Source organism: Cyprinus carpio, chromosome A15 (genome assembly GCF_018340385.1).
Source record: "Cyprinus carpio isolate SPL01 chromosome A15, ASM1834038v1, whole genome shotgun sequence".
NCBI classification, from domain to species: Eukaryota; Metazoa; Chordata; class Actinopteri; order Cypriniformes; family Cyprinidae; genus Cyprinus; species Cyprinus carpio.
The window spans coordinates 12,614,695-12,758,873 of NC_056586.1; the positions used below are offsets into that span (position 1 = coordinate 12,614,695).

Sequence of the window (144,179 nt, forward strand, 5' to 3'; positions counted from 1 at the left end):
TTGCGTCATTATGAAGAGAATTAAGTTCCAAGTGCCAACTAAAGACAGCACTAATCACTATACTGGTGACTTCAAACAAAAATGTTTTTTTTTTGCCAAATAAATATCAATTTATGAAGTCAGCTTATGTGGTATTCTCCTAAATTTTTCAGTTGTATTGACAATTCAACATTCAAGATGACTTTGGGGAACAAGTGAATGCAACTAGAGAAAGAGAACTTGCAGAAGTGAAAAGAAATGAAGCCTATTAAGAATTGCCCCGCATCAAAGACTCTTTTTTCTTCTCTGTTTCTGTTGGTTTGTTGTACATTAGCAACATATTATGCCTCTCACTGGTGAATTAATGTCATTGGTTCCTTCGTGGCTACTTGATATTTTAAGTAAGCCATCACTCAAAGCAGTAAGTAAATTGTTATATCTGCCTTGAAATTAGCTGTAACTTAATAAACCCTAGTAAGTATAACAAGTAAGTAAATATAACTAATTATATCTAAGTAAAGTAAACGACTGGATTTTAAAGTTTACCCCAGTTCTGTTCTCTCCGTATCTGCATTTACAAGTGCACAATAAGCTTTGCTGTAGTATCATCAAAAGGAGTAGCAAAAGACAAAGCGCTAGAAGTTGGAAGTTGTGCTGACCAGATCTGAGAGGCTGTAAGTGCTGACTTGATAGGTTTGTTGTAAAACTTAAAAATCACAAACACTTTTGTGTCTGTTATTTTGTTTGTGAATGTCATTTTACACATTTGTAACTAATAATCTGCAACTTCGAATTCAAAACATGTATGTTTTGATTATTGTCTGTGTGCAAATCGAAAGATTCAGCTTTTCACATCAGAGCTGTGATGTCCCACCCGTCCCATCCGCAAATTACACATATGTTTTGTTTCCGTTCTTTTTGACGTGAAGCTTCTCCAAACCAGAAATGCTTCCCATAATTCAAAATGCTGTGGGCTTGTAAGGAAAAAAGGTTTTTTTTTTTTTTTAATAGTATATGTGAAAAACAGTATGTGAGGCTGGTAGTATGTTTGAATTCATATAATATTCAAAAACAGTAGACAAAAATACCGCCTGACCCACGTACTTCCGTGAGATTCTGAGTGAACATTTGATGTACGCTTTACTATCCCTGAGGACACGGGAGGGGGATTGTAAATGCAGCTGAAGTGACTGCAACGCTTCTTGTCATAACAGATGAAGAGATTTCATTCACACTACCCATATTCATACGTTTTTTTTTTAATACAAAATTCAGACAAAATACGTATTGGTGTACTGTTGTTTTTTGCATACTATACAGTAAGGAAATATTTGATATTTGGGACACATGAAGTGTTATTGAACATAGTACTTCATAATCATGAACAACAAATTAAGCTTTATAAAAAAAAAAAAAAGAATAATATACCATTGAAAAAAAATTACAAAGCTTGGCACGGTGGGTATGTATCAAAGCCATGGTTGTTGTTGTTATTATTTTTCTTAAAGAAAGCTTACATGTAAGATAAAAGTAAATATGTGACAAAGATGTTTCTGCCACAGCAGCTCTCCAACATGTAGATTACTTTTTGGTGCAGTTGTCAGTGATGCACATTTCTTACAAGGGATTCATTGGTTTTAATGTCACATCGTCATTGGATGCACGTTGGTAGTGTAAAAACCACCTTTTTTACCCTGTCAAAATCAGGTCTGTTTTCAGCACGCTGTTCTAGTTCATGTTGCTTTAAATGCTAATGAGCTCTGCTTACCCCGCCCCTCTCTATCTGTGAGGTGACGAGCAGACTGTAAACTTCAGCCACGTCGAAACTGGCTAACTAGCACAGCGTTATTAGGAATGGCGATTTGCAAAGATTCATAAAAAACCCTTATACTCACTTCTTCTGTAGATGAAGCTGGAACACGAATGATTAGTGCGAACATAGACGCATTTAGGAAGATCGGGGATCGGCGCATTCCCTTCAAAACGAAAGTAACGTTAATCCTCTGCGTCTTCAGCGGCTCAGATGTCGGAAGTAAATGACGACTGCTATTCATTATTATATCTAACAACAAAACATCTCAATCGCTTAATCGGAGACATTATTGTCTTCCCCTGCACTGGAGTTGACACAATGGCGGACAGCTCACTGCTCACTCAGGGCAGGGCGAAAGTAAGACAACCTTGTCAATCAACCTTTGTGGGAGGGGCCTGTGCAGAACTATGTCATTCTGACAGGAATCTCAGAACAGCCTGAACACTGGGTGGATTTTTATCATTATAGGATGGATGTGTACACACACTTCCAACATTATCATTATAGGATGGATGTGTACACACGAATTTTGCATCTGATGACCCCTTTAAAATGATAAGTTATAGATACAATGTGCCTCAATCTTCATACCTGTGTCACATTTTGAGGCCCTTTTCCATGTTTTTAGCTCGGGCAGGTTGGAAAAGAAGATGCCCGCTATAGATTAGACTCTGCAATCTTACATCTTTCTCCCATGGGACACTTTGATAGTGTAATATGCTGAATTCAACCTGGAGCTTGTACCTGACACTTACAAACAGACCGTAAAATGTTTGTCAGTGGAGCCACTTTTCTAACTATAACACTAAGCCTAAATTCTACTTTCACATAATCATATAATTGTAAAAATGAGTAAATGAGTTTCGGATTTCTTTTGAAGAAGGAAATGGGCTTCTCCGTCTTCATCCATGTTCTTGAGCCTTCAGACTTTGACACACACATTTTGTGAGCTGAGCAGGAGGGTGAAAATCAGTCCCTGCATGGGATCAAAGACTTTCAAATTAAACTTAGAACACGGAATTACATAATTTATTATAGACAAATACTAATTATTATGAAAAAAATCAACTGGATCATTTAAGATTGTTACTGTTTCTTGAAGATGAATGACAACTTGAAATCAAACTTTCTTACCACTTAGGTCCATTAAGAAAAGAATGTCTTCTAATGCGGCATAATTGGAAACATAAAAAAACCTATTAGGTCTGCTATTTCCCTCATCTCTTGTATTGCTTCAGGATTAGACAGAATGCCTTTACCAACTCTAAAGATAACATGAAGTTAGTACAATTGTCTGGGTTCTGATTTACTTTTATAAACCCTAATAAATTATTACTGTAGTTACTACCGTAACAAACTGTAAAGTAATATATCTGATATGAGTGTTTTACTAGGACTAGTGAACCTAGTAGTATCTTCAGGACAGGAGTAAAGGGTCATGTTAGGATGCGATTTTCAATTTTTCCTTCTCGCTTTGTGAGTGTACAAGCTCTTGGTGCATAAAGAGGATCTGTACAATTTGCAAAGACTAAGTCTCCCAAATCTTAAGAGAACTTCTTTATAAAAAGTTTAACAAACTGTCCACGCCCTCCTAAAACGCCTTGTTTAAACATGCACCACCATGTCTACATCACTGGTGTGGAGAGATTTGCCATAACACTACCCAATGTTCCTTCTTTTATTATCAGCCGTAATATTGTTGTTGCCGATGGCCACCAGCCATGTTGTGGAGATGCTGTGTGTTTTCGTTTGTGAAGGCGAAACTACTTGTTTGGCCTTCCAAAACGAGGCCGACTTCTCCTTCGTCATGCCTAGAGCTGCTCCGATGTGGTCGCTGAGGAAATACCTCAACTTCCTGCTTTGGTGATCCGGCGGTAATCGGCCTTTCACCGTGGACTGAAGTGGAGGTCCAAGCCGGGGTTCGTTCACCTGTGGTTGCTTGCAAGCCTGCCACGGCCCCCACTGGCCGTGTGGGACACATTTAGGGAGGACTGCTTCCTGAAACGTGCCAGAGTAAGCCTACAAGTGGGTCTTGTGCTCCAAGGCTGTTTACCTAACGTTGTCGATGGCATTCTGGTACGTTTCTGACTCACAGCCTATAACTACAATTCTTTATAGTTAAAGAATTTGCCACTGATGATTCAAACAACACGTTTATGAGGCAGGTGTAGAGGAGGGAGAGCTTGTTGTTGGACATTTCTCCCCATCACAAATGCCAGACATGTTTTTTATGTTTACGTCGGCACGATGCCAACACAGTGCGTACTAAAAACACAGTATAAGTGCCTTATAATCTGTAATTCTGTCCCCACTGGATGCAACAAATGCCTCGGTTTGTAATGGGTTTTATTGGTTGTTCAGTTGTGGTATGGAAAACAGCTCCAGTCAAGACTGCACATAGCCCTGCAGAGAGTTGTGCGCTTAGCAGAGTGGCATCTCAGGGTCCTGCTCTCCCCCTCTGCAGGACATCTACCTCAACCAACCTCAAACACAGTAAAAGCAGAGCTGTTAAAATCATCAAGGACTCCAACCACCCTAGTAACGGTCTTGTAACTTTGCTGCCATCTGGTAAGCGCTTCTGTAGCCTGATGGCAAAAACGAGAGACTTAGGGAGGTTCTTCCCCCCAGGCCATCAGGCTCCTAAACTCAAAACCAGGCCTCTTAACATCTACAATGTCTTCACTTAATATTCACTTAATCAGTAAGATATTCATCATTCTCTACTCATATTGACAATATCGTCAGTGTCACAACCTGTTTGCAACATTTTGCCTCCTTTGCACATTCCCTTAATATTTTTAAGACTAACATATATCCACCATTTTCAAATAGGCACAGTATTTTCTATTCTAATATTTATTCTAAAGTATACACTTTTTTTGTTGTTATATTTTAATTCTATATTTTTATTGTTTAACTTATTTCAATCTTTCATACCTATATTTATGTATATTTTTCCTCTGTGGTTGTACTTCTGTAATAATTGCACTGCCCATGGAGTGCACCTGGACTCACATTTCACTGCTGGCTATTATTCTCTATCTTAATCATGTATGCGACGAATAAAAATCTTGAATCTTGAATCTATCTTCTTGAATGGTTTTGAGGTCTCATGCCAGGAGACGGCATCACAGTGATGGTGAGGGGCCGTACACATTCATCACAACCGGTTTGAGGTATCGCCAATCACAATGTCCATGGACAGTGGCCAATCCACAGACACCTCGCTTTGTCAACAATGTAAAGCTTTGTGACAATCGACGCGTTTTTTAAAAAGGGGGCCGGCCTAGAGGAGAAACAATACTGTACACATTATGTGGAAATAAGTGTTTCTGAACGCTACAAACAGCACATAAACACATTGCATTACACTCAACATCACCACATATATGTTTCTCTTTTAAAGCAACGTCATTTGACCCCTTATAAATAAATTACAAGTAATCTATAGTTGTAGCTCCAACAAATTATGATAAGACATGTTTAAAGTCTTACTGCGTTTTAAAAATTACCTTTCAACTGTGATTTATCTTGAAATGCTACAGCAGTTAACAAGGACACTCTCAATTGGATGCGATTGACACCCCCTTGTGCATTTGTGGGCAGTTTTACAACCATACAGTAGATCATTGGGTCTCCCCAACATGTGGCCGTCAGACAATACAATTAGTTAATTTTTTGGAGTTTCTTTTTTTGATCTCATTCTCAGGGGATGAACATATCTTTGCTGTAACAACCGATGAAACCAGTGAAACCATGACATCAAAGTATCACTAACAAAAGAGCTGCATGTCAATCAAACACTTTAGGTGTAAAATCTCTAAAATTTTTACATCATGATCTGTGAACTTACAGGACATGATGGATGGCTGAGGCGGTCTTTTTGATATTGAAAATTTGCTGTATTTCTTTGACCTTTAACAAAGCTCTGGCATGATCCTTACTGTCTACTAGCAGTGAGAGCTCGGTCCTGATCTCCAGACCATATTTTTGCACACTATCAGCAAAATCACAACTGAAGAAAACACGAGAGACAGAGTTTTTTGTATCTTATAAAAAATTGTCCTATAACTGTGTGTAATAAACTGCCTTTAGTGTTATACTTGCCTAGACACATGTTTTTCCAAACCTTGAACATGACATTGTTAAGATGAAGTCCTTTAGCCATCTGAACGTCGTCCATGTTCAATGCTACCAGAGCCACCCCACACAACAGCATCTGATCTGTCCCCTCATCATACAAAATATGTTATCTATAAGTTATAAGTTTGAAATGACTTTTTTTTTTCAAGAAAGGCCATTACTTGCCCCTCGCTTTAGTGTTTGAGGGCGAGCTATTATCATTGACTTGGATGGTTGCTTAAAACAGTGGTGAAAAATACATAGCTGCAAAACTTTAGAGGTTAATCCTAACCCTTTAAATTAAATAAAATAAAATAAAATGAACATAATAAAATAAAATAAAATAACTGTGATTTTCATTTTCATTTTTCCGATTAATTGTCCCACATTATAATGTTGTCTTATAATGCCCTCTCTGATCGGGGCTATGAAATCGTCCTAATCTTCCAGAGAAAGTTTTGATGAAAACTTTCTTACCTTTAGCTCCAATTAAACTTTGTTCCAGTGAGGTGACCTGATGTCATCTAATGCGGCATACTTGGAAACACACTGAAAAACTTCTCAGGATCTGCTATTTGGTGTCAGCTTTGAAATTCGTTGTGGGGGGAATCAGTTCAGACAGAATGCATTCCAAAAAACCACCTTACGATAACAGAGGTTAACCTTACGGCAGATGTGTGGGTTTTTAATGATTAATGTCTGATAAACCATAATAAAATTAAAAATAAAAATTTATTTAATTTCTATTTTGATATTCCTTCCTTTAATAAATTAACCCCAGACAGTAACAAATTATGAGTAATACAGCTGATATGAATGTTTTAAGTAGGAGCTGGTGAACCTCAGAAGCTGTTCTTCACACTGATTAAAAGACATTACCTAAATTACTTCGCGGTTTTGGTCCTCTCCTACTTTTCACCCTCCCTTGCAACTATTAGTGCTGGTGTATATTCTAAAACAGAGGAGTAGGTATCCCCATTTGAAAAACATTTTAAGATAGTGAATTTTTATCTAAAAATGCTGGTGTAAATAATCAGCAAACATGACATCTTTGTACCTCCTATGGACGGTTAGTTAGCGAGTGACATGCATCCACTCCATAATTAATTTCAATTAATTCGTGGCATGTTTGAAAAACATCTGTAAGTTATTCATTGGACTCTTCGCCAAAATTTTCCCCCCCATCCAGACAATACAATTATTTATTATCTTTTGTGGAGTTCTTTTTTTGATCTATTCTCAGGGATGAAAATATCTGTGCTGTAAACAACCAATGAAACCAGTGAAACCATGACATCGTCACATTAGTATCACCAACAAAAAGTGCTGCATGATGCCCAATCAGCAGATGTAATGTGAAAAATGTGTAGTATTTCAAATCATAATCTGTAAAACTCCCAGGATCATGATGGATGGCTGAGGCGGTCCATTGTGAGCTTGCCAAGTTGCTGTACTTTCTTTGACCTTTAGCAAAGCTCAGGAAAAAAGAAAAAAAAAATGGCATAGTCTTACTGTCAGCAGTGAGAGCTCGTCCTGGATCTCCCAGACCATATTAGCAATGCACACTATCGCAAGTCCCACAACTGGAAGAGGAAAAGAGAGAGACAGCGTTTTTTGTACTTGTCTAGAAATAAAAATTGCTATAAAAGTGGGTCATTAAAATGCTTTAGTTTCTAACTTGATTGAAAACAGTTTTCCAAGACATTGAACATGACATTGTAGGATGAAGGTCTTTAGCTCTCTGAAAAGTCATAATGTTCAATTGCGAACATAAGCATCCAATCACAAAAAGCAAATCTCTGTCCCAGCATCTTAACACCAAAGGATGTATAGAGAGTTATAGTTGAAATGATTTTTTCAAGCCATTAATTGTGGCTTTAGTGTCTGAGTCGGCTATTAGCAGTGACTTGGATGGTTGCTTAAACAGTGAAAATAAATAGCTCAAAACTTTTAGGAGGTTAATCCTAACTTAAAAAATAAAATAAAATACCTTAATAAAATAAAATAAAATAAAATAAAATAAAATAAAATAAAATAAAATAAAATAAAATAAAATAAAATAAAATAGTGCTATTCTACATCCGAGCTACATTAAGGATCGTTAAAAAAAAAATCAAATAAATGGTGCATTTTTAAGATGCTCTCTGATTCGGGGCTATGAAAGTTCGATCCTATAAGGGCATGAGAAAGTTTTGATGAATGAAAACTTTCTTATGCTCACTAGGCTCCAATTAAACATGTATCCGTGAGGACTTGAATGTCAGCTATGTGGCATAATTGTTAAAAAAATATGAAAAACTTCTCAGATCCGTGCTATTTGTGTCATCCTGATTGCTTTAGTATCAGAAAGAATGCCTTCACCAACCTAAAGATAACATGATGTTACTGCAAGTGTTTTGGGTTTTTGCTTTAAATTCTGGGATAAACCATAATAAAATTAAATAAAATTTTATTTACTTTTAGTTAAATTTAATAGAAAATTAACCACACCGTAACAATTAGATAAATAGTGATATGAATGTTTTAGTAGGACGTGTGAACAGTGTCTCAAGATTTAAAATAAATACACAATGGGCAATGTAACTTCAACAGAGGATGTACCATTAAAAAATTTTAAGTGTGAGTTTATATCTAAAATGTGGTGTATAATCAAGCAAAAAGTAACCAATTATGGTACTATCTGATGGAATGTTCAGGTAGGACTAACTGAACCTTTCATTTGGGCAGCATGTTTAAAACATTGTACATTCATTAGGTGCATTCCCAAAATTTTCATCAGAGAATACAATTATTAAAAACATTTTAAGTGTGATCTTTTTTTTAAATTTAAGTTTAATATTTTTATATTTTAGACTTCCTCATATGGAAAGTTTTTTTTTATTATTTGTATTTTTATTTATTTGTATTTTTCTTTTTTTTTTTTTTTTTTTTTTTTTTTTGTTCTTTTTTTTTTGTCCATCAGACAATTTTTTTTTTTTTTTTGGAGTTCTTTTTTGATCCATTCTCAGGGAATGAAAATATCTGTGCTGTAAACAACGAATGAAACCAGTGAAACCAAGACCTCGTATCATTGTAATCACAAAAAAGTGCCTGCATGCCAATCACACGGAATGTGAAAAATGGTCTAGGATTTCACATCATAGTCTGTAAACTCACAGGGACATGATTGATGGCTGAGGGGCGGTCATTGTGAGGCTTGCCAAGTTGCTGTAGATTTCTTTGACCTTTGGCAAAGCTCTGTGCATGCATTCTACTGGTCTAGCAGTGCAGAGACTCGTCCTGATCTCCAGACCATATTGCACTATCGCAAAGTCACACTGAAAAGAAGAGAGAGAGTTCGTTTTTTTTTGGTTACTTAGAAACAAATTGCTATAAAGGCATGTGTCATAAAATGCTTTCAAGTTTATTACTTGCATTTGAAAACCTGTTTTCCCAAACATTGGACATGACATTGTAGATGAAAGTCTTTAGCTCACTGAAAGTTCTCATGTTGTAATGCTACTCAGAGCCGTGCCAGCACAAAAGAATCTCTCGGTCCAGTCCTCTACACATATACAAACACTTGATTCTGTGGTGGCTTTGTTTGGGAGCATTTTTTTTGGTGACTGAGACAAAAATGCACAGGTAACTGGCACTATTGTGTTTAAAGTATGGATGTCATGATCAGGTATTTTGTGGCCACCCGATCCGACAACTGGAAGTCATTAAAAATTTTGAGGATTGCCAGCTGACGAGTCCCGACCCGTTAATTTGCATTTCACTTAGTGCAACACTTCAAGTACGTTAAAAGTTTAAACATTTCTACCTGGGGGGATGGTGTGTGTTGTGTATGTGTTTGTGTGTGTGTGTGTGTGTGTGGTGTGTGGTGCTGTGTGGTGTTTGTGTGTGTGTGATGTGTGTTTGTGTGTGTGTACGTGTATAATATATATGTAAAACAATGCCGTTCAAAAGTTTGGGATGCATTGAAGGCTTGTAATGTTTTTTAAAAGAAGTCTCGTATGCTCATCAAGGCTGCATTTGTTTGATCCAATAATACAGAGAGGACAAAAGTAATCTTTCAAAACTGTTATTAAAAGATCAAATAATGGTTTCTATTTGTTAATACCTTTAAAATATAATTCATTTCTGTGCATGTCAAAGTGAATTTCCCATCAGCCATATACTCCAGTATAAAGTGTCACACAGATATCCTTAAGAAGTTATTTGTTAGGAATTAAACCATGTTGGCCAATTCTAATATGCTGAAGTTATGTATCAGTGCTGTCAACTGTTGTGCTGCTTAATATTTTTTTGAAAACGCAATAACATTTTTATCAGTCGTTTTTTGATGAATAAAAAGTTTAAAAGCATTTATATTCAAAATCTAAAATATTTTCATAACAAATATAAAGCGTTTGCATTCACTTTCTTCCATAATTAGCACATCCTTGCTGAATAACAGTTTTCATTTCTTTCAAAAAACAAGAAAGAATAAAAATTTACCTGACCCCACCAACCTTTTGAATTGTAGTGTACATTGTTAGAAAAAGTATTTGTATTTTGAATGTAAATGGTCGTCTTTTTAACTTTTATTCATCACAAAGAATCCTGACAAAAAGGTATCACAGTTCCAAAAAAAATATTAAGGGCAGCCACAACAGTTTCCACAGCACTGATACATAAATCAGCATATTATCATGATTTCTTGAAGGATCCATGTTGATAGCTGACAATTCAGCTTTGCATCACAGGAACAAAAATTATTTTAATGTATATTAAATAGGAACAACATTATTTTACATTCATAATACATATTTCACAATATTAATTTTTTTTTCCTGTATTTTTTTATCAAATATTTATCCAATAATCCAATAATTCTGAACCACAAGGCATATAAAACTTTATCTCTCGTCTCCATTTAAACAGCTTATTTCACAGTGACTGGGTCTCATAAACTAAATACACATTAATTGCGCAACTTAAACATTAACCCATATAAAACAAAATTTGCAAAAGGTTGACTTTTTAACTTTTCTATGTTTCTTAATTTCGCTATTAACATTGACTATTAAAAATTCTTAAATAAAAAATAAAATAATAATAACAAAAAGATAAAAAACCTTCTGTTGTTGCTCACATATCCCTCATCCAATCAAAATTCATCTCTGTCTTATAAAATCAGGAACATCAAGCTTGTTAATATTAAATATCAACTGTTTTGATAATATTGACAATCCGAACCATCTACCCATTATATTACTTGAATATGGAAAACATCGCTGTTCTTCTCAAACAAAGCATTTGTCCCGTCAAATACATGTGTAAGGTAAATCTTTCCTTTACAAACAAAACATTTCTGTTTTATCACTAAAACATCAAAATGGTCATTTTAATTCTAACTTTTTTTTTGATTTGATATTCACTAACATTAACTGACATAACTAAAAAGCATTATTTTTCTCAGAATCCATCAGCATTTGCCTCAATATAAGTGGTTAATTGTTTTCTGCAATCACTGAACATCAAACGGGTTATTTAAAACTTTTTTGAACCGACTCATGTGACATTAACCTTAACATTTCTGAACATTCTGCTCACGAACCTCTCATTCAAATTCCCTTATTTAAGACGTAAGGGGTAAGTTCTTCTTCACAAATCAAAAGCTTTCATATAATTATCGCAGTTTAGACGAATTTATTTCTCGTTTAGGACATTATCGTGCTGAGCTACAAGTTCTTTTCACTATCCGACCCTCGTAACAAGGCACGGAACAGGTATTTTCTCACCACTTGCACAAGCTCAGACAGATGGCCTTGATTAGCAGCCCAGTAACGTGCCCTCGTGCCTGGGAATCACTGGCTCTGCTAGGTAACTGGCAACTTGCGTTGACACACTCGCATTCTCCGCCACAGTCCCATTTTCCTTGAACAATTTCGTTGAATATGGCAGAGGAAAGATGCTGTCATTTGATTCTCTTGTTTCTATGCGAGCCTTCTTTTGTTTTGCTGTACGATATCTAAAAAAAAATAATGAGGGCCCACTGTGTTTTAAAAGACTTTCTGAACATTATTGATATATATAGCCTATTATATTAAATATTATCTTCTCTTTAGATGGAAAAGTTCCTTCTAGATTCTTAACATCTTCTCTGTCTGCCAGGATGTCCGAGTTTCCTTAATCTCCGCATTATACATTTTGTGCATTTGCCGTTTCGTGTCAGCATCAAAAAAATTGTCTTTATATTGCAGGTCAAGGACCGTTGCGATAGCATCACATTGTTTGGAAGTGGTGTTCCTGAACTGTGTTCTGCACTGCCTCCAGTAATTGCTTTTTTCATTGTTTTAACTCCATGGTCTAACTTGTCGGCTTCTTTGCTGAAAGTAACCTTTATAAGTCTCAAGCAGGGGGGATAATGTCAGCAGCGGACGCATCTTCTTTGCTACTCTCTCTGGTTATTTGTTCAAAGGGAGAGAGAACTGTTAGTTATGCTTTCCATTAGTGCCTCTGTGCTGCCACAGTTAGTGTGTAGATCGTAATCTGCAGCGTAAGCAGCAAGTGTGCTCTTTTCTGTTTCCCAAAAGACTTTGCATCATATAGAAAGTGCTATTCCACCTCTATTTACCTCCTGCTTAAGTCCTCTTTAGTGGAAGATCCATCTTTGACTGAATGGACTGTGACGTGAGGGAAGAGCAAGCGTGCAAGTGCTTAAAGGTGGCCTACAATCTTTCGGCACATACTGACCAATTCTGTCACACTTCTCTGGCTTAATATGCCTTCGTTGACAGCCAGCTGGAGGGAATGCGCCATACAGGGCAAACTCATAATCTCACTGTCCATCATGGCTTTAGCCATGTTCCTCGCTTTGTCACGTACAACAGCGTGCACCCTTTCTGTTGATTTTCCATTTGTCTATCATGTCAGTGGATGCGTGAGAGATTGCCAACGAAGTGTGAGAACCGGTAAATTCTTGTGAATGAAGCAAGACTTTGTTAATTTAAAAATCACAACATCGATCCACTGAGCAGTGAAGACTAATCATGCTCGTAGGGCTTACAATCTGAAGAACCACTATCTGTTGGTGAAGCTCAATCGTGGAGTCGTTATGAAGAAGCTTTGTGAACGTGATCTGTCCACACGGCTTGTATATAATCAGTAAAGCAGATGTCTGCAAAATAACGCTGACTTGGCAAAGTGTAGCGAGGTTTAAGGTGTCTTACCAGTCGCTGAAATCCGGTGTCTTCCACTACGGAGAATGGCTGATCATCAAGCACCATAAATTCCATTACATTCTGAGTAATTTCATGAGCTTTCGTGCTGTCAAATTTGAATTTTCTGGTGCTGTCAAACACTTGCACAATAAATGGAGTCATGCTAGCCTTTGTTTGACATTTAGATTTTGTAGCGGCCTCTGCAAGCTTACAAACTGCAGTTTTGTCATCATTGTCACCCACTCAATTTTTACACATGGCACCTTTAAAGTAATTCCACGCAAGAGACATCTTTACACAAAGCACATATTTTGATCGATAGGATACCGGCCGTGATCATTGAATGTTTTTAAACAATTGACCGATGGCCAAAAAATGGCTTCTATCAGCCGATATCGATTGTTGGCCGATACATAGGTGCATCTCTAAAAATACATTAAAAATCATTCTGATCCCAAAGTTTTGTCTGGTAGTGTGTGTGTTTATATATATTATATATATATATATATATATATATATATATATATATATATATATATATATATATATATATATATATATATATATATATTAGGGCTGCACGATTAATCGAAGTGAAATTGAAATCCTGTTTAGACAGAAGCTGCGACTGTCATGCGTATCTTTCAGTGAATCACGGTTCTGTGATCAGCAGTAAACTTCCATCCGAAGGCCAGAGGGCGCTCTCGTGTGGAAACTCCAAATAAACCCCGAAGAAGAAACCCAGGAAATGCCTATCGCTGCAGCTGAATCAACAGAAGATTCAACTGCTTTCATTGATTCAACGTGACTAATAAACACACGATTATGACACTATATGGTTTATCTGAGCTGTTAATGTTATAAATTTCATTAAAATAAAGTATATTTTTATTATATTTTTTTTATAATTGATTATATTACTATGAAATATTTTGCATGCCTTATTCTGTGTAAGAAGCCACATCATCTCACAGAAGGATTTATTTCAAATTTCCAGTTTTCTAATGTGAGGCAGCTGTGATCTTGTAATGACTGCTGATAAGTTCAGGCAAAGGATTGTGGTAAATGGAGTCCTGGGTGAATGGCAGAAGTCAAGGAGTGGGCTTTCAGATGCTACCCAACAGACCAGAGTTCAGGCGGAACGGGGGAGAGATGTAGGGCCAGGTCCACGAGGAAGGGGAGGAACGGGGGACAGGGGACAGAGGAAGGGTGGGATGGGTGGGGTGGTGGGGTGAACAGAGCAGGGTCCCAGGGCGGAGCTAAAGACCACCAAAGTGGAGCTATTACCACCATGGGGAAGCAAATGGAGTGGGAGGATCAGGGTGCCATGGCGGAACCGTCAGAGCAGGACGCCACAGCGGAGCAGAGAGTCAGGGTGGTGCTGAGGACCACCAGGGCAGAGCAGACAGGACTGAAGTTTCCCATGGCGGAGCAGACGACCACCACAGCAGAGCAGATGAGATTGAAGACCCCCACGGTGGAGCAGATGATCACCACAGTAGAGCAGACAGGACGTAAGATCCCCACGGCGGCACAGAAGACCACCACAGCAGAGCAGATGGGATCGAAGACCCCCATGGCGGATCTGGCATGACTGCAACGAAAGGCACAGAGAGGTTAACAGCGGCCTCTGTGGCCGTAACAAGATGGATGGACAGCTCATTAGTGGCATCCATGACCAGTTCAGGACAGGACAAGAGTTCATAGGAGGACCCCATGGCCATGACGGGGCAGGCAGAGAGTTCATAGATGGTCTCCTTGACTGTGACAAGACAGACAGAAGGTTCACAGCCGGCCTCCATAGCTTTGACAGAACAGGCAAAGAGTTTACAGACTGCTTCCATAGCCGTGACAGGACAGGCAGAGAGTTCACAGGCGGCCTCCATAACCGTAACAGGGTAAACTACGAGTTCAGAGACCGCTTCAATAGCCATGACAAGACAGGTAGAGAGTTTGCAGATGGCCTCCCTAGCCGTAATGGGACAGTCATAGAGTTCACAGATGGCCTCTGCGGCTGGGTCGATACAAGACCCAAGTTCATAGACAAACCTGTGTGGTTGGTTCAGGACAGGATAAGAGTTCAGAATCGACATCCTTGGTCTTGACAGGGTAATCAGAGAGTTCAGGAAAAGCCCCCTTGACCAGGACAGTGCAAACAGAGAGTTCAGGAAAGGCCTCCTTGGCCGAGACAGGACACTGAGTGAGATCAGAGGCAGCTATTGCGACCGTATCAGGCAGGGCTGATAGTTCATGATTGGCTTCGAGGGCCGAGACGGGTTTGACAGGAGATTCACTGATGGTCTCCATGACCTCGTCAGGACAGACAAAGAGTTCATAAATGGGCACCCCTGTCTTGGGAGGAGCTGAAGAGAACACCTACACCGCCTCTGGAGGTTCTGGGGATCATCACCCCCATTGAATACTTTTACAATCACCAGCTGGATTGCCCATGAGCTCCACCAGAGGGCACTTCATCCCTGACTCTTGGGACTCTACTCCAAACTGTTGTCACACTCTCACAGACTACACTCCCATAATCCTTTGCCCGGACTCATCACCAGTTGCTTTCAACTGTATCTCATTACCTCATCAGTCACACTGTCTGGTTTACTCACTCTCACATTGCGAAGTATTGTTTAGCGATTGCAGACATCTTGCCTTGATTTGTCCTGTTCTTAGCCTTGCCTTGCCTTGTCTTTGTTTTGCCCTGCCTGTGTTTTTGACTGTCTCCTGGGTTTTTTATGATTGTTCGCTGCCTGCCCTGACCTTTGCCTGTCTATCTGGATTGCTCTTTTGCCTTGTCTCTACTATTGTTGTTTTGCTGTTGTTGACCATGCCTGTTTGACCACACTCCATCTTGATTTTCTTCTTGAGATGAAGCAGCCACCATGCTCACAAGTTTGCTAGCTACGCTAGCCTTATAGACTGCGGCGCAACACTTTTCTGTTTAGAGTTACTCATTGTGCACAGGTTAGTTTGTAGTCTCTTCCCTGGTTGTTTAATCGGGGTTAAAACATAGAAAGATAATAAAATAATCAAGACCGTCTACGTTCTCCTACACTGCCACACCAAAAGTCCTGAGTAGGATTAATTTCTTACGCATCTCATCCAACTCAAATGGAGGCTTGAGCCATTGATAGCAGACTAAGGCCATGATCAGACAGAACACATTTTTTTGCAGTGAGAGGCACCTTTTTAAAATTGCTTTCTATTGGCAGTGAGTGTTTTGCGCTCTATTAATGCGCCCCAGGCGACTTGAATTTTAACTGCCTGCTGCACCTCACATTTTGTAGAAGCGCTCTGAGCGCCTGAAGTTGAAAAAAACTCTGAAAAGAAAAGCACTCAATGTCATTCACATTTTTTTCCCACAGTCCAATCGAATGAATGGAGAGGCGGGCCTTCTGTTGGGGCGACGGAAGTTTACAGTTGCTTGAATGTCCAGAGACTGCAATGATGGAGGAGAAACTTATGGTGGCTGTCGCAGGTTACCTGGAGCTGTGTTTTTTTTTTTTTTTAAATTAAGTTTCTTCTAATATGACAGTTTCCTTAAAGGGTTAGTTCACCCAAAAATTAAAATTAGCCCATAAATTACTCACCCTCAAGGCAACCTAGGTGTATATAACTTTCTTCTTTCAGATAAATCCAGTCTTATTAAAGAGTAATATTAAAGATCGACTTTGATCTTTCAAGCTGTTTAATGCCCCTCAGAGGGTGTTACAGTGCTTCAGTCCAAAAAAAGTGAAATAAAATGCCCCCATCCATAAAAAAGAGTCTCTCATATGGGTCTGGGGTGGGGGGGGGTGTCGATGTGTTTTTGTAAGAAAAATATCCATATTCAAAACGTAATCATCACTTTAATGTAGCTTGCGCCAACAGTTGTACACGGAAGCAGCTCCGGGCAAATGACGTATGAGGTCGACATTGGGCATGCACTGGTGAGTCTCGTGAAAAGCAACATTTGTTAACAGGATCAAAGGAAGCAAAGTTTACTTTAGCAAAAGAAAATCAGTCTCCTCTGGCTTATATCAAAATCCTCTGACATTCTTTTTTTACAAATCCTTGTTTTGTACTTCATTAGTGACTGATGTTTTGTTTTGATCTCTCCCCTGCGCTTCAGCATTCGGCACTTCTGAGCAGCGCATGCGCAAAGCCGAGCTCATATGTCATCCGCCTGGAGCTGCTTCCGTGTACAACAGTGAACACAAGTTAGATTAAATAGATTTTTACATTTTAAATATGGCTATTCTTCTTACAAAAACGCATGGATTCGATACAGGAGGACTTTGTTCACCCCATAGAGCTGTGTGAGACACTATTTATTATGGATGGGAGATTTTTATTTCACTTCTTTTGGACTGATGCACTGCAACATCCACTGACTGCCATGAAACAGCTTGAAAGATCAAAGACAATTTTTAATATAACTCCAACTGGATTCATCTGAAAGAAGAAAGTCATATACACCTAGGATGCCTTGAAGGTGAGTAATTTATGGGCTCATTTTCATGTTTGGGTGAACTACCCTTTTAACAGCAAACCAAATATTTTTGAGTGCTCGCAATATAATCCTTGATTAGACTGACAGGACAGCTGATTTGGTGGTTGACTAGTAACATGAAAAAAAAAAAAAAAAATATCGCAGCACACTGCTTTTTTCTAAATTAAAAAAAAGTCCACCACAAAAAAGGCAGTGCAGTGTGCCTTGCATTTTGAACCCTGAAAAACTTGTTCTGTCTGATCGGGGCCTAATGCAGTTAATGATTAATTCATTAGAGAGAGAGAGAGAGAGAGAGAGAGAGATTAAGCATGTGTGAATTGTGAGTCTTTGCATCGTTCATAAGTGTTCAGCAGCAGCGTCTCAACTAATAGCAAGACTGTAAGTTCATCTGCTCCAACAACAGTGCCGTTATTACATCACTAGTGAGAAATGTCATGTAACTTTTAAGTTGCTAAACTATTTTTCTGATAAAATTGTTAGAGTATACTGCTAATAACACATTTCTGTGTGCAAGTATATTTCCGTGTGTCTGTACTGTATGGTTTCTTTTTGCTTGTATTTTTTTTTGTGTGTGTGTTTGTGTCTGTTTTGTTTGTGTGTGAGTGTTTGTTTGTGTGTGTGTGTGTGTGTGTATTAAGTATTTTTGCTTTTATCCGATTGTTTACTATATTTATTTGCTCGGTCAGTATCATTGTGGGTTTTGGTTATTTTGCTGTTGTAAGCGGTAAGGACTTTTGAAAAAAATGAAGTGTGAAATGATACTTTAGCCGTGTGTTTCCCTGAAAATAATTGCATGCCTTAGAACATTCGTCAGCCAATCAGATTCAAGCATTCAACAACCCTGTAGTATAAATACCATAAAATGTGAGTTCCTTTATTATTTTTAGTGCTTGTTTTGGTCAAATAAGAACAATTAAATACCATTTCCCCTTTGTATTTCACATAAGTATTAAAATTCATGAAATTAATAAAAAATAAACCTACATTATAAAACTGGGCCAAGATCAGCTAAAACCGTTAGACACTCATTCATGGGTTCATAAGATCAATGGCATTTAGCAGCGAACCTTCAGTAATGAATTTTGAAATGTTTTGAAAACCATGTGTGATGTAACTAAACAGACTTGTTTGCTGAAATCACATAACTTTGTGAATTTGAAACAAGCTCTAAATCACTGATTTGAAACAAAAGATTCACAAATTTTTCAAAGCTTCATGAAATCACCAGTCACATTTTTTGTATTTTGCAGTTTTGTTGCTTTTTTTTATTTTGTCAATCAAAGATGCTTTTGATGTTTCTCTGTCTTTTCTATGCTTGGCAAGGCTGTGATTAATTTTACAATGTCCTCAGAAAGCAAGTCATAATGTCAAATTTTAGAATGGGAACTATCCAATATATAAGACAAAACTGCCTTTCCCTACTATATAACGTAATGTTTGATGAAAACATTCTTACCATCAATTAAACTTTGTTCCAGTATGGACTGAATGTCATCTAATGCGGCATAATTGGAAACACTGAAAAACTGATCAGGATCTGCTATTTGTGTCATCTCTTGTATTGCTTGAGTATCATTCAGAATGCCGCCACCAACCTAAAGATAACATGATGCCATTTTGTTAAACCACAATAAAATAATTTACTATAGAATAACAAAAGTAATATAGCTGATATGAATGTTTTAGTAGGACTGGTGAACCTAGAAGTGTCTTCAAGATTAAAATAAATGACAGTAATGTGCAATTGTAATTCTAACAGAGGATGTACGTACCATTAAAAAATAATTAAATGTGATTTATTATCGAAAATGCTGCTGTAATAATCAGCAAACAGGACACTTACTCCTATGGAATAGCGAGTGACACCTTTCATTTGTGGCATGTTCAAAACATCTGTAAGTTTCATTGGGTCTCCCAAAATTTTCCCATCAGACAATACAATTATTATTTTTCTGGAGTTATTTTTTGATCCATCCTCAGGGATGAAAATATCTGTGCTGTAAACAACCAATGAAACCAGTGAATCCGTGACATCAACGTATCAATAACAACAAAGCTGCATGCCAATCAAACACTTAATGTGAAAAATGTCTAGTATTTCACATCATAATCTGTAAACTCACAGGACATGATGGATGGCTGAGGCGGTCTTTGTGAGCTTGCCAAGTTGCTGTATTTCTTTGACCTTTAGCAAAGCTCTGGCATGATTCTTACTGTCTAGCAGTGAGAGCTCGGTCCTGATCTCCAGACCATATTGCACTATCGCAAAGTCACACTGAAGACAGAGGGGTTTTTAAAATATATAATATACCTTTTAAATTGTATAAACAAACTTAAAACAACTTAGCTTTAAAACAAAAATGGCTATAAATGTGTCTCATCAACAGTGTTGGGGGTAACGCATTACAAGTAACTCGAGTTACGTAATCAGATTACTTTTTTCAAGTAACTAGTAAAGTAACGCATTACTTTTTAATTTACAAAATTTTTCAAAAAAGTAACGCCAGTTTCTTTGTTTTTCCATTTATTGACTGACAAGTCTCCTGTCCCCATACTGAGAGAAATCAGAGTACAGAGGCGTTGTGTGTGCTGTGTGAACATGATGTAGTTCTAGACTAAATTTGACTGTGCATTAATTAATCCTACTCACAAAAAATTTAGAGTTAGTATTCATCAAAATTAATTAAAACAGTGAAATGCAAACTTAGAATATGACACAAACCTGCAATAATTAAATGTTAAATAACACAAATGTATCTAATCCCATTTTATTAACTAAGTTCTTTGCTGCTGACCTTTGATAATCTAGTTCAACCACACTAATAAGCAAAATTGATTTTAGATAAACTATCAACTGTGCTTCGTTGTTTTTTTTATTGCTGAAGAGTGTTGAACTTTGTTCTCCTGTGTTCTACTGTACAGACGTGAATGTAATTTTCCTTCAGCCTGAGGTTTATTCATCACACTTCTTGGTGTGAAGGGGTGTTTTACATTTGCTATAAATAGAACTTCTTATATTAAAACAGTCAAGCCCTTCTCATATTTAAAAAGTAACGCAAAAGTAACATAATGCATTACTTTCCATAAAAAGTAACTAAGTAACGTAAATTAGTACTTTTTTGAGGAGTAACGCAATATTGTAATGCATTACTTTTAAAAGTAACTTTCCCAACACTGCTCATTTAAATGCCTTAGTTTATACTTGCATTGAAACCTGTTTTCCAAACATTGGACATGACATTGTAGATGAAAGTCTTTAGCTCTCTGAAAGTCATCATGGTCAATGCTACCAGAGCCGTCCAGCACAAAAGCAATCTCTGTCCCAGCATCTACAAAAGATGCACAGAAATGATGGTTTCTTGTTTTTTCTTTGTTTTCCATGCCACCAGCATGATGTAATAAAGTAATTTATTTTAAAGGCTGAACAAAGATTAGTACCATCATAATCCTTAACTTTATCTTTTGTGTTACTGTCTGCCAGATTCTTTAAAAGAGTCAAAAGTTAATTTCATTTTCTCTCAGGTGGGCTCACCTTGACCAATCCATCGACCTTGATAATGATTGTTGTTGTTGTTGTTGTTGTTGTTGACTGAGATTAAAAAGATTTAGCAAAATCAGGGTAGGATTTAATCTGTTTGAAATTCCATCTGAAATACCATTATAAATCATCCAATCTTACCTAATTCAGCATGATTCAGTTTGACTTTCCCAGTGGGATTTCCCATCAGTTTGCAATCCCCATTCAAATCCTCAGTTACCGACTTCTTTATGCAAACTTGGTTACACATCTTGAGAGAAGAAAATAGACACAAATCTAAATATTTAGTTTTATCTTCACCAAAGTCATTCCCTTTCATATTCAACTGTAATTTTCATCAAATAAATGTTAATGTCCTATTTTAATGAGAATTTGTGGCAGATTTTATTAACTTACAGAGACAGAATCACTGTGATTGAGACTTAACTAAGAGTACAGTGTTATTTTAAAAACAAGTTTTCACTGGGGAAGTGCTATCACTATGGTTTTGAGTGGAAATCAATTATCTTTATAAATGACTGAATTGCTCATTGCATTCTAGACTGTCATCAAGTGGTGAAGCCACAGGAAGTGTTCAAGCAGCTATATTTCTCTTCCCTACCAGTAGAGGGCATCATTTACATAGACAGTAAGAAAAGATGTATGACACTTCTCCACTTCCTTTCACTAAAATGTCAATTTCGCCAAAATGTCCCAGGTGACTGTCATCTTGCACTGATTTAAATTGTTCATTTGGAGCCTGAGACTCCATGATTGTGAGCTGGAGCTGTGATATCAGAAAACACAACCTACCTTTTTGTTTTCTGATTTGTTATAATGTTTTCTGAATTTTTTTTGTCTTCTGAATTGTTATTTTGTTTTTTAGATTTGTATTTGCGTTTGTAATTTGTTATTTTGTTTTCATAATTGTAATCTGTTTTGCCCTTCTCAGCCACGGTAATATACAATAAACAAAACCATATACAAGACGGTAGTAATCATACACAATGCCATGGGCTGTGTGTATGATTGATTGAATTGTTTGTGTATTAATTTAATGTGTGATTTTATTTAGTATTGTGTTTTTTTTCTGTTTGAGAGAATTAAGTAGGAGGGAAGATTCTCTCTACATACATTTAGGTCGTAAAGTTTATCAGATCTTTGCTGAGGTGTCCTGGTTGCCATGGTAACCAGGGGCCTGGACATCATTCACAGACATATAGGCACCGAGTCTGGTGTTGGTTGAGGGGGTTTGTGATTGTTTGTTAAGCTAATGAATAATTGATTTGTTTAATCTAATGAACACTTGTGTGTATGATTGGAGAAGGTTTTGTTATGTAGTCCTCAGCCTTGGGTCTCATTATTAGCTCATGCTTACAGGAGCCATCAGTACAGGTGCTCCATGGCTGGGCTCGCAGAGCGACTTCGTTCTGCACTTGTTTATAGCATGGCGCTATTGGATGCGTTCCCCATTAGCGTGTAACGCAACAGGAGAGAGCATTCAAAAGGGAATGCTCTTGTTACCAACGTAACCTCGGTTCCTTGAGATAAGGGAACAAGCATTGTGTAAGCTGCCATGCTATAAGGCTGCACGAGAGTCAATGACTGTCGCTATCATTTAATAAAATTCTGACAAAATGGCACTCAGAGCTGACTTATATAGCAGTCATCTCCACCCCTTTTTGTTGGGTTGAAGCACCATTAGCCCTACTAGAAACAATAGCCCAAAAGCGGGCGTGCTAGTGCGTGCCAGGGCCAGTCGTGTTTCACTTTCGGGGCTTGATCGTGCCTCGGCGGTGCTTCCTCGGGGCCAGCGGCCCGAGTTTTTTGGCCCAACGAAAACCTTGGGCCTAAGCAGGCCAGCTGGGGCTAGAGGAGTGGTTATGATCAAAGGCGGAGTTTCTGTCGGTGCTTCCTCGGGGCAGCTAACAGCTTACACCAGCATTAAAAACTTTTTAAAATAAGTTGAGCTAAAAACTTTCTTTCAGTCAGCAGCAAGTTTTTGAAATAACTTGATCTGATGTGGATTATAATCAGCATACAAGGTCAGAAATATTTATAAGCGATGCAAAAGACTATGAACACTAGGCATTAATGTTACCATAATAAACATGGTAAATTTGACCGCTGGAGAAATCAGACGTCAGCTTCTTATTCTCTGTCACAATCGTGTATTTATTTAGTAACATATTTTATCTGTCATAAGTCTCGTCTTGAGAGTTTAGCTCCGCGTAGCATATGTCATCAAAATATAATAATGGTTTTTGTTCGGGAGCTTTTATAAAAATATATAAATGATCATTCTTTTTTATCTTCAAATAAACAGAAACAGACTCGACTGAATAACAGACTATGTTCATAACATTTTATTTCTGTGTGACTAATTTTCAATCCTGATAAATTAATTAATTATGATCAATGTATCACTTATTATAGTAAAACATCCATGCTTTTGGATTTAAATATTTAACAAAGCATGCAAACAAATGGCCGCTTTTATCATGTTTGTTTTGTGATCGTGCTAGTTCCAGTGACTTATTCCTTATTAGTTTTCTGATAACTTCTCTTTGGTGAAATGATATGGTTGCAAGACGTTGTTCCAGAGAGGCGTGTGAAGGGTGGGTTTTAGTGACACGCAGCGGAGCTTCTGGCCCGACGGTGGAAACACAGCGCTATTTTGGCCTCTGTGCTACAGGTCCGAGGCTATTAGCCCCGCCCGGCCCATTTTAAGCCCTAGCTCGCACTGGCCCGACAGTGGAAAAGTGGCTATTATTGGTTCGTGCAGCTACAGGAACTTTAACAAATCAGGCTTCAGTATCAGAGTAAACAGGAGTGTACCCCATAAGCGTGTAATGCAATGCTTATTCCCTTATCTCATGGAACCAAGGTTACATTAGTAACTGAAGCGTTTCCTAGTCTTCTTGTAAATTATATTGTAGTTTGTATGGTTAATATTAATGTAATTGTAAGCAAACTAAGGTTTAACAAAATGTAATTCGGTCCACACAAGGGGACATTTCCTCTGATCTAGCCCCCAACCTACAGTGAGTTTGACCCCCCTGATTTACATGGAGAGGGTGGGATTAATGACCTGTACTGCAGCCAGCCATTAGGCGGCGAAATTTTTGTCTTCACATTTCAGGGCGTGTGAGGTGTGAGATTCAAGTTTTCCTGAGTCTGTGCGCGCAACAAGTGGGTGCAATATGCTAATGTTTCATGTTGACGTCAAGGCTTAGGATATGTTTTAAAAAACAATTTGTTTAAATGACTCAGAGTCGACTCTTTCTTTTGAGATACAATAACTTTATACACGGTGCACTTTCAAATTTAAAACTTAGTAGGATGTTATCATTCACTTAGAGCTGTGTTACAAACTGCACGAAAGGTAATTTTCAAAATTCCATAATAGGGGCACTTGAAATCTTAAAATGATCAAATCTACTGTAAAGATGCTGTGTGACTGTTTATACATCTTTATACATACCACAGCAAGTTGATCCTCTTTGGCTGTCAGACTAGATACTGATCCTTCTGGTCTCAGGCCTTTAGGCTTTTCATCTTTAAAAGAAGTTGATGTTAAAAGATTTTCACAGTGAAAATGTATTTGTGTAAATAAGTGAGGACATTATTATGAAATTAACAACATTTCCATTTCGAAAAGACAGACAAACTTGCCATCAAAATTTACTTCAGCACATTCATTTTCTAGAGTGTAGTTGAAACATTTTCCATTTCTTGGGGAAGGAACAAAAATTCTAAAACATGATAAGAATAGAAAAAATAGATTAATACATGTTCTTTACAACAATCTCTCTCTCTCTCTCGCTCTCGCTCTCTCTCTTTTGAATTCTACACAAACAAATGCATCTCATAAATGACCAACCCATTTGTTGATTGAATAGCATTTTGCCCAAAGAGTGGATCATCATTTGTGAAATGCTTCACGGGAGAATGTTGAATGTTGAACCCGGTTGCACTGTATATCACTGTAACATTAATAATTCAGGCCACATAAATTTACATCACAGGGACAAAGTAATAGGATTGATTTTTTTAAAATAATGTTATTTACTTTTGCCCATACATTTTCAAAAATAAGAGTTTAAAACATGTTCAAACTCAAATAAATGTAAAAAAATAATTAAAAACATTAATTGAAAATAATGTAAATAAATACATACCAATCATAAAAAGCAGTCCTTTGTACATTTTGTGAATTTGATAGACTCCACACCAAAAAAACATATTGGCACAGTGAGACAGACAGCAGCTTGTTGTGGTCTTAAAAAAGTAGAACATCACACAGTTGCTGCTGACTGTTAAATCCGCCCCCTAAACACACTTCAAACACAGCACTTTTTCTCTACAGTGAAGCTGATTGTAATATTATTATCTTATTATACAACATTTTTAATTATTTTGTTGTTAAAACTGTTAAACCATTGAAATAATGTTAAGTACTGTACATCCTGTAAAACAATTACTCTGGAGGGTTGTAAATGCAACCCATGCTAATCGGTTAGATTTTACTTCTATATTTTAGTATATTAGTTAGCAAGTAAAATATATAATAATGGGTAAATTCTACCTATACTACCTATTTGTTAACAGTAATAACTGCAACACTAAAAAATTAAGAGATACAAATCTTTTAAAAAATATTTATTTTCAATGAAACTGAGATTCCTGTCTCTCCACTGAAAATCTACTCATCCAAAGCTCTTGATGCTTCAAGAAGTTCATGAAGAGATCGTAAAATAAATCAATATGAATTGAGCAGTTTAATCCAAGTCTTCTGAAGACACACAATCACTTTATATGATGAACAGATTTAATTTAGACTTTTATTCACATATTTACATTGATCAGCGAACAGAAACACTTCAGTGGTACATCAACAAATTCCTGGCCACTACACACACACACACACACACACACACACACACACTCACACACACACACACGTTTGTTTTTGTGAATTGTGGGGACATCCCATAGGCGTAATGGTTTTTATACTGTACAAACTGTATATTCTATCACCCTACACCAACCCTACACCTAAACCTAACTTTGTGCATTTTTACTTTCTCAAAAAAACTCATTCTGTATGGTTTATAAGCGTTTTGAAAAATGGGGACATGGGTTATGTCCACATAAGTCACCCTCTCGTTGTAATACCTGTGTCATACCCATGTCATTATACAAAGTTGTGTCCTGATATGTCACAAAACACACACACGCGCACACACACACACACACACACACACACACACACACGCACGCACACACACACACACACACACACACACACACACACACACACATATTTCAGCTGAGTTTATCTCACAATTTTTGAATATCAGAAAACACTGTTAAGTATGTTTTTAAACCCATTTTGGTTTACTGGGACAGGAAGTGTCCTCATAAACCATGTTTCCGTTGTAGTACCCATGTCATTATACACATTTGTGTCCTCATTAACCATATAGTATACCAGAACACACACACACACACACACACACAAACACACACACACACACACACACACACACAAACCTTTTCTGAATATTTTCAGCTGAGTTTATCTCCAGCTCTAGTTAAACACACTTGACATACACATTTATACCATGCATATGTTTATGTATGTATAATATATATTTTGATGTCTCATATATAATTATAAATACACAAATGTTTATGTATGTGTAATATACAAACTACACATGTATGCATAGCACATAGTTTACATACATGTGGCATATATGTCATTGATATATAAGAAGCCTTGTATGAATTTTACATACAAAAATGTAATGTGTGTGAAATATGTTTTTGATAAATATATGAGATACATAAATTTTAACCTTGTGTTCAAGAAGGATACTGGTGAGCATTTTTTTTTTCAGTAAAAGGGAAAGTACTGTACAGAAGTATTGTGAAGGTGAAAATTATTAAATGGTTAAAGAGTAGAAGAGATACTGATTGGAGACACAAGTTGGAGATTACTGAAACAACAAAAACAGTGTGGAGGGTTCTTTACAAACCACCTTTAAATAAGAGTTGGTGATCTTCTGTGGAGATAACTTCATGGAGCTGAAGCAGTTAATTCTTTTGTGGCCATGTTGAACCCTAAAGTTAATGAAAATTGCCCATTTTGCAAAAAATGTTTCATTGTTATGTTCTGTTCTGTTTTTTTTTTTTTTGTATAGTCTTCTAGAGCTTCTCTTTGAATCTTTTTTGGTTTGTTTTCCAAAGCAGAATTTTCTTCTTGGTTGTATGTAAAATTGGAAGAAATTCAAATGTCAGTTGGTCAATTTATTGTTGGTACTGCAAAATTATCCATTTGTTTAACTGGAAGAGTTAAAACTGAACAGGTGATCAAGGAGCTGTAAGTTATCAATTAAAAATAAATACATAAATAAAAAATAGGTAAAATCACAATCTGAGTTCGTAAGTTTCATTTTTATAAATGAATGTGAGTGATTTAATTTTTTTTTAATTGAGTTGTCCCGTGATAATATACTGCATTCTTTATTTAACAACATATGTTGCATAGGTTTAAGGTCATGTTTCTTCAAACAGCCAGTCTATGCAATAAACTCAACTCATGTAGGATCTTGAAAAGGATGCACTATTTGCACAAGTGCACAAGATTAAAATATTCATTTTTATTTCATTATGTTACTGACACACATCTAAATGAACATGTCAACATCAGTGAAGACCATTTTAAAGATCTGACTAACTGTTTATCAGCACATACACAAACATTTTCAGACTGTGTTTGCTGACTAAATTAAGAATGCATTTCTAATTCCAATTCATTTCCAGATTTTAAACTGATAGAATAAACTAAATGCAGAATGAACACACTTACGCATTAAGCCCCAGTAGCCACGACAAATTCTGTTGCAGCGCAGAATGTAAATTGTGAGAAAATTAAGCACATCATTAAATCTTGAGGTTGTGTTACACAACAGGACAAAGCAATATTGATATCATCCACCTTCACACTGAAGGTATATTTCTGGCACTTGTTACTAAAACGTTATAGTTTAATATAAAATACTGAAATGTTATGTTTGCTATAGTTAATAATGTGTATAATATGTCTACTATATTAAAATATAATGTAATTATTTATCATCAACAGTTATTGGAAAACTGACAGAAAGAGTTTGCTACAACTACAGTTTGCTATTTGACAATGTGATACTGGAAACTCTGAGATTTTAGCAGAAAAATGTGGCAGTCGGCATTCTTAGAGTCCATTGCAAATAGCTTTTATTTACAGGCTATCTAGTGACCCAACAATTAAAACTGTAATTTAATTAGAGGAAGAGGAGAACCAAACCTTTCTACAAGAGCTGCTTGACAAGGTGCGCACCCCTTCAACACTAAAAGTATATGTGGCAGGCATCACGTCGAATCAGGACCTCTGGCCTATTTCGGCACTCAGAGCAGCTTTTTGTGGTCTTAAAAAAAGTAGAACATCACACAGTTGCTGCTGACTGTTAAATCCGCCCCCTAAACACACTTCAAACACAGCACTTTTTCTCTACAGTGAAGCTGATTGTAATATTATTATCTTATTATACAACATTTTTTAATTATTTTGTTGTTTAAAACTGTGTTAAAACCATTGAAATAATGTTAAGTACTGTACATCCTGTAAAACAATTACTCTGGAGGGTTGTAAATGCAACCCATGCTAATCGGTTAGATTTTACTGAAGTATATTAGTTAGCAAGTAAAATATATAATAATGGGTAAATTCTACCTACACTACCTATTTTTTAACAGTAATAACTGCAACACTAAAAAATTAAGAGATACAAATCTTTTAAAAAATATTTATTTTCAATGAAAACTGTGAGATTTCTGTCCCTTCATTGAAAGTCTACTCATACAAATCTCTTGATGTTGCAAGAAGTTCATGAAGAGATTGTAAAATAAATCCATATGAATCGATCAATTGAATCCAAGTCTTCTGAAGACACACAAGTTCATGAAGAGATTGTAAAATAAATCCATATGAATCGATCAATTGTTTACATTTATTATGGAGAATAAAATGAAACACTTCAGTGGTACATCAACAAATTCCTGGCCACTACACACACACACACACACACACACACTTTTCAGCTGAGTTTATCTCACAATTTTTGAATTTCAGAAAACACTGTTTAGTATGTTTTTAACCCATTTTGGTTTACTGGGACACAGGAAGTGTCCTCATAAACCATGTTAAATGTCATTATACACATTTGTGTTCTCATTAACCATATATACCAGAACACACACACACACACACACACACAAACACACAAACAAACCTTTTCTGAATATTTTCAGCTGAGTTAATCTCCAGCCCTAGTTAAACACACCTGACAGAAAAATGTATACCATGTATATGTTTATGCATGTATATATATATTGATGTGTCATATATAATTATAAATACACAAATATGTTTCTGTATGTGTAATATACAAATTACACATGTATGCATAGCACATAGTTTACATACATGTGGGATGTATGTCATTGATATATAAGAAGCCTCGTATGAATTTAACATACAAAAATGAAATGTGTGTGAAATATGTTTTTGATAAATATATGAGATACATAAATGTAATTTATGGAAAACATGTTGCACATATATTTTAAATATTATCAGTTGAGGCGAGGGAAGGAGGACTCAAGGATGCAGAAGAGCGCACGGCCCAAATGAATGAAACTGCATGCTCACACAAAGACAAGATGATAGAAGTGTCAGAACTCTGTCACCAAACCAAAAATAAATGACAGAACCCTGAAACCTTATGTAGCCTATGTAAAAAAAAAAAAAATTAAAAAAAAAAAAATTACTTGATTTACAAAATTATACAAATATATTAAACATATTGGTTTCATACATTTGTTATATATCTTTTAATACAAATTATGGACGTACCTACTGTTAGGAAATACACACTGAACAAAGGTTTTTTTAAAATTTGATTTTATAGGAGTTCCTGTTTTCTATCAAAGTCATTTTAAAATACTCGTCTTGGAGTCCATTGCAAAAAGCTTTTATTCACAGGCTATCTAGCTTTCAGAAAGATCCATTTTGAAATGACTTCTTTTTTGCACATGCACAGTTTGGGGGACATGGCACATAGGTTTCTGCGATTTCAAACACGCAAGTTAATCTCAAGAGTGCTTAGAGGAAACTCTGTGGTTAGCTAGTTTCAAAACTGTCACATGCTTTGTGTGGTCCTGCAAATTAAATGAAAGAAAGAAAAAAATGAAAAAAAGAAACATCACTTGAGAAAGGCAACTTAGCTTTAACTGGGGGCGGGGTGATGATGTGTTGAGGGATGAGTGTGACCATTCCAACCACAATTGGATCAGATAAATTTGCATGCCTTAGTTTGTGTTTTTGTATATGTGTTATTTGACGTCTTCTTTGAATTAGGCTTCTATTAGTTCTTGGTGATTGGCACTGACATTTTTTCTTGACAAATATGGTGTACATTTCACAACTTTGGATATTTTTTGGTGCTCTGGTGTATTCAAACAGTAAGTTATAGATAGAAATATGTCTTCTGTTTCAATACCTGTGAGAGATTGGATCAGTGAAATTTATTCTTCTGATGCTGTTCTTCTGTTTAGCTCTGGACCGCTGGAATACAAGATGCACAGATGTTACCATCAGAGCCTCTCTGAGATCTGAAGTCTCTCTCCCATGTCACTTTAATATAAGCCATTATGATAAAACAGAGAAAATAAAATGGAGCCACTATTCCAGTATTGTAACGATCACAAACGATGGCATTATCTACTTTGATAATCCTAGTGATGGACGAGTGAGCTCTTTCCCTAATCTGGCCAGAGGAGGAAACTTCTCTATCCTCATCCATGATCTGCAGTCTTCAGACATTGGCACCTACTTTTGTGAGCTGAACAGTGAATGCTGGAGGGTGAAGATCATTGAATGTCCGTACAGTAAGATCAGGGGTCTTATTGTCTTTAGTACTATAAATATACTAGCATGCATTCAGGCAAATGTTAGTTTGAATTAGTGAAATTAGAAATGAGTTCTTTCAAATTTAGCAGGAATCATTTAATGGTCTATATTTTATTTGAGACAAATAATAAATTATTAAGACAAAATCAGCTGAATGATTTTACATGTTTTTACAACATTACTTGTCTTTTTCAGAAACTGAACAGCTGAACTCTAATCGCAACTCCTGGTTATACTTTGTTGCTGGAGCTGGAGTTTTTACTCTTCTTTTTATTATATTCAATCGCACTGGTTAGCAGTACTTTTCATTCACTATCCACAGCAAAATTCAATGTGTCAGTATTAGCCAAATAATAAATCCTCCTGTTTATTTGTTTGTAAAACAATATTCAGGTTTACAAAACCGTTTGCAGTCCTTGACAGAAAAATGCATGAGATCATCCAAATCTAGCTCTACGAATGAAGAACACCATGAAGGTAAGTTCAGTAAAACAATTTCTCAAGATTGTAAGATTTATTATTGTTATTATAATTTTTTAATTATGAATAAAGTATAAGCAGGTTTATTATTGGCATTAAATTGCAGCTGATATATTTTCATTTGTGCATTTATATTTACATGCGGAAATTATAAAACCTAAGTAAATGCATATTTAGTTGAATTTAATTGGATTGCTGCTTATTGTTCGAAAGCTAATAATGCAGTGTGAAATTACTGCTAATAGGTTATTAATATTATATGATATCAAAATATAACATACACTCTTAACACACACTCTTTTTTTGACAGTGAATATTTTGACAGTGAATATTTCAGTGAACAGATCTTAAAGGAATAGTGTGAAGGAAGTTTTAAAAATCTAAAGAAACATTTTCCACTATAAAGGTGAAATTTTGATTGGATGTTAAAGGTTCTTCATGGAACCAGAGATGCCAATAAAGAAGAAAAAATATATTTACTGTATTATGTGATATCAACAAATATATAATGTTGTGCTATAAATGGTTTGCTCTTCAAGAACATGCTTCTTCAAGTCAAACATCTATAAAATTATATATATACAGTACAGACCAAAAGTTTGGAAACATTACTATTTTTAATGTTTTTGAAAGAAGTTTCTTCTGCTCATCAAGCCTGCATTTATTTGATCAAAAAATACAGAAAAAAAATGTAATGTTGTGATATATGTATTACAATTTAAAATAATTGTTTTTAAATTTATTATACTTTAAAATTATCATTTATGTCTGTGATGCAAAGCTGAATTTTTAGGATCATTATCACATGATCCTTTAGAAATCATTCTAATATGATGCAATTCATTATCAAAGTTGGAAACAGTTCTGCACTGCTTAATATTTTTTCAGAACATGTGATTTTTTGAATGTTTTTTTTTTAGGATTTTTTTTACTTTGATGAATAAAGAAGTAAATAAAAAAAAAAAAAAAAAAAAAAAAGCTTTGTTTTTAAAATATAGATATTTTGTAATAACAATATACACTACTGGTCAGTAATTTTAGGGTCAGTAATGTTTTTTTTCTTTCTTTTTTTTTAAATAAATAAATACTTTTATTCAGCATAGGATGTGTTAAATTGATAACAAAGTGATAGTAAAGAAAATATATTATTAGAATATTATATTATTAGAATGTTTTTTTTTTTTTGAATAAATGCAGTTCCGTTTAACCTTTTATTCATCAAATATATTCGCCAGCAGAACTGTTTCCAACACTCATAACTAAATCAGAATATTAGAATGATTTCTAAATGATCATGTGATAGACTGGATGTTACATGTGGACACTGAAGGGCTGGAGTAATGATGCTGAAATTCAGCTTTGCATCACAGGAATAAATTTTTTTTTTAAAAGTATATTCAAATAGAAAAACTCTTAGAAAACTATTGTAATAATATTTCACAATATTACTTTTTTTTTTTCTGTATTTTTGATCAAATAAATGCAGGCTTGATCAGCAGAAGAGGACTTCTTTCAAAAACATTAAAATAGTAATGTTTTTCCAAACTTTTTGACCTGTACTGTACATATATAATATATATATATATATATATATATATATATACATAATATATATATATATATATATATGTGTGTGTGTGTGTGTGTGTGTGTGTGTGTGTGTGTGTGTGTGTGTGTGGTGTGGGTGTTGTGTGTGTGTGTGGTGTGTGTGTGTACATACTATATGTGTGTGTGGTTTTTTTCTTCTCTCAGCATTCAGAACTCCAGATCCAAATGAGTTTTAAACGACATCTACAATATATCATGGTAAACGACACACATTTGTATGTGGATGTTTGGAAAATGTGTTTTATATATATAATGTTGAGGAATATCTATAATAATAATAATAATAATAATAGTATATGATATTTATAGTATCTATATATATATAGTGTGGTGTGTGTGGTGTTGTGTGTGTGTGTGTGTGTGTGTGTGTGTGTATCCGTGGGTGTATTTTATAATTTCTTTTTTCCTGTTTTTCTCAGCATCAGAACTCCCATAGAATCAATCATGATTTTACCGACATCTACAGCTATACCATGGTAAGACCACAAGTTGTATGTGGATGTTTGCGAAAAATGTTTGTTTTTAATTATTAAGTTAGCAAATCACTCTATAATAATAATAATAATAATATCATATATATATATATATATAGTATATATATATATATATCATATGTGTGTGTGTGTGTGTGTGTGTGTGTGTGTGTGTGTGTGTGTGGTTTGGTGTGTGTGTTGTGTATGTGTATTGTGTGTATATATGTGTCTGTATTTCTAATAATTTTTTTTTTTTTTTTTTTCTCAGCATTCAGAACTCCAGATCCAAATGATTTTACGACATCTACAATATACCATGGTAAGACACAATTTGTATGTGGATGTTTGGAAAATGTGTTTTTAATTATAGAGTTGAGAATATCTATAATAACAAAAGAATAACAAAATATCTGTTTGATATGTTTAAGTCATCCAGGCATAATACTTCAGTTTAGACATGGTGGTGCCGGCAAGGTGGGGGAATAGAGGTGATGATTTAAGATTTAATTATTTTAGATTATGTTGATATAGTTTATTCTGTTGTCCTTTTGTTTAGGGTTGTTTTTGTTCATGTTTTATGATAAAGCTGAATTTGTAGGATCATTATTCACTTTTGTTCATGTTTTATTTATGTGTTTTGAAATGTTTTTCTATTACCATTCATTGATTTTTAGTGTTTAAAATGGGTTGATTCTCAGATAACTGAATACTTTTGTAAACCACATATGTAAATTTATGTTCAAATTTTCATTGTACATTGCTTGTAATCAACTTTTTCTTTGAAATTCTGTCATTATTTGTAATGACCACATATGAAGAATATATATTATTGTGCACAAATGAATAAATGCCGTTGAATACCAAAAAAGAGCAGATAATCAACTTTTTCTTTGATATTTTTTGTCATTATTTGTAATGTTGTGCACAATTGATTTTATTAAAAAAAAGTATTATTTTTATTTTGTAGGGTGTAGGCTACTTTTTTGTTTATTTAATTGAAGTGCACAGATGGCATGAAATATATATATATAATTATCTGCCTTTTTATTTATTTGAAGTGTATTATACAAAGATGGATATTACAGAATGACTTCAGTAGATAGTAAAAAAAAAATTCAAAAAATATATATATATAATTATATGCCTTATTTAGGTAGATTGGTTAGAGATTGAGATTAATGTGTTTCCGTCCAGTAGGTGACGCTAATGACATTTAGTATATTCTTCAGGGTACCCATAAAGTGTACATGTAATATTATATATACATTTTCTAAATTAAAATATCTATCTTTAGTTTACTTTACAAATGTTGCTAGACCATTAAATACAAATGTAACCATTACTACCCTTAAATCTCAAAAAAGACAAACTTATGATCTCTGCTCTCCGCTCTCTCTCTCTCTCTCTCCTCTCTCTGTCCTCTCTTTCTTTCTGATCTGGTGTCTCTTCTCTCTTTCTAATCTCTGTGTGTGTGTGTGTGTGTGTGTCTGTGTAATATGTATGTCTGTAAAAGAAAGAAAACAAATTCCTGATTTTGATTAGATTGAAACAACTTATTTGGACTTAAATGGATGACTGTAAATGCTATTTATTCTGTTTAAAGGCATGCAGCAGATTCCCTTCTGTTCTCCTGACACTCAATACTGTATATACAGTACTTATAATAACACAAACTCTTTGGTTATATATTAACCAAAGTAAGCTACATGATAAGAAAAAGCTAATAAAATATGATTTAAACAGAATAATTTTTTTTTACAAAAGCTGTCACTTGGGTGGTAACTTTTATGCAGTAATATACACTTAAGGTACTAATATGAATCTTTAAGTGACCAATATGAACCCTTTATGTACAAAGGTGTAACTTTTGAAAAGGTACCGCCCAAGTGACAGCTTTTGTACCTTTCTTTCTGAGAGTGAGCCTCCAGTGTTACTTTAAAGCCATTTAGGGGAAACACTAGCAATTCTCAACACTTACATGTGCCAATGTTGTGGTTGTTGCAAGCAGATCTTAAAATAAACAATGCGGTAAGCAAAGGTATAGGCTACATACAACCTCAGAAAAGGGGAAAACCTAATGCTTTGGCCGGAACAAATGACTTTGACTTCATTTCAGTCAAATAAATTAGCTTGTTTGATGTAACAGTAAACATAATTGTTTATAATCAAGAAATTGATTTGCAGTGAATAACTAACTTTTTTGCAATAACTTTGCAAAATATGCAAATTAAGGCAGAGGTTGCATAATATGTTGGATTTGTTATGCAAAGAAACTGTATGCAGCCTAATTAAATGCTTTGTGAGTGAGTTGGACAAGAATTATTTTTGGCAATACTGTACTCACTAGTTTTATAACAGTGGCATGCATATAATAATGTGAGGTGATCTCACATTGACTTTGCTACAGGATGTGGTAACAATGGAAACCTGTTGCTTGAAAGGTAAGTAGCCCAGCGTTTGACTATACAACCTCAGAATACAATGCAAAGGTAAATCTATCTACCCTCAGCCTTTAATGTTATCAGATGCATCACAAATCACATTTTTCACTGTTTGGTCATAGCTGCATCACTAATCTGGCAGTAGGAAAATAATATGTCAGCCACAGGCAGCTAAATGACAAGTACGCAGTGAAATCGCAGCCTCAGGCCACCACATGTAAGAGGCTGTGTGTGTGTGTGTGTTTACAGGAAATAACAGGTGACGGTCATCAGCCTACACATGCTCTGTCTTGATCTTGCAACTTTGACATCTTGAGTGTCATGCATCATGTACATTTCACATCTTTGGATATTTTTTGGTGCTTTGGTGTCTTCAAATGGTAGGGTCAAAATAGCAATATTTATAGTCAATTATAATATAGTTTATTTGATATTGGGGACAAAATAAACATAATTTTGACTATATTATTATTTATAATAGTTTTAATAAAAGAATGCAAAATAATAATATAATATTGCCTCTGTGTTAGCAATTCTGATGTATTTATTACATTGTTGTGTTTAAAGCTAACAAACTACATTTCTTTAACATTATGTATGCAATGTTTGGCGTAAATGAATGAATCATGTATTTTTTTATGCCTGTCAATTTATGCTCTGGACGACTGTAATACAGGATGCATATATGTCACCGTCAACGCCTCTCTGAAATCTGAAGTCTATCTCCCATGTCACTTTGATATAAACCATTACAATGGAACATTGGCAGTGAATTGGAGACGCCATTCCACTATTAAGAGTCTTGTTACGATCATGACTGATGGCAAAATCATCTTTGGTAGTCCTAGTGAAGGACGAGTGAATGTTTTTCCCCTTCTGTCTAAACATGGAAACTTCTCTATCCTCATCCATGATCTGCAGTCTTCAGACATTGGCACCTACATTTGTGAGCTGAACAGTGAATGCTGGAGGGTGAAAATCATTGAACAGTACAGTAAGATCAGGGGTCTTATTGTCATTAGTATATAACTGCACTAGCATGCATTCAAATGTAAATGTACACAATCTATTCAACAAAACATTATTTCATTATTTTATTACCTTTTACATTCTCACAGATTCATGACTTTTTGTGTTTAACAATTATATGGACTAATTCACAGAAATATGCAGTTTAAAACTTAATGTACGTAGTGTGACAACATGCCAAGCAATAACTTCGGAGATGTTCAAAAACACTTTGAAGACATTTTTTTTGTATTTAGTATTTAAGTGCATGTAGAGACATTAATATCTAAGAAATTACAATTGTATATACATGTACATTTTGCAGACACCATGGTTATTAATCAAAACTGTATGATTTTGAAACTGTTACATTATAACTCTAATTTTCTTTGTAGGAATCAGTGAGTCAAACTCCTGGCTCTACTTTGCAGCTGGAGCTGGATTGTTTATTCTCCTTTTTATTGCATTTAGCCTGTTATCAAAATTCTGTGGTGAGCATTGTTTCTTTACACTTTTTAGATAGTATGATTTTAACTGAATTTTTATATTTATTATAGAAAATAAATAAAAATAATAATTTATGTATTTACTCAAATTTATTTATTTATTTCTTTCTTTATTTTTTATTTTTTTGAATTATTTTAATTCTCTTCTCATGGACAGGAAAGTGTGTAGATACATCATCCAAATCGAATCCAGTTAATGGAGTACGGAGTGAAGGTGAGCAGTATAACACACCTGATAAGTGCTTGATGTTCTGTGACATTCTCTGGAGTTTCTTGACATCTATGAAAATCATTTTTAGGTAGTAATTCCCCCGAAGAAACACAGAATACAGAAAGCAGTGAGCATAGAAACAAAAACAAGAGGGGTAAGAAACATCTCTTAAATGCTTTTCTTACAAGCATATGGTCTTGAAAAACATACAAGATACACTTAAAAATCAATGCATGTCATTGCACTTCATACAAAATATTAATCCAAGGCTGCTTGGAATATTTGAGAGAGAGAGATTAAAAGTTAGAAAATGTGTTTTAACAATAAGAACCATATATGCATATTGTTTTCTTGGGTGAAAAAAAATGCATTTATTTGATCAAAATACAGTAAAAACAGTAATATTGTAAAATATTTATAATAATAATATTATTACTTATTTTATAATATTTTAAATTTAATTTATTCATGGCAAAGCTGTATTTTCATTAGCCATTATTCCAGTATTTAGTGTCAGTGTAAGATTAAAAAATAACAAAAAGATAGAATTGACTACTTTTATTTTCATAAAATGTATCAAACGTGGCAATAAAGACATTCATATAATTACACAAGTTGTTTTGTTATTATTATTTTTTTTTTCAAATAAATGCTGAATAAAATTTTTTTTTAAGTACATTTATTCATTTAGCAGACGCTTTTATCCAAAGCGACTTACAAATGAGGAACACAACAAGCATTTCATCATAAAGAGGAAAAATAAACACAAGAAGTGTTTGTAATTCAGAGTTTTTTTTTGAGACATCGATTAGAATAGTACATGCTAGAACAGGGAGGGACTAAAGTCAATCATGTCAATATATGATACATTGTTCCTGGTTTCATATGCACTTTGCATTCCATTTTGGAATTTCAACAGACCAAAATCAAACCAAATTTTTTCTGGTCAAAGAATATATGATGTTATGATGTGGTATTTTTGATTAGATTACATCAGAATAAACATTATATTTGTCTGTTGATCTTATTTCTGAAGGTGTGAGGAGGGGCCCTACAACTGTTTATGGTATGAATGATGTATTTTGACTATTTTCACTGTGTGAACATAACATTAATGTATTATTTTTCTATGATTTTTGGTATTTTTGTAAATTTATTTATTTTATTTATTTTATATGTAGTAAATGATATAAATGATAGTTATGATGTTTATGCTGTGCAGCATGCTCAAAGAGGTGAATCATCTTTTTTTTTTTTTTTTTTGATTTATTATATTAGCTACTTTACATGATAAATGATGCAAATCTAATTTTGAAAAAACAGCCTTTAGAGCCGTTCCCGAGCCAACAAGAAGTCATCCTTCGGATGCAAAACCATACTACGGTAAGACAATATTTGTGCTCGAAAAAAAAAAACAGATTAACTGCATGTGCTAAGAATGAAACTAATTCGAACATCTGTTTGAAATTTTTCAGTCAACCAGGCGGAGCTCTTCATTCCAGTAAATGCTGGCAAAAAACGGAAAAAACTAAAACGTGATTACTTTTCATTGTTCTGAATTAAACGTCATTTATTTTGCATATAAATGAAGGTTTATTAAGGCACTTTTTTATATCAATTACTGTAGCTACTGTAGTGTAATTATATGGTTTTCTTTCATTTCTCTGACAGAAAATGTGTATAAAAATCCAATATATGGAGACTGAAGTGAGACAGTGACAGCAGAATAATACATGTTTCAATCAGCATAACAAAATTGTTCATTATAAACAGTTCAATATCTCAATAAATTCTGATGTTTAATGATTCATGTGAAGAATTCATTTCATTAAAAAAAATCTGTTTGTAAAGTGACATGCACAAAACATTAAATGGAAAATAAATGCTTCAGAATTATTATTATCCTTCTGCCTCCTTTGTTTTGCATATTACAAACAGCAGTTTATACATTTTAATATTTTAGTTGGTCAGGTCTTTCAGTTCGTCTCAAGTTGACATGTAGTTTTCAGAAATTAGCAAGTACATTGTTTGACATTTTGATCTGGAGGTCACTCGTTTTCTGAACATAATTAGTCATAAAATTATCTCTTTTAAATCAAAATTATTTTAACTCCTCCAAATCTGGTAATTAGCATTTGTTTACAGGAAGTAGCCTACTATCTGGTTATGAAGGGCTGTATATTTGAATTAATTTTATACTTTACTGTATGTATTTTGAACATATATAATGTGATGCATTCCAACCAGAATACACATTTTTACCAGAGACTGTATTAAAACGTTTTTTACGCAACAGCTGCTACCATTGAAAACCGCAGGAGTCACGTGTCATCCAGTGCTGCAGGTGGCGCTAACGTGTTTTCGCGAGCTGTGCGTAAGAAGAGACGAGGGTTTCAATGCTAACGTAAACCAACCGGGAACTTGTAAACATGATGATATAAAGTCTTCTGCGACAGGTAACGTGTGATTATGACTTATTAATATTCTGCCGAGCTTTAAGAGATCGCAAGAGGCGAAAAATACAGTTGAGCAACGTTAGGAAGTGATAAACGGCACACGAACGGTCATAGACATGTCAAAATCAGAGAAGAGCAGAGAAACAGAGCACAGTGAATCAAGAAAGCTGCCTATTTATCAGCACAAAGACAAACTCGTTCAGGCAGTGAAGGAAAACACCTTCTTGATCGTAACGGGTGAGACTGGCAGCGGAAAGACCACTCAGCTGCCTCAGTACTTGTTTAAAGCAGGTATGTATGAACGTGACCACTAATGAACAGCAGCTGACAGACATGATCATTTCCTGTGTGTCGGATCTATTCCTCTTCTGCAGCATGTCTCTCTGTGTCTGTGTGTTTTTCTTCAGGTCTTTGCAGGGATGGTAGGATTGGTGTGACTCAGCCCAGGAGGGTCGCAGCCATCACTGTTGCCCAGAGGGTGTCCCATGAGATGGGGGTCCGGCTGGGTGAGGAGGTGGGATACCAGGTGCGCTTCGATGACTGCTCGACAAAGGTACGAGACTCTTATTTAACACGTCAACGTTTGTATCTGCACTCTCAAACTTACACTCTTTGTGCATTTTAGCCACTTTCAAAATTATGCATTTATTTTTTTTATTTATTATGCATTCATTTTTAACGTCTTTTGCATTTTTCTCATATCAGGACACTATGATTAAATACATGACAGATGGCTGTTTGCTGAGGGAGATTCTTGCAGACCCCAGTTTATCACAGTACAGCATTGTGGTCCTGGATGAAGCGCATGAGAGGAGCCTGAATACAGTATGTGGACTATATATTTGCAATCTGTGGTTTTACTTGGGAAATTAGTTACATTTTTTTTTTGTGTTATAATATTTTTTCATTTTTTTTATTTTTTTTTTTTATAACAAAAAAGAAATGAATTGGTTGGTTGTTTTTTTGTTGTTTTTGTTTGTGATGTTAATTGTTTGTCCAATGTATTTAAAATAATACTATGGTATTAACATAAACAATATCCAAAAACACCTAGGTGATACTGTGGTATTTTATTTAATATTATATTTTATTTGTATGCAGATATTTCACTAAATCTTTAATATAAATGTTTGTTTTGCAGGATGTTTTGCTTGGGTTACTCAAGAAAACTCTGTCAAAAAGGTCCCGTGGTCGTAAACCCCCCTTCAAAGTGGTTGTGATGTCAGCAACATTAGAAACAGAAAAGCTCAGCTCTTTTTATGAGAACTGTCCTGTGTTCACGATCCCTGGGCGTACGTATCCGGTCAAGGAGAAATTCTGTAATCTTATTGGCCCAAAAGACAAAGATAGTTCTGTCTATGTCAAAGAGGTGTGTTGGGACACTATATATTATTACAAACTTAACTTAATTACAAATAGTCTGTTTGCAGGGAAACATGTTTGAAAGCTCTAAGAGTGTTCACAGACTGTGAATGTGTTCTGTTTGTTATCCATAGGTGGTGAAGGTGACTTTAGATGTGCACACAAATGAAGCAGCCGGGGATATTTTGGTCTTCCTGACTGGTAAGTTCAGCGGAGTACACCATTGTTCAAATGTTTGGGGTCAGCAAGAAATTTGTATTTTTATTCAGCACAGGCATATTATATGAACAAATGTGACAGTAAAGACATGTATAATGTTACAAAATGTTTCAGTTTTACAGTAGCTTGCAGATTTTTTTTAGTGGTAAAAAATATGTATTTTTATTTCCAATATTCCTCTTTAGTTTTTAGCTCTGTGCTTGTGTTTTAAACAGGGCAGTCTGAAATCGAGAAAGCCTGTGATCTGCTCTTTGACAAGGCTGAGATCTTAGACTACCGTTACGATGTCCATGACCGAACTGTTGAAGGGCTTCTTATCCTGCCTTTATATGGGTCCATGCCAACAGGTCAGCCTGTCTTTAGATTTGTCTTAAAAGCCGTAACAGAGTGAAATCAGAGTGATCAATACATGTTTTGTGATTTAAATTTTTTTTTTTTTTTTTTTTTTTTTTTTTTTTTTTTACAGATCAGCAAAGGCAGATATTCCAGCCTGCACCAAAAGGTGTGAGAAAGTGTGTGGTAGCGACGAATATTGCTGCAACTTCACTCACAATTGATGGAATTAGGTAGAAACAAGTTGTACTATATTAAACAAGCATCAATTCCTCAATAAGTAAAACAGCAGATATCAAAAATTATGTAGTTATGCTCAGAGGAACTCTTGTTGTGTAACTTTTTTTTTTTTTTTGTATTGTAGATATATCGTTGACAGTGGATTTGTGAAACAACTGAATCACAACTCAAATGTTGGTTTGGATATTTTGGAAGTGGTACCTATATCAAAGTGAGTGACCTGTGAAAATCTATTATTTATTTATTATTTTTTTTATTAATATTATTAAATGATTTTTTTCTGACATATTTTTACATATTTTTTATATATATATTTGTCACACACACACACACACACACACAAAAAAAAAAAAAAAAAAAAAAAATATATATATATATATATATATATATATATATATATATATATATATATATATATATATATATTATTTTTTATTTGATTTTATTTTAATTTATTTTTTTTGTTTTGGTAATACATTTTATATACAGTATTCATTGAATTGTTTTATTCATATTTTTTTTATTATATGTTGCCATGAATATTGTGGTCAAAATGAGTGTTTTATGCTACTTTAGTGAGGAAGTAACTAATTTATCCAAACAATAGAAAACAATTCCATTTGTTTTGACTTTTATTCTATTTTAATAAAGGTTGTGATGATGTTTCCACACAGGAGCGAGGCTCAGCAGAGAGCAGGCAGGGCTGGACGAACCTCTGCGGGAAAATGCTTCAGGATTTACAGTAAAGACTTCTGGGACACATGCATGCCTGAGTACACCATTCCAGAGATTCAGAGGACCAGTCTAACATCTGTCATTCTCACACTGAAATGTCTCGGTATCCATGATGTGATTAGGTATTGCCAGTCTGCATTATTTTTGGATTGTTTAATCGGTTTGTTTGTTATTTATTTTTGTTTGAATTTTTTTTTTTTATTTTTTATTTATTTAGATTTCCTTACCTGGACTGTAGGGAACGGTTTATCCTGACCGCTCTGAAACAGCTGTATCAGTATGATGCTATTGACAGGTGAGTGATATGCGTTCCACAAGCCGCTGCCTGTTATGTAAGAAAACAGCTGAGAATACTGTAGAGTACTGCCAGCTGCATTTTTCCAGAAGCCCATCTTGCCCCAGATACTGCTGATATTCACAGTACATCAATAATGGCACATATTGTTCACTGCTTCAGTTCTGTAATCTTAATTAAAGTGCTAATATTGTCTTTTTGTTGCAGGAGGGGTGATGTGACCAGGTTGGGGAGGTTGATGGTGGAGTTTCCTCTTCCTCCTAATCTTACTCGTGCTTTGCTCAAAGCTGCCGCTCTCGGGTGTGAAGACGTAATGCTGCCTGTGGCTGCCATGCTCTCAGTAGAGAACATCTTCATTCGACCAGGTAATCATTTCTGTTTGTTGTCAGACATGTCTATCACTTAAAGTCAGCATGAAATAAATATTAGTGTTTCATTTTGACATTTTTTGACCTCCTGTAATATCAGAACTATATCTTTTGTTGAAATGAGAGAGTTCTCCCTGGTGTTGTATGCAGGACTTCTCCATTCATTTAGTCCTCTTAAGCCTTCTACACACTGCTTGATTTTATAAGAGCATTACAAATCACACTGTGCGACATGGATCTAATAAACTTAGATACAACATGCATGCGGACAATAATGACACATAGTGACTCGTAGGCTATGATGCAAGTTACCATTGAAGAATAAAACCTCAACAACATGCGTGAGCAGCAAACAAAAAGAGCATGACGAATTAAAATGTCAGAAAATGATTCGTAGCCTATCTTTGGTTACAAGAGCGCGACACTGGCCATCTTTGAACCTCTCTCACTGTACAACATAGGACCACCGTTTAGGAGCCACGATCACAGAAATCACCACGATTGTTTCACAATGCCAATCTTTTGAATGGGACAGCCGGAAATCATGCAGTGTGTAGAAGGCTGATGAACACAGCCAAGTCTCTGCCCTGAATTCTTCTTCTTTTACGACAGTCTGTTACACTTGATGTGCCACAATACAAAAAAAAAGAAATTGTTGCTACTTCTGTTTCATTGCAACTTTACGGTAGTTACTCCATGTCACATAATCGGTGTTAACTGAGCACATCCTGTTACAAATTATATAAAAAAAATCCTGTTAATGTAATGGTAAAAATTAAAAGATTCTGTTAAATTTATAGTACAAACTAAAATTATAGTAACTCACATGAGAAAAAAACGAAGTTAAAAACATTAGAGATGCACTGATAATAAAATTCTTAAATTCTTTTTACATTATGACCTGAAAACTGATAAATGGCCCATTGTAAAATATAAGTAAATGAGAAATAAAAGACAAACCTATAATTGTTATAAACAAAATTGTCCATTACAACATTATAATGTATAGTTTATATGCAGATTTTCACTATAAGTTATATGGTAACTCATACTTTTTTATACAATATTAATATTTTAACAATATTTTACAGTAAAATTAAATGTCCTTTCCCGTTAAAACTAATATATTAGATTAGATAAAATGTTGCTTCTTTTTTTTTTTTTTTTTTTTTTTTTTTTTTTAGGTAAACCAGAAGGACAAAAGGAAGCAGAGATCAGACACAAAGAAATAGCAGCTTGTGCTGGCAGCTCCAATGATTTTCTCCTGCTGCTCTGTGTGTTTGAGAAGTGCAGATCGAGGTAGACCATAAAGACTGACCAAATGACTAAATAAATCCACAGCTCTTTATGGAAATCATGTGAAATGTTGGTATTCATTCTTTCTTTGGTTCTTCTAATAGTGACAATCCATCTGCCTGGTGCAAAGAGCACTGGATCCACTGGCGAGCAGTGAAGTCAGCCTTCAGCGTTGAGACTCAACTGAGAGAGATTCTTCTACGCCTAAAGCAGGTAAGAGTTTCTCTACGTCTGTATTTGCTTTTACTGTTATTAGCTGAATTCGTACAACTTGTTCTTGACTGTTTATGTAGCAGAACGACTTTCCACATGAGACGTTTGAAGGCAGTCGGAGTGAACTGCTGCGGCAGTGCCTTTGCCTGGGATATTTCACCAATGTAGCCAGGAGGTGAGCACCACACTGTTATTGCATTACATAAAATGTATTTATTAAAGCCGGAATTAAAGCTGTTCTGTTTTCCTCAGATCTATTGGGAAATCTTTCTGCACCATGGATGGACATGGGTCCACTGTTCTCATTCACCCCTCATCATGTGTAAGGAATTAAAGCCATGCAAAAGTTCCTCCAAAAATTGAATTACTCACATTCATGTTATTTCTAAGCCTGTATTAATTTTTCTTTGAATGTTTTAACCAAACACCCACTGTAACTTCTTTTATTCAGCTCTTTGGTCAAGAATTGCATCTGGATTGGATCATCTTCCATGACGTGTTGGTCACCTCGCGGGTGTACGTGAGAACAGTTTGTCCCATCCGTTACGAGTGGGTGCAGGACCTGTTGCCGAAGCTGCATGAAATCGATGTCTATGAGCTGAGTAGCGTTGCTAGGGAAGAAGTAACCGATGAAGAGATGGCCCAGTGGGAGAAGAAGGAGGCAGCAAAAAGACAAGCAGGTACGTCTGAAGAGGCTGAGGATTTTGATGTAGTCATATTTTTGTAACACATTTTTTTTGTGTTGAAACAGAAGCCACAGAGGATGCAGCAAAGAAGTTGGAAAAGAGAAACGATGAAAGCTCAATCACAGAGGCTCGTGCTCGATACGGAGCGAAAACAGCATCGGCTACAAAGAAAGGGCACTTGAGAGGATCAAATATTCACCACAGATTCTGCAGCTGCTGAATACAAATACAAAAGACTTTATAATCTCAGATTTCAGAACATAATCTCCTTTTACTGCCACAGCACTGGACCCTGTGGATTTTGAATATGGCTCATGAGTCACAATATGAAATAAACACATTTTATATCTTTTATGTAAATAAACTTTTTTGTTTTTTTATTTTTTGATACTGAGATTTTTTTTTAATTATTATTACATCTGTAAAGTGTGGACAAAACATGACAGATTTTAAAGCAGTCCTGCATCCAGCACATTCAAGGGGAATTTTTGATTCATCCCAATGAAATCTTTGACACAGTTTGATCACTACTAATAAGATTTGCTGAGATTAGTTCAGTGGCCCTTTCTGGGGTTACCAAAAGGAGGTGATGAGTCATCCAGTGTTCACTCAACTGATTTCTTAAAGGGATAATTCACCCAAAAACTGGAACACACCCAGTGTTCACTCAACTGATTTCTTAAAGGGATAAATCACCCAAAAACTCAACTGATTTCTTAAAGGGATAATTCACCCAAAAACTGGAACACACCTAAAACTGGGCCGACAGGTGTGCAGGTGTGCAGCACTGGTGTGTAGTTTTTTAGTAAAATGAATTAAGGAACTCTTATTCAGACTCAAAAAGACTCGTTTATTGAAAAGCATCGAAGACTGAAACATTTATCCCCTTCTGCAAAATAATCTCATCTTTATTCAAATAATTTAAAAAGGACGGAGTTAAAATGTAGTTTTTTTCCAGTAGCCGAATTCCCCTTAAATTTAGCTTGCGCTCAGAAAACGATTCGGTGAACGACTCAAAATTCATTCAAAACAATGATTCGTTCACGAACGAACCACCACTAGAACGCAGCCGGAACTGACGTACATAGAATATGAAGAACTGAATGATGTGGCAAAAATGAAACGAATTATTTAATACCGACTAGACTACTCATACCTGCGCCTATAAGTCAAATCTAAACTATCAGCTGCCCGAACGCTCACATACACCAAATCCGAGCTTCGCGCATCGCCCGCTTGATTAACAAAATCGCTGAAATCGCGAATGTCCTTCCGCCGCAAAGTCCGCGCCGCTGCTTCCGGATTGTCAGTCTGAGCTGTTTCCGCCGCCATTGCGGGTCTGAGCGAGTCCCATCCGTGCAGAGAGGGGAGAAGAAAAAAACATCAACCATCTGGCGGATTGGCTTGACAAGACGAACACACAACACTTGCTTTCTCTGTCTCATCAAGCCGACAGACCCGCACTTGATCTGTTTTGACTCGGAGGTGTCCGCGGAGAGGAGGTCGTCGCTCGCTAAAGCTAGGCAGAAATTTTGCGAGGAGTCCGGCCGGGAGGATTAAGAGCAGAAAGCCCAAACCATGGCTCAAATTCTGCCTATCCGCTTCCAGGAGCACCTGCAGGTGGGTTTTAACTACGGTTAAACCGTATGAGACTCGGTCACCGCATTAATAATCGGCGGCTCTGCTGTAACAGAGGTGACGGTGCTCGTTAGCTTTGGCGCTAGCTTAATGAATGACCTCCCATCCATTTCAACGGCTCTGTACCAAAAACTCGCGAGCTGCCGGACAGCATCTTTAAACCGGCGAATTTAATGCGTGTGTGATTCTAAAAACTGCTGGATGTTCGAATTTAAACGTTCGAAATCGCCGTTCAGACAGAAAATACTAACGTTAGCTGTTCGAATCGAACGAGCTTATGATGCAGTCTGGGTAACGTCAGTCAGGTCGCTAGGATTTTGGACACATGCAGGTGCACGCAGTGATCGGGGAAGGATTAAACCAGCTTTATCAAGCTGCATAGATGATGTGATTGATTTGATCGCAAATGTGTCGACTGAATAAAACGTGACTCGAAGGGTCCACGTTTACCAATGGAAAATGTTCCTTTATTGCTGATTTAAAGGGATAGTTGATCCGTAAATGTATATATTAAAATCTTGTAACTTACTCAAAAACCAGTGTTAAAGATGTTAATTATAACTAAGCAAAAATTATAAGTAAAATATATGGGTGTGTATTCACAGAGATTTCACTAGTCGATTCAGATTTCGATTCGATTCAAAATTCGATTCGCTTGGATTTCTATCAGATACGGACCACGTCAGTTTTTCTCAAGGAAAAACTGTACAGGATTCCAGATTCAATGACTATGTGTTTTTAGATGTAATAGTCAGAAGAACTCAAATAAAAAGAGTTGTATCCAAACATTTAACATGCACATAAGGTTGTTTTTATGTCAGCTTATTAGTGGTATACTTATGTTTCTATGCCAATAATTTTTCCCCCTTATATTAAATGAGACCTCCCTCACAGGTTAAGTAAAAATATGTTGCATATATTTAGCAGAATGCTTCGCTCTAGAATTATTTTTCTACCTAACAAACAAGTTATGGACATTAAATGGCTTTTCAGAGGTAAATTTTGCTTGATATTGTTTTCAAGCTGTTTTATTGACGTCTTTTCATGGTTTAAACACTGATTATGCGATCACATGAGACAGTACTGTGGTACTGTTTCTTTCAGCACACCTTCTGATGTTTATTCATGTTTATCTCATGCTATAGCTGGTATTAAAGAGGAAGAGATGTGCTCCAATTTCATGATAAAATGGACGGAATTTGAAAGCTGAGACTTTTTCATTTCATAAGTAAAGCACAATGCTTATTGTTTTAATCATGCATCAAATTAAAACAGCATATACTAAATTATAAATTTTGGAACTTAAGAATTTATATTAGTTCATCAGAATAAAGATTGATTAAAATCAATTATTTGAAATTGTCAACGCATCCCTTGTAAAAAAAGATGCCATGTAAGTCAATGCTGGCTGATGCTGCCACTCAACATTTTTAGTAAGCTGTCCCTTTAAATAATTTTTAATATTTAGGATGGTGTATTAATGTATATATGGTGTTTATCAACACTGATGTGTGATACATTGATAGATAGATGGATAAATATATCAGATTTGAGTGCTGATGCATGGATATTTGTTGTTTTCATGACTTAAATTCCAGTTACCGGAGTGTTAATGTAATGAACGGGCCTGACTTGAGTCATTACAGTGTATTGTGTCATTGTCCAGGTGCATCACAGTGGGGGAGGATGATGGGGCTTGTGAGATTGTACCTGATAGAGCCCTATTTTTATCTCAAAACGTCCCATAATCATTGAAATAGACTCGCAGCAGACACATTTATGACCTCTAGGCAGTGTATGAAAAAAATAAAGGCTACCTAGACAGCATTTTGATTGCAAAAATAAATCTTGTGAATACAAAAAAATACTAGTATTGTATCTAACAATGGTAATTAATGCCTATCCATCTCTTACAGCTCCAAAACCTGGGCATAAACCCAGCGAACATTGGGTTTAGCACGCTCACGATGGAGTCGGATAAGTTCATCTGCATCCGGGAGAAGGTGGGCGAACAGGCCCAGGTGGTGATCATCGACATGAGCGATCCAAATACACCCATCCGCAGGCCCATCTCTGCAGACAGTGCCATCATGAACCCAGCCAGCAAAGTCATTGCTCTTAAAGGTAAGACACAGGGGCACTGAAGCCATCTGAAAAGTCGGGGGGGACACATTAAGGCATGGCATTTTTGAAATGTAATGATAATTTTTGGCATGAATATAGAAATTTCCATGAGGTTGTGTGTTCCTGCAACCCCCTCCCACCCCCTCAATATATAACATGACTACAATATCTTTGAATGACTATATTTTTCATCGAGACAGTAACATAGTGTATGACTTTTGTGATGCCAAATGATGTAATTATTTTAAAATACCCTCCATAATTCCAACAAGTTTGTTCATATTCTCAGCCATCTCTGTCTCGTTAGGTATTAAAGCTTCTTGCTGTAATTTTTGGGTTAAGAATAGCTTTTAAAATGCTCATTGGAAATGTCTTGCCGTCATAAATGCTTTGTCTGTTCTTGCTTGTTTTTGTTCTTTTTTATTTTTTGTTTCTTACTGCTTTCTTATGTTTGCAGACGGTGAGTTGAATTTCATCTATCCTGAGTTGTGGGATTTTGAATCGTGAAATGTGGGGTCAATCTGAATGCCTTTGTTGAATGATAGGTTAGCCATGTAAGGAGGGGGTTGGGATTGTGTAACATGCATGTAACATGGCAACAGCCTGTTTTACCTTGTTTAGTGTAAAATTAAAGACATTTTGTTGTTGTTAGTTGAAATAACAATATTCAGCGCTTTATGTATTTATTTTTGTTTTGGCACTTGGCAGATTACTGTTAATGCAATGCATAGGATGAATATGTCTGTAAACTGATAGATTTGCAAGGCAACTTTCTAAATATACTTCACTCCACAAGTCAGCTGTAAGAGTGAAGAGTGCATTATGACCTTGAAAATACTGAGATAAATACTGAATGTTGTAAGATTGTCTTATAGTTGCAGTTCTGTTTTGTATATTATTATTATATATGAGAATTCAAAAGTTTGGGGTTAGTAAGATTTATTAAAGAATGATATCAATACTTTAATTTAGCTACGATTCATTAAATTGACCAAAAAATTACAGTAAAATGTTTACTGTTTTACAAAAGATTTCTATTTTAAATAAATGCTGTTCCTTTGAACTTTAATCTGAATGAATCCTAAACAAAATAGTAACATTTTTTAACATTGATAATAATGAGAAATGTTTCTTGAGCAGCAAATCAGCAGATTAGAATTATTTCTGAAGGATCATGTGAAAATTCAGCTTTGCATCACAGGAATGAATTACTGTAATATCTATTTTAGATAAGGCCAAATAGTTGTATTATATTGTATTTTAGTCTGTTTATTTATTTATTTATCCTTAAATGTGTTTTCTTAAATGTGACATTGTGTTTTGTTGTGTGTGTGATTTTGTATTGTGCTTATGTGCGCCTTTTACCTAAGACAGATTTCTATTACTGGTTGATAGACAAAGTTTTTAATTTTTGAATCTTTAAATAGAAAACAGCTCTTTTAAATTGTGGCTATTACTGTTTTTTTTTTTTTTGTTTTGATAAATTAAGTGTTGATTTGATGAGGAAAATTATTTTATTTAAATAAAAAAAATTTACTAACTCCAAACTTTTGAATGATAGTATATTCATACTAAGTGCAGAAATTTATTTTTCTGAACCTTGAGGTTATATAATAAATGCATTTCTTAGTAATATTCAGAATTTATGGTGTTTTCCCCCTAATGACATTGTAATGTACAAGGCCAGATGTTTTTTTTTTTTTTTTTTTTTTAAATAGCCTAAATCACCAATAGTGGTTTACAGAAATTAAATCAAATATACAGTGACCCCTAAAATATTTGGACACTTAAAAGGTTTCAGTGCCATTGCAAAATATCAAATCAAGTGCAAACAAAAGCATCTGCAAAAAAAACATACTTCAACCTTTCTGAGAACTAATTAGATTTTTAGTGACTGTTTTAAGTCTGCTTTCCATAATTTCTACAGACAGTTGACAACCAGAAAGTGTCCAAATACTTTGTCTTAATTTTATTTCAGTGATTTGCTTTGATTAAAAAGTGTGCTTCTGCTAACTTTCTTTCAAATAAATGCTACTATTTTATTTTTATTGCAGTGGTATTCATACATTAAGTGTGGCTTTAAGTGTCCTAATGCATTTTGGGGACACTGTATTTTTATAAAAGTACAATACATATCTGCAGATTTAGCCAATTGCAATCCATATTTTAGGCAAGAAAATTTGTATTCACTTATGCCTGAGGTAAGGTGATTCATTTGATTGCAGACAAAAATAATATTATGGTTTTGAATTTTATTTTATTTTTATTTTTTACATGAAACAATCTGCATTGCATTTTTTTGTAGTGCAGAGTATATACATATGAGTTCTTTACTAATTAATAATTGATAAGCTTACTAGATTTAGAACATCACTAAAAATTGTCCTACTAAATGCAGATCAAATCTCAGCTTGATGTTTGTAAATGTTTGCAGTGTTTGCCCTGTAGCTGTTCCTTTTGCATTGTAACTGCTTTGTCATGTTGTCCATATCTTTGTCGTTACCTTACACTCACGATTTAACATACACATGTTGTTAGCATTACGCTTGATGTCTGAATGGTAGCTAATTTAAATTACACTATTCTTGAACTAGACAAAAAAAAAAAGTCGCAGTTTTTTTTCAAATGACCCCTGTTCCTGAATTTCAGCGGCAAAAAACCCTTCAGATTTTTCAACATTGAAATGAAGAGAGCAAGATGAAGGCCCACACCATGACCGATGACGTTACATTTTGGAAGTGGATCTCTCTCAATACCGTAAGCACTTGTGACAGACAATGCAGTCTATCACTGGAGTATGGAAGGAGACTCACAGCCCATCAAAGTCTTTGACCGACATTCCAGTTTAGCAGGCTGTCAAATTATTAATTACCGCACTGACGCCAAACAGAAATGGCTGCTTCTGATTGGAATTTCTGCACAGGTACAAATAACAATTTGATTTTTGTATAATTGTGGATTTCAGTTGCCTTATCCATTCCCATTAACCTGCATGTCACAGTGGTTGTCGTTTTCCTGCTGAAATGCCATTTTTAAACCTTTTCCTGTAAGCAAAACCGTGTTGTGGGCGCAATGCAACTTTACTCAGTGGACAGAAAGGTGTCGCAGCCGATCGAAGGCCATGCTGCTGGATTTGCTCAGTTTAAAATGGAGGGAAATGCTGAGGAATCCACCCTTTTCTGCTTTGCTGTTCGGGGACAAGCTGGAGGAAAGGTCTGGTTATTCATTTAAAGTGAACGTCCGTTTGGAAATAAATAGTAGTTATGTCATTGCATCTAAAGTAGTGTAAATTTAATGTCACTCATGTATTTTTTCCCCACTGTAGTTGCACATTATTGAAGTTGGAACACCTCCGTCAGGTAATCAGCCGTTTCCAAAGAAAGCAGTCGATGTGTTTTTCCCCCCAGAGGCCCAGAACGATTTTCCGGTTGCCATGCAGGTATTTATAGTTTGAATATTTCATGAATATTATTAAAATTTGTCTGTTGTCTGTTGGGGCGTTAGGTTTAACCACATAATTTCCATGGCCATCAGAACAGAACAACAATTTATTTCTTTATATATTTTCAAAAAAGGTAGGAGACTCACTTACGTCTCTGCTTTCTTGTCTTCTTCTAGATAAGTTCCAAGCATGATGTTGTCTTTCTCATCACCAAATATGGCTACATCCACCTGTATGACCTTGAGATGGGCACCTGCATCTACATGAACAGGATCAGTGGAGAGACCATTTTTGTCACCGCCCCTCATGAAGCCACATCTGGCATTATTGGCGTGAACCGGAAGGGACAGGTACTGACCGCTTTATCTGCTGTAATTGCACACAGTAAGAAGAAAGTGGTGCATTGGCTTTGTTTTAGCTTGAACAGTTAGGCTTGATTGGTCAGCACATTTGAATGGAGCAGCTGAGCTAGTTCCAGACAGACACCAGGCGTTTGTTTCTGTGTAGTTGGTCTGGGCAAACACACCAGCTTGTGTTCTGTAGTCTACTGTAACAGGATGCCATCAGTTGATGAATTATTTTGGAGCTCAGACCCAAGTGTCATTAAACATGCAGAGAGAGTGCAGAAATGTGATCCCTGCTCATTGTTACTCTCCCGTTTGTTTTCTCCTCCTCAAACCACATGACTGTCAGTCAAATGTATTTATCAAACGTCAATCAAATTTCAGAGCGTTTCCTAAAGATCATCACAACAAAGATTCTTGCAGTCTTTACTTTTCATTTTGATTGATTTATTAGGAAAATTAGGATTTAAATATCATATTTAGGTTCTTTTATAACTCAAGTATGGTTTTTGTCTGGAAAATAACAACCAAAGCATCTGGCTTGACGTTAATAATCAAACAAACCATCCTTTTCTCATGATTCATAAGTTAAGCAATGTTTTAATAACATTTCTACTTCAAACTGCAGTATGCATTAAAATTTGATAAGATTGAATCATTTCCTTTGAATCGATTCATAGTTTGAAATTGTTCACCACAGGTATTACTATATCATATTTTTTAAATTAATTTAAATGTTGGTAATCTAAAAATATTGGTAAATGTAGGCGATGCTCTATTACTATTTATTATATTGTTGAATATAAATGAAAATGGTAAATATAAGTTTTGTTCATTTAATAAAAAATACATGTAAAAAAAAAACATGCAAGTTATTTATATGCATTAAAGTTATTACTTGCATTAAACATTTTGAATTCACTTGGAAGTGGCTATTTGTTTAAAAATGATGGTAAATGTATTCATTTAAAAAATGCAGTCCATAATGCATTATGATGCTGTAACTGGGGATGAAGGAATCGCTGTAAATAACAGCATTTGTTGAGTCCTCGACACATACAGTGAGAACAGTATGTGCCACTCAGTAGGAGGTAGAGACGGCCACTGTAATCCTCTTATTGCAGTCTGCACTGTGTTCACTCAGCCTCAGTCACTGACTGATGACCAGCTCTGTCACAGGCTGTGCTGCAAACTTAAATAAGTGCATAATGGGATACCGGCCCATCCATGTATGTATTACTCTGAGGGTTACTTTAGGTGTTTAAGGGCCCAGATCAGCATTATTTGGAGCGTATCAGTGCATTATTAGGTGTTATGAATAGAGATTAGCCAGCATTAGCACTAATTTGGTACTGCAATGGAGATTATGTGCTGGTCTTGGCACACAGAGATTTGTTTATCTGAGAAAGCCAAATAAACTTCACAACAAGCGTTACTGATACTGAAAAGATGGATAATACAGAAAAGGTGCTCATAAGTGGCTTGTGGCTGTATGTCTTAAGATTGACGAAGCCTGAACATTTCAATTTCCAATGGTTTACAATAGTTCAATTTCAGTAGTTGGTATAAATATGTGTGAAATTCATGAGTTTTGACAACACTTACGGTGAAAATGTTGTTAAACAGTCTGCATTCAAAAAAATTTAAAGGAAAATAAATTAATATGTTAAAAAAACTTAGAGATACTCCATCGCAATTCGCAAAATGAAAATTTTGTCATTAATCACTTACCCCCATGTCGTTCCAAACCCGTAAAAGCTTTGTTCGTTTTTGGAACACAATTTAAGATATTTTGGATTAAAACCTTGAGACTGTCCCATAGAGTGCCAAGTAAAATAACACTGTCAAGGTCCAGAAAGTATGAAAAGCATTGTCAGAATAGTCTGTCTGCCATCAGTGGTTCAACCGTAACGTTATGAAGGGATGAAAATACTTTTTGTACACAAAGAAAACAAAAATAACGACTTTATTCAACAATTCCTCTCTTCTGTGTCTCTCCAAATCAGTGTAGCGCCATTTTGGCAAATCTGAGCAGTACGCAGGTGGCATACGCTCTTCTGTGTCAGCCGCGCAGATGCGCTGTTTGCTTTTAAACCAAAGCGTAAATACATGTAAAAAACGTATCCTTGTGGCGCGGCTGATACAGAAGATCACCTGCGTACTGCTCAGATTTGCCAAAATGGAGCTACACTGATTTGGAGAGACACAGAGGAGAGGAATTGTTGAATAAAGTCATTATTTTTTGTTTTCTTCCTGTACAAAAGGTATTCTCTTATTTTCATAACGTTATGGTTGAACCACTAATGGCAGATGGAGTATTCTGACAATGCTTTTCATACTTTCCTGGACCTTGACACTGTTATTTACTTGGCAGTCTATGGGACAGTCTCAAGCCTCCCTGTTTTCATCCAAAATATCTTAAATTGTTCCGAAGATGAACGAAGCTTTTACGGGTTTGGAACGCCATGGGGGTAAGTTATTAATGACACAATTTTCATTTTGGGGTGGAGTATCCCTTTAATTCATGAAAAAAGTATCATGCATAATTTTTCAGCATTCATAATAAGAAGTGTTTTTTGAGCAGCAAAATCAGCATATTAGAATGATTTCTGAAGGACCATGTGACACTGAAGACTGGAGCAATGAAGCTGAAAATTCAGCTTTGCCGTTACAGGATTAAATGACATGTTAAAATATAGAAAAATAGAAAGAGTTATTTATTTCAAAAATAATTACCCAACCCACCCCAAATTATAATTCTGTTTAATTTGTAGTGTGAATTATACTGTTGGTGTCTGCATTCTGTGTCTGACACTGTCTTTGTCATTAATTTTTTTTATCAGGTTCTGTCTGTCTGTGTGGAGGAAGAAAACATCATTCCTTACATCACTAACGTGCTGCAGAACCCTGATCTGGCCCTCAGGATGGCCGTCCAACAACTTGGCAGGTGCCGAGGAGCTCTTTGCTCGCAAATTCAACAATCTGTTTGCTGGTGGAAACTACTCTGAAGCTGCCAAAGTGGCTGCCAATGCACCAAAGGTACAGCAGTCTGCATCACACAACCTGACGTCTCATTAGTCTTTGTCAGGCAAATGTTGGGGTTTCTGATTGGCTGTTGGGTTCTTGCAGGGCATCCTGCGCACCCCAGACACCATCCGTCGGTTCCAGAGTGTTCCTGCTCAGCCCGGTCAGACTTCACCCCTGCTGCAGTACTTTGGGATTCTGCTGGACCAGGGCCAGCTGAACAAGTTTGAGTCATTGGAGCTTTGCAGGCCCGTCCTGCAGCAAGGCCGCAAACAGCTCCTGGAGAAATGGCTGAAAGAAGACAAGGTAGATCCTCTTCTGAATAAATATGTAGCCATAATGGATGAAACAAAGTCATATCAAATAATAATGATAATAATAAAAATAATAATATACAATAAAATAGACATACCCCAGGTTTAATACATGGAAAACTTGGAAAATCAGAGAATTATAATAATATCATTTTTTGAAAAGTCAAAAAAAATGCCCATGCTGTGGGATTTTTTTTCTGTTTTAGAGTAAAAGTGAGTAACTCATTCTTTGTATTTCCATTTTTTTAAGGGATAGTTCACCCAAAAATGAAAATTGTGTCGTCATTTACTCCCCCGCATTTTGTTAATTTGTGAAACTCCTGATATCTCTATGAATAATGCCATTATTGTTGCTTAATGTTATGATGTGGAATGAAATCCTGCTGTTTTGGGTTCCTGCAGCTGGAGTGCTCTGAAGAGTTGGGTGATCTGGTGAAGTCTGTGGATCCAACTCTTGCGCTTAGCGTTTATCTAAGAGCCAACGTTCCCAACAAAGTGATCCAGTGTTTCGCAGAGACTGGGCAGTTCCAAAAAATTGTACTGTATGCAAAAAAGGTGAGTTTAAATGTTTTTCCCGGCACTAAATTTTACATTGCTCAATAAACTGCTCTATCTGTGTGAGTGATTTAAAATTTGAGCTCCATCCTCTAATGCGTGGCCATCTGTGTGCAGGTTGGCTACACTCCAGACTGGATCTTCCTGTTGAGGAACGTCATGCGGATCAGTCCAGAACAAGGCCTGCAGTTCTCCCAAATGCTCGTTCAAGATGAGGAACCTCTGGCTGACATTACTCAGGTCTAAGAGCATTGTTTATTTTATTTGATAAAAATTGGCATTTCTGATGATAAAGTAGGTGAACTTTGAATTTGCAAACAATTTTTTGTTTTATTCTACAGATGTGGATGTGTTTATGGAGTATAACCTGATCCAGCAGTGCACTTCTTTCCTGTTGGATGCCTTGAAGAACAACCGCCCCACTGAGGGTCCTTTGCAGACTCGTCTGTTGGAAATGAACTTGATGCATGCCCCACAGGTGCTTCATATAAACATCACACACCTCGAAATGTCCCTTTTTTTGCAAAAAATTTGTGATAACGTTATTTTTTTAAATGATATTTTCCTATTCAGGTGGCAGATGCCATCCTGGGGAACCAGATGTTCACTCACTACGACGCGAGCCCATGTGGCACAGCTGTGTGAGAAGGCAGGTCTTCTACAGAGAGCTCTGGAGCACTACACTGACCTGTATGACATCAAACGAGCCGTGGTCCACACCCACCTTCTAAACCCAGAGGTACGGCCCACATTCTGCTTGAGCTTTTACACTCAGTGTTACTCTAACATTCATTCGCATTATTTGAAAGGAATACGACTCTTAAATGTTGATAGTTGTGTCATGGCTATCAGTATTTTGTGAGAACATGGTACTTCTGCACTGATTGATGTGGTAAGATGTTGTGGTCCGGTTGCAGTGGCTGGTGAACTACTTCGGCTCTCTGTCGGTGGAGGACTCTCTGGAGTGTCTGAGAGCCATGCTATCTGCTAACATCAGGCAGAACCTTCAGATCTGCGTCCAGGTGGCCTCCAAGTATCACGAGCAGCTCTCCACCCAGTCGCTCACAGAGCTCTTCGAGTCCTTCAAGAGCTTTGAGGGTAACAATGCACCATAACCGATTGTCCTAAATTTAGGACAGGACAATATAGCTTAAAGTATTATATCTCTAGTTTTTGTTTTTTGTTTTAACTATATTCATTGTGTACCTCCATATTTGTATATTGATCTGACATGTCCATATATTTTAATAACGGTACATTAATATGTTTTTATAATGAAGTGCCACATGGACACTTCCCCGAACAAGTTTAAACAAGTGTTTTATATTGATTACCATATGAACTGAGTCATGGAAGCGAATCAGATCTCATGAGCATATGTGATTGTGTGCCCTGCAGGTCTGTTCTACTTTCTGGGCTCCATTGTGAACTTCAGCCAGGATCCAGAGGTTCACTTCAAATACATCCAGGCTGCCTGTAAAACTCTGGTCAAATCAAGGAAGTGGAGAGAATCTGCAGAGAGAGCAACTGGTTATGATCCTGACCGTGTGAAGAACTTCCTCAAGGTTTGACTCCTTGAATTTCTGTTTTGTGCTTTAAACGAGCATCTTAATGGAAAAGTTCATTTTGTTATTAAGAACAATTTATCTTGTCTTGAACAGGAAGCAAAACTGACCGACCAGCTGCCCCTCATCATTGTGTGTGACCGCTTTGACTTTGTCCATGACCTGGTGCTCTACTTGTACCGCAACAGCCTGCAGAAGTACATTGAGATCTATGTTCAGAAGGTATTCGAGACATGATTGCAACAACTCTTATGATCCTCAGGTGATCTCCTCGGCTCTCTGTGTGGTGTTTCTGTAGCGGTGGCTGATTGAGCAATTAACTGGTTTTGTCAGGTTAACCCCAGCCGTTTACCCGTGGTGATTGGAGGGCTGCTGGATGTGGACTGCTCCGAGGACGTCATTAAGAATCTCATTCTGGTGGTCAGAGGCCAGTTCTCCACTGATGAGTTGTGGCCGAGGTGGAGAAAAGAAACAGGTAGAAAAAGAAACACTAAAATGGAAAAATGTTTCAATTTAATAAATGTATAAATAACACTTCTCTTAATCTGCTGAATTAGCACAGTTATGTGCAGAGATATTTCAAATTGACTAGTATTAGTGTTTAATATTGTTGGCATTGGTTTGATTTGGCTGATATTTGGTTGATTTCGGTCTGTATTTGACTATTTTGATCTATGGCAGACTGAAGCTGCTTCTTCCGTGGTTGGAGGCCCGTATCCACGAGGGCTGTGAGGAACCTGGCTACCCATAATGCCTGGCTAAGATCTACTCGACAGCAAACAACAACCCTGAGCGCTTCCTCCGAGAGAACCCCTATTATGATAGTCGCGTGGTGGGCAAGTACTGCGAGAAGAGGGACCCCCATCTGGCCTGTGTGGCTTATGAGAGAGGACAGTGTGACCAAGAGCTCATCCATGTAAGGAACAGTGGTGCTTTTGTTTTAGCCGTTTGTTGCAGTAGAATATTTGAAGAGATTGTTCATTGAAAAATCCAGTTTATAAAATGGTAGGAAATTGCTATAAATGTTTTTTTCATCACATTCACAGGTTTGCAATGAGAACTCGCTCTTCAAGAGTCTGTCCCGATACCTTGTGCGTCGTAAGGACGCTGAGCTGTGGGCTAGTGTGCTTCTGGAAAGCAACCCTTACAGAAGACCTCTAATCGACCAGGTGCAAATTAGAAAATAACTTAACAGTCAACAGGAAGCTTATTTGCTACCTATTTTAGTTACTTCATTTCACATTTCCCAGTAGAACTGCACAACTTGAAAAAATGAAATTGAAAATTATTTGTAATGTGGAACAATTGGTGTTACATACTTGAATATAATCAGATGATTTAAGGGGGAGGGGCTAAAGAATGAGGGATCGGTGATGTCACCAGAAAAGGAACATTGTTTCAACCTGTTCGCCAAAAGACTAGGAATACCATGTGAATGCTTTAGGAAAGAAAAATGGGGCAAATTTTGAATTCATGTTGACATTTACAAATTATAATCTCAAAAAAAGTGCTTTAAACATAAAGATTAAATCCAGTTTATGTTCCCGTCCACCACAGGTTGTTCAAACTGCCCTGTCTGAGACCCAGGACCCTGAGGAAGTCTCTGTTACTGTCAAAGCTTTCATGACTGCTGACCTACCCAATGAACTCATTGAACTCCTAGAGAAGATCGTCCTGGACAACTCTGTTTTCAGCGAACACAGGTCATTTCATTTTTTAGAAACATTTGAGCGATGACAGAATATAAAATGATTTCCATAAATGATTTAAGAGAGTTAAACATTTGCTTTTCCATTATTTGTGTCCCCAGGAACCTGCAGAACCTCCTGATTCTGACAGCCATCAAAGCTGACCGCACTCGTGTCATGGAGTACATCAACCGCCTCGACAACTATGACGCCCCAGACATCGCTAACATTGCCATTAGCAATGAGCTCTTCGAGGAGGCTTTTGCAATCTTCAGGAAGTTCTATGTGAACACATCAGCAGTGCAGGTGCATCTTTCATCTCAAGTATCTCTGGGCTGGAATATATTCTATGTGAACACACTTTCTCTTTACCGTTTCTGCAGTGTCAAATAATTTGTTGCCTGACTTGACTGTAGGTTCTTATCGAACACATTGGGAATCTGGACCGGGCCTATGAGTTTGCTGAGCGCTGTAATGAGCCGGCCGTGTGGAGTCAGCTGGCTAAAGCACAGCTGCAGAAGGGACTGGTGAAAGAGGCCATTGACTCTTACATCAAAGCTGACGACCCTTCAGCCTACATGGAAGTGGGACAAGCTGCTGCCCAAAGTGGTAAGAACCAATAAAAAGTGCCTGATTCTTGACTGAATACAAAACTTCCAAGTTGAGGTGTTCATAAGCATGGGAAATGTTCTAGTAATGAGATTTAATGTTGTTTTCTCAGGAAACTGGGAGGATCTGGTCAAGTTTCTGCAGATGGCTCGTAAGAAGGCCCGTGAATCGTATGTAGAGACCGAGCTGATCTTTGCCCTGGCCAAGACCAACCGTCTGGCTGAACTGGAGGAGTTTATCAATGGGCCAAACAACGCACACATTCAACAAGTACGAGTCTCCTACTTTGGCTAAAAGTATTAAACTGCTTGGTTAGAAATAAATGAGGCACAATTTGCCACCAAATGTGACACAGATGTCTCATAATGAATCTGGTTTATTTTCATAAATTTGTTTTTGTAATTTGCAATATTGCTATATATGGATATATTCAGATGTAAAAAATAAATAAACTGAACTATTTTACATAAAAAAAAAATATATATATATATATATAAGTAAAAATTTTAATGAAATTAAATCATTTCTAAACCATTAAATATTGCTGTTTAATTAAAAAATTACAAATTCTTTTGTGTAAAAAGAATAAATTTTTTTATGTAAATGTCTGATCTTAGTTTGCTCTTTTTCTGTCTAGGTTGGTGATCGATGCTATGATGAGAAGATGTACGAGGCAGCTAAACTACTTTATAACAATGTATCCAACTTTGGCCGTCTGGCCTCCACTCTGGTGCATCTCGGCGAGTATCAGGCTGCTGTTGATGGGGCCCGCAAGGCCAACAGCACAAGGACCTGGAAAGAGGTCTGGTTATACATTCTAGGTTCTTGCTCTTTTCTGCAATTACACAAAACATTTTAAGTTGCAGGTTAACTTGTTGTGTTTTTGTTAATAGCTCTGATCCCATTTGTTTTGGCTCTATATATTGTGTTTACATTGGTGTCAAAGATGTTGTCTGCTTGTAGGTTTGCTTTGCCTGTGTTGATGGGAAGGAGTTTCGTCTGGCTCAGATGTGTGGATTACATATTGTCGTTCATGCTGATGAACTTGAGGAGCTCATCAACTACTACCAGGTGAGAATGATTTTATTTAGGTTTGATGTCATTCTTTCATAGCCTGAGATATTAATCGTGGAAAGCCTAAAAATATAAAGACATTTTAAAATGGTGATTTCCAGGTCTGAAAAAGTTGTGATGAAATATTGTATACTACATTTTGAAATTTTGCTCTTTTGTGAGTTTAATCATTTTTACTGCATTTTATAAACAAAGTGCCTACTACAGTATTACAAACACACAGAGTAGAGTATAAGGAAATAATAGTCATATTATTATTGTCCGGATAGGAGTCTTTTTTAAAATGATCCAGTTATCACAAACAACTCAAAATCATAGAATTCATTCAGGGTGGCTTGAGTGTGTCTGTCCATCTCAGAGTCCAGCAGGATTGATATTTATGGTTTCTCCATCAGGACCGTGGCTATTTCGAGGAGCTGATCACCATGCTGGAGGCGGCGCTGGGGTTGGAGCGGCGCTCACATGGGCATGTTCACAGAACTTTGCTATCCTCTACTCCAAATTCAAACCGCAAGAAGATGAGGGAGCACCTGGAGCTCTTCTGGTCCAGAGTAAACATTCCCAAGGTCTGTCTGCTTCTAATATATAAATTGATGTAAATGGAATTCTTCTATTTGGTTCAAACTAGTTAGCATTAAAAATAGCATATCTCAGGTGGTACATCTTTATGTATTGATGATGGAACAAATTGATGAAACATTTCATATTGTCTGTTCAGGTTCTGAGGGCAGCAGAACAGGCTCACCTGTGGGGGAGAGCTAGTCTTCCTGTATGATAAGTATGAGGAGTTTGACAACGCCATTATCAACATGATGAACCATCCTTCAGATGACTGGAAGGAGAGCCAGTTCAAGGACATCATAACCAAGGTACTATCACACATTTCTCATACTTTAGGTTAGGACTTCTTCAAACAGTTCACTAATTTGACTGAAAAAGTAGTGTTTTTTTATTGAATTTAACCTTTTCTGTTAACTCTTGTTGCAGGTTGCTAACGTTGAGCTGTATTACAAAGCCACCCAGTTCTACCTGGAGTTCCAAAACGCTGTTACTGAATGACCCTGTGATCGTATTGTCCCCACGTCTCGACCACACTCGTGCCGTCAACTTCTTCAGCAAGGTACTGTGTGCGACGTTTGCTCCCCACCATTACATCTCTTTTAAAATCAACCAGTTTGATTGTTTTTAAAACGAAGGGTTTTATTTTTTTTTTTTAAGGTCAAGCAGTTGTCTTTTGGTTAAAAACCATACCTGAGATCTGTACAGAACCACAACACAACAAGGCTGTAAATGAGGCACTAAATAATCTCTTCATCACGGAGGAGGATTATCAGGTATATCTACGCACCATTTTGGACACAGCCTGTAATTTTATAAACATCTCTGGTTGGCAGCTTTGCAATCTGTCGTCGTTTTGTTGTTTTTTTTCCCACAGGCTCTGCGTACATCTATTGATGCTACGATAACTTCGATAACATATCTCTGGCTCAGAGCCTGGAGAGGCACGAACTCATCGAGAGTTCAGGCGAATCGCCGCCTACCTGTTCAAAGGAAGGAAACAAACCGCTCCGCCTAAGCAGAGTGTGGAGCTCTGCAAGAAAGACAAACTCTACAAGGTCTCACCCTCAGCAAACCCTCTCTCATACTAGGGTGTTTTTTAATATTTTAGATAGCAGGGATCCCAAATATGACCTTTCTTATGTGAGGGACTCTCATGCTAAAATTGAAAAACACATCTGTATAGTTTTTTGTGTAAAGAATTTATGCTGTTGAAAATGTATCTTATAAATAAATTACATCAAGTCATCATAGTAGCATTTATAAAATTTTTTTTACTTATATTAATAAATTTTTGATTTATTATTTTAATAAAATTTTTACATGCAGGACCTTGTTAACTGAATCTTTGTTTCTTGTCTCTCCTTCACAGGACGCAATGCAGTATGCTTCAGAGTCAAAGGACACAGAGCTGGCTGAGGAGCTGCTGCAGTGGTTCTTGCAGGGAAGACAAGAAAGAGTGTTTTGCTGCCTGCCTGTTCACCTGCTACGACCTGCTGAGGCCTGACGTGGTGCTGGAGACCGCGTGGAGGCACAACCTCATGGACTTCTCCATGCCCTACTTCATCCAGGTCATGAGGGAAACCCTCAGCAAGGTGAGCCTCCATCCTCTGGGTCTCATGGTGGACACGGTTTGGGATGAAAGATGCTTTAGACTGAAACTTTTCTCAGTCGAATTGCTTTATATCTGTTCCAAAACTGCAGTGAGCTGCCAAACATGCCGCGGCTGCCTTCTATAGATTCCACTCGCAATTGATTTCGATAAAGTTTGGCGTTATCATATTTGCTAAGCTAAAACACAGTATTTCTAAATTCTAATAAACAAAAATGCATAGCACCTGCCTGCAGTACCTGCTAAAAATCTTTTTATTGATACCTTTCAGTAAAAATATTTCTCTTGACCATTAATTATTTTCATTTTATGATTGATGATGATTGATTAATTTATTTCTCTACATTAAAAATAAAACACTAAAACCTAATCACTCATTTTAAATATCACGTTAATTTAGTCATTTCAAATGTATAGTATGAAAAAATAGAATTCATTTTGAGATCTGCTTTAGATTACATTAAAAGTCTTAATAAATTATTAGTATTTTAAAAGATTATCTTTATCATTGTCTAATGCTCCCTTAGATGTATAAGGGAACTGAAACATGTACAACTAATAAGCAATGTATCGGCAGAGACTGACAGATTAAAATTCTTGTAACCGATATGATATAAAATACCTTTCAGAAGTTTGGGGGTTAGTAAGATTTTTTTGAAGGATGTGCTCTAATACTTATCAAGGCTGTGTTTATTTGATCAAAAATTAAGTAAAACTTTAATATTGTGAAATACTGTTACAATTTAAAATAGCTGTTTTCTATTTTTAGATATTTTAATATGTAGTTTATTCCTGCGATGAAGAAGTTAAATTTTCAGCAGCCGTTACTCCAGTCTTCAGTGTCATAATAGTATTCTAATATGTTGATTTAATGCTCAAAAAAACATTTTATGAATAGAAAGTTAAAATGAACAGCATTTATTTGAAGTAGGAAATCCTTGGTAAACATTATAAAATGTCTTTAATTTATTTTATTCTTTGTGAATAAACTTATTCATTTATTTCCATTATATTATTAATTTATATACCACTATATTGGGCATCCAAACTATAATGATTTAAAGGCTGCTGTGCTCGCTTGGTTTTGGAGCCTATTTTAGTACCGTCTTTCCATATTAGCATAATTTGGAATCTTTTCTCTTGAGAAATCTTTATAGTTTTGTTTCTCCTTTCATTCATGAACATGTTTGGACCAGACATTTATTCATCAGAATATTTCAGTTCCCATAACTTTAACCATTACCTTTTTTTTTTTTTTTTTTTTTTTTTTAGTGAGTTTAGATTTATGGTCACACTAGGTAATACTGAACCTCTAGTGAAAAACAAATGATGGTTGAGCAACAGGGAGGACATTTGATTTGTATCTTCTGTGATTTCCTTCTGTTAAACACTTCTGGTGATTGCTGCATTTGTTCTCTACCTGCTTTTTGCAATACTGGACTGTTAATTTTGCTTTTTTTTCTTAACCTGCCACTCTTAAATTCCCTTTCAGGTTGATGCAATTAGGAAAAGGTGAAGGTTCACTCTTATTCCATCTTTAACCCTTGTAGTTTGGAAGACTGAAACTTTGAAGAATCTGCATGAGTTTCTTGTCCCTCCCATGTCACTAGCCTGTACTCTCTGCTGCTTTTTAACTAGACTTTACTTGAGTTTCTTCTAGATTACTCACCATCCGTTTGCCAGACGCTGTGTGGTAGTTGGCCTCAGACCTGTAGATGGTAGATAGCTGGAATTTAGCTGATGAACGCCACTAAGCTGTCATTTCATTGACTGGACGTAACTACTGTTTTTTTTTTTTTCTTTTTTTTTCTTCATTGAATTTAAAATCATATAATTTTAAAGTTCCTCCGCTAATTCAGCTGTAGACTGATTTAGGTAATTAGGTTTAAAAATGAGATGACCGCAAAATGAAGGGACCCACATTTTCATAATTTATATTTTATACAGAATTATATTTGCTACTTGTAAAGGAAGCTTTTTTGGTGTTGAGATTAAAATTTTTTAATTTATTGTTTTACCCCCATGTCGTTCCAAACCCGTAAAAGCTTCGTTCGTGTTCGGAACACAAATTTAAGATATTTTGGATGAAAAACCTTGAGACTGTCCCATAGACTGCCAAATAAATAACAGTGTCAAGGTCCATAAAAGGTATGAAAGTCATCGTCAGAATACTCCATCTGCCATTAGAACGTGCAATCTGGGTTATATGAAGAGACCGGAACACTTTTGTAAGGTGAAGAAAACAAAAAAATAACGACTTTATTCAACAATTCCTTTGTCTACAGTCTCCACTGTTGTCTTTTCATATCGCCATCTTGCTGTGTATGCTCTTTTGTGTCATCCACGCCACAAGGATGCGCTGTTTCTACGTGTTATTTAGCTTTGATTTGAAATTAAAACAGCGCATCCTTGTGGTGCGGATGACACAGAAGAGCATACGCAGCATACGGTGATATAGAGAGAGACATAGGAGACAGTTGACAAAGGAATTATTGAATAAGTTGTTAAAGTTTTGAGACTCCGCTTACAAAAAGTGTTCCCATCGCTTCATGTAACCAAGATTGCACATCTGATGGCCGATGGAGTATTCTGACGACGACTTTCATACCTTTGATGGACCTTGACCCTGTTATTTACTTGGCAGTCTTTGGAAAGTCACAAGCCTCCAGGATTTCATCCTAAATATCTTAAATTGTGTTCTGAAGACGAACGGAGCTTTACAGGTTTGGAACGGACAGGGGGGGGGGGGGGGTAAGTGATTAATGACAATAATTCATTTTGGGGAGGAGTATCCCTTTAAACTAAGAGTTGCATTGTTGCTTGATTTATTTTTCTAACTACAATCTAGCGACAGCTATGAGAAAGTGTGGTCCTTCACAAAAAACAACAACAACAAAAAAAAACGTAGATACTTTACTAGCATGTGTTTTAGCGTGTTAGTAGCACCCTTGAAAGGTCAGGAATTGTGGCTGTTGGCTTTGCCTGCCTCTGGAAGCCGTGAATGGCTGTTTAAACCATCTCTCACCCCGTCACACACCTTCACTCTGACTCTACCTTTCTCTCATGCACTCTTTTTAACATGGGAATAAACAAACTACACCTGTGGCATGATTTCTCCCTCTCAAACAAAACTTTGACTTGCCGATCTCTTTAAACCTGCTCAACAATATAATACTTTAACTTTTTAAAAACTGACACCATCTCTATGTAGAGAACTGAACCCAAATGCAATATTTAAAAGTGTAATTTCTGTTATCATTTATTTACCCTCATGATGTCCCCAACCTGTATGGACTGACTTTCTTCTGTGAAAACACAAATGGAGAAATTTTGAAGAATGTCCCAGCTGCTCTTTTCCATAACATTGAAACAGTCCAAAAATAACAAAAAAGTACCATAAAACTACTATAAAAAGGTATCGTATGACTTCAGAAAACTTGGAATGTAGCACATAAGTCACAAAAACCACTTTTATGGCCCTTCTTTGTCATTTTTGGAGTAAGCTCAACAACTCTCCGTCCCCTTTCAGTTTTATTATATTGAGAAAGAACAGCTTTGAAACATTCTTCAAAATATCTACTTTTGTGTTTCCACTGAATTAATAAAAAAACTAAAGTCATACACATTTGGAATGACATGAGTGTGAGTAAATGATGATAGATTGTACTTTTTTAGGATAATTATTGCTTTAAATGAGAAATTCACTGAAGGATGATTAAGATACCCAGGACAGTCTAACTTTTTTTTAACTTTGCTTTTACTTCCTTTTTGGTCATATTTTATCAGCTACATCAGGAGGGGGAAAAGGGAGATAGCGATAGGTCCTTTTGTAAGTTTCAGTTTCTATTATATGCACGATGACTTCCTTTTTCTCACAGCGCCGGGCCATCTTTCCACAGAACCTGTCAATGAGCAGCGTCCTCCGATTTAAAATATTCACACCAGCCTTTCTTAGCACATCAAGTGAGACCTTTAGTTTGAATAAAGGTGCAGTTACATTTACTGTTCCAGCTCATTTTTGCGGGTGAAATTCAGTCAAATCAATAGGAAACAATGTTTTGCATCAGGTCCTGGGAATTCACCACAATGAGCAAGCCATAAAGCTGCTTGATTTGAAAGTGACTCTATGTGAGGCTGTGCTTCATACATCGCTACAGTTTTAATACTGGACTTTTTTCCTTGCCATAATTTTCCAGAATTTTCATTAATGTGATTGCACCTTAAGAGGGGTTCTGTTTTCTAATATGCATTGTTAATTAAAAGGATACTGACTGACTGGATGGGGGACCATCTACTGCTTTTACCATGTCTTTGTTATCAACTGAATCACAGAGGACATATAAAGCCATAGTGACCATGTGAAATGCATAGACCCGTAGGTATGTATAGGATGCTTATTTGAGTGGGAAGGGTTTGTCATCGGGTATGGAGTGCCTTGGCAAGAAGCTTGTGCCCTGAGACCTGCTTTGAAAAGCGTGTGCACCTTGTATTAAGCTTGGCTTTATGCATCTCCCATGAATGGTCCCATCCATCAGTCATTACCCCCTTTCTTCTGAGTATTTATCTCTTCTCATTGTTCCTCTCTTGTCCCCTCTTTTGCACTCTCACTCATTCAGGTTGATAAGTTGGATGCTTCTGAGTCTTTGAGGAAAGAGGGAAGAACAGCTCACAGAGGCACAACCCATTGTCTATGGAGGATCCTTGCACTGTCCCTTCATCTAAGAAGGAAAAAACTTGTTATATATCTCCACTAGGCAGATTATTCATCAAGCAATATAGTATTTCTTTGGCTAATACAGGCGATCTAGAGGCCAAATGTATTAATTTATTAACATTAATTTTATTTTAGGTTTTATTTAAAAATAATAAAATTTTTGTTTTAATAATTTTTTAATTTATTTATTTAATTTATTCCCCCCCCCCATTTTTGTTGTGTTTTTGTTTTATGCTAGCAAGTATGAATGGAATTTATATTTAATTCACATATATAATTAATGTAATATTTTCACTTAATGTTTTTGCTGTATCCTCAAAATACCTAATATGCCACAATATATTAGTTTATCATTGTACCTGTTTTTTGGTTCATTCATTTGCTTTTTCTTTTGAAATATTTTTATAAAAGTAAAATATAATATAAAAAATTTATAGATATATATATAGAATCATCTATATATCTATATCACATAATTATATATATATATATATATATATATATATTTATATATATATATCATTATACTATATTATATATATATTTCATAATATTTATATATTATTTTTTTTGTTTAATGCCTAAAGGATGAGACTTATATTATAGTTAAATCACATATATCAAAATATTTGCAGTTACCTAAAAAATACCTAATATGCCAACAATCTTTTTCTTTTATTGTTGACATCTTTTGTTTTGTTTAATGCTAGCAAAGTATGAGTCAAATTATATTTAATTTCACATATTTAATTTATGTAATTTCACTCTAAAATATTTGCAGTAACCTCAAAATACCAAAAATGCCTGATATTGGCTTATCACCTTAGAGTTAGTTTTTTATTTTATTTGTTATTAGTGATTTTTTCTTTATTTTCTTTTTTTTTTTTTTTTTTTTTTTAGTGCTAGCAAGTATGAATGGAAATTATATTTAATTATATAATATACATATAATTCATGTAATATGTTACTCAAAAATATTTGCAGTAACCTCAAAATACTGAATGTATATTGGTCTACCACCGTAGTCTGATGTAAAATAATTTACAGTTGCATACTAAACCCATTAAATGAGATGAACAACCTGTCGTAGGTGGTTTTTGTATTAATGCTCCTGTGTTCAATCATTTTTCCCAGGCACACCCCAACTGATGTCTCACTGCAGGCCCCAATGTCGCAGTCCCCCCACAGCAGCCTTACGGCTACGGCCTACCCCACAGCGACTGGCTACGGCCAAACCCGCACAGCCAGGCTTCGGCTACGGCATGTAAAGCCTCCTGCCCACAGCTGTCCATCCATTCGCTCCTTAAGTTCCCTTACTAGCTTATTGTGATCTTCTCACAAGGTTATATAAAGCCATTAAAAAAAAAAAAAAAAAGTTACGAGTTTTAAATATTTCCGGTTAAATGCAATGAAGGACTTCATTTTTATTGTGTGTCGTCAAAGAAAATTATCAGACCACATTTGTTGTTATTTCACATTCCATATTTAAGGCTACTTCTATTACTAGTTTTTTTTTTTTTTTTTTTGTGAGCTGATTTTTTTTATTAAAGGGGGCATGGGTTTGTGTACTGTAAGTGGAGTGTCAAGAAGAGCAATTAACCTTAAAATATGTCGTGAAGCATCTGATTTGCACTCTGTCGTGAGAGGAACTACTGTAGAATCTCTTAATTTGATGTATTGTATGTGAAGAGCTTACACTGTCAGTCTGTTTACTGCATTTCATTATCTGTATATTCTGAAAAAAGGTTAAACAATATTTGAACATGAACGTATGCATACCATGGGTACATTTAGCTAACACTAAGTACTAATCTGATATCTACACAAATATGTAGCTGTATTGGAAATTTTAAGTGCTATACGACATGAATATAGTAAATGATTTTAATCCCTTAGCCTAAACGGGTTTCCCCGATCGACCTCGTAGTTGTTAACATTCATTCATTCACTCCATGTGTACAACAGGTGACCTTTCCTTGTATTGAATACAGTGCATCTTCTTGTGTGAATCCATTTCCATAAATGAGCAAGGGATACTTGAATTCTTCTGACTTCTGTGTTTACTCATCCGAGTGTGTCTTGTCTCCTATGAGGTTGTGCGTGCAAGGTGTCTGCTGTGCTTAGCTCAATATGCAGAGTGTACAGGACGACTGAATTACACAAATTGGAGTATTATTCCGATGCTCGGTCCACCGGAAGATTTGTGTCGGGATGTGGTGCTATTAAGAAAGCCAGAAAGTTTTTGGCTAATTCACATGGATGGTGATTACTTCGGTGGCTTGATTGTAAATCGGCACACATTTTTATTGTTTACAAAGAAAACTCATCCATTCTCTAGCGTATATCTTGCCAATTATGTTTTCACAGGATCACGCAGAAAGCCATTAAAGGTGCACAGTCATTTTTTTTTCTTCTTTTTTCCAGTGTCGTGCTGGTGCAATATTGGCAATTATCTTGAAAGGAATTGAAGAAATGTGTAAGCTGGCATAATGATTTTATCCTGTAAACCAAATAACATTCCGCTGCGTCATGTGATGTCAACATGGTTGCCCCCATAAGGCGGACCCCCGCCATGATACCATAAAATCACCATTTACTTGCGCTAGTGGGGCGAGTAAATGTCTTTTAAAACAAAATAATAATTATACACACATATTATTTTTAAATAAAAATGAATGAGGGAAGTCATATAAATTTTGCAGAAAATGTATTAATGGATATTTGTAAATTGCACTGCTGATTTGTATCAATCTGGGCATGAACTTACCTCGAGGCACGGAAATTCTACATTCGGTGTACGCTAGAAAATCAGGGAAAGTCAGATATGTTGATCCCGGATACGCAGAGGCAGGATAAAATTATCCGTATGTGTCAGTAAAATTTCGCTTTTCTATTTTCGTCTCGTTAATAATAATAAGAATTAATGACCCGCAAGCCATACAGCGAAGCTGCTGAGCGACATTCTAAAGTAATACGACCCGCAAGCAAACGTTCTTATAATATTGAGAGTTCGCTGAAACTGATCCCGTCCACTCGAAAATGGATGTTAGCGACAGAACGGATGGCGGTGGTTGTTCTCGCGGTCTCTTATCTTGACTGACTGACACTGCAGTGAAACGTGAGTCATTTCCTGTGACTGCTTCTGTCGGGGGCGTGAGAGTGGCTGCAGGTTATGACTTGTCCGTCACTGTACCGGACATCTCTTATGTGACCTTTTTCACTCTTTTTAGCTTTAAGAGTATGTAAACATCAATATGGAATCGATGCTGCGTCTCAATCAATTATAAAACAAACAGCAGTAGGGGGACTCGAAGCATAACCTCGACAAGCTAATTCCTTGACGGTTCATCACCCATGTGTGCTATTCGAAACCTGTAACAGCAATCTGAAAAATTGTATTTTTGTTTATTTAAAATAACTGGTAACTAACCAACACGTTGTTAGAAATTCTTATATACTATAACCACGACGAATCAGTTGCTTAATCTTTTTCTGTTTAGTGTTAGCTAGGTTAGCGTACGTGCTCGTTAAAGGTCCTAGGGCAACTGTACAGGTGATCAGAGTCCAGTAGATGGAAATAATGGTACTAGAATACAGTATATTTTTTTGGTCAGTGGTCATTGATTTTAATGTGTTTTGTTTATCTTCTGATATTTAAGGTATTTTATTTAAATCAGCATTCTGTCAATTGTTCCCGAAGACTAACTACTAATGCAATCAAGGTTCTCTTGCGAGGACAACCACCCATCAGCACTTCCCAAAAGTTTGAGTTGGGATGTTGGTCTGCCCCTCAGCAAACATTCAACCAAGGGGCCTCAGCGAGTAATGCTGGCATCACAGGGTTTGTTTCTGTGTGCAGGTGTTTCTGAACTGTAACACTGTAGTGGGAGATGGGTGCAAATGGAGCAGAATGTGAACAGCCACAGGAAAAGCATAGGGACCTAAAGACAACGAGAACGGCAGTTCTAAGGTTTGTCAAGCTGATGGAAAGCTTAATTTTACTCAGATACCTGCTGGCAGCCACCCCCCCGTATAACCCTCAAGCTGAGCTGATCAAGGGTCAGGACCAGAGATAAAACATCCCGTGGACCATTAACAGACATTCCCTGATAGATTTGATTAGTAGATTGATCATCAATAGACTGATTGATGTAAATAGAGACTTGATCGCTATATGAGTTATTTCTTCATCAGAACATATGGAGAAATTTAAGCTTCCATCACTGCTAACAATGGATCCTCTGCATGGTGTTTAAATATATTGAATCCTATTTGGAAAGCTTTGGATGTACCCACAGATTTCATCTCTGAGAGGAGGCGAACGCAGCAGGGCCAGGGAAGCGCGTCTCTCTTAGTTGCTGTGGAAGAGGCCTTTTACCACACTTACTGTATTTTTATAGGAAACCCTCATTACCCTGAAAGAATGACGTGAAGTAAGCGATCACATTTTTTATTGTCAGTCATAATTCTAAGGTCTATGGAAAGTTTAACCAAATTATTTGCACCTGTTCCCTGTCCCCAAGTTGATATATTAACAAGTATCATTCAGGATTCTTTTTTTAAGAAATTAATACTTTTAGTTAGCAAGGATCATTAAATTGAGGAAAAAATGACAGAAGTTACAAAAAGATTTCTCTTTCAAATAAATTCTGTTCTTTTAAAAGTTCTATTCATCAAAAAATCCTGAAAAAGTGTATCTCAGTTTCCATAAAAAGATTTTATTTATTTATTTATTATTATTATTATTATTTTTATTGTTTTTTAGCAGGCTTTGGCAGAGAAAGAGGAGTGTGAGTATTTTTATCTGTAGTCCCTATTTTCACTTTTCTCCAATGGCTTACTCAGTAGAAGGAGAAACATCAGCAGGTGAGCACAGGGGGCCTACTACAGTATTTACCTACTGCTTTGAGTCTCCATTTTACATGGGAGCATGTTGTATTATTAATGTAATTGAATTATTGTAATAGTTCTTAAGATCAGTTTTTCTTTCTTAAAGGGATAGTTCACCCAAAAAGTGAAAATTTGATGTTTATCTGCCTGACCACCAGGGCATCCAAGATGTAGCTGGCTTCAGTAGAGGAACACAGAGAAACCAAGATTTTTTAAAGCTCAAACCGATTTTGCAGGTCTATCAGTCTTATAATTGTATGTGGATGAGGAATCATGGCTAAAACATACAATACAAGAATAAAAAACCAACACACACGAACAAATCCAAAATTAAACCCTGCGGCTCGTTACAATACATTGATGTGCTTAAGAGGACCACAAACCGATAGAGTCTGTGGCCAAGAAACTGAACAGTATTTATGTCATTTTTCTTTACCTCTGATGTCACACAATTGGGGGGTCCAAACTATTTAGAACTCTCTTGAGCGCTTCTCACTTGAGTGTGTTCTCAGCAGCCAAAGTTATAAGTGCATTACCGCCACCTATATCTCTCAGAGTGGACCATTGACCCTAACTAAATGAGATTGTAGATAGAGTGTCAATGAGTCCACTTGAGAGATAGTGGCGGTAATGCACTTATACAAGTATGCTGCTGAAACAGCGCTCAGGAGAGTTCTAACAGATTTGGAAATTGTGTGGCTAATGAATCGAGGAAAGAAAACGACATGCATAAAACAAAACAAATATTGCCCTGGGGGGGTAAGCGAGATGGAAACATCAAATTTAAATTTTTGGGTGAACTATGGCTTTCAGCTTTCTGCTTAAGGTGGTCATTTTAGTTTGTTTTTTTTTACTCCACCAAGCTTTACTAGGTAAATTATTACTCTGAAGCGTCTTGATTCTTGATGAATTTAGTGTGTTTGTATTGTTTGTAGTATGTACAGTACCTGGAGAAGAAGTTCCTGTGGTGGCACTACTGGGTAGGCCTGGGGATTTTGTCTTCGTCGGTCTTGGACATGGACTGACACTTTCTTCGTACCTGTGGAAGTTCTTATACTGGACTGCTGCATGTAGCATGGTATATGGTGCCAGAAGTTTCAATCAACTTTTAGGAGTCTACTAGCTTATCTGTGACCTCAATGGTACAAACATGGTCTGAAAACATCCGTGGGTTCTTTTACATACTGACAGGGCAGATATTCCCCTAAAGTAACTGTTCAGGGGAACTGTCTGTCAAAAGGGAATGTATGTGTGGCCGATGTTCCACTGAAGTATAAATAGTGTGACAGTGAGCGCATGTGCTCCTCTGCTTTTCTACAGCAGATCTGTAATAAAACCGTCCCAGTTTCCACTGACTCAAGGACTGAACTGTCGATACGGGTCAGTGAGTATCCACTTCCACTGGTGTGGGAACGTTCACACCCCTCCTTTGTCAACAGAGAACTCTAGTAAAAACTTTTTGGTGCTCAGTTGTTTTCCATGGGCAAGCATTGTGAAGGATGGGCTGTGAAAGTGCAAAAATCGCTGCAATGTTTTTCACCACCAGACTTTTGTACAAAGATAGGCATTTTTACATCAAAACTGAATTTTTTATCCTTTGGAATTTTGTAAAGGACCAACAATTGTAGAGAAAGAAGCACGCACAAAAATAATTATTATTTTTTAGGGCTGGTCCGAAGTAATGATACAACTTCTTTTTAGTTTTATTCACATAATAACATTAACTTTTGAGAGGAAAAAAAAAAAGATTACACTTCAGCATTTTCAGATAATATTTTTAATATTATTTAGTTAGAATGACAGTATAAAAAGCCAGTAATTTAATTTACTGTACCTTGCTATGGTCTTGCATAGTCTACAGTTCGAACGTTTTGGAGTTTGAAAAAGTCTCTTATGCTCACCAATCATAATAATTTGTATTATTGCAATTTAAAGTGGACTATTTTTCTATTTGAATATTTTTTTAAAATGTAATTTATTCCTTTGATGCAAAGCTGAATTTTCAGCATCAGTACTCCAGTTTTCATTGTCACATGATTCTTCAGGAAATCATTCTAATCTGCTGATTTGCTGCTCAACAAAATATTTCCTATCACTATCAATAATATTGAGAAAAAGTTGAGGTGCTTAATATTTTGTGGAAACTGATTCTTTCTTATTTGAAATACATTTTTTTGTAACACGTTATAATTTTGCCTTACTGTGGCTTTTGATCAATTTAATGAATCAATGATGAATACAAAATTTTCAGTCAAACCCGTTTTATAAACATAATATGAGGGAAATGATTGATTTAAGGAGAAGCCATCTGTCAGAACTACCAGGTTTCTCCATCAATACCGCTTTCTAATGATTGAGTTTGAGAAGTGGCTTGTGTCCGTTTTTCACACGCCTGGGAAATGAAACTCAATTGCAGTGAGTACACCAGATAAAAACAGTCGCTGTATCAGGCTCTTTAACAGCTGTGACACTGTCGCCCATGAGCTCATTTCTCTGCAGAAAGTTACTAAAAAGTGGTCCTGCCTGACTGACATCACCTCCGCCTGTAGATCCCAACAGTCTGCAGAGTAACTGGGTTTCTAGGGTTTAACAGGCTTTTAAGTGCTGAGGTTTTGGATATGTTGTTGCTTGTACGGTCATAATAAAGCAACTTTTGAAGTGAGAAAATAAACGTTTCCGTACCACTTGTTCCATCTGTATAATATTTTCTTCTGATTAAGTTTGATTTGAATGGATCAGTTCACTAAATGGTACCACCTGACTCATTCTTGCCTCCTTCGGGTAAGCAAGGCTAATCAGAGGTTAAAAATGCTAGCGATGGTATATTGTCCAGTCTTCTCTCCCACATATAATCTCCCACGGACTGACTGACCGTGGGAATGAATGACATCAATGTCTGTTTTCACTTAGCAAATGAATTGTCATTCAGAAGTCTCCCAGTTTTCACGCACTGTGTTGAGGTTCACAAGATTTTTGCCATTGCATGAACCCAAGTGTTTTACGTACTTGTCAACGAAAATTGTTATTTTACTTGTTGAAAGTAATAGGTAAGGAAAGGTATCGCGCGGTGCGGGACCGCTCATGAAAAAGAAATGTGCATGCGCACGCTGAAGTATTATTTCAGGTCTGGTAACATTTGATTGCATCATTTCCTCCAGGGTCCACTCAAATAGCTTCTTCACCCTGGCTGCATATGAATGTGGCTCTGTGAGTTTCCCCGAGCCGCCCTACCCAGCCCAGATAATGTGTCCGGAGGAGGAGGTCCTGCCAGAGGACGCAATCTCACTATGGACCCCCATTAATGGTCGAAGGTTCGCCTGGAGGCTTTGCATGTGGGTTGGTGTTTTCACAGCGCAGTCTTTTCCTATGAAGTACAAAAGCTGCTCACTTAAGGCACTCTCGAAAGTCACAACTCTTGCCAAGTGTAAAAAGCGATCACACTAGATTTTGTGACCATATTTTAGACCCTGCGACAAGTGCGACTCATCACCTCTGTTTAAATAAATAAATACAATTAAAACGTTACATGAATTGAGTGAAATTATATATATATCTATATAAATATCTATATATATATTAATATATATATATATATATATATATATATATAAATATATATATTATATATACTATAGATATAGTATTTAAACTTTAAATGTAATACAAATATTTTTATTATTTTAACACAATGTACAAAAGCAAATAATTAGAATACAATCAAAGTTATTTGTAAAGAAATCAAATGGTTTCTAATTTATACGAGTGAATAGTTTAACTATTGTAAAATGTGTGACATATGTTCCTATTTGTTTAATATCATTTAAATGTATATAAAGTATAAAACATTATAATAACTTATATTATTTTGTAAGTATATAATGGTTTAATAATTTTCATAGTATATTATAACACAAAATGTACATTTTAACAGGTATTGATTATAATATTATTATTTTCAATTTTAATATAATTGGTGTAATACATAATTTCATCTGTTTATTTGACTATATAATAAATTATTATATAAACAATATCTTATCATAATATAGTGATATATAATAATATATTGGAACCATTTTTATACTATACAAATATTGCATTTATAATAGAATCTAATAATAACAGTATCATATAATTAATTTATTATTAAAATGTTAACATATACAGATAACCATTATGTATGTCTGTGGTGGTGTGTAGTTATAATATATATTGATATACTATAATTATATATAGAGATATATTATATATATAATATATATATAATATATATATATACACACCCACAATATCTATATATATGGTATGTAGCGTAGTTGTGTATATGTGGAATCCTCCTCGTTTGATTATCAGAAGTTCTGTTTCTCATAAACCTAGTGTGATGTTGCAGCTCACTTAATATGATGCCTGTTTGTGTAAGACTTAGACAAGTCGTCAGAGCGGTTGTTTATGGATGACTCACACATTGTCCCCGGTAGGCTCATCAATTGTGAACTAGTCTTGCATTTGCAGGGTGCAGGCACAGCTAGTGGAGAGCTGCCTCCATACTTCATGGCACGGGCGGCACGGCTGTCTGGAGCAGAATACCTATGATGAAGATTATGATTAATTTGCGGGAGATGCATGGAGCAGGCCAAATGTGCACAGGTCTGCATCTAGTCTCATTCTGGGACCCACATGGTCCAAACCTTCGCCTTCATACAGGCAGCAGCTCCTTTTGATCTCCTCTTCATCAGGGTATAGTGTGTATTTTTTTTTCGGTATGATGTGCAAAGCGTAAATCGATAGGATTTTCTCCAGTTTGGTAATGCCTTATGAAAGCCGGACAGTGCTTGGCCCCCCATAAAGCAGCCAGATACGGTATCGCATTTAGAGGGAGTTGTCCCCTTGTCTCTTTGTTCATTGGCCCCTCCGCTATTGTGGTCCACTTATTACGGGTCACGATTATCGTGAAGTTGCTTCTCTGATATGTGTGATTCTTTGTGACAGTGGGAAACTTGGACGTATAGCGGGTGGACTCAAGAAGCAGAGCTTTCCTGTATCATGGCCTTGTCCAGTGTCTAAGGGAACCCCACATGGTCTGCTCACTCACACAAAAGCTTTTTAATTGGAGGAGCTTTAATTGGGAGTGCATTGCACCATGCAGAGTGTTAGTGGATTAATCAGCAAAATGCTCCTCCTTTTTTTTTTCTTTTTTTTTTTTTATTACATAAAGTGTGATTTATTTAATAAACACCTTTTGTTTTGCATAGTATTGACATTGTTTCTTTGTAATTCTGCCTTATAATATTGGCACAGTATCTGAAAGTTTGACTTCAGAATTTATTTGGTGTTGTGTTCTGCTGAAACAAGATACCATATGATTTACAGTTTTTTGTTTTTAAATATAAAACAATGAATGAGTATAATGCATTATAGTACATTATTTATTTTTAATGTTTGTCTGACATTTTTTCTAATATAATTTTTTGTGTAATTTTTAGATTTAAATGCAACTATTAAGTTTATTATTACAGATATTAATTCTGACTTTATATAGCGTAATAAGAAGTTATGTAGATTGCTGAAGCCTAAGATCAGGTGTCCATTTTAAGGCCAACCATGTTTATCAAGTTGCAAATGTTTGAAATTGTCCAATTTTCTTACAGTTGATTTTGGCAACAAGAGGCAAGATGTCATGTTGCCAAAACAATGTTTTGCAGAAAGGGTGAGTTGTTTTTGACTGCTAGCTTTGCCTATGTAAGTAAAATTCTTGAAAAAAACTCCTTTTTATCCTCAGTTTCCTGATTTCTGATTATTCCTGACAATTCTGAGATATTAACCATTTTTCCAGAATTGTCTAGTATGTAAATTGTTAAGTAGTGTGTTACAATAAATACTCTGCATTTTCTGCGAAGGAACGGCTGAATTAATGAGATCTATAAACAATGCAGTTAAATTTATTTCTTGCGGGAACAAAAAACAAATGCCAAATGTAAACTGTCAAAATTGCAAAATGTAAGAAAACAAGTCATAAATGAGAGAAGTTGCAATTAGTTGAAAATATAAACATTATGTGTATAATTATACAATTAGCTTCTAAACAATAAACTCTTTCAAGAGCCATTAATGCAGTATGTCTCTTTAAGTAACTTACCTCTATCAATTTAACCAATCAAAAATAAAATGCCTTTATTTTTGCTTATTTTGTAAAGACATATTTCACATTTAAGTGGGTTACAGTCACTATCAGTGATTGGTTTGCTGTGAATAAGCCAGGATGTTCTGATGTCACAGTTCTGAGTTTCGCATGGCAATTTTCCAGTACATTATCCTCTGCAGTGCTTACCAAGTTCCTTACAATTTTGCTCAGATCCCAAATCCCTTGTTTGACCTGCTGGAATATCACCTGGCGGGCATTTCATGGATTCATTTTGGACCTTCTTTGGAGCGACTCTCATTGGAAAGGCCCCACATTAAGAGGAACATTAAGGTATGTAGTGAGTAGAAAAACAAATGCCTGTTACACATTGGTAAGCACTTCCAACAGAAGTGTTGTGCTTTTTGAGTGAGTCTAACTTAATGATGATGCTAATAAATATCAGAGTGATTTTTCAGTTGAAAGTGTCAGGTAGTCATTGTTTGAATGTACCTCCCTGCGTCTGAATGTTGACTCAGCAGATTCAGACAGCGGTGCATCTGCTATCTTCAGATCTGCTTATTTCATCCAGATGATCCAAATCATGAGCTGAGCGAGTCAGTGATCTCACCGGGTGTCACATGTCTCTCACGGAGTTATTGTCTCAAATGTCTGCCCCCAATAAGCCAAGAGTCTGCTGCATGCAGCCGCTGCTTGAGGAAACATGGCTGTTGATGCCTTGTCAACAAACGTATATTGCTTTTGCTTCTATACAGACACTGTTTTTGTTTCATAACATTCAGCAAGCAAATAGTGGAGACAGTATGGTTCTCTCGCTCGGAGTGAGTAATGACCCCAGCGTGAGATGAAATATGGACACCCTGGTGTGAACGATGGTAAACATTATAGTCGCGAAATAAAAAGAATACATGAATCAAGAACACATGAAATATTATAGTTAGTTGTGCACATTCTCAAGATGGAATTTGTTCACTTTCGGCTTGAAGAGTGGCAGTTCAAAATGCTTCTTATAATACATATAAGAATAAATGTATTATTAGTCATTTACTTTTGCACATTGAAAAAAACATTTGAGGCTATATATATATATATTATGTACATATATAGTATATAAGATATATATATAATATATATATAATAATATAGTTATATATTACAACACAAAATACTGTTAAAAAAGTTTTGTGGTCAGCAAAATTTAAGTAATTACTTCTTATCCCAGCCAATGATGCAAATTAAATTGGCAAATATGAACTGTAAAACATTTATAATGAGAAAAAAAAAAAAATGGAATGAAAAGGAATTCTTAAAAAACAAATGAAAATATAACTGTTCTTAACATTGATAAAAAAAAATGTTTCTTGGGCATCAAATCAGACATATTAGAATGATTTCTGATGATCATGTGACCACGAAGACTGGCGTAAATGATGCTGAAAATTCAGCTTTGCATCATTGGAATATATTACAGTTTAAAATATATTCAAAATATATTGCCTCTTTTAAATTGTAAAATATTTTACAATATTACTGTTTTTGGCATTTTTGAAGTCAAATAACATCCAGACTTGGTGAGAAATAAGAAAACCTTTTTTTTTTTTTCCAAACAAACACACACACACACACACACACACACACAAAAACAGTAGTGTATAGATGAAAATGAACAATTCTTTTACCTTTGAGAAAGGAACATGTTCATTGTGCATGTTAATGCACAAAAGGAAACCAAAACACGATCTAGCCGGGTTCATTGAAACTCGTTCATGAACTTGGGGCAGCTTATTTTAATGCTTGCATGCAGACCCCCTTCACACAGTCAGATTCATACCATTGTCTAACATCTATAGAAACGCATAAGTTTCTGTTCCTCTATCTGATATTATTAGGGACATGCAAATGTCTTCATTGTGTACAGGTCACCAATGTCACTCCAAAATCATAAAGGGCAAGAAGAAGTGATGTGGCTTAAAACTGATCCTATTTTAGACCATAAAGCGTATTTTCTGTGTCATGAACAGTTGACATTTTTTAGTACATCAGAAGATCAACAGTAAAACCTGGAGGGAGGGCAGATATGCTTAATGGCTATTTAACATTAATGTTTAAAACCTGTTGTTAAGACTTGATCCTGCGTTATTATCTTCAGTGTCATCTTTATAAATGTTTTTCATTGATTTCTAGGGTGAAATGAGACCTTGATGAGACACCAACACTATATTTGCATCACATACTGAAGCCACTTATTAGTACGCCTAAGTACATCTTCACCATTTATGTTGATGTCTGTAAGTTTAGCATGGAATGCAGTCAGAATTGAGCTGATGAAGCAGAGTTGACTCAACACATAGAGATGTGGTCGTTTCGTGTTGGAACTTTGAACGGAAAATTAAAGAAATAGGAAACTGCTATTTAATTTTGAAGCCAGCAAGACATGTATAGCTTTATAATCAAGCCACATCCAAAAGCACACTCATAAATTACGATTTAAGAAGCAGTCACCCCATTTTTTACACTTGATTGAGATGAGAGCCTTTGAATCGATGTGCTGCTCAAAAAAAAACCCTTCCCTTTGAGGTTGGTAATCATCAGCTAGTTGTAGTTTTCTTGTGGTGAGGTCATGTGCCTGAGTCCAGTCATGTTCAGGCTATATATTGTGGGTGCTTTCAATAGGATTTCTGTGCTTTTTGAGTCTACTAAAGATATGATAATTGCATCTTAACACTGAATAGATATGGTGGTGCAGAACGAACTATTAAATTGATCCTACCATGATGGTTTGGGTTCACTGACATTCCATCACACCCAAAACTGGGCGGTTCTTTCTACATTGCACGTGATGAAACAATAGTGAGGTCACTTCCTCATTAATGGCTTTAGAGCAGGTCCTACAGGAAGGCTGGCTGTTATAAGTGAGGCTCCAGAGAGCTTCCGTCTCATTGTACTGGAGGCTTCACTGAAGGAAAGCTGTTGTGGGCTTTGGGGGATCTGGTGGAGTTCCTGGTAAGACTTTGCTAATCATATCTTTATTTTTTCGGACAGTATTATCCCTGGAATAGGAGCATCCCTTCAGAAACCTTTTAGGGAGTACTTGGAGGCCCAGAGAGCCAAGCTTCATAACCCAGCGGGCGATGGAGCAGCAGCAGTAAGAATCAACCAATGATTTCTCATTTCATTTCATTTCATTTGGTTTCCTTTTTTTTTTTTTTTTTTTTTTTTTTTTTTAGTTGAATATATATAATATATTTAAAAAAAAAACAAATATTCTCAACCTTTTTCTGGATTCTAAAAATATTAAAGGCAAACTTAATTTGGCCCAAAAATCTTAATTCTGATTTATTTGGCCCAAAAATCTTAATTCTGATTTTAAAAAAATTGGAATTAAAAAAAAAAAAAGAACAAATAAAAATTAAATAATTTTATTTATTTTTTTAAATGGCATTTCTTAATTCTTGAAATTTAATTCAGTCCAGAAATCTTCATTAAGTATTATTTTTTTTAAATCATATTTCTTAATTCTAAAAATATAAAAGAAAAATTTAATATGGCCCAAAATCTTCATTTAGTAATTCAGATTTAAAAAAAATAATATTTCTTGGATTTCTTGATGGCAAATTTATGAAAATATGAAAGACAAATTTAATATGGCCCAAAAATCTTGATTTTATATATTTTTATATTGTTTAAATCTTGATTCTAAAAATATGAAAGAAATTTAATGTGGCCCAAACTTCTTCAGAGTAATTCAGATTAAATTATTTTTATTTCAATAATTATTTATATATAATTTTTCTCTCTCTGCAGGGTGAAAGCTGGCTCTCGTGGGTATTTGAGAAAGTGGTGCTTGTCATGGTGTGCTATTTTATTCTGTCCATTATTAACTCCATGGCACAGAGCTATGCCAAGCGTCTCCAGCAGAAGAAGTACTCAGAGGAGAAAATAAAATGATGGACTCACAGAAAAACAACATCTCACACTCCTGTTCTGGAACCTACGAAATATCAAAGCTAAAACTACATGAGCACTGATTTATGAGCGCTTCTGTATGTTAACGTTCATTCAGATCTTTAGTTACGCGGAATCCCTCTTCATTTGTCTGTAGTGTGCTCGGCTATTTAAAATCCGATTTAACATTAAGAGATTTTTGTCTTTACGGAACCAAGGCAGTCTAGCTAACAGGCTGTGTGGAGTCATATTTGTTGCAATGCCTTATGCAACATTTGGAGGTCATGCTTCCATTGAAGTGAATACAATTCTTAATAGACTTATTTAATTTCTAACATACAGGTACGAAGGGACAGGGTCTGTTTTGTGATTGGAATTTTCAGGGATAGTTTTTTTTTTAATCAATATTGATGTCATTTTGTATTTCTTTAACTGTTTAAAGAGTATAGCAATATCAACTCAGATCATCGTGCTTTTTAAATGGTTTGCACATCTTGTAAAATAATGTTTTCACTATGCGCACATGATGTTTATTCTCCGGTCTTAAACCAAATGTGGATGTAACTTTTAACTCAAGAAAATTAAGATGTAATATTTGCATATGTTTGTGCATTTTTTTTTTGACATTTGAACTAAACCATAAGTTGATCCATATTTTCCTCTTAATTCGGGCTGAAGTATTTGTGTAGCTAATTATGATTTCTCTCAAAACTACTGTTGCATACTTTGTTTGACATTAAATTCATTAATACATCTGCTGTGTTACATTTGCATTTTATGCAAAAAAAATACATAAATCTGATCTCTGGGTTCAAACCAAAGAATGACAGAAGTTGGAGGAAGTGACCTAAAAAGGTATGTGGAAGATCGATCTATCTATCTATCTATCTATCTATCTATCTATCTATCTAGATCTATCTATCTATCTATCTATCTATCATATCATCTACTGCCTATTGTTTTATAGTATCTATCTATCTATCTATCATCTGACTGCCTATTGTTCTATCTATCTATCTATCTATCATCTGACTGCCTATTGTTCTATCTGTCTATCTACTTATATACTGTATATGAACTTTCAGAAGTGTCCTGTTTCAGTGTGTTCTGGTCATCCAGTCGTAAGTGTCCCATTCTGTCAGCTAGCTTATCAGACTGGTGTTGACTGTATGTCATAAAGCAACATCACTCTAATAGGCTGCCTGAGATTCTGGGATTAGTCACCATATGCATATTTCGAGGTTGAATTTTGTGCTAGAAATGTTCAGCTGAAATATTTACTAACTAATGAATGTGTTCTACAGTGTACAATGGATCTGAGTATCTAAAGGATTTCTTTTCCCAGTTTACTGAAGCAAGCAGATCATATGTGAACATACTGTAATTAACTGAAACTTGCTTTTGTTTTAAACTGTTGATTTGTTTCTCATTAAATTCAGTTGTTTATTTAAGAGAATAAAATATATCTCTTATCTATCAAGATCGGTTTCATTTTATACCGAATAAAAATGTTTTCAGTTTGTAATAGCTATAAAATGCTGCAGTTTTTCCACAATAAACTGGTTTATTAAATGTTTTGCCACTTATTTAAAAAAATAAATAAAAAATTTTATAGTGTAACAGTTTAAAAAAAATCAAACATTTAGGCATAATTACTTTCAGTATGGAGAATATTTTTTATGGTTAAACCCTTAAAAGGGATTACTCCACCCCAAAATGAAACTTTTGTCATTAATCACTTACCCCCCCAAAAAGCTTTAAGATATTTTTAATGAAACTGGGAGGCCTGTGATGTCCCATAGACTGCCAAGTAAATAGCAGTGTCAAGGTCCATAAAAGGTATGAAAGTCCAAAAAGCTTTGTTCATCTTCGGAACACAATTTAAGATATTTTGGATGAAACCGGGAGGCCTGTGACTGTCCCTTAACATTGTAGTGGTCAATGTAAATGTAATGTATGTAGTTGTTTGTATAATTAATCTGTCTTCAGTCGTGCGTTCTGTGTTGTTTGTATTAAGTGGAATAGTTTTACTTTTTGTAAGAGAAGTAATGTACTTTATTCAACAATTCCTTTGTCAACAGTCTCCTCTGTGTCTCTCCATATCACTGTATGCTGCGTATACTCTTCTGTATCAGCCGCGCCACAAGGATGCGCTGTTTCTACATGTATTTAGCTTTGATTTGAAAGAAAACAGCGCATCCTTGTGGCGCAGATGACCTTTTATGGACCTTGACAATGTTATTTACTTGCCAGTCTATAGGACAGTCACAGGCCTCCTGGTTTTCATCCAAAATATCTTAAATTGTGTTCCGAAGACGAATTAAGCTTTTACGGGTTTGTGATTAATGACAAAATGGGGGTAAAGTGATAAATGACAAAATTTTCATTTTAGGGTGGAGTATTGTTTGTTGTGTGTTGTTGATGTAAGATGAATCATTTTCCAGCTGCACATGCAGATTCCTTCAGGATTTTTACTGTATTTGGGTCCTTCCATCTTTACAGAATTTTAACTATAGTTGTAGGAGTTTCCACAGTCTTTGTGATATGCAGTGACATTTAAGATTTATAATCTTATAGTAATTTATATTTTAGATAAAGGTTTATAATCCTCTGAGCTACAGAAGGTCGTGTTAATAAGACAAGCAGATATTTGCACCTTATTAGTAATAGTCAGCTTGACTCTGCAATTGAATATTTTACCGTAAATATTGTTAAACAGCTAACGAAAACCGAAATTATAATAGCGAATTATTATTAGTAATAGTGAAGTTTTATTATGAGCAGATATATTCATTTTTCAATATTCAATCTACAACTCAGTGAAATGTAATCGTAAATATCAAAAAGAAAGATGGAAAAAAATGGAATAAAAAAAAAATAAAGCTTTATCTGAAGCAGATAAAATAAATTTAGATATTTTAAGATAGGTGGGTGACACTGAAGTTGGGAGGTTAATACCTTTTATTTATTTTTACTTAAATCCAAAACAATTTACAGATTTAAAGTTTGCACAGACTTTACCAAATCTAACATTTGCAGACATTTATATATATTTAATTCACAGTCGAAAGATTGTTTTGGTAGGGTCTGTGCTTGCCTCAGAATCAGAAAAATCACATGACTGAGAGATGAATACAAAGAAACGTAAGAAAAGGTGGAGGAGGGATGACAATTACTTTATATAGCGAGATTAGATGAATGTACTTTTAACATATTTTTTCAAATACAGAAAATATCTATTTATATATTTACAACTCTGAAAGACAGAAATAAATATTTGTATAAAAAAATGACCAATTTAACTGGGCTATATTAACAAATGTAATTTCTCCAGGGTCAGGTAAAGGCACATCATATGGAATCAGTATTGTCACAATCTTTATGATCAGGTAAATCAGAGATGTGTGTAGCTGGAGATGATCTGTTCTAGTGCCGTAAAACTGTCCAGAAAATCCTCTTCAGAGATTCCAAACTTTGTATACTGATGAACGTAGGCCCTACAGGAAAAATTATCAGTGAAAAACAATACCATAGAAGTCTAGTGTTTATGTTACTGTATTTCTCACCTTGATGCAAACATGTTCCAAGCTTTCCTGACTATATTGTCCAGAGGTTTCAAAAGGGACTGGCTGTTACTGACCAAAGTGGCAGACTTTTCATATCCATTGAAGGCTACAGGAGAGGTCCATGTGCTGAAACTATTTTCTGGTTTAAGCCACGGCACATATAACGCAGGATCCTTAAAACCATCTGTTGATTGAAGTATTCTGCATGTTAGTTTACTATACTTTTAAATTAAAAAAAAAAAAACTTTAAAATGTTATTCTAATAGCAAGAACATGTATGTGTACTGCATGTACACTATGTCAGGTCTCTTAGCATGCTATGTATTTTATGTTTTTTTATGTTATATGTATGTTAAAGGGACAGTTCACCCAAAAATGAAAATTCTGTAATCATTTACTCACTTTCATGTCATTCCAAACCTGTACGAGTTTCTTCTGTTGAACAAAACTGACTACAATAATATGAAAAAAAAATACTATGGAATGGAAGTCAATAGAGACAGTTTGGTTACACACATTCTTCAAAATATCTTCTTTTGTGATCAACAAAAGAAAGAAACTCATACAAGTTTGAAATGACATGAGAGTTAGTAAATGATGACAATTTTCATTTTTGGGTGAACTATCTGTTTAATGAATGAAAGTACCTGTAACCGCAGTAGAGACATCTTTCCCTCGTAGTATTAGAAGATTAGCAAGTGATAAATTGAAACTTTTATGCCTGCTGTTTGTTGCACTCTCTCCTGCAGATGTAACTGCTAATGGGGCGCTTACTGTCCAGTCGATTCCTTTAAGAAAGTGTGTTAAGTTCCACAAAAAAAATTCTGCAGACAATCAATGAAGTAATATTTTGAATTTCTTTTCATATATGTAATTTAAGAAAAATATCACAGCACTCACCTTCCTCCATCCTAGCGCTGGCGATGAGCATTTGACGTAAATGCTTCAGCAGCCCAGGCCAGTTAAACACACTATAGGCCAGAGACGTGCTGGACATCTGAGGAATGTTACACAAGCTGAGCAGTTTGTACTCGGGGTGACACACCAAAGAAGTCAGTAATTCCCCTGCAGACAGCAGATAAACATTGGTCAAGGAGTGTCATGACTGATGACTGTCTGAGATTGGAGGGGAACTGCGAGTCATTTGTACCGATGGGGTTTGTGCTGTAATGGCAGGGTGAATCAGCGGTATAAGCGGGCTGAAGTACACTGGCCAGCTGGTGAGCGATCACCTTATTAACGTCACTGATGGAGATGTGCTTGATGTTCATCAGCCGGCTGCAGATTTTGTGCACAGTGTCATTCTCGTGAACCAGAATAGCATCAGAGAGCTGGTAGAGGTGTGACAGCGTCAACACAGAGTTGTAGTTTTGCACGATCACCTAGAAAGAAAAAGTACAAAATAACAAATACAGTGATTAGAATAATAAGAGTCCATTATAAAAAATATAGTTTAAAACACATGTACCAAGTTCTTAGAGATGCACTCTTTGTATTCATGTTGTTTTAATATGGCTAAGGCAAGACCCCACAGGTGAAATAGGGTGTAAACAAAAACTAATAGATATAACCATACTTCACCAGTACAGCACAAGTTTTCTAGAGTGTTAGGTTTATATATTGCAAATGTGGCATTATCTAATTAAATATGGACTAAATTGCATAAATATCCAGAACAGAAAATCTGAACACTGGATAAAGCCAGGTGTTCAAGATTCTTGTTTAATTTTGCTGGCATGTTAGAGTGTTTAGAGCATTTAGAGTTTATGCAGAGGGGATTTTTGTATCAGAAAATACTGTCAACAGCCCAAAAAATAAACAAATAAATAAATGAATAAATATCATTATATATATATTATATATATATATATATATATATACACACACATACACACACATACATACATGTGTGTGTAAAATAAAATGTAAGAATATTTTTAGTTATAAATTATAAATCAGGCAAATTATATATGAACAAACCCCTCTCTAAATACTTTCAGAATATCGATAGGAATAAAACTGTAATGTTTGGTTTATGAAAGTGAGAAATTTTTTCCCAGTGCATGAGAAAATGGCCTTAATTAAAATTGTAAATCGATAAAGTGTAATACAATAAACACAAGTATTTTGAATGTTTTCTTTGCTTTTACTAGTCTGAAAAAAGACATGTTATGGAAGCAAAATAACCAGAAAATATCAAAATTGACCCAGTGAATGAAAAAAAAAAGGTTTTGCCTGTGGTGTCTTGCCTTATGATTTTTTTTTTTATTTAATAACTTTAACATTTATATTAACTTTGCTTTCAAAAAATAAAAAAGTTTGTAAATAATTTTTTTAAGGTAAAACCTTAATTTTTTTTTCTTTTCATAAAATATAATTCAGGAATTCATCAATATAAAAAAAAAGGTTTTGGGGAGTTGCACCACATAGCATTTTACAAACTGAACCAACCTTGCATTGTCATGAAACGGTCAAATTATCTGATATTTTAAGAAACTCACTGGCCTTGACATTTTGAACCTGACATTTTTGACTTTATGAACATTAAAAAAAAAAAAAACTATATGGATTTTAGCTCAGAAATTTAAAAAAATGTGCATAATAGAAGATATGTATTCAAATCATTGTATGTATGAATTGCATTTTAAGCCATTTCTGAATAAATTAAGAGATCAGGAAAAAACTAAACAAAACAAAAATACATTTAATTGACCCAAACTGCTTCTGCATCACTGACACTCTAACATACAAAGCGCTCACTACCTCGCCAGCCTCGTAGGGCCACGTTACTTGATTCAGGATGAAGGAGTTGGGGTACAAGTCCCTCAAACGCTGAGTGATGTAAGTACCCACACCAGAACCGGTGCCACCTGCAACACTCATCATGGTGAAAATCCCAGCCAGACGATCACAGCGCTCCATCTCCATCCGAACCAGGTCCTCCACAGCTTCTTCATGACGTGGTCCATGAACACAGAACCTCCAGACAACAACAACAAACTCTCAGGCACCACAAACACACGATTCAAGCTCACACCAAGAGCTGGCCTTCTTACCCATTCGCCCAGTTGTTCCCAGAGCCCTGCTTCTGGGAGAAATGTGCCCCGTCTCCATATCTCCATCTTCCAGATTTTGAAGCCTTGGCTATTGCTCGAGATATAACTTTGGGCTCCATATCAACAAGCACTGACCGAGCCACAAGTTCTGTTAAACATAGAGAACCTAATAAATATCAAATATTACAGAGGTATCGGAAAATACGCGCGAGCTGAACCTACCTCCAGCAGATGTCTCATGAAAGAATCTCTCATCACTGCACTGCTTGTACTGCTTTCTGTTCGGTCCACCGGAATCATCGCTTATGACCTAAGAGCTCGTGTCCTATCTGATTCCCACACTGACCCAACTGTAAGCTTTACAACAGACCATATCGATCTATCGTTTCGAGCCTCGAACGATATCACATGCATGACAGCGCTGCTCAAACACAGCTCCTGAGAGTGTAGCTATAGCAACGGTCACCTTCTCGCTCAAGCACAGTGTACAGATACACTGATCTATATATGATCTATATTATAGATCAGTGTACAGATACACTAGATCTCGGCTGACTGTGTGGACCGCGCGATATCAAATAACATTAAGACACTACTTTTGAAAACTTTTACAAAGCAGAGGATCTGAGTGAGCAGCAGTTGAAGACGGGCGCAGGTTTGTACCGTACGCGTCGGAAAAACTGATGCATCATGGGAGATAGAGTCAAAAACATCTCTACAACCGTCAGATGGCGCACAAAACATACTTTTCGCAAAAACATGTCTGAAAATCTTTTTGTTATTTTCCTCAAATTCTTTTTATTTTGTGGCGACTCTCATTACTTAGCCCAAGATTAGATTGGATTGTATATTTTCTCAAAGTGCAACAAATAATACTATGATAATGTATTTTTTTTCATATATATTGCTTGTTGGTTATTCATAATTATCTTAATGAATGTATTTAAAATTTAAGAAATGTGAGAAAAAATTATTGATAGATAGATTGATTCGGGGAATATCAATCAATCAATCAATCAATCAATCAATCAATCAATCAATCAATCAATCAATCAATCAACTGAATACGATAACTAATAAAAATGGATTTCCTTCACGTGCACTAAGAAAGCGTATTCTATTCGTTGTGATTATTTAACCAAATGTGCAATGTTTTCAAAAATACAAATAGCCTAAATTAATACAACCAGTCATTTTCAAGTCCTTTGATACTACACAATAAAATAAAAAAAAATTATAATGTATTTTTTATATTTAAGTATTTATTGTCACTTTGTTTGTTTTTGTATTCTGATATTATTTTGATACCTTTTTTTTTTACATACATAATATTAAATAATATATAAAATAATATAAATAAATTCAAAAGTAAAAAAATAATAAATAAATAGCAACTAATAAATAACATTATTTATACTATATTAATAATATATACTATTATTCCTATATTTTATATTTATTTAGTTTTGTACTCTGATACAATTATTTATTTATTTATTTATTTATTTATTTATTTTTTGTGGCAATGACATGAATAAAACAGTTTCAAGTGGAGCGCGAGTAATTTCCCGCAGTGCTCCGCGCGGGGGCGTCAGTTTGCGTCCATGCCGGTCATGGCGACGGTGCGTTCATGTCCATGAGGCGGGAAGCGCGAGCTCCTCACGCGGTTTGAAGTGATCCCAGACAGCGAAATCAACGATGGCTGGCGTTTTCGACATCGATCTGGACCAGCCAGAGGAAAATGTCTCCGATGATGAGCTGGAGGAGGTAAAGGACGCGCGCTGTTCTGAAGGAAACGGCACGCGGGAGTGTAGCGTGCAGGCCTGAGGCCCGAGGAGCGAGCGTCGGGCTGCTTTATGTTATGCTAACAGGCTAACGCGATTACCCTACAGTGTGTTTAATGCACTTGAATAACTGATATTCTGCCTGTCAGCACATGTGTCAGATATATTTGAGAGTTACGTGCTGAAACATGTTTTATATGCAGCAGTCAAAGATATGAGCTGGAGATAATAGGGTTATATGTGAGCTTACTACTTGGCAGTACAGTAAAAAACGTTACAGTACAGGCAATTTAAAGGGCTGGATGTGTGTGTTTCCTTTCACATTGAAACGTGTAGTGCAGCATACCTTCGATATATACGTGCACATTACTTTATTGACATGTTAATATGCATGATATATTTACGAGGATAAGTCAATTTAGGAGTTGCAAGACCATAGATGGTGCACCTTATGGGATGTCTGGGAATAGTATTGCGAAATCCGAGCCCTTGCGCTTTCATGTTCAGCCTAGAAGCGCTGCCAGCTGTTGCCTCGTAACGTTATCTGCTCGTGCACTGATCATCTCTCCACCCGACACAACGCTGTGTTCACTGTTGCAGTGAATTGAGCCTTTATTGATGATGCATTTCACACCTCTCTTCTGCAGGCTCAGATCAGTGACCTCATGGATCAGTGCAGTGGCTTTGAGTTGTAAGTATGTGCAGTGGATGCAATAAAAAACTCTATAACCAGTATTTTAATTGAAATGATTAAAATAATGTTTCTTAGATCCAAAAAGGAATTGACCTGAGAATAAACGGCATCAGTATTCTAAATGCAGATGGGAGGAATATTGCACATTATCACTTTATTTCTGGTTTATTCTTATAGTAACATGGACGACTGCGAGAAGATTGAGATATCAGAGGACAATGTGAACCAAGGCGCTGAGAACATCCGCCCAGAGTGCTTTGAGCTTCTCCGTGTGTTGGGGAAAGGAGGTTATGGAAAGGTATTTTTATTTTTTATTAATGTAACACTTTCTAATATTTTCATTTAATCTATTTTTAAAGCACTTTTCACACTATACCATAGCTCCAAAGTACTGAACATTGTACTGAACACAGTTACAATTTTACAGTACATTATGTTAACAGTAAAAACTGAACTTTGTTAAAATGTTAAAAGGCTAAAGAGCACAAATATGACAATCAATCATGGGTTTTCAATCCTGTCCTGGAGCACCCCTTTTACATTTTGTATGGCTCCCTTATCAGACACACCCAATTCAGGTTACTGTCATAACTAAAATGGTTAAAAATATGTTTGTGGATTAAAATAAACTATATATATATATATATATATATATATATATATATATATATATATATATCTATATATATATATATATATATATAATATACATACACAGAGCCTTGAAATTGCTAATTATGAAGCATTACTATTTAGATTAATTTATTTTTATGAATTTAATGAATTAAACCTTAATAGTTATATATATATATATATATATATATATATATATATATATATATATATATATATATATATATATATATATATAAAAAACACACGAGTAAGTTGAAAATATAAAAACAAAAAATCTAAATATTAATAAAAACTATAATACCATATACATAATACTAAAATAATAATACCATTGAACCTGACTAGGCTTGAATTTAACCTTTTCTTTGGTATTTTTTGTAGGTTTTCCAGGTTCGGAAAGTATCTGGTGCAGGTTCAGGCAAAATATTTGCAATGAAAGTCTTAAAAAAGGTCAAGCAAATTCCTTTGATTTGAATGCAGTAATTTAGATTTGTGGCAATGTCTCAATGTCACTCTATTCTGCTGCTTGTAGGCTATGATTGTACGCAACGCCAAGGACACAGCGCATACTAAAGCAGAGAGGAACATCTTAGAGGAAGTCAAGCATCCTTTCATCGTTGATCTAATCTATGCTTTTCAGACGGGCGGCAAGCTTTACCTCATTCTTGAATACCTAAGTGGTTCGTCAAGAACAACCTTTGTCGCATAACTACTCATTCTTTCCACTGTCCTCATGTTGCTGCGGAGTTGCTAAGGAATACATTCTGCCCTTAAAGGCATTTTTTTTTTTTGCATAGAGGGAATTCATTTAAACATTTTATGCAAAATTATATTTATTTAATAACGTTGAAACCCTTTTTTGTTGTACTTTGTGTGCTGAAATATTACATTTGCAGTGTGATCTTTTGAGATATGATGTTGCGGAGCTTTACTATCCATCCATCTCTGTGTTTGCGCTTAAAACTGTGATGTTTGTGGTAAAAGCCTTTTTTCTTCTGCAGGTGGGGAGCTTTTCATGCAGCTTGAGCGAGAGGGGATTTTCATGGAGGACACAGCCTGGTAAGAAAGGGCGATTTGATGAGTTGCAACTTTTAAAACATAAACTTGCTATGTTAAAATTGAATTATGGTTAAAGCTTTAAACATAGTGATTTTTGAAGTGTTAACTTATTAAACAATTTTCAAGGACACATGAACACCGACACATGCATACAATAGGCCTTACATTCAACATGATGAGATGAACGAAGATAATCAGAATGATGCTCAGGGTTTTTACACGCAGCTTTTACTTGGCTGAAATCTCTATGGCTCTCGGGCATCTGCATCAGAAGGGCATCATCTACAGAGATCTCAAACCGGAGAACATCATGCTCAATAACCAAGGTTTGGCTGCTTCGTATTGTAGTTTAGATAGGGGTTAAATTGAAAAAAGAATTGAGAAATGCTTAATTATAATAGTTTTTTTGTCTTATCACAGGACATGTAAAACTGACTGATTTCGGGCTGTGTAAGGAGTCAATTCATGATGGCACAGTGACACACACTTTCTGTGGCACTATTGAATACATGTGAGAGACATTTAACGAAACCTTTACATCCTTGTGACATCTAAGTAGCTAATTTCCTGTTTTGCAAATGTCTCTTTTCATTGCCTGACATGGCCGTGTGACATGCATTTAAATGGATTCTACAGTAGTGTGAGAAGTTTCTTTATTTCAGGGCCCCAGAGATCCTCATGAGAAGCGGACACAATCGGGCTGTTGACTGGTGGAGTCTGGGGGCTTTGATGTACGACATGTTAACTGGAGCAGTGAGTATAAATGTCTGGTGAACTTGTCTTGGTGCAGTGCACTAACCTGCAGTACTTAAATTTGGTTTTTGAATTTACGTTCTGGAATTTATGTTTCTGAATTAATTTCAACAACCAATTAATGAGCTTGACTAATTAAAAAGAAAATCTAATTTGAAGTCTTTTTAATTTAAGTATATATATATATTTTTCATAGAAGTTTACTGACTCCTTAAAGGGGTCATCGGATGCCCATTTTCCACAAGTTGATATGATTCTTTAGGGTCTTAATGAAAAGTCTGTGACATAGTTTGGTTAAAATTTATCAATGATAGTGTTACAACAACACTTTTTTTCCCCCTGTCAAAAACAGCTCTTTTCAGAGCAAGCTGTTTTGTAGCATTTTTCTTTAAATACTAATGAGCTCTGCTGACCCGCCCCTCTCTGAGGGACTGTTTACTTCAGCCGCATTCATTGTGAAACTCGCAAAGTGCCTTTCCTAATAATGTGCTAATTAGCAAAGATTCATTCATCAAATCACAAATAATTTGCGCAAACATAGATGCATTTAGGCAGATCGGGGGCGCATTCCCTTCAAAAACAAACGTAATCCACTGCGGCTCAGATGTCAGGAGTAAATGAGGACTGCTATGTTCATTATTACATCCAACAACAAAACACCTCAATCGCTTAAGAGTCATTCTTGTCTACATCATTTTTGTTCTTCGCATCAAAAAGTTTGTGAACCCTTGGTCTAAGTCCATTTTGAAGTTTTTGAACTTCCCTAGTATTAATGGAGGTTTCTTTTTGATATGAATGTTTTTCTTATTCTTGCCTTTCTAGCCTCCCTTTACAGGAGAGAACCGGAAAAAAACCATTGACAAAATTCTTAAATGCAAACTGAACCTCCCACCCTACCTCACACAAGAAGCCAGGGACCTTCTCAAAAGGGTAGGTGAACATTATTTTATTTTCCCCCACTATAACACTTATTGTGTGTTGCACATTTTGATTTTGGAAGCTTTTTATGAAGTCTTTTATGTTGTATTGTAATAATAATTTTACTGCATTCAGCTGCTGAAAAGAAGTGCCTCATCTCGGCTCGGGGCTGGACCTGGAGATGCAACAGAAGTACAGGTCTGTTTATCTGATATTTTTTTTTAAACCTGTAACGCCTGACATGGAAAAAAAAAGTTGAGTGTCATTTGATACATCAGGCTTTTATGGCTCATATAGTATGACATAAACATACATTTTATTCAGAAGCCCAAACTGAATTGTGCAATTTCGTGCAGTTGCTGTTATTTCATGTGGCAAAAAGATTCTGAAACCTGTTACTTGTAAAAAGTGAGATCTTTATAACAGTTAAGCTGACTACTTGCATTTAAAAATAAATGTCACTCTATATTTTCCAATAATAAGATATTTAAATGCGCGGTTTTATGGTCTAAGCTCTATTGTTTTTATTGTTGGGGCCAAAACATAATACAATGATTATTGAGAAGTGAACAAATAAACGTTCCTCAAAAGCCTAATGATGTATGGATAACCAAGTAAACCTAATCAGGTAACTGTTCATCTAGAAACATTGCTAAGAATACAAGTTATTCTTATGTTTACTCTCTAAAATCAGTTAAGATTTAAAAAGCATAAAGACCCTTGACATTACCTGAAGGGGAAAGATTTAGAGTTATACTTGAAGACCTTTTACTTGTTAAAAAAGCATAAACTATCAATCAGATGACAGAAGGCATGTAGTAGATAGTGTGCAACAGGTTTTTCAGCCAGTTTTGATCATGTTGATAATTTCAAGGTCTTAGAAATGTGTGTATCAGATATGATCAAATAGGCTTTATATGGTGAAGATTGACTTTCACTATTGATTTTTAATGTTTAACCAGACTTCAGAATTCAGAAAGAAGTTCTGGGCTTTAGTGTGTGATTTTAATTTACTTGAATTTGTCTTCTAGACTCATCCCTTCTTCCGACATGTTAATTGGGACGACCTTCTCGCGCGTAAAGTAGAACCACCATTCAAGCCTTTCTTGGTAACTATAGTCACCTCTTGTGGTCTGTTCCGCCATCTTACAGCTTAACTGAGTATATATGAATTACTTGACCTGATGTTTTGTTTCGACAGCAATCAGCTGATGATGTGAGCCAGTTTGATTCAAAGTTCACCAGCCAGACTCCCGTTGACAGCCCTGATGACTCCACGCTGAGCGAAAGTGCAAATCAGGTCTTTTTGGTAAGGAAGCCACTGTCCTGCTTATCTGTTTTGAAAAATGTGAGCGCTTTCCTTATGTTTTCTTATAATTCTTGCAGGGTTTTACCTATGTAGCTCCATCTGTGTTGGAAAATATAAAGAAGTTCTCATTTGAGCCAAAAATTCGTTCACCTCGTCGGTTTTTGGGCAGCCCTCGAACGCCTCTCAGGTAATCCCAGCTTTTGACTTATAAATGTCACAGATTAAAAAAAAAAAAATCTAATTGAAAACCAATTTTCTCACTTTTGTCTCCTGTCTTTCAGCCCGGTTAAGTTCTCAGGAGATTGTTGGCCACGAGGTCCCACTTTACCCGGATCCTCCACCCTTCAGTCCCCCACAGAGCTCGCTATGGAAGTGTCCACCATGGATCAGATGGAGGTTCAGGCTAGTTCAGAGGCCACCGCCCCTCTTCCCATCAGGCAACCCGCTGGCTCCAGCGTGGGCCAGTTTAAGCAGCAGACCTACCCTGTGATCTCCAAAAGGCCAGAGCATCTACGAATGAACCTATGACCATTAGTCCAACTTAGAGTTTTCCTTTGCTTTCTCTATTTCTTTTATATGGACACTTGGGGAGAAGAAAGGTCCCCACCATCACTACCATCTGCTATATACTGTCCTTCACATCTGATGAGCATGTGTCTTTCACTGAGTTTGAGAAACCGCTACAGTTCCTCACATCCCAAAACCTCAGAGCGCATTCTTAGATGATTCCTGTCATTACATATCAAATGGATTATCAGGATTGGGCGTTTTTTGGATTATCAACTTTTTTTTACATGATTTTACCATAAAGGGAACATGAAACAAACAAAAAAAAATAAGTAAATAAAAAAGGAGACACTATTTGCAGATGTGCAGATGAGTAGATGCTGCCTGCAAGATGATCAAGTGATGTTGAGGAATTGCTTCCAGTGGGATGCTTTGAGTTTTTACAGTATTTCCGAGGGAAGCTGAATCGCTTTCCAGGTGTTAAATAATTGTAAAAATCATTGTGGATTGCAGAATGAGATGCATTTGTGGGAGTTTCGTCCAGCGGAGGTTCGCAACCTGACTTAAGTCTTATACATTTTTAAATGAGTGTATCCCACAGTGCTGTATAGATGATGGATAAGTACACGAGCCTCAATAAAAAACAAATACATTGACTTTTGAAATTTTATTATGAGCTGGGGTGTCAAATTAGTTCCTTTTGTTTGTAATTTTACAAAAGGGTGTGCATTGCAAGATCATATTCATACAATACGCTACCATTCCAAAGTTTGGGGTTTGTGTGATTTTTAAATGTTTTTTGAGACCTGTTTTGCTCAAAGCCTGCATTTATTTGATCAAAAATACAGTAGCATTGTGGAATATTATTACAATTTAAAATAACTGCTTTCTATTTGAACATATTTTAAAATGTATTTGTGATGTCAAATCTGATTTTTCGTCAGCCATTAATTCAGTCTTCAGTGTCACATGATCCATAATATTTATGATCTAATCAATCTGTTTAGATCATTTGTACTTAATATTTTGCTGGAGACTGATATTTTTTTTTCAGTATTCAAATAGAACAGCATTTATTTGAAAAATCTTAAACATCATAAATGTCTTTACTGTCACTTTTGATCAATTTAATGCATCCTTGCTGGATAGAAGTGCTTATTTTATTTTTTTAAAATCTTAAATGCAGTTTTTTAAAAGTAGTGTACATAAGACAATTAGGCTTAACCCTAAGAACATGCAATAATCACTTTTGGGGGTATCTTTACAGTAAGGTTTAATTTGAAACCGTTAGTTAATGCATTAGGTATCATAAACTAACAGTGACATGTTCTTTAACTTCGATTAATAGATGCTTTAAATTTTGCATCTTAAAATTGTATAAATTAATGTTTTTTAGTTGCAAATGCTTTGACTAATATGAACAAAGTTTACATTAAAGTGTTACATAAATTCATGTAAAAATGTTGCATAGATCTACAGTTACCTTCTTTTTTTTTTAACTCTAAGATCTGTGGAAGCCCGTTTCCGCCACTGAAAAAAAAATAAGACAAGGTACTTGACTTTTTTTTTTTTTATCTCACAATTCTGACTTTTTCTCAGAAATGTGTGATATAAACTCGCAATTATTGAGAGATATGAACTCACAAATGTGAGAAAAAAACTCATAGTTCTGACTTTATAACTCGCAGTTCTGACTTTTTTTTTCTCAGTTGCGAATTTGTATCTTGCAATTCAGACTTTTTTTCTCAGAATTGCGAGTTATGAAGTCAGAATCGTGAGATTCAGAACAGTTATTGAGGGGTTTGAATTGAGGGTTTTGTTTAAAATTTTTTTTGTAATTTTTTGTTTTTTTTCTTATTTTAAATCATTTGACATCATCTTGAGGCCCTTTGGATGTAGATGTTCCCGATCCTCCCTGCAACACACTTTATGTGTACAACTGGGTTCTGTCTTTTCAAATGCAGATGAATATCATCTGATCTTAATGATATTTAGTTGGTATAAATCATTTGGATACAAACGTTCATGCAGATGGGGATACGTTTAAACAGTTTCCCCTCAGGATGCAGCTCATGCACAGCATGTTTATGAGTTGTCCATAAGGGAGAACTCAAATACTAGTATATGGTGCAATATTATGTTTGGGAAAAAAACCTCTTTTGTGTCCAATCAGCTTAGAGGAGAGTCAGGAGACCCTTCAGAACCATCTACATTTTACCTGGTGGTAGCATTTTGTATCTGCGTGTTGAGGAATGGCCAGATAAACATCACTTCTGTGCTCTTGCATGAGCAGGTTGTCTGAGCCACTGTAGGTCACTGTCCAGTGTTGACTGGCTGTCCAAATGGCATTGAGAAGAAAAATGGTGCAGTTTCCCTGAATTCACACTATTTATCTGGCCATGCCAAGTCTAGTGATATTTATGCTTTTTCAGCAACAGCTGTGTTGTTGCTTTGAATACTTTCTTCAAGAATCATGTGATGGCTGATGGGGAATTCTTGGATGTCTATTAGAGGAAGTACAATCTGGGGAGAACATTTATGGTATTTGCCTATGACAAACAACATAGTTGTCTCATCTGTGTTTTCCAGGGGATTCCCTAAAATTTACAGCATAACAGAACTAACTGTCTGGCTCTGAGGAAACAGATGTTGAACATCAGTTGTAGCAGGACTAACCGTTTTAACAGCACTGGGTGATTCATGCTAACTCTTTTGACTTTCAAACTTGTGATGTGGTGCTGCAGCATGAGATCTAACAGCTTGATGCTGCTATTCAAACGTTTGGGATAACTGAACATAATTATTTGAAGGTTGACTTTTTTTGTATTAAAAACACTTTTCTTTTATTGGTCGGATGAAATATGCTAATTTTTTGGAATTTTGGGTTTTCATGAGCTGTATGCCAAAATCATCAGTATTAAAACAATAAAAGACCTGAAATATTTCAGTTGGTGTGCAATGAATCTAAAATATATGAAAGTTTAATTTTTATCATTACATTATGGAAAATAATGAACTTTTTCACAATATGCTAATTTTTTGAGTAGGGCCTGTATATATACATATATTATAATAATTATGTTCAGTTATGCACTCAATACTTGGTCGGGAATCCTTTTGCAGAAATGACTGCTTCAATGCGGGCTTTTTATTTGGGCTATCAGCCTGTTGCACTGCTGAGGTGTTATGGAGGCCCAGGATGCTTCGATAGTGGCCTTAAGCTCATCCAGAGTGTTGGGTCTTGCGTCTCTCAACTTTCTCTTCACAATATCCCACAGATTCTCTATGGGGTTCAGGTCAGGAGAGTTGGCAGGCCAATTGAGCACAGTAATACCATGGTCAGTAAACCATTTACCAGTGGTTTTGGCACTGTGAGCAGGTGCCAGGTCGTGCTGAAAAAACAAAATCTTCATCTCCATAAAGCTTTTCAGCAGATGGAAGCATGAAGTGCTCCAAAATCTCCTGATAGCTAGCTGCATTGACCCTGCCCTTGATAAAACACAGTGGACCAACACCAGCAGCTGACATGGCACCCCAGACCATCACTGACTGTGGGTACTTGACACTGGACTTCAGGCATTTTTGGCATTTCCTTCTCCCCAGTCTTCCTCCAGACTCTGGCACCTTGATTTCCGAATGACATGCAAAATTTGCTTTCATCCGAAAAAAGTACTTTGGACCACTGAGCAACAGTCCAGTGCTGCTTCTCTGTAGCCCAGGTCAGGCGCTTCTGCCGCTGTTTCTGGTTCAAAAGCACACGCCTGTGCACGGTGGCTCTGGATGTTTCTACTCCAGACTCAGTCCACTGCTTGCGCAGGTCCCCCAAGGTCTGGAATCGGTCCTTCTCCACAATCTTCCTCAGGGTCCGGTCACCTCTTCTCGTTGTGCAGCGTTTTTTTGCCACACTTTTTCCTTCCCACTGACTTCCCACTGAGGTGCCTTGATACAGCACTCTGGGAACAGCCTATTCGTTCAGAAATTTCTTTCTGTGTCTTACCCTCTCGCTTGAGGGTGTCAATGATGGCCTTCTGGACAGCAGTCAGGTCGGCAGTCTTACCCATGATTGCGGTTTTGAGTAATGAACCAGGCTGGGAGTTTTTTAAAAGCCTCAGGAATCTTTTGCAGGAGTTTAGAGTTAATTAGTTGATTCAGATGATTAGGTTAATAGCTCGTTTTAGAGAACCTTTTCATGATATGCTAATTTTTTGAGATAGGAATTTTGGGTTTTCATGAGCTGTATGCCAAAATCATCAGTATTAAAACAATAAAAGACCTGAAAATATTTCAGTTGGTGTGCAATGAATCTAAAATATATGAAAGTTTAATTTTATCATTACATTATGGAAAATAATGAACTTTTATCACAATATGCTAATTTTTTGAGAAGGACCTGTATATACACACACACACACACATATCACACTCATGTCTTGTGGAACACAAAAGGACATGTGAGCTCCCTTGCACTTTCATTGTGTGGAGAAAGTAGAGTGAAAGTAAACATTGTCTGAAGCGGTCATGCTGTGCTGTGCAGTAGGGCGCTGCAGGGCTCTGTATGACCTCTAGAGCGCGACAGAACGCTGAATGCAGTTCATCATCTGAGGCGGAAGCGACGAGGAAGAAGCTGCCAAAACACTGCAAGGACGTTTGAGGCGGCTTTTAAACATCAATTGGTTATGCTCCAAATTTGTCGCTTACATTTGATTACATGTGCTGTTAAGGTAAGTTCATTTTAATTCATTAACCTTTCACGGTGTTACATATATTTTAACAATTACGAAACGCCAGCTTGATACTCATCAAAACATACAGCAACGTCATTATATACAAATGAAGTCATGATAACCGGAGTAGTAAAACTAGTCTTTTCTGTTAAGCTTGATCTTTTGTATATTTACTGTATTTAAGTACATTAGATATCAAATCGATATCTGCACATTGCACATTAGACGCCCCTTATAAACAATCGCCATGGTAACCGTAGTTTCCTCTGAAGGCGTAGTTCATTGTTACTTTTGTAAAACCATGTTAATTTAACATTTATGTAATTGTTTAATTTCTTATTTTAATGACAGTGTTGGCTGCTGCAAGTTACCGCAATTTTTTTTTGCATTTTAGAAACTACTGATCAAACACTAGTCCATCCCAAAATGAACAATCCGTTATCCCCACTGAGAGATATATATGTACGTTATATGTATGTGTGTGTATGTATGTATGTATATGTGTATATATATATATATATGTAGATCAGTGGTCATCCCTCATGTTCTACCAAAACCAAATGACTTGCTTCTGTGAAAATTCGAAGAAGATATTTTGATAAATGATAAATGTCTTAGTGTTTTTGTCCATACAATGGAAGTCAATGGGAACCACAGTTATTTGGTTGGTCTGTCTCTCCATTTTTCCCCTCACAGGATCATGTAAACCTCTGCAATGTCTCTGCCTGAGCATCTCAACATGAGCCCCTGGGTCTTGTCTGAGTTTTTGGTCCAGAGGAGGCTGCTTGGTTTTGGGGTGCTGCTGGCCTGGATGGTCTTGTTCCACCTGCTGGTCAACGTTTGGCTCCTCTGTGTCTTCACCAGCCTCTTAGTGGTCTTAGGTGGTTGGCTTGGTTCCCAGGCTGTCCTGGACTCAGACAGCGTTATTCATCTGGAACGCTTTGCTAGGCTGGAGGAGGTCCCACATAATGCCGAGAGCGAGCAACAACTGGAAGATGAGATCCAGAAGACCGTTGCCAAGATCATACGTGACTTTGTCACCTCGTGGTACAGCACCATTTCTAGAGAAAAAGAGTTTGAGGATGAGGTGCACAATGCCATGATCTCCATTGCGATGGAGCTGAAGGGTCGAGCGGCAAGAGTTGACAGGAAAGCTTTATCCCAGAGGGTTTTAGACCTATCTGGATGCCACCTTCAGTGTTATTTGAGTGCCAAGGAAGCCATTAAACATCAAGAGGTGGACAAAGATGGAGATCTCTGGGAGGCGTACAGCAAACTCTTCCCTCATCATCCCGCCCTTCAGAGCTCTGCTGTCGAGGTAAATTACGTACGGGCCATTGTAGACCTGCTTCTTCATGTTCTTGTACCTCCTCCACATTTAGAAACCAGAACTGGTCGATTTGTGGTGGGCGAACTTATAACCTGCAATGTGCTGCTGCCTTTAATTGCAAAACTGTCCGACCCAGACTGGCTAAACATGTTGATTGTAAGCATCTTCAGTCAATCCAGTGAACCAGCCCCAGAGCCAGAACCAGTAGAAGTTCAAGCTCCACCACAAGTTGTATCTGATCAAGAAAACACACTGCAAGAACTTGAAATTCCATGCGTTCTGACTCTAAAAGTCACCCCAGAGACCCCCACAGCAGTGGAGGCCCCAACGCCAGAACTTGCAGCTTACGATGTCATTGACTCCTCTGATCTTTATTCTCCACACAACCTGGAGGAAGACGAACCACGGTCGACCAAACCATTTCCGTCGGGTTTTAGCCCCAGGGATTTTCTGAGGCTCGGTAAGTCCAATCCTTTCTATCAAGAAACTGACTCTGATTTGGATTCTCCTCTAACGGACTTCAAGCGGAGCTCTCTAGAATCGCTGGTTCTGATTGGTTCAGAGGAGACCCTTTCAGAAAGACTTGCTGAATGCACCACTCCGGTTGACACTGTGTTAGACCTCGAGGATGAACTTCCGACTTACACCAATACGACAGAGAAGGAGCTATCAGTACATTCCGCAGGTGTGCCTGAGGAAGAGTCATCAAGCTTTTGCACTCTCCAGCCGCTAGAGAAGAGTAACTCGAGTGCAGACCAGCCAGGCCTGGTGAACCCCAGTGAGCTGGCTCTGACTGCACCCATCCAGGCTTCTTCACCAGCTGGGATGGCATCCCTGGCACCTTTCAGCTTCGAGCCCCTTAGCAGCCCAGAGGGTCCAGTCATTATCCAGAACCTCCGCATCACTGGCACCATCACTGCCAAGGAGCACCGAGGCACTGGCTCACATCCCTACACTCTCTACACTGTAAAGGTGAATTGGTTCTCACTTTTCTCTGTTAAATCAGTTATCAAGTTAGTTAAATCGTGGTTTAAGTTTACCAAAATTGGACGATGTTTGATATTTAATAGTTCACACTCATTTCTCCTAATTTTACATTTAGTACTTTCTGTACTGGAAGCTTCTGACACCAAGACAAATTCCTTGTGTGTGTAAACACACTTGCCAATAAAGCTGAGATTCTGGGATTAACTTTGCTGTCGTGAAAGCAGACTTAAAGGGATACTCCACCCCAAAATTACAATTTTGTCATTCATCACTTACCCCCATGTCGTTCCAAACCCGTAACGACGTAAAAAGCTTTGTTTGTCTCCGGGAACTATCGATATTAGTTTTAATTTCAGTTTTTATTTTTATGTCTTTCTTTTTTTTTTTCAGTTTTTTTTTTTCCAAACATAAAAATAATTATTATATATGACAGAATTTTAATATTGGCCTTGATTGTAATTTTAGTCTCTACAGTATTTAATCATATTGCTGTCTAATTAAACAATAAGCACATCACACTATTCATTGAAAAGCTTTAGTTAGTAATAGTAATCAAGAGCAAGAAGTCATTATAATATGGTTACTTAATAATGATGTGTTTTTCTTGCAGTATGAGACAGCCATGGACACTGAGAATCCTGACGCTTTGCAGCCCATGGCCTACCACACTGTCAACCGACGCTACAGTGAATTCCTCAACCTTCAGACCCGTTTGGAGGAGAAACCAGAATTACGCAAGATTCTTAAAAGTGAGCAGAGCACATTAGTCCTGTCAGTTTCAAAGCACTGTTTCATTGGTTGTCTTGTTCTGTTAACTAGATGTGAAAGGACCAAAGAAAATATTCCCTGAGCTTCCATTTGGAAACATGGACAGTGACAAAGTCGAGGCCAGGAAAGGTCTTTTGGAAACATTCCTTAGAGTATGTTCTTTGAATTACTTTTATATATATATATACACACATTACATAAACCTGACTATATGTAATATAAGTATTCCATTCTACAGAAATTCTTTTAAATGTTTATTGGTTTTCTTTTATTACAGCAACTTTGTGCCATTCCTGAAACGGCCAACAGTGAGGAAATGCAAGAATTTCTTGCTCTAAACACTGATGCAAGAATTGCCTTTGTGAAGAAACCCTTCATTGTTTCACGCATAGACAGGGTAATTTTCAAAATGCACATTGTTTGTTTTGACTGAAACTCTTATTTCAGTTCTTTCATGACATAATATGTGACCTGGCAGATTGTGGTGAACGCTATAGTGGACACCCTGAAGACGGCCTTCCCTCGCTCAGAACCACAAAGTCCTACTGATGAAATTGACACAGATCCTGATGGGAAACTGTCCACTGACAAGAAATCCAAGTATGGCAAGAAAGCTGCTTATTTAAAGTTTTTTCTGAATGTTTATAGCTGTAAATTTCCTGTATGCCTAACACACGCTTTTCTCGTTTTCATTTCTAGGTCTAGAATGAGGTTCTCTAGTAAAATTGCCCCTGCTCTCAATGTGTCTGACATGAAACCCAAAGTGCTTTACTGCTTAGATGAAAGCAGCTGTGTAAGTACCAATCATCAGTAACTGAGCCTTTTCCAATGCACCATTAGAAGGAAGGAAAATCGCTTTTGTTCATTTCCACTTAGTCTGCAATAGTCACTACTGATCAGCTACACAGGGAATATGCATTGATTTGTTGTTGGTTTTGAAGTTTTCAATGGCTTCTCGTTGAATGAGCTGGAGAACTTCATCTCAGAGAAGGAGCGTTTAGAGGGTAAAGCAGGGTTTGATGCTGATGCAGAGAGAAGCGGAGGCCCAGGACTTAAATGGGATATGAAAACATGCACATGTGCCAGAGCACAGCTACAGAATGCACCTGCCATCAGTGACTCTGGTAATGTCTCTAGTATAAGAGAAATCATTATAGTTATTATAATAATATATGAGTTCAGCTCAATGACACATTAATCCAATCACAGCTGTTGAAATTGAAAAAGAATTCCCGAATTTTAAATTAGATTAGGAATAGATTATTTTAATATATATAAAAAAATTATAATTAATAGTACTTTAATATAAATACTGCTACCCCAGTATTAAATACCCCCTTTTTCCACTATGAAGAACCTTTTGTGCAATGGAATATTAAAGGACATTAAAGGTTCTTTAACAGTAGGATTAATCTGGATTATTATGTAAATTAACTCTAGAGGGCAGCATTGTACTTTCATAATGTTGCATAGTATCACTTTGCCATTGACAAAAACCAGCTCTTTATTTTTTCACTGGAAAAAAACAAAGTCATTTCATGCTCCATATTATAAAACCATGTCAGTTATTGGATCTGTGTGTGTTCATATTGTCTATTTTAGTTGTACTTGTGGATATGGAACATGATGTGCTCTTATTCTGGAAGTCATTTCACCAACACATTTTCAAAGATTCTGACCAATGTCTCTTATAATCTTTTCCAGCCGTGACTGATGTCTTTATATTGTGTGCACAGCTAGTGAGACACCTCTATCTGACCAGGCCCTGAATATCCTGTGTGTGCTCATGAAGGATCAGTGGAGCTGGCTTTGTACAGAGAACATCCAGAGGACCATCAGAATGCTGTTTGGGACCCTCATTGAAAGGTGTGTTCACCCCTCTGATATCACCAGTTCCCGGTGTAATTCATCTTTAGTAGCTTCTTGAATTCATTTCAGATTCACATACCCAGTTTTGCAGTATTTGGATTTGATCTCAAAGCTGAACCAACTGTTGAACAATTCCGCGATGCATTTTGAATTGCACTGTTTATTTATTTATTTTTTTTAAGTATGGAGAATTGATCAAGCATGTTTTAGCCATATTAGCACACAGAAAGTTCATCCCTGCCAAGCAAAAGCTCAGTGCATTCATTTGATCCTTTAATGAGCTGCTAAGAGATTTTAGAGACGTTTTCCAACACATCTCTCATCTCTGATGTAGAAAGAAGTGTTTTCAGCTTAGTGAATGCCATAAATCTAGACCTTATCTATAAATTTAAAATACAAAATTGCATGAAGTAAAAAGTAGGACATTTGTTAAAGTTTCGTTTGTGCAGATATATTGGCTGAAATCTAAAACATTTGTATCATGACTGGAACAGGATTTGCTGCTTTAGGCAAATTTAATTTTGAATAACATTTATGTCTCAAAAGATTTATATTTTAAATAAATGCATTTTTTAAAAACTTTCTATTAAGGAATCCTGATGAATTTTCCACAAAAAGATTAGGCAGCACAATTGTTTTCAACATTGTTTAATAATAAGAAATGTTTCTTGAGCAGAGAATCAGCATATTAAAATGAATTCTGAAGGATCATGTGACACAAGACTGGAGTAATGTTGCTGAAAATTCAGCTATGCAAAATTGCAGGAATAAATTACATTTTACCATATTTTCAAAAATAAATTATTTTACAATGTAAAATTATTTCACATTATTTTTAGTATTTTTAATAAATAAATGCATCATTAAGATTTTGTTTTCTTTTTTTTTTTTTTTTTTTCAAAAACTGATAAATCTATATCGACCTTAAACTTTTGAATAGTAGTGTATTAATAATCCACTGAGGCTCAACAGGGCCTAAAGACAGACACGGCCGACAGATGGATTGACTCGATGAGGTGTCACTGAAGGCATCACTCATTCTCTCCCCAAACTGCTGTACAATTGTGTGATCATTCTTATTTTTAACTATGAATATAAATACTTTATTAAACAAGTTCCGCGGTGGGGACCGATGACAACTTGATGTAGGAAGTGTGAACTGTGTGTTTTAAATCTGTCAACAGGCAGCTTTCCCCCATCCTTTGCTCCACTTCTCTTGGAGTTAATAACAGTCATGGGATGTCCCGCTGAGCCACCTTCAGTTTCAGTTTGTTGTTGAAGCTTTCTGCTCTGCTTTAATTAAAGTGCTTGGTGTTTCTGCTACTGTGTTTAGCGATGACCGCATGTCTGTGGAGTGCAGATTTATCCCGTGGCACAGTAATGCCTTTCTAATGCAGAGAGGTTACCGAAACCTTGTGCTTTAAAGGAGAGGGTTGTTTCTTGGTTTCTTTGAAACCATCCCATCTGTCCTTGAGTATTGAAGCTGAAAGGTCAGGCCTCACATTAAATAGCACACGCAAGCCCTCAGCTCCATACACATCTGTTATGCAGATCCTTGTGTTGTGATGTCAAGCTTTTTCAAATGATTCGTTTGTGAGGCGGTGTATTAAACACCTGTTAGCTGACCAGCTTCCTGCCATGTTTAGCTTGTTTAGCTCCCGCCACACAGTTTTTGTGCTGATATAAATGCCAGTGAAAGTTTGAAACTCTTCAGCTACGGAATCAGCAGAGCATTGGCGGCTTTTTGGTGACTCTGTGTTTCTATGTGGTCTTCCACTTTTTGGCTTAATGGCTGCTGTTCCTAAATGCTTCTACTTTCCCATAATCCATGTTTCAAAGCATTGGAAGCACATCTTGATAGATAGCATTACTGTTTGTCATGATCGGACCAAACTATAATGTTTATTGGACTCTGGACTGAATCCATGAAGTCTGGGGCCAGTTGCCTAAAAGGTTTACACTGGTCTTACAAGTTAGTCATCTATTTTGTTTCTTTAAGACTATTCATATTTTTTTTTTAATTCAGTAACATAAAAGTATAGATTAGTCTAAGGCTAACTGTTAGTTGGTCAAACTCGTACTTACAGTAAGACACTGTTTTGACATAAAGGATAAGTTTATGTAACTGGCCCCTGAACTTTTCTTGACAGATGACTGCATGTTTAGTATTACCAATAAAATTAGCTGTGGGGTGGGATTTGCGCTTCAAAGATTTGGGGGAAAACATCACGCGGGTGTTCTGGATTGACTAACTTTGACTTAATGTTGTGTTTTTGCCAATTTTTTTATTTTTTATAAAAAAAATTTGTTCACAAAAATATTAGTTTGAGATCATGCAGTACAAGCACAGAAACCCAGGAGTCACATCATATTGGCATTATTCCCTCAAATTTGTTTTTGCACTCTGGCTTTAGATTTTATTGAGCTCAAAATAGACATTAAACCAGTTAGAAGACTGAGTGGGGCATTTTAATTGAGCAAATGTTTTGTTTTACATTGCATTGTTGAGTTATCTTGGTGTCTTTAAAAGGAGAGTGTCTCAGAATGTTTGGACTGTACTGATATTGTAGCTGTTGCCATCTTCAGTTTTGTGGAGAGGTTCTTTGGATAAAACAAAGCTCCCTCTTGTTAATATCAATTAAGTGGAGGTTTAGTCATTTTCAATTCATATGCCAAGGATTTAATTTTTAATTATTATTTTTTTTTTTTGGTTTAGATATTGACCTTTAAAGTTAGATTTCAAATACAAATATTTTTGAAATAATTGTTTAGGAAACAGCATCTCTGTTATAAGATCTGCAGTTTATCTACAGTTGCTTAGAAAATCACTACTAATTCACTCACATTATCAGAGTTTGGCATCTGAAAAGGTTTGGTCCTTCAAGAATGTGTAGTTACTAACAAACTAGAGACACTTAAGTGTGTTGACCTTTAGTATGTAATCACAGTCACTTTGTAGAGCTTATGAAGGCACATTTACGTAAAGATTTTGTTTTGTATTTGGTAAGATTAATGCTACTGCCAATTTGTGTGGTAAAAATTGTGCACATCTGCCTCTGTGTTTACAGGCCTTCTGTAAGGCCTTCTGTTCATTTGTATACAAATTCATGGCACATGTGGATGTAGCCATTATAGAAGAGCAATTTGAATTTTAGTAATGCTGTTTTACATACAGTAATATTGGCTTTTGGTAATGACCTGTAGAAGTTATGGCACAATTAAGCAGAATTAAACATTGGTATTTTTTTTCTTTGCCAGAAAGATTTTTTAATCTGTCAAAGTCACCAGGACTAGAAATGTTTGGTTTTATCAGCATTTGATACATTTCTTTATAGTTTTGGTATGCTTTGAACCCTGTTAAGTTATTTTAAGAAAAATGATATAGCATTTATTAATTAATAACTTTTACAATTTTTTGTGAATTTTTAAATGTACTGTCTATTGATAGAAAATAAATATAACACAGAAATAAGTGTTTAAACCCTTACTGAGGCATGTCCCACATTTTAATAACAGGGTGCTAAATGTTCAAACCTTGTATAAAATAAATCCAAGTAGCTCATATAATATCTAGTTTGATTTCATGAGGCAGACAACCACTATTTTTTTTGAAGGCTAAGCACCTCTTTATGACCTGCCCTATCACACTTGCCTAGAAGTTTCTAGTATTCCTTAAGATGGTTCAGGTGGTAGTGAAGCTACAGTCTGCAGGATAGTGGCCCTCCATTAGCAGAATTGGATGCTTGAGTGTCTCAATCCTGAACTACTATATTTGTTTAATTTCAGTAATAAAAAGTAAAAATGTTTTTATTAAACTTTTTCTTTGGAGTGTTACAAGCTGTTCGTGAATAGATAAGATCCCTAAAGTTGCAAAGACTAAAGTGTCATTCTTTATAAAAGTTAAGACTCGTCCATGCCTTCCTAAAACACCTAGTTTAAACACGCCCCACATGTCTATGTCACGATGTGGGAAGATTTGCATAATGCTGTTTCGTTGTGAAAGCGAAAATACTTTGTTTGGTCTTCCAAAAGAGGACATATTTACAACACTGTTCCAGAAAAAGTTTAACCCAAATATTCAGATGTGTGGATTGGATTTTACGGAGGACTGTTTCTGACTCACAGCCTGTAAGTATGTTTTCATATTTAAAGAATTTGCCACTTATGATTCAAATGCGAGTTTTGAGCAGTATAGCGTAGCGCTTGTTGTTTGTCATTTCTCCAATCACAAATGCAGACATGGTTTTATGTTTACGTGGCGTTATGCATCGCAATGTGTAAAAAGATAGTATGAGTCATTATAATCAGTAATTATGTCTCCACTCGATGCAACAATGCCTTGTTTATAATGGGTTTTATTGTTTTTGTCTCATTGCGCCGGGACACGGCAATACAATATGGTAAGGGGCGTAACATTTCTGTCACACGCTTGAGGTATTCGGCCAATCACAATGAAATCAATAGCTGGCCAATCAGAGCACACCTCGCTTTTCAGAACAATGAGCTTTGTAAAAATTGTCACGTTTCAGAAAGGCGTGCCATAGAGGAGAAACTATAATGTACAGTATGTGGAAAATAAGTTTTTTGAACCTCAAACTGCATAAACACATTTCATTACACCAAATACACAAAATAATGTTTTTTTTTTTAGCAACATCGTATGACCCCATTAAAGATAAGTACTGTACTTCCGAAAAAGCAGTTCCACAAAATATTCTCATACAGCACCCAGTCTTTCACTGAGCATGTTTACATGCACCCTAGTAAGCTGATAACTCACAAATATCAGCTTATTGAAATAACTAGTTTTCCACGTTTACGTGCACGTCAGTAACTTAACGCAAGTAAAATGCGTTTACGTAACTTTACTAATAAATCAGGTTATTTCCCTGTAGTTATGTCAAAACATAGCTAATCATTTGCATATCTGACTCTGAGTATTCCATTTGTTGTCAGTTATGATGTTAAATATAGCTTGCATGTCAGCGGGAATCTTACAGCTCATTTATTATACTCTCATGCAGTTACAGATTGATATTTATACCACAATTAATTGAAAGAATGTAAGAATTTGATGTGAAAGATGACACACTTAATAAGGTTTGGGGGAAAAATGACTTTATAAACATAGTGGGAAATAAGTTTTGTTGTATACTGCAATTACTTTTCAGTTAATTATTTCTACCTCTTTCCAGTCACAGATCACTTTATTTTTAGAGTTGTTTAAGCGAGAGAACAAATGTGACTTAGTCCAGATTGGGGGAATTGTAGTTTTTTAATAATTTCTTTAATTATTATTATTTTTTTTTTTTTTGACAAAAAGTAGATTTTTGTTTGTGTATGCGGTCATTTATAGTTCTTAGAAAGAAAATCAGAATCTGAAAAAAAAAACTGTATCATAGGTCAGCCAAGAAAATTGCATTCGGTGCATCTCTAGTTGAAAAGGCAGTGTGTGATTGTGTGGAAGTGAGACAGAACCATGAGCCAGCTGCTGCTCATGCATCGGTGCAAACAGACACGTCGGACATCATCTGAGGGATAGAATTAGTTTACTTATCCGACGTCTGTGGTTCTTCTAGCACCGGAGCGGATGTCTTCGTTTGCTTAATTATCCAGAGGGAAACGCCATTTCCACACGATCCTCAGGCATGCCTTTTTACAAAGTGTCCCAGAATGACAGTCAGACTTCTTATTATATGGCCACGAGACTTAAGTTAGTTGCAGTTATACCACTCTGGCGCCGGATGAGAATTATTTTTAAATGTATGCCTGTGCCCTTGATAACAGTGATGGAATGTTAACTGTGATCAAGAATTTTAGCCACCATATTGATCCCTAACTTTAGCCCACTGCTTGGCAATGACTGTGAAACCCCTGAGACAAACACGCAACCTGTCTGTTCTTATATAACGTGTGGGACTGATTCTTGCTCCAGCACTAACACACCTGCCTGTAATTTCCAAGCGGACTTAAAGACCTTGATTATCCGGCTCAGGTGTGTTTCATTAGAGTTGGATCTGAACCCTGTATGAATGTAGCTCTTCATAAGCAGAATCAAGCACAGTATGCTCTTCGTTTGTGATCGTGTGTAAAAACACTTGACGGCGGTGTCTGCTGTCAAATGCTGTTTGAAGATGTCAAGAAGTTATAGAAATGTTTCATCTTTTGATTGGCTGTTCTCAAATTAACATGAATTTGTTAAAATATTAAGCAGCACAGCTGTTTTCAAACTCTGATAATAATGAGAAATGTTTCTTGAGCAGCAAATCAGCATATTAGAATGACTTCTGTAGGATCATGTGACTGATAACTGGAGTAATGAAGCTGAAAATTCAACTTGTTTGACATCAAAAGAGTAAATTACATTTATTTTAAATTGTTATAATATTTCACTGTACTATTTTCACTGGATTCTTGATCAAATAAATGCAGCTTTAGTGAGCATTCTTTCAAAAACATAAAAAAATCTTACCAATTCAAAACTTTTGGAACTTTTAATGTACTACCCTTTACGTTAGCTTAAACCTGAATGACTGACCTCTGCATTTCTCATTTCTTATAGTGTTGTTTTGGACATTCATTATGTGGACAAAAACATTCTTTAGAATATTTTGTTCTGCAGAAGAAAGTAAATAATGCAAATTTAAAAAAACAACACCTGCCATTTAATTTTTACATGAACCGTTCCTTTAAATCTTTGATTTATATTGCGGCCTTAAATAATTAGTTCACTCAAAAATTTAAATAATTTACTCACCCTTGTGTCATTTTAAATTGATTTAAATTCCCTCCTTTTTTAAGCTTAAAAGACGTGGTCTCGGTGAACTGTATGAACTACGTACATATTACATATAGACAGATAGATTAAAGTTGCATTCTTTTCTTGTTTTGCGTATGTGTTAAAAATGCTATGATAGATTGTTCTGCGGGGTCTGCCAATATTTCCTTCATGAACAGGAAATTTGGTAAGGTTTGAGGAAAGAACGTCCTGCCAACCATGGTTTTATTGCACCGCAAAACATTTGTCTTCCTCTCTTCCATCATTCTGAAGACTTTGGCTGGTAGTACTGCATAGTACCAGACTGTAGTCTACCCACATTGCTGCAACAAACCCATCCATGGGTTATGCTTGATATAAAACAGCCAAGACTGTACATGCATAAAAACATAGTCTGCTAATCCATCTTGTTTTTTTGTTTTTTTTCTGACAACAGCCACTCAAGCTTCCAAAAAAATCCCTTGATGTGATTTATTTCCAACAACACACTACAGAATGACCTTTTATAGATATGAACTTCAGTTACGGCCATGGTTTCTTATTCAAATCAGTTTTAGTTATTTATCACAAACGTAGTCGCTTTTTCATAACATGTGATGTATTATTTCAGTCTGAATACTCTAAAATTATCTATAGGCATAGTGAGAATGTGTTTGAAATTAAAGGCTTTTCCCATCTAGGCCTTCCATTACAACACTGTTATGAAGAAAACAGTGTTAGTATTGTACTCTTTGTGTTCATTTAACCACAAAACCAGGCATTCAGAAATAGTTTTCCTCTAGACAGACGAAACCAGCATGGTGTGGTTTAATTCCAGTCTGCAACACAGGTCAGATTGTGCAGAGGACTTGTCTGGTTCCCATGGTCTTGTCCGGATGCCCTTCTAGTTGACATGGCCTTCGAAGGGAATCTGTCTCTAGGGCTCAACTAGTTGACATTGTCTCCGCTGACATTCAGGGATGTAGGTGCTGGTCCACCGTCTGGTCTGGATACGGACTGTATCTGGGTCGCTACAGTGACCTCGGAATAAGAATGAAAGAGACAAATATTAGTGTAGATGCCATTCTTCTTACGATGTAACGAGTGCATCGGGTGTTATGGGAAGTGTTCCTGGTTCTGGTTGACCTTAACAATGCAGCCTAACAATCCTTTAATGGATTTGAGTAATAGAAATGCGATAGTGTGTTATGTGTATGCCAGGGTTAAAGAGATGGGTCTTTAATCTAGATTTAAGTTGACAGAGTGTGTCTGCCTCCCGGACAATGCTAGGTAGATTGTTCCAGAGTTTGGGCACTAAATAGGAAAAAGATCTGCTACCCACAGTTGATTTTGATATTCTAGGTATTCTCAAATGGCCAGAGTTTTGAGATTGCAGTGGACGTGAAGGATTATAATGCGATATGAGCTCGCTCAAGTATTGAGGAGCTAAACCATTTAGGGCTTTGTAAGTCATTAGCAAGATGTTCCTGTTTTTGGTCCAATAATTAAAACCTCAGTTTTTTCAGAATTTAGCAGTAGGAAATTAGTGGTCATCCAGCTGTTTATGTCAACTATGCATTCCATTAGTTTTGCGTATTGGTATGTTTCGTCAGAACACGAAGAAATATAGAGCTAATTATCATCAGCATAACAGTGAAGGCTAACAACGTTTCCAGATAATATCTCCCAAGGGTAACACGTAAAGCTTGAAAAGAAGTGGCCCTAGTACTAAGCCTTGTGGTACTCCATACTGTACTTGCAATCAATATGATACCTCTTCATTCAGTGCCACAAATTGATGACCGTCAGATAAGTAAGATTTGAACCATGCCATTGCACTTCCACTAATGCCAACATAATTTTGTAGTCTACTCAAGAAGATGTCGTGGTCAATAGTGTCAAACGCAGTGCCAAGATCCAGTAGCACTAATAGAGAAATACAACCATGATCGGATTAAAGGAGCAGGTTATTTGTAACTCTGATGAGAGCAGTCTCAGTACTATGATATTGTCTAAATCCTGACTGGAAATCCTCACAGATACCATTTCTTTCTAAGAAGGAACATAGCTGAGAGGATGCTGCCTTTTCTAGTATTTTTGACATAAAAGGAGATTTGAGCCCTGTTACTGGGTCCTTATGGAAAATTTCAGTAATGATGCTTTAATCTCATATCACAGTTACAGTTTGTGTTTGTCAACTTTCTTCTTTGGTAAATTGCCTCAGAGATGATTCCTTACAATCAAATGTACCTGTACAAGATGCTATCCCAGCCAAAAAACTAGTTTTAGCTTAGGATGTGGCCTCCGAGGTGAAAGTATGCAATTGTTTTGCAATAGTTGTGCATAGAGATAGATTAATCTGAGATAAATCAGTTAATTTGTACTTGGGAAAGACAATTTGTTTTGGTCCAACATTCCTCTGGGTTTTGAAACAGACTGCTAGCTTGTTTAAAAAAAGCTGGCACACAACCCAGAGCGTTTGATTATTTCACAGTGCAAACTGATGCAGTTCAGTTCTTGGCTGCCCATAAAGGTCATTATGTTCCATTTGGTAAGAAAGCAGGAGCTGAATTGGTCTTTTTGTTGCCTCTATTTGGACAAGAATCTCTGAATAATTAGTCTGCACAGACACCTGTTACACAGACACCTGCACGAGAATCGATTTTTGTCTCTGTGTGCAATTTCAGTGTACTAGACTGTGTATATTTCATTTCAGTTAGTTCATGTTTTTACCTAAAATGAGCCTATCTATCTATCTATCTATCTATCTATCTATCTATCTATCTATCTATCTATCTATCTTCTGTCTGTCTGTCTGTCTGTCCGTCTGTCTGTCTGTCTGTTTGCTGTCTTTTTCCTGTCTGTCTGTCTGTCTGTCTGTCTGTCTGTCTGTCTGTCTGTCTGTCTGTCTGTCTGTCTGTCTGTCTGTCTGTCTGTCTGTCTGTCTGTCTGTCTGTCTGTCTGTCACCTTCTAAATGTATTTCAGTAGTTTGTTGACAGTTTTTTTATGTTAGGGATGCACAATATTACGTTATCGGAATTGAAAAAATTGATGTCGGTATGCCTTCCCGATAAGAGGAATGTGCTCAGGGTGTGCTAGTGATAAGATCACGTAAGCAGTGTGGTCATTCTTGAAGTGAACACTTTCCTGAATGATGATTAGATTCACTGTTTCGGATCACGGCATTTAATTTGAGAATGTACATATATGATGTGTCCTGTGTGCGACTAGTGCAGCATGTCACTAGTGCAGCAGCAGCCTCCCCCCGGGTCCTAATGGCTGTCCTGTAAGGCGTATTATTTATTTAGGTGGATCTGTAGGCCTACTTGTAATAAAATGAAAAGTAAAATACACAAATAACATTTAGATACTTGTGTTTCTGTTGCTTACATGAATAAAATTCAAAAACATGAAAAAACATTTAATATGTTAGGTCTATTTATAAGTTAACATGTTATATATTTTTCAAATGGATTATGAAATCTGAAGATTTTTTAAAAATTTTTACAGCTCTCTTGCGCTAGACCATCTATTAATGTTAAATCCACAAATAAAATGTTAAAGTAAAAAAAAACACAGCAGAGATTGATTTTATTACAGTTATTTTCAAAGCTTTCATTCTATTCTCATTAAAGAACTCAAAAACCAAAATTAAAAATAATTTGTTCATAATTTCTGCATAGGAGAGTTTTTTTTTTTTTTTTAAACAAGGAAATTGGCTATTGACCAAAATTAACTGAATAATATAGGATATCAACAAAAATTTAATATCATGCATCCGTAATTATAGTTAATTGACAGTTACTTTGTTTAAAGTTTAAGAAATTAAAATCTATCAAATAACTATTTAGTAACTAAACAACAATTGGTAGTTTAGTTAATAATTACATAATTGATAGAAGGTAAATAACTAAATTGTTTAAACTAAGCTGTGAAACTGTCAATAAGCTACTAACCAAAATATTTTAATAAGGTGATCTAAAATAAAAAGTATTCACCCCTTTTATATGACACTCCTAATCTCTTACTGGCAGTAACAAAGAAGGAAAATACTAATATATGTGCACAGTGTCATTCACACAAATGCTAAACACCATCATGGTAACACGTGACACTACAATGATGCAATTAAAATGAATTTAATAACATTAACATAAAACCCTAATGAACATAACTGATAAGAAAAAAAATAAGAAGAAACAGTGTAAGGTAAGGGAACTTTACTGTTAGAATCGCAACAATTTTTTTAAAGTGCAGTGTTTTTTTGTGTGATTATTGTAGTATAAATGCACCTCTATCTGGAAGCTCTTGCATCTGGTGAGTCAGAATTGTGGCAGAACGTTAAGCATGAAAAAAGTAATAACAAGTCAATGAAAAATGGAAAAGCACAGGGCATGGATACAAGATGATTTCCAAGTCACTGATTTATTATTCCTTGGAGTGAAGTTGAATCAGTGATTAAGAAAGTGAAAGTGACTGTGTAAGAAGGACACCAAGAGATCAGTGACAACTCTGAAGAGTTACTGGCTTCAGTGGCCAAGATTATAGAAACTGCTTACAACCACTGCCTCACCAGTCACAGCTTAATGAATGGGTGACAGAGTGGCAAAGAGAAAGCCACTGTTAAAAAAATGTCATGACATCTCGGCTACTGTTGTAAGTAGGCATGTGGAAGACTCTGAAGCCAGCTGGATGAAGGTTCTGTGGTCTTTTTTTGCCATCAGACTACATGTCTACATGGCTTATCTGGTGTAAGCCAAACATCAGAAGCCCACCATCCCAACTGAGAAGCGTGGTGGCAGTGGTGGCATCATGTTGTTCGGATGCTTCTTTTCAGCATGTCCTAGATAGATTTAGAGAGTAAATAAACAGGGGAATCATGGAGGAAAACGTTCACATCAGTTTTTCCAAGTTTATGTGAGATGCAGATCAGGCAAGGCTCTGAATGGAATATATTTATCATGTTTATATTTTTGGAGTGTCAGAAGACACGAAGATTTACATTGAAATCTGAAAAGGGTGGTTTAAAATGAATTGGCTCCAGTGAGCTCCAGGCTCCCTTGTTTTCCACTCCTGTTGGCTTGAGAAACATCTTCCCCCTCTAATGCTGCACGTCTCTGTCAAAGGCCTTGCCAGACCACATGTACTGCCCTTTATAATGGCAAAAACGACATTAATGGAATAAAATGCTCCACTTGTTGTTTTGGAACAGCTAGTTTTTGTTCCATCACCTTACATCAGAGCTTCTTGAGAATTACGTACATCCTCAGTCAGACCGGTGTAAGCCTTTTCAGAACTGCAGGCTGACTTAGTACTCTTGTTTGGGCAGCAAGCTAGAATTTTGAATGACACCTTTATACAGAGGCACTTTTAATGTCATTTAAGGAAATAAAAACCTATTAAAAAAAACCATTAAACTGACGTAAAATGTATTAAACCTACTGTAGGCTCTAAAAATACAATTTTGTCATGGAACAGAATAGCAATCCTATTTGAAAACAGTGGGTTTTGATGTTTTTTTTTTTTTTTTACTATTGTAGACATTTGTTGTCCATTTAAAGGGTTAGTTCACACAAAAATGAAAATTAGCCCATAAATGACTCACCCTGGATATGGATATTTTTACATGAGTATGGATATTTTTCTTACAAAAATGCATTGATTTTCCATCAAGGAGGCCTTTGTTCACCCCCTGGAGCCATGTGATACACTTTTTTTTTTTTTATTATGGATGGGCACTTTTTATTTCACTTCTTTTGGACTGATGCACTGCAAAACCCGCTGAGTGCCAGTAAACAGTTTGAAAGATCAAAGACAATTTTATAACTCCGACTGGATTCGTCTGAAAGAAGAAAGTCATATACACCTAGGATGACTTGAGGATGAGAAATTTATAGGCAAATTTTCATTTTGGGTGAACTAACCCATTAAGTCCATAGAAAATCTCTGCAGTAGTAGACTGGCAATGCAAATCAGACTTTGTCATGTTGTTACTGGGTCATTGAAATTTGACCATAATTGTTGTTTAATGGCCAATGGGAAACCCATCATTCTGATTGAGAGTCTAAAGGGAGCTATACTAGACACATAGCCATGAAGTGGAGCAGACTTTGACTTCCATATGCTTTCACACACACTGTATTCCCTCTGTCAAAAAAAACATAAGACATATGCATTTTGGACTGAAACCCCCACAGGGGACAGCTGTATGTCCAGATTCTCAGTATTTAGAAAACAAAATATTGTTCAACTGAATTTTTTTGGCAATGAGTAAGCATGACCATAAGAGGTTCTCTGCATCTTGGGCTCCATCACCATGTAGCATTTGTGGCACTTCAAAGAGTCAGGTCCAAAATAAACCAGCTATGTAATCGAAGAGCAGGACAGATTTAAATCAGTGACACATGAAATTCCTGGGTCCACTTCACATAGTATTCATGAGAGAAGAAAAGTCTCAGGTGAAAGCACTTGTTTTCCCAGTTGCGTGTAGGATTAAAGCCCTAATGGGGTTGTATATTTATAGCATTATGAATTTGTGTGACTTTTCGTCACTTGTTTCACCCATAACTTTTTTTTATTATGTGAATAATATTTCTCTGCTACATTAAATCATCTTCATTAAAGACACACATTTTTTTTTATTATTATTATTCTTTGGAAGTAATTATAAAATTCAAAAACCATTCACACAGACCGTGTTTTTACATTTAACTCCACTATTTTGTAATATGTTTTTCTATGCAAACATGCTTGTGTTTTTTGCAAATTGTTGTGCAAAAACAGTGTTTTTGAGAAATGGGCTCAAGTTAAAAGTAGTTTAACTTGGGAAAAAAAACAAGATCTCTAGACCTTGTGGGTCATTAATTTTATTATTTAAAACATTAACTGAAATATACTTAATATGGGTTAGATTTTATTAAGTCTTGGGCACGTTAGTATTTTCACCCCAAAGAATGGTGTTTGTCTAGCTATTTCTATCTTTTGCTGTAGTGTGTCAGTAGAAAATATCAGTATCTGACAAAAGCCGGTGCTCCACATGGAGATCTGATCTCACCATCATCAAATCTGTCTGTGATTACATGAAGAAACAGATGAAACTGAGACTTTTGCAAGACTTTTGCACAGTATTGTATATAAAAAACTTTACTCATTTTCATTAGTGCCTCATTTCGAATTTTGCATTTCATGCAGTGTGTAATGGAGCTGTAACGTAAACAGTCTGCAAAGCTGCAGCAAAAAGTGCATGAAAAAGCAAAAAGTGCATGATAAACAAAGTTATTGTCTCCCAGAAGAAAGAATTAACTCTGAACAGCCTAAATGAGTCGTTAGTAAGTAGACTGGGTACTGAAGTACACACGGAAGTGGGATTTGAACTGATGCCTCAGTACCCAGTTTAGTTGAACCAGCTTGCTCCACTGAATCACAACCTGTAAGTATGATAAATAATAGATGATTATATTTTCTATCAGTGGTTCAAAATATGGAACTACAGCAACAGGCGTATCGTTTCCGACATGCGCTGTACACTGTAGATCAATCACAACAGACTGGGCCATCTGACCAATCAGAGCAGAGTAGGCTCACGGAAAGGAGGGATTTAGAGAGAGACTGAATCTTAGAACTGCTTTGAACGAATCGTTGGAAAATTAGATGATATTAAATGCATATTTTGAAAAAAAAACAAAAGTGTTTTTTGACCTTACATGCATGTAAAGCACCTATTGTAAAAAAACTCCCCCTAAAAAAGACAAAGACACAACAAAATTACTAAATCTTGATTAAATCTAATTCAAAATATTAACAAATACTGTAATAGTGTATCAATTATACTAAAATTACACTGGATTGATCATTTAATTATTTTTATTTTATTTTTCTATCCAGATGCGGCCTGTCAGAGATTTTAACTGGAATAGACAAAGTACATTACAGTGGCACATGTGAACTGCATCTTTCACAGATGTCCTTCAGCAAGTCGCAGTCCAAACACATGATGTTCTCTTTGACTTTTCCTTTCCATTTGGTAGACTTTTTGAATATATTTTAATCACACATGTTTTGGAGCATGTATTGTGCTGTTTGCCTGCAGCACATCATCACAGTCCAATTCACCAGCAATGCTGAATGTTATCCTGAAGTTTCTGTGAAAAACGCATGGTCACTCAATGTTCTGAATGCTTCTGATAGCTTCCTAATAAATAGTTGTTGTGATTGCCCTGCAGGTGGCTGGAGGTGGGTGTAGTTAACCTGACCTGTGCGCAGTATTGGGTGATTTATCTGCGGGTGCTGCAGGAGGCCATCTGGCCTGGAGGAAGTCTGCCGGCTCAACCCAGACCCCACCGCAGCCAGCAGCAGAAACAGGAGAGCAGAGAGCAGGCTCTGCAGTGCCTTATGAAACTACTGCCAGGTGAGACGCCACATAATATGCACTTATACACTATTGTTCAAAAGTTTGGAGATTTTTTCTTTTAAGAAATTAATGCTTTTAATCAAGTAGGACACATTAAATTCAAACAAAGTGTCAGCAAAGACATTTGTAATTTTACAAAAAATTCTATTTCAAATAAATTATATTTCAAATAAATGTTTTCAGCTTTCAACTTTGTATTCATCGAAGAATCCTGAATTTTTTTTTTTTTGATTTGATTAGATTGATTATAATGATAAATGTTTCTTGAGTGCCAAATCAGCATAGTAGAATGATCATGTGACACTGAAGACTGGAGTAATGATGCTGAAAATTCAGCTTGTCATAAATTATATTTTAAAATATAATAAAATAGAAACAGTAAATTGTAATAATAGTTCACAATATCACTGTTTCTATTATATTTTTACTCTATTATATTATTTTAAATGTAGCCTTGGTGAGCATGAGAGACTGCAAAAACAAAACAAAATGAACTAAAACTGGACTAAACTAGTTAACTAAAACTAAACTAAAACCATAAAAAATGTTGCTCAAAATAAAATCTAAAACACTTTATTTCAGCTAATTGCAAAGGCAACATTTCTCATTTTGATTGTTTAACTTGATGTACTAAAATAAATAAAACTAATACAAAAAAAACATGCGTAAACTACTAAACATGACAAAAACAAACAACAAAATAAAAATAAATAATGACTAATTAATAACTAAAGTGAAAATGGAAATTATAAAAATAAAAACTGATTTCAAATATTATTAACAACTATAATAGTATGTAAATGATATTAATGTAAAATAGCACTGACCTGTACCTACTACTAGTACAAATACAGAGATTTCCACGGACAATTAAAGAAAAGATCTTTTGTAAATGGCATAATCTGATAATTTTTTCACCTCTTTAAGTGACTGATAGATCAGTAATTTATTCAGAATAAAAAAGCAACTGAATGCATTAATGTGTTAAATATGAAGAAAATTAAGAGCCCAATCATGCGTATTTTAATCGGCTGAATTTGAACTTCTCAGTAAACATTTCCGATTCAAAATCTTTTTAGCATTTGGTTTTGGATGGATTGAGTAAAATTAGAGCTTGGAAAAAACAAGCTTCTAAATTTTGCAATCAAGCTTGCTTTGGAAAATAGAAATAGAAAATAGTGATTCAGACAAACAGCTGTTTAGTAACACCACACCACTGCTGAGGAGATGAATCAATCCATCAAAACATAAACAAGAGAAGTTCAGGGGAAACAGAAAATGACTGTTCTTCATCAGTAGTTTGGTGCGGTCCAGCACATCTCTGTGTTCCTTGACAGAGTTTGCTGAGTTTATTGTGTGCTTCTGTGTTTTTACAGATCTGATCTCTGATATGCTGGGCTCGGAGAAGTACAAGATATCTTGGCAGATGGTTGTGGATTCTTTTCAGGACCCCACAATAAACAGGTGTGTTTGAGTACTAAACAGATGGCGATAGAAATCAGCACCGCTGTCACTTATGAAATATGTCACACTCCAAACATTCCTATTTACATATTTATGAGGTCAATAACGTTGATTGGAATTTCCATATAGTTTTAAAAATAGAGCAAAAATAGTAGCATTTTGAGTGTTTTTAACTGTATGTGGCTGTAAACGTGCATAAATATGTCATGAGGCAAGCAGACATGGCCTAGTGAACATGTGGCTTTAATGGTTAAAATGGTCAGGTTGTGATTTACTTACATCATCTTGTTATGGCACAGTGAAGTAAGCGATGCTGATAAAAGAAAGCAAAAAATGTGCTTTCAATAGATACATTACTGTGTGCTGTTATCAGGCGCCTCGTGACATCTTTGTAGACTATTATTACCACAGTGGGATGCATGATTTATTCTCACTGGCTTGGATTTCAAGAGAGCTGCTCTTTGACTTTCTAGAACATGCTGTAGTCTGCTGTAAATGTCCAGATGAAGCAGATGCTGTTACAATCACTTACTCATCGACTTAGTGTCCTTTGCTTTATGAGCTGTGTCCTTAGCAGACAGTATACAGAGGGGGAAAGGCAACCAGGCATGTCCAAATTCCTTAATCTGGTCGGTTTTTGAAGGCAGCACGAATGCATCATTCACTACTTTGGGACTTTTGATGGAAAGCATAAAATGGCATCTAAAGTAAAGTCAGTCGCAACTTCCGGTTCACGCAGACTTTAAAGGGTTAGTTCACCCAAATATTAAAATTATGTCATTAATGACTCACCCTCATGTCGTTCCAAATCCGTAAGACCTCCGTTCATCTTCGGAACACAGTTTAAGATATTTTAGATTTAGTCCGAGAGCTTTCTGTCCCTCCATTGAAGATGTGTGTACGGTATACTGTCCACGTCCAGAAAGGTAATAAAAACATCATCAAAGTAGTCCATGTGACATCAGAGGGTCCTTTAGAATTTACTGAAGTATCGAAAATACATTTTGTTCCAAAAATAACAAAAATTACGACTTTATTCCGCTTTTTCTTATCTTCCGGGTCTGTTGTGAACGCGACTGCTGTGACTGTTGACGTACGACGCTGCTGACGTGTTCTCTGGTGCGCCCAATAACAAAGAAAACACATCAGCAGCGGCGTACGTCAGCGGCTTCACTACAGCGTCGTGAACGCGCTCACAACAGACCCGGAAGAGAAGAAAAAGCGGAATAAAGTCATCATTTTTGTTATTTTTGGAACAAAATGTATTTTCGATGCTTCTATAAATTCCAACGGACCCTCTGATGTCACATGGACTACTTTGATGATGTTTTTATTACCTTTCTGGACGTGGACAGTATACATACATTCTCAATGGAGGGACAGAAAGCTCTCGGACTAAATCTAAAATATCTTATACTGTGTTTCGAAGATGAACGGAGGTCTCACGGGTTTGGAACGACATGAGGGTGAGTCATTAATGACATAATTATAATTTTCGGCTGAACTAACCCTTTAAAGCTAATTTACATATTTACTGACTAGATAGTGGCTTATTTTGAAAGATTAAAAAAAAAGATATATTTAAAATTATTATTATTATTATTATTATAAATATTAAGTATAAGAAGAAGAATACATGATAATATTGATACTACTACTACTACCATTACTCCTAATTTTATTCATTTATGAATAATTTTCAAATATATTTATGATGAATTCATTATTGATAATACATATATATATATATATATATATAATAAATTTAGAAATAAACTAATTATTAAAAATGTTATGTATTATTTATTAATTTATTATTAAGTTATGAAGAAATACATTTGAAAATGTATTCATTTGTTTATGAAATGTCTGTATTATTGATTTATTAACTACATTTCAGTATTTATTAAATGCATTATTTATTTATTAAATAATTACATTTCATTCAATTATTAATTTATAAATACACTTTAAATTTATTTATTATTAATTAATAGATGTATTTTTATTTTATTTTATTTTACTATACGAAGTAATAGGCTGCAGTTCATTCATTAAATTTTCATTATGCTTTTTTTTTTTATTTACAACAGAATGCATAATTTTTATGTTTCTCAGAAAGTGGAATTGAATTTGAATTCAAATTGAGTGTGATGATTTGCATTCATTTTTACTGTCCTAGAGCAAGCAGTTATAAATTTGCTTCAAAACTTTTCCTTTGAATTTTTTAAATGGCAAAGTAATGTTAAGAAAGTAATCTTCCCATGGGTCTTGATAATACAGTATGTGTGTTCAGGATGTAGCTGTGCTTGTGACCTCCTGTGACTGTTTATATTTTGCAGGCATCTTGTGTACTGCATCTGGGATCTGCTTATCGAGTTTCTCGTCCCTGAGGCATCTGATGGGGACTTTCAGAAAACACTTCTGCACAGCCTGTCCAAAAACGCTGAGAAGCTGCCACCATAGATGTGCTGGGGCAGACTGAACACATAAACACACTTGCCTACATACATACGTATCTCATACAAACGTGATCGGTTAAAATATTAGGTGGAAATACAGGCAGGAACATGTGATCAAGAAAGTGTGGATTTGAATTCATGACAGCCTGTGTCTGGCACCAATTTGCTTTCGCTGTTTCTGGGACACACTGCGCAGATCCGGGCAGGCATTGATTAACGGCCACATGTTTTGTGTTTTATCAAACCACAAGTCCAATCTCTAAAGCCCAACATACCGGATCTGAATTAGTTGCAAGTTCTCCAACTTTTATCCACCTTGTTCCCACTTCAGCTTTGGGCAAAGCTCTTACAGATGGACTGCGCTGATCATTTCTGCACTATCCTATTAAGCGTTTCTGGCCTTACAGTCTTGATATACCATGAGTTTACACACATTCCCTTATTGTGCACATGTGCACTTGATAATTTTGCTTCACACCTTCTTCAGAGATGCTTTAGAGGCTGTATCGGCCTTATCTCTAAGATAAAGCCTGTTTTTCCACAAGTTTTCTCTGTAAGTATGAAATTCATCACATCTGCGTCTGGTGTCACGGTAAGGCTGTATGTGCATCGTGTGCTCTCAGCCAACTTGTGAAGCCTTTAAATGTAATGTCTCTGTTCACAACCTCTAATTAAGTGGTTAGATGCTGACATAAAGCCAAGAAAAGGTCATTGAATCAGCAAAAATGGGCAGTTTTTTTTCTTTCTTTTTTATCAAAAGGAAAATTCTGTCATTCTTTACTTATACTCATGCCATTCCAATCCTGTATTACTTTTTTTTTTTTTTTTTTTTTTTTTTTTTTTTTTGTGGAATATAAAAACATTTTTTAAGATGTTTTTTTTTTTTTTCTTATAATGGAAGTCAGTAGTCGCCAAAACTGTTACCAACACTATAAGATGTATTTTGTGTTTTGGATGAACTACTTCTTTTAAATGTATTTATTTATTTTGATGTGCATTACAAAGCAGCTGAGGACTAAAAACAAATAATAGAGAATTACATGGTTCTGGTTTGGGGTTTACATATTTTCTTAGAATTCTACCACAGTGAAATGATGTCTTAATTGCCTTAATGTGTACAAATAATTTAATTCAGTTTAAAAAAAACTGTCAAATTGATGCACATGTAACTTTTAAAAAGTCTGAAAAAAAACAGCCTTGTCATTCCTTAATGTAATGTGTAATTAGTTTCCAAATCTTAACAGTATTACTTTCAAATGTTGTTTTATTAGCATTAATATGTCATCTAGTCACCATTCCGCTTGCACAAACTACCTAGTAGTTGCATAAAATGGTCCTGTCCTTTCCATGCGTGATGGTGTGAGCCTTGTGTCCGTGCATGCAGATTTAGATTCAGGTTTTGCACTGTGAACCCTGTTGCCCAGTGTGCATTACAGTGGCTTAATGGCTTTGTTACACTGTACTTGTGCTTAAAGCGCTGAATGTTGCACTATTTGTAATTTTGTAAGTGATCTGGTCATTTATGTTGTAGGCCTTCTGTTGTTCTGATGTAGATTAAGCAGTTGATATTGTCATTGAATTCAGTGGAGATGCGCTTACAGAGAAATTGACACTTATTTTTGAAGTGCTTCAGTTTCGGTTAGCATGTTACACTTATTTGTATTAACTTATTCAAACTTAATTGTGATTCAGTTTGCATTTAAAAAAGTTAAACAGCTGGTACCAAAAAAAAAAAAAACACTTTTAAGATATTAAATGATGCAAATAAATCTACCAAAATGTGAACAGAAACTGTTTTTGCTTCTTTTAGTCACGTTTAGTTCAAGTAAATTATTTGACCAAGTGCTTCAAAAAATTTTCCCGCCAATACAATCTATGGTTGTTAGTAATACACAAGCCTCACATGAAAGAGATTACCAAGTTTTGTCAAATGGCTGAAGTTAAGTGAACTATGATTTGAAACAGCACTTCTCAACCAAAATGATGTAATAAAATCACAAGCAATATAATTCTGTTGGAAGCATTTTGAATGAACATAATTTGGTAACATTTCTAAAGAAGTCCTACTGCTTCAAACAGCTGTTTCTTCATTGACATGCTGTCACTTCTATGTACCTGTCTATCTCTTTTATTCCATTCAGTTAATACCCCCCCCCCCCCCACACACACACACACACACTATTAAAGTGAAAACATCAGTGCATCATCATGTTAATTCACATGGTCAGTTGAAAACATGCTAAATCCTGCTCATGCTAAATAATACTATGCTGTTCTATGATATGAGATTATAAGCACAGACATCTTGGAGCTTCCAGATTTCCAAGAATTTAGTGGAAAACATCTCTAAACCTTGGAAAAAAGGTCTATATCCAAAATCAACAGAAGTTGATTAACAAAGAGATGTCGGATTATTGAAATCGGATCAAGTATCTGGGACTAATTTTGGAGGTCGACAAAATGAGTTTGGCAAGTTGGAAAGTCTTAAGAGCGAGTAGTCATGACTCTTTATCTTAGAGTTCACTGATCCCTGTCACAAAAAAATACAACCTAATAAATCCTGCTAATGCATCCCCACAACAGTCACTGATAAACGACGAACATATGTCTGTTTGCAGTTCTATCTATCATTCTGTTTTTCACCCACAGCCCCCAAACAGTGTAACAACACTCCACACTTTTTTTTTTCTCAGAAAACTGTCTAGTTTTATTTATTTGTTTTAATGTTTTAAACTGTGTATTAACGTGTAACTCTTAAATATATTGTATATTACATCTTTGAAAGTCAAGCGTGTGTTTTTATATTAGTTTTGAATTTAAATTTATGAATTTAAGTCTATTTAAAGTAAACACCTGGCTTGTGAATACAAACTAACAATTTCAATAGTATCTTAATTATTTTGCTAACAGAAACCTTAAATCATGTTCTTTTGACCTTTGCACTGTGTTAAATGTGTTTATTTGCCAGTACATCCCCACAAGCAGTTCCCACAAATATTGGGAAACACTCAGCAGAGTAGTAATAATATGGTGTTTGACCACAGAGCACAGGAATGTTTCCTGAGGTGCTACAGACTTGGAACGGTTCACTTAACACTGCAGTGACGTCTTGCTCAATGGAAGAAGTAGAGCTGTCATGAACACCACACTGTCAATATCCAGTGTCCACAGCATGTTTGACAAATATAATGGTTATTAACTAGTTTCCCATGGAATTTATAGTGAGTTAATGTGGCCCAGTCATTACAAATCTGGGCTGGTAACTGAATGATTGTAGGTTCAAACCCAGTAAGGTGTAAAACACAAAAGTCAATGGTAACCAAAGTTGCCAGTCTGTAATACTCACAATGCTGCATTCATTTGATCAAAAATACAATATTCTTGTGAAATATTATTACAAATATTAGCACTTTGCTGTGCTAGGTACCCCAGCAGAAGGGTAAGTGGTATGGTACGGTTCGCTATTTTGGTACCATTCACAACTTCTGACAGTGGAAACGGAAATAATTGCTTACCGTACTGTACCGAAACGTACCGCTCAGTGGAAACGAGCCGTAAATATCTCCTTTTGTGTTCCACAGAAGACAGAACGTCTTACTGTTTTGGCATGACAAAAGGGAGAGTAAAAGATGACAGACCTTGCGTTTTTGATTGAACTGTCCCTTTAAGGCAGACCTGAAGGCTTGTTCTGTTTCAGTGCATGAGAATAGAAAGGAAGAGATTGTCAGCACCTTAGGGCTGCAGGTGAAGATGATGAAAAACCAGACGGCTGTGTGTTTGATTATTTCTGGCTCAGGATTTAGATCTTTTGAGTCATTTCAAAATATTTTAGTTTGACTTCATATTAAGTTACATCCTGCTCAGGCTGGCTAGTGGCAGTGTTCCTTCATTTCATCCACTTGGAGCATGAGCACTTCAGTATTTAAACCAAAAAATCATCAGCTGTACTGCAACGACGAAAGAACACTCATAATTGATCCTGCCTTTTTGTATTTTTGTTCATGTTGAACATTTTGCCCCTGCACATATTTATGCATTAATAAATAGATTTCTTTTTTGTAGGCCTGTTGAATAATTGAAGATTAGCATAAACCTCAAGCCCATCCTCTTCAGTGTGGAAAACACATGGCTTCTCTGAGGTTATGCAACCACTTGCTGAACGTTTATTCTCCAGGACCGTTTGACAAGCTTTAGTTTTGGCAAAATGAGATGCATATTTTTTATATTTCTTATTGTTTATCTCTCCTGAGCTTGTGCAACAAAATACAAGCATGTATGCGTTAGATTAAGACACTCATGTTGATGCCAAAGAAAGTTTCATCTGGTCTCTGGTTTGTGTTATCCAGTGGCTTTAGTCCTAGCCAACGAGACGTGTTTAACACATCACTGGATCCGTCATGTCCTTTTAGTGTCTTAATACATTTGTAATAATCAAGGACAGTATATTGTACATGTTGTGGAATACAGTGGTGTAGTTTTCTGTGACAGTACCTCCTGCTGACCACCTATAGTGCTTATATTCAGCATTCGCTCTTCACTCGCTTTCTGACATGTTTATATATAGAAAACGCAACGCTATAAATCTTTCAGCTTGCACTTGGTTATTCATCAGAGTTCATATTCATAACATATCTAAGTGGAGCTTTTGTTCTTGTTCTGCCAGCAGAGGGAGTCCTAGAGCTGTTGGAATTTTTAGGATAGTCTGGTTTCCAACCACAAGGTGGCAGGATAAGCAAAGACTAAAAGTTGCTGTTCTGTGCGGCACAAAGACCCCAAAACATGTCCAGATAAGAAAATATTAAACCAAGTGGAAACAAATGATCTTTTCTCAGAACTATTCACTTTTCTGAGACATTTTTGCCTTTACACTTAAACCTTTAAAATTATGTCAAGGTGATATTTGCACCAAATGTTTAATAACTAAATAATACGTACACTACCATTCAAAAATTTGGGTTTTGTTCCGCTCTTCCAGGAAAATCCAACACTGTCCAGATCCTCACAATGGTCCCCCAACACAGACTTGTATGTGCTTGCTGAAAGACTGCTTGTGGGACTACAGAAGAGCAACATTAGACTGTAATCCCTGTTATTCTTGCAGTTAATATAAATCTTTGTTGTTTTTCTCCTTTTTGCTGTCCTGAGGTCAGTTTGCCCTTTCTTTTCTTTCTTCAACACCTCAGTCAGCATCTGCACGGCTAAATAAAAGCTCGGCTTTGACGATGATGCATACATTTTTAACCAGAACCACACTGAACTCACTTTGACTAAGAAATACGAAGGCGTCTAATAGTAGAGGAGTGTTATGAGGGTAGGGAGATACTGTAGTTCCTCATGACATGTTTTGGACAGCTTGTCCCTAAATGACTGCACTCTTCAGGTCATCTCCATTTAACAGAGTTTAAAGGGGCTGTGATCACGCTCGGATAGATCTTTCGGATGGGTGCTGTCTGTACCATGCTTTACATTGGCGCGTGATCAAAGCCTGAACCTGTTTTGATCTTCCATGTTTCAGGAGACATTTACATAGCAGCATTTATGAGCAGACTGAGAGCAGAATGAGCCATTATCTGCTGAGGGGCTTGTGGGGGCCGATCCAGGATATAGACATTGTGTTCTGTGTTGCTGTTCCTGCTTTAAATTCCAGCAGAGCCTTTGGTGGTCTTTGTGTAATAACAAAAGAAAGTTTTTCCATTACAAGAAATCATACAGATGTTATCAGTGGGAACACAGACAATAACACCACAGTATGATGGAGAAATTTCAGATGATTTATTGCCAGATTATGAAAGTTATGCTGTGGTGATTTGTTTATTACCCAGCTCAACTTAACTGTTACCCAACCCAATTCTTATGTACTAGTTCTGCACTGTAAACAAGATAAAAACAAGATCACTTTGACATGCTAAGCAAATACGGACTAATTCAAGGCATAATATTGTTACTCTGATAGCTGAAGATGTCTAGGAAGCACATTTTAGTATGTACTGTATGCATTAGATTTAATTTTTATACTTTCTGTTTTCCTTACACACACACACACACACACATTTTAAATAATTGTTATAATTTTGTTTTTATCTTTTTATTTAAGTCTTTATTTTCAAGTTTAACTAAATGAAAATGAGAAATGTTTTCTTGCCAATTTTCTGAAATAAAATTAAATAATTTATTTTTATATTTTAGTTTCGTTTCTGTATTTTTAATTATCTATCTATCTATCTATCTATCTATCTATCTATCTATCTATCTATCTATCTATCTATCTATCTATCTATCTATCTATCTATGCAGTACTGAGTAACAAACTGAAAGTTTTCAGTTTGTACATCCAACAAAAATAGCATCAAAAAAGTTTTTTTTTTTTTTTTTTCCTTATCCGACAGTTTTCAAAATGTATACAAAGTGTATTTTTTTAGTAGCAAAATTCAGTTATTTCATTTATTTATATATTTATAGTATAGTACTAGTTGGTAATTTCATATGAATCTGATTTATAGTTAAAACGTAACCCTCAATAAATGTGTTGTAACAAACCAAAGCAAAAATCAAAACAAACAAAAACTAAATATTCATATGAATCACACAAAATTGCCAAATTTCATGAGACTCTACTGTCAGACTACAGACACAGAAGTGTGTAGCCTATGGACAGACTACAGTCTACTGTATGTACCATTCAGGAGATGACTTTACTCTCTGGATCTTTCAGCTGATCAACTGTGGAAAAAGCACTTGACAATACCATCTGTTAGAGAGGAAAGTTTCTCAGGAATCTGGTATGTGTTTGTTAAATTCCCGATTAATAGCACACTTTCAGCTGCAGCTGCTGTTTGGTTCAATCATGCTTTCGTTCGGTCTGCACTTTTTTGTATGTGTGCATTGTTTTCCACATAAATGACTTGCGGCTAGTTTATTTCTTAACAGCTACATCTTGATGCAGCAATAAAACATTTGTAGCCATGACAAACCACCAAGCCTTGTTTCTTTCCCTCTTCACTAGAGCAAGAAACAGGATTTGTAGGGTTTGCCGACTGATTAAAAACAAGTGCATTTCTTTTTTTATTATTAGTTCTTGATTAAAAAAAAGTAAGTGTATTTAATAGTTTTCCAATCCAAATGCAGGATAATAAAACAATATGAACCAGCCAAATGCTTATATCTATTCAGGAAAATTAGGAGTTCAGCTGCTACAGCAAAACTTTATTTATAATCATTTCCTGTAATTTTAGGGAAATAGTTTCATATAGTCACAGTGAATAATGGACGTCAGATTTCGCTGAATGTATTGTTATGGCACTTTGCTATTACAAGGAACTTGAGAACACTTAATAGCGGTCTACAGAAGAAAGTTCTAACACTGCAGTATGTTACAACATTTGCGATGACATCATGCTTTCTTCGGGAAGGAAACGGAGGATGTTTCAGTGATTAGTGATCCATCCCTCATCTGGTCTGGCACGTGTGCAGGGGAAGTTCGGTGCTTTTGCATCACTTTTGCATGTGCTGGTTTTTAGATGCTTGAGAGCAAGGAGGAGATGTTGTTTCTCTGATTACTGAAGGGCTGAGAGAGAATCACACACACACAGATGCAGCACTTCAGCACGTTACATTGCTGTGCAGTGAGGCAATGAAAGACAAGATCCCTCACAGCCATGTTTCAAAGCAACAGTTCACTCATCAGTTTAAAAGCAAGCAGATTTGAGATGCTCTAAGAGGACGAGAAATGGAGTAATTAAGTATTTCATGAGAAAGATGGTTTTTTTTGCTGTTGTTGTATTGTTCTGATTGACTCACCTGCATATCTACAATCCTTGAAAGAATTGTAACTGTTGTCATGGTGATTATTGGATGTTTCCAATTTGTTTTTACACATAAATAAATGGAATAGACAGAATGCATTATTAAAAGTTAAGAATGCAAAAGACAAACATTGAAACCCATTGAAAAAAACAGACTTTTTATTTATTAATTGGTTTATTTTTCAAAAGAAACTTTGCTTTTTAAAATTAAAATACTCTATTTATTTTTTTTTAATTAAAAAAGTAATAATCATACAGGTTAGTCTTTTTTGGTTTAACTATCCCAGAGTTTCCCAAAATTTTTGTTGTGTTTTATTTTGAGACTAAAATTGTATTTTCTCATAAAAAAGTCCTCCAATAATTATTAATTATTATTTTCATTATTAATTATAATTATATATATTTTTTTTTTACAGAATGTGTGTGTAACTACATGTGTATATATAGAGAGAGAGAGATTCTGATTCAAACTGCGATTTGACATTTAATTTAATATGAAAATGTCTCATATTGCTGCTGCTGAGACATTCAGACACAAAGACTTCACTGCTAATAGAAATAGTTACTTTTAAAGGTGTTTGTAAAGGTTCACTCTTTACAACTATAATTCTTCACTTTCAAAAGTTCACATCTCTAAGCTTTTGTCAGAAAGTTAACTCTCAGTGCATACAGGGATGAAGCTGGTGAGAAGCAGCATTTACTGTGAACCGAGCCTGTGACACGTGGAAATGAACACAGTGCTGCTCTTCACTATTGCAGTGCAACAGACTATCTACTTTTAATATAATTGCAGTGTTTAATTTCCCAATCACGATTTGATAAGATATATCTCTTACTAGACGGCAGGTATTGCTCAGGGTCAGTTTGTTATGGTGAGTAGATCTCTGTTGGCATGGCAACTCCCTGCTGTTTGTTTAAATCAGCTCTTGCTAACTTTTTGTTCTCATAGTGTTATTTTAATCATGCAGTCATCCTGTAACTGTATTGTGTCCACGCCTGCTGACTGTGTTTTTCCTGGAAAGCAGCTCTTGCTCTCTTCCTCTCTCCTGGACTTGGTGTCGGTGAGTAGGCAGCAGTGGCACCCGGAGCATCTGGCACTGTGACCACATGAGGAGATGAAGTGATGAGGAAACTTCTGCCCCAGACTCACTCCATCCAACAGGCAGAACAGAGAATGACATGCTGCTAACAAAAGCCAAAAGGTTTATAATAAGCTGATGCTGTAATTCAATATTAAAGGGATAATTCAGCCCAAAATAAAAATTCAGTCATCATTTACTCATGTTCTTTCAAACCTGTATGACTGACTGACTTCTGTGGAATTTATTTATTTTTAATCAATTTTAAAAAGCAAATGACAGAATTTTCTTTAGGTTTCGGTTTAGAATGACATGATGGTGAGTAAATGATGACATTTTTGAGTGAACTTTATATTTAAGTAGCATTTGAACATACATATTCTGATCTATTAAGGATGTAAGGAGGCTGTTAAAGTGCTTCTTATTTGATTTATTGAGCTCTTTATTTGTCCAGCAGCCTGTGTGGTAAAAGTGTGACTGTCTGGAACAAATACTATAGATGTGAAGTGAGCAGAAAGAGTAAATACTTGAATGTCTCCATAATTCTCTCAATGATTAACTGGAGGACATCAGTGCTTTGATGAAGAATGATTAATGATACGTCGAGCAGTTCATCTGACAAACACCATTAGCACAATCTAAAACCTGATCCTAGTGGGAGAAAGCAGAGTTTTTCCTTCGATCACTTTATTTGTCAACCGCACCTGTTCCTTCTCCTCAGCTCTTTGGTGGGAAAATGCTTTTATATTTTGTCATCATCCTCTGGGAGAACAGGAGTCTAACTTTCTGTCCAAATCTCACTTGGTTGTTATAATCACAAAAGGCTCCCAGGAAATATTTACATGGTAAATTCTGTTACCTTAGCATTGTAAGGGCCAGGGAAATTTCCCGACAGCTTTGTTACACTGAACATTTTGTCTGAGTGAGATCAGATTTTGTGGCAATGACCTAAGAAGCATTCATAAACAATTAAGTGACAGTATTTCCTAATGTGAGTGTTGGTTGATATCGCTCTATATTATGTGAAATGTTCTTGGCATCATGTCACAAGTTAGTTCCCAAGACAGAAATAATAACAGAAATACAGTATCTTTTGTCAGTTCACATGCTTGGTTAATGAGGTAATGCACTCTTGCACAGCAACATTGCCCTTCTGACCTAATGTATAGACTGAAGGATGCTGGGTGTTGGTGTGACTCATAGGCATGTTTCCTCCGGTGTGTCTCAGGTTTCGGCTGAATGATACAATTATACCGGGCTCAATCAAACTTCCCACCATGTGCTTTGAATCTTGACAGCAGCTATGCGTGATTTGCCGTGGGAGACTGAAGTGTCCTGTACTGCCAGTTTAATGAGAAGTTGAATCCTGAGTGAAATACTGTAGAACGGGAGCCGTCCCTCCTCCTCATTCAACAGGGAACATGCAAGATATAATTATCACACATGAAAAATGATTGCATTCATATGACTCACCTTTCATGGAATTTGCCATAAATTACTCCCATTTCAGTCGATTTCAGATACAAGTGCCATATTAGTCGTGTTTGTGCAAAAGCAGCAACAACACTTTGTAGAATGTAGCATTTTTGTAACTTTCTTTGCTCTTACTTTTGCATCTAACTCTTTGGTGCTATACACTTTGTCATCAAATCATGCTAGTACTTCTCCAAGCAGACGGAAAAAAGAAAAAAAAAAAGAAAAAAGATTAAATATTGTTTTTTGTATATATACACATATTTTTATATATATATAATTAAAATAAAATATTCATATATTAAAATGATTAGAAATATAAATGATTTGTTTTGTATTTATTTTATATTAAGTGTCATTGTATTTAGTATATGTGTGTGTGTATTAATTTTAACTACTTAATACATTAATATTATTAATATACTATATAATTAAATGAATGACTTAAAGTATAATATATTTTTAGGTGCTATATATAATATTTGTTATTAATAATTATATATATATATATAAATATATATATATATATATAATAGTATATATATATAATATAAAGTATAATTATAATAATTATATATATATATATATATATATATATATATATATATATATATATATATATATATATATATATATATATATATATATATATAGGTCCTTCTCAAAAAATTAGCATATTGTGAAAAAGTTCATTATTTTCCATAATGTAATGATAAAAATTTAAACTTTCATATATTTTAGATTCATTGTACACCAACTGAAATATTTCAGGTCTTTTATTGTTTTAATACTGATGATTTTGGTATACAGCTCATGAAAACCCAAAATTCCTATCTCAAAAAATTTGCATATCATGAAAAGGTTCTCTAAACGAGCTATTAACCTAATCATCTGAATCAACTAATTAAACTCTAAACACCTGCAAAAGATTTCTGAGGCTTTTAAAAACTCCCATCCTGGTTCATTACTCAAAACCGCAATCATGGGTAAGACTGCCGACCTGACTGCTGTCCAGAAGGCCATCATTGACACCCTCAAGCGAGAGGGTAAGACACAGAAAGAAATTTCTGAACGAATAGGCTGTTCCCAGAGTGCTGTATCAAGGCACCTCAGTGGGAAGTCTGTGGGAAGGAAAAAGTGTGGCAAAAAACGCTGCACAACGAGAAGAGGTGACCGGACCCTGAGGAAGATTGTGGAGAAGGACCGATTCCAGACCTTGGGGGACCTGCGGAAGCAGTGGACTGAGTCTGGAGTAGAAACATCCAGAGCCACCGTGCACAGGCGTGTGCTTTTGAACCAGAAACAGCGGCAGAAGCGCCTGACCTGGGCTACAGAGAAGCAGCAGTACTGGACTGTTGCTCAGTGGTCCAAAGTACTTTTTTTCGGATGAAAGCAAATTTTGCATGTCATTCGGAAATCAAGTTGCCAGAGTCTGGAGGAAGACTGGGGAGAAGGAAATGCCAAAATGCCTGAAGTCCAGTGTCAAGTACCCACAGTCAGTGATGGTCTGGGGTGCCATGTCAGCTGCTGGTGTTGGTCCACTGTGTTTTATCAAGGGCAGGGTCAATGCAGCTAGCTATCAGGAGATTTTGGAGCACTTCATGCTTCCATCTGCTAAAAAAGCTTTATGGAGATGAAGATTTTGTTTTTCAGCACGACCTGGCACCTGCTCACAGTGCCAAAACCACTGGTAAATGGTTTACTGACCATGGTATTACTGTGCTCAATTGGCCTGCCAACTCTCCTGACCTGAACCCCATAGAGAATCTGTGGGATATTGTGAAGTTGAAGTTGTGAAAGTTGAGAGACGCAAGACCCAACACTCTGGATGAGCTTAAGGCCGCTATCGAAGCATCCTGGGCCTCCATAACACCTCAGCAGTGCCACAGGCTGATTGCCTCCATGCCACGCCGCATTGAAGCAGTCATTTCTGCAAAAGGATTCCCGACCAAGTATTGAGTGCATAACTGAACATAATTATTTGAAGGTTGACTTTTTTTTGTATTAAAAACACTTTTCTTTTATTGGTCGGATGAAATATGCTAATTTTTTGAGATAGGAATTTTGGGTTTTCATGAGCTGTATGCCAAAATCATCAGTATTAAAACAATAAAAGACCTGAAATATTTCAGTTGGTGTGCAATGAATCTAAAATATATGAAAGTTTAATTTTTATCATTACATTATGGAAAATAATGAACTTTTTCACAGTATGCTAATTTTTTGAGAAGGACCTGTATATTACTTTATATTTAAATTATACTTTAAGTATAATATATAAATACATATATTTAATGTTAATTACGTAAAGTATATATTAAGTTCCTTAACATTAACATTTATATATTCATATATAATTATACAGTTAATGACAAAGGATAAGAGTATATTAAGTATAATTTTATATATACATAAAAAAGTAACACTTTTAATTAAGTTCAATCAAGGTTCATTTCGTTCACTACCATAAAGATTCATTCATTAAGTTGTTCACTGTTTATTTGTAATATATTATCAAATGTTAATATATATAATATGTTAAAAGCATATTTGTATATGTAGAAATGTATTCATAAATGCTGTTAGTAAAGTGAGTAATTATTCAGTGTCTTTTTTTCTATTGTTTTAGCTGTAGATAAAGATGACCTGTTTGTACGTGTACATGTGCAATAACATAGATGTTCTTTCCTGTACTGGGATGTACGTGCTGTATGATGTGAGTCACAGTCATGTTTTCAATGAGCCGCTGTTCTGCAGGACCGAGAGTAGTGTGGTTACAGCCAGAGCCCTACACCTGTGCTCTTACAGAGAGACAGGCAGGACCCCTGCTCCTTCTGGACACATAATGACAACAGTGACCTCATCCCTCATGACATCATGGGAGAGGCCAGCCCACTGCATATATGAGAACACCTCTGCTTGTGCAATTATTACAAGACCACCAAATCCTCAAAGCACTTGCTGAACTGAGCATTATATGGAATCTCTGCACAAGCTTTGAATTTTCATGCGCAAATGAATGCATTAAAAACCCATTCTGAGGGACGCAGCCAAGAGATAAGGTCAATTTTATCCTGCCAAGCACAATTAAATGAGATATTGTTTTCATTGCTAATCTCCATAACTAAATATGAGCTTAAAGGACAGGCGATAAAAGACTCTCAGATTTCATTATTGTCCACCACACCTTCTCCCTAGATGCTCGTTTTGTTCATCTGAACTGCAAATGACCATAATAAGCATTTCTACTAGAGAGGCAGAGAGATGGATAATGTGTCTCAGAGGAAAGGTTATTGTGATGTTGGCTCACATTGTGATTAAGGCCGGGATGGCTGTGTAAAGAAGGTTAGTTTTGTTCAGTCTTTGGCTTTAAAGCTTATATTGGTCGCTTTTGTTTAGGCACTGAATTAGTCAGTCCTGGCGCCTGAGTGGTTTGATAGAACTGAAATTGGAATAAGTTTGCATTAAAAATATTCATTTTGTAAAAAATAAGGTACATTTCTGCTTCATCACACTGCTGGCATAGATATAGATATAATGAAGATTTTGCAGGCTTAAAGACTTTTTAAAATCTTTAAAGGGAAGGGGGGTTGGGGGGTTAGAGTATTTCTGTGCCACATACACTCCGTCTGGGTTTGGGAGTTTTTTTCCGAGCATGACTCTTCATGACATCATGAAGGGTGGAATTCCTTGTATGGGCATTTCTCCCGGAAGAGCACGCACACAGCAACCAGAGCAAGAGCAAGAGCAGCCCATCAACGAGCTTCATTCTGGTTACAGAAGTCGTCGGCAGCGCTGCACAGGACTTGCTTTTGTTTTTAAACCATGAAATCAACAATGCCATCAAAGAAGTATGTTTTTGGTTGTGAGAGAAAGATAACCTTGTTCAGCTTCCCAAAGAACCCAGTGTGAAGGGAACAGTGGATGCAGTTTGTTTCTCCAGAGCAGAGTTGTGTAAGTGTGTATGATTGTTCCCGGCATTTCAGTGACAAATTTTTATAAACAAATTAATTGTCAATAAAGTTTTGTTACTATTTTATTTATGTCGATGTCACAGCTTGCAGACAATCACTGCTCAAAAGCTTTGTGTGCTCATGACTCTTTAGCGGTACAGCTGTATCTGTCTTTTATAAATCTGATAAAATGCTTTAATTTTAAAACATCTAATGGGTAATTTTATTCCACAAAGTCATTTGATTTTACTTTATATATTTTTATCTTTATATATTTTATTGTTATTTATTTATTTATTTTTTTTATGGTTATTTTATGGTCATTTTTTTCACCAAGATCATTGTATTTTGTTATTTTATTTTTACTTTTAATTTATATATTTTTCACCAAGGTTGTTTTGTTTTGTTGAGTTTAGTTTAGTTTTGTTTTGTTTTTAATTTTTCTTTTCTTTTCTTTTCTTTTCTTTTCTTTTCTTTTCTTTTCTTTTCTTTTCTTTTCTTTTCTTTTCTTTTCTTTTCTTTCCTTTTTCCTTTCCTTTTTTCTTTTCTTTTCTTTTCTTTTCTTTTCTTTCCTTTTTCCTTTCCTTTCCTTTCCTTTCCTTTCCTTTCCTTTTCTTTTCTTTTCTTTTCTTTTCTTTTCTTTTCTTTTCTTTTCTTTCAAAAAGTCCAAAAAAGACTAAAAGGTCACTTTATTCACCATGGTTAATTTTTTTTGTGTGTGTGTGTGTATGTTTCTGCGTCATCACACATGTGGAATATAGTGCACAAATTGGATGGGCTTTTAATGGACAACAACAACAACAGTCATATCAAAAAGACCATAAGGTCACTTTATTTTATGTTATCTTATTTTTATAAAAATACTTTTTAGTATGTTTCTCAGTTATAGCACAGTCAGAATATACTGTAGTGCACAAATGGAATGGACTACTTTTATGCTTTATGAATAGTATTATGATATTAATGCCATTTGCGAAGCCTAATGCTTTCCGTTTTCATTGAATCCTCTCAAAAGAGCAGCTTAGAGATTCTGCCCAAAAGGGGAAAAAAAAAATCTGACTTTTGTAGATTTGGATGACATGATGGTGCATAATTAATGACATAATTTTCATTTAACCTTCTAAAATGTATCTTTGGATAAAGTAATGAAATCCTCCAAAGTGAGGTGAATATAAAGTCTGAATGTCGTTGAATACAGTACAAGTCTGATTTTTTGGTTTTGGAGAATAAAATTCACTAGCTGTGACGTCTCTTGATGAGCGTGTTGCCAGAGCACACGGTGTACCTAAACTCCTGCCTGTCCCCTTTTGTTTACATAGACTTGGCGGCAGGAACCTGGACCTTTCTCATGAATGACGTAATGTAGATCATGTTAGGTGGGCCTTCATTTGGCATAATTAAAAACATACATGTGAAATACGAGTGCTAGATGTTTAATCGTTGTGTTTGCTCAATAACGACAGTAAATGATGGTGCAGTATTACATATGAAATCATCAGTCTGTTTAAACTTCGCAATGACATAATTGGGACCATAACCGGTGGAGAACTAAAACAACACATGATATACCTTTTTTTTTTTTTTCTAAACACACATAACTGATGTGGTGAGTAATGAGTGAGAAGTTTGGCTGCGTTGTGAGAGAGCTGGAGACAGGTGTTCATCTGACCTCCAGCATACATCTGCTTCTCTCGCGTTCCTCTGCTATATAAACTCCCTCTCCACTGTCAGTCTGAGTGCTGAAACACTGGGTTGCCATGGCGTTTTCTCACAGCATTGGGGAAACAGGCCAGCCCTGTTCAGGCACGAGTCCCACCTTCCAGCTCAGAGATTACTGGCCTCTTTTTCTCTGCATTCCTCTTGTGCTCTTGCTTTTTATGACATGGTCAAAGAAGAGCCAGTGAGTTAGATCATCTAATGGAGGAGAGCTGGTGGAGCTCTGCGGTGCATTGTGGGTGATGATATTAGGGGTGAGTCATGTCTCAGAAATGGTCAGAGAATCCAAATGGTTTAGTCATCTGCAAATCAATCAAATCTGTCACATGAATGCTTATCTCAGGTCCTGACCTAAAATCTTAAAGTAAAACCTGTAACCTAAAGTTGTCAGGATGCTTCAGTTAATTTAAATAATTTAAATGACTTTAATAAATCTATTAATTTAGATGTTAACTACATCAAGTGAATTTTAGGTTGCTATACCAGGTTTTGACAGTGTATAGCAGCGCTGTGCAGAGATCTTTGGAGGGGCAGATGAAACAGCAATGTGCTCCAAATATTAATACAGCAATATACTGTAGCGCATTCCTTGCTGATACGCATAACAATATCAGTGCTTCTGTACTGATACAGCAACAAATGCCGGGACAGTTTTGAAAAAGAAACGTTGAAGAATTTTGTCTTTGCACCTTTTAATATCTCTGAAATTAGAAACTGAATTGTATTATTAATATAAATATTAATATTATTATTATTTTTAGTCATAGTTTACATAAAAACGACGATTCCCTTTAAACTTT

General features: G+C 35.9%; 6 protein-coding genes, 2 long non-coding RNA genes and 3 pseudogenes across 9 annotated transcripts; 8 read left to right on the top strand and 3 right to left on the bottom strand.

The window, feature by feature from the left end:
- Nucleotides 1-19,721: 19,721 nt before the first annotated feature.
- LOC122147775 (integrin alpha-E-like) lies at nt 19,722-24,679 on the bottom strand. The gene is made up of 5 exons (XM_042771685.1): nt 24,604-24,679; nt 21,282-21,390; nt 21,135-21,191; nt 20,809-20,931; nt 19,722-19,861 (listed from the first exon to the last, which is right to left on the bottom strand). Exons 2-5 carry the CDS (start codon nt 21,388-21,390, stop codon nt 19,722-19,724), a joined length of 429 nt encoding a protein of 142 aa, XP_042627619.1. The 5' UTR covers nt 24,604-24,679.
- A 115-nt stretch (nt 24,680-24,794) lies between these two features.
- On the bottom strand, nt 24,795-25,369 carry LOC122147855. The gene is made up of 3 exons (XR_006161859.1): nt 25,301-25,369; nt 25,003-25,105; nt 24,795-24,874 (listed from the first exon to the last, which is right to left on the bottom strand). It is a non-coding gene; the product is annotated as an uncharacterized LOC122147855 (long non-coding RNA).
- A 9,987-nt stretch (nt 25,370-35,356) lies between these two features.
- On the top strand, nt 35,357-38,950 carry LOC109083696. The gene is made up of 6 exons (XM_042771686.1): nt 35,357-36,519; nt 36,816-37,133; nt 37,543-37,638; nt 37,811-37,867; nt 37,953-38,018; nt 38,901-38,950. Exons 1-6 carry the CDS (start codon nt 36,468-36,470, stop codon nt 38,948-38,950), a joined length of 639 nt encoding a protein of 212 aa, XP_042627620.1. The 5' UTR covers nt 35,357-36,467.
- A 193-nt stretch (nt 38,951-39,143) lies between these two features.
- On the top strand, nt 39,144-39,670 carry LOC122147856. Its single transcript, XR_006161860.1, has 3 exons — nt 39,144-39,247; nt 39,340-39,399; nt 39,536-39,670. It is a non-coding gene; the product is annotated as an uncharacterized LOC122147856 (long non-coding RNA).
- A 521-nt stretch (nt 39,671-40,191) lies between these two features.
- LOC109083698 (DEAH (Asp-Glu-Ala-His) box polypeptide 40) lies at nt 40,192-46,445 on the top strand. Its single transcript, XM_042771061.1, is given in 18 exon segments — nt 40,192-40,611; nt 40,728-40,873; nt 41,026-41,145; nt 41,462-41,689; nt 41,817-41,883; nt 42,117-42,248; nt 42,368-42,467; nt 42,599-42,685; nt 43,149-43,331; nt 43,427-43,504; nt 43,712-43,869; nt 45,057-45,171; nt 45,273-45,381; nt 45,462-45,556; nt 45,634-45,703; nt 45,833-46,061; nt 46,133-46,208; nt 46,210-46,445. Coding segments are annotated over 18 exon segments (2,208 nt in total). The 5' UTR covers nt 40,192-40,436; the 3' UTR covers nt 46,250-46,445.
- Nucleotides 46,446-47,120: 675 nt separating this feature from the next.
- Nucleotides 47,121-70,596, top strand: LOC122133923 (annotated as a pseudogene).
- Nucleotides 70,597-74,160: 3,564 nt separating this feature from the next.
- Nucleotides 74,161-78,827, top strand: LOC122147776 (annotated as a pseudogene).
- Nucleotides 78,828-78,895: 68 nt separating this feature from the next.
- Nucleotides 78,896-85,055, top strand: LOC122147777 (annotated as a pseudogene).
- Nucleotides 85,056-87,248: 2,193 nt separating this feature from the next.
- On the bottom strand, nt 87,249-91,613 carry LOC109083702 (tubulin, delta 1). Its single transcript, XM_042771687.1, is given in 10 exon segments — nt 87,249-87,799; nt 87,869-88,052; nt 88,516-88,656; nt 88,769-88,933; nt 89,019-89,250; nt 90,632-90,848; nt 90,925-91,072; nt 91,147-91,235; nt 91,237-91,274; nt 91,593-91,613. Coding segments are annotated over 10 exon segments (1,338 nt in total). The 3' UTR covers nt 87,249-87,696.
- An 882-nt stretch (nt 91,614-92,495) lies between these two features.
- Nucleotides 92,496-99,240, top strand: LOC109083699 (ribosomal protein S6 kinase beta-1). Its single transcript, XM_042771062.1, has 15 exons — nt 92,496-92,691; nt 93,356-93,399; nt 93,580-93,700; nt 94,420-94,488; nt 94,571-94,718; nt 95,040-95,097; nt 95,323-95,423; nt 95,518-95,608; nt 95,760-95,850; nt 96,673-96,780; nt 96,904-96,966; nt 97,800-97,877; nt 97,970-98,077; nt 98,155-98,264; nt 98,359-99,240. Exons 1-15 carry the CDS (start codon nt 92,623-92,625, stop codon nt 98,603-98,605), a joined length of 1,506 nt encoding a protein of 501 aa, XP_042626996.1. The 5' UTR covers nt 92,496-92,622; the 3' UTR covers nt 98,606-99,240.
- Nucleotides 99,241-103,102: 3,862 nt separating this feature from the next.
- LOC109103740 (sorting nexin-19-like) lies at nt 103,103-129,147 on the top strand. 2 transcript variants are annotated; one of them, XM_042771064.1, is made up of 12 exons: nt 103,107-103,305; nt 104,005-105,610; nt 106,236-106,374; nt 106,445-106,545; nt 106,671-106,790; nt 106,872-106,993; nt 107,093-107,186; nt 107,334-107,517; nt 108,130-108,259; nt 123,243-123,427; nt 124,807-124,894; nt 127,237-129,147. In XM_042771064.1, the coding sequence occupies exons 2-12, from the start codon at nt 104,024-104,026 to the stop codon at nt 127,358-127,360; spliced, it is 2,874 nt and encodes a 957-aa protein (XP_042626998.1). In that variant the 5' UTR covers nt 103,107-103,305; nt 104,005-104,023; the 3' UTR covers nt 127,361-129,147. The 2 variants fall into 2 exon arrangements, with proteins under 2 accessions (XP_042626999.1, XP_042626998.1); XM_042771065.1 differs by lacking the exons at nt 123,243-123,427; nt 124,807-124,894; nt 127,237-129,147 and adding an exon at nt 108,332-108,712 and having other exon boundaries at nt 103,103-103,305.
- Nucleotides 129,148-144,179: the final 15,032 nt, after the last annotated feature.

What these genes read in the sequence shown, in the direction of transcription:
- LOC122147775 (XM_042771685.1), bottom strand. Translation starts at nt 21,390, where the DNA reads ATGTGTAACCAAGTTTGCATAAAGAAGTCGGTAACTGAGGATTTGAAT. An exon ending in ACTGAATCATGCTGAATTAG is followed by an intron (nt 21,192 to 21,281) that starts GTAAGATTGGAT and finishes TTTTAATCTCAG; the next exon opens with TCAACAACAACAACAACAAC. An exon ending in TTTGGAAAACAGGTTTCAAT is followed by an intron (nt 19,862 to 20,808) that starts GCAAGTATAAAC and finishes ACTTTGCGATAG; the next exon opens with TGCAATATGGTCTGGAGATC.
- LOC109083696 (XM_042771686.1), top strand. Translation starts at nt 36,468, where the DNA reads ATGTACATTTCACATCTTTGGATATTTTTTGGTGCTTTGGTGTCTTCA. An exon ending in TGCTTTGGTGTCTTCAAATG is followed by an intron (nt 36,520 to 36,815) that starts GTAGGGTCAAAA and finishes ACTGTAATACAG; the next exon opens with GATGCATATATGTCACCGTC. An exon ending in GAAAATCATTGAACAGTACA is followed by an intron (nt 37,134 to 37,542) that starts GTAAGATCAGGG and finishes TTTTCTTTGTAG; the next exon opens with GAATCAGTGAGTCAAACTCC.
- LOC109083699 (XM_042771062.1), top strand. Translation starts at nt 92,623, where the DNA reads ATGGCTGGCGTTTTCGACATCGATCTGGACCAGCCAGAGGAAAATGTC. An exon ending in CAATGAAAGTCTTAAAAAAG is followed by an intron (nt 94,489 to 94,570) that starts GTCAAGCAAATT and finishes TGCTGCTTGTAG; the next exon opens with GCTATGATTGTACGCAACGC. An exon ending in CACCATTCAAGCCTTTCTTG is followed by an intron (nt 97,878 to 97,969) that starts GTAACTATAGTC and finishes TTGTTTCGACAG; the next exon opens with CAATCAGCTGATGATGTGAG.
- LOC109103740 (XM_042771064.1), top strand. Translation starts at nt 104,024, where the DNA reads ATGTCTCTGCCTGAGCATCTCAACATGAGCCCCTGGGTCTTGTCTGAG. An exon ending in ACCTGCCATCAGTGACTCTG is followed by an intron (nt 107,518 to 108,129) that starts GTAATGTCTCTA and finishes TTGTGTGCACAG; the next exon opens with CTAGTGAGACACCTCTATCT. An exon ending in CAGGACCCCACAATAAACAG is followed by an intron (nt 124,895 to 127,236) that starts GTGTGTTTGAGT and finishes TATATTTTGCAG; the next exon opens with GCATCTTGTGTACTGCATCT.